Source organism: Podarcis muralis, chromosome 12 (assembly GCF_964188315.1).
Source record: "Podarcis muralis chromosome 12, rPodMur119.hap1.1, whole genome shotgun sequence".
In the NCBI taxonomy this organism is placed as follows: Eukaryota; Metazoa; Chordata; class Lepidosauria; order Squamata; family Lacertidae; genus Podarcis; species Podarcis muralis.
The window spans coordinates 7,100,099-7,236,373 of NC_135666.1; the positions used below are offsets into that span (position 1 = coordinate 7,100,099).

The 136,275-nt window shown below is 46.4% G+C and overlaps 3 protein-coding genes across 9 annotated transcripts; all 3 read left to right on the forward strand.

The window, feature by feature from the left end:
• Positions 1-10,310: 10,310 nt before the first annotated feature.
• Positions 10,311-98,237, forward strand: GJC2 (gap junction protein gamma 2). 6 transcript variants are annotated; one of them, XR_003709088.2, is made up of 4 exons: positions 10,311-10,997; positions 20,070-20,136; positions 35,249-35,345; positions 36,559-38,009. XR_003709088.2 is itself a non-coding variant. In XM_028749939.2 (4 exons), the coding sequence occupies exon 4, from the start codon at positions 91,705-91,707 to the stop codon at positions 92,968-92,970; it is 1,266 nt and encodes a 421-aa protein (XP_028605772.2). In that variant the 5' UTR covers positions 10,703-10,997; positions 20,070-20,136; positions 35,249-35,345; positions 91,685-91,704; the 3' UTR covers positions 92,971-98,237. The 6 variants fall into 6 exon arrangements, 5 of the variants coding, with proteins under 5 accessions (XP_028605772.2, XP_028605775.2, XP_028605773.2 ...); XM_028749939.2 differs by lacking the exon at positions 36,559-38,009 and adding an exon at positions 91,685-98,237 and having other exon boundaries at positions 10,703-10,997; XM_028749942.2 differs by lacking the exons at positions 10,311-10,997; positions 20,070-20,136; positions 35,249-35,345; positions 36,559-38,009 and adding exons at positions 41,100-41,306; positions 91,685-98,237.
• A 2,450-nt stretch (positions 98,238-100,687) lies between these two features.
• Positions 100,688-106,872, forward strand: IBA57 (iron-sulfur cluster assembly factor IBA57). The gene is made up of 3 exons (XM_028751125.2): positions 100,688-101,080; positions 103,229-103,575; positions 105,346-106,872. The coding sequence occupies exons 1-3, from the start codon at positions 100,779-100,781 to the stop codon at positions 105,738-105,740; spliced, it is 1,044 nt and encodes a 347-aa protein (XP_028606958.2). The 5' UTR covers positions 100,688-100,778; the 3' UTR covers positions 105,741-106,872.
• Positions 106,873-111,488: 4,616 nt separating this feature from the next.
• Positions 111,489-135,902, forward strand: LOC114607159 (meiosis-specific coiled-coil domain-containing protein MEIOC-like). Of its 2 annotated transcripts, XM_028750082.2 has the most exons (8): positions 111,489-111,605; positions 117,865-117,996; positions 120,255-120,421; positions 122,348-122,449; positions 124,451-126,215; positions 126,937-127,071; positions 127,620-127,800; positions 130,320-135,902. In XM_028750082.2, the coding sequence occupies exons 1-8, from the start codon at positions 111,543-111,545 to the stop codon at positions 130,574-130,576; spliced, it is 2,802 nt and encodes a 933-aa protein (XP_028605915.2). In that variant the 5' UTR covers positions 111,489-111,542; the 3' UTR covers positions 130,577-135,902. The 2 variants fall into 2 exon arrangements, with proteins under 2 accessions (XP_028605915.2, XP_077792813.1); XM_077936687.1 differs by lacking the exon at positions 117,865-117,996 and having other exon boundaries at positions 111,490-111,605.
• The last annotated feature ends 373 nt before the right edge of the window (positions 135,903-136,275 follow it).

Genomic DNA, 136,275 nt, shown 5'->3' on the forward strand with positions numbered 1-136,275 from the left:
GGGGAAGACCCAAGGGAGTGGGTGGCTGACGGCGCTGACCTCATCAGTGCTCAATTACTGGAAGCCGCTTCCTCCTAATTCCAGATGCAACCTTGTAGATGTTCAAAAGCAGCGGCTCTTCAGTTTCCCCACATCCATGGCTGAGCCTGTGGCTGCCCTGGTGTGATTCCAAACCCCCGTTTCCACGCTGCTGTTTTAAGTTGAAACCCAAGTGATCGCTGCCAGATCCAGACTTCAGTTTATACATTCAATCAACAGTTTATATACTCAAATCAACAGTGTGATGCAGCAGGAAAAGGAAAAGCTAACTCTAGGCTGCAGCAAGAGAAGCCTAGTGTCCAGATCAAGGGAAGGAATAAAAGTAAAGGGACCCCTGACTGTTAGGTCCAGTCGTGGCTGACTCTGGGGTTGCAGCGCTCATCTCGCTTTATTGGCCGAGGGAGCCAGTATACAGCTTCCGGGTCATGTGGCCAGCATGACTAAGCCGCTTCTGGCGAACCAGAGCAGCGCACGGAAAGGTCGTTTAACTTCCCGCTGGAGCCGTACCTATTTATCTACTTGCACTTTGACGTGCTTTTGAACTGCTAGGTGGGCAGGAACAGGGACTGAGCAATCTGTTCCTCACCCTATTCTCGGAGCTCACCCTTTCTCGGAGATTCAAACCACCAACCTTCTGATCGGCAAGCCCTAGGATCTGTGGTTTAACCCACAGCGCCACCTGCGTCCCTAAGGGAAGGAATAGTCCCACTCTATTCTGCCTTGGTCAAGCCACACCTGGAATATTGTGTCCAGTTCTGGGTACCACAATTTAAGGAGGATATTGAGAAGCTGGAACATGCACATGATCAGGGGTGCCAAATGTGTTGCTCTGATTTCCTTTGGGCCACATCAGCGAGAACAAGGGGGGTGTTGTTGCCTAGGCAACCCAGGACCTCCATACACAATGTCCAGGCTTTCGCCCCTGGGAGGTTACTTCAGTGCTGCAGTGGCGTAGCGTGGGTTGTCAGCACCCGGGGCAAGGCAAGTAATTTGCGCCCCCTAACCCGTGGATTTGCGCCCCCTAACCTGTGTATTTGCAGATATAGGTGGGATCACAATTTTAAATGCTTCTCCTGGGTGGAAGGCTGTGTACATGGGCAGGGGAGAGCACCTTGGGAAGGACAACAGACTAAACCCATCTCCCTGATCTGCTAGTTTTCTGCATGTAAGGTGGTGGGTGGGTGGAATTTATTATTTAATAATACTATATCCTCAAAAGAACTTCAATGCATCTTGTAAGTCACACTGGGGGAAAATACAATAGCCATTAAAGCAAAATGCATCACAATTGCCAAGCGAAAGCCTCAAAATGTTAGAAAGGATTAGAACAACAGTCTCCAGCCAGCATTAAAATGTGCAATACACAGTCCTGCAGTGTTACAGGCCATTCTTTTGCCAAGCTGCTTCTCAGCACCTGCCTCCCAGGCAATGTAGTGGACAGACAGCCTTGACCAGAGGGAGCACAGGCACGCTAGAGACCAGGAAGGACCTTGAGGAAGAGATCAAAGGAAAAACTCACAGGCTGTTGACAGCTGGGGAACAGGAAGAGAAGGCTGAACAGGGCAATCCCAGGGCAGGAGCATCAGCGCAGGCAAGGAGGAAGGGCCGAAGCTTAGCGGAATGTGCTTTACATTCAGGAAATACCTGGTTCCACCCCTTCTCTGGGCTGGGAGAGAGCCCTGCCATCAATCCTGGAGAGCTACTGCCAGTCTGTGTGGGCAGTACTGAGCTAGGTGGACCAGTGGTCTGACTTGGTGAAGCACAGCTCCCCTATGCTCCTAAGCAGCAGAGAGGACTGGGGCAAATGGCACACAGTGTGTCTGCAAAAGCACATCGTTTGGTACCAATGGAGAGTTGCGTCCTGATGGACCAGGCCAAAGGCCCATTTGGTCCAGCATCGTGTTCTCGCAGTGGCCAGCCAGATCCCCCTTCCCATGAGATGTAAACATTGCGGGACACCCGAGTCAAAGGTTTACAACAATGGCAAGTCTCCGAAGGCAAAGCCTGTTCAGAAAACTGGTTTTGCTCTTTACACTCGGATCTCGCTCTCCATCAATTTCCCAGTTGCTCAGCTGCTCAAATCGGGCACCCACAGCCAGGGCGATTCTCACACAATGCTTTCCCAGTCTTTTACACCACAATGACGACTCTCTTATTTTAGTACCAAGCTGCAGGAAAGCACCGCAGCTGGGCAAAGAACAGTGGGCGAGAGGGGCGTTTAAGCTATGGAAATATTCCCCCAGACAGAATGTAGGCAGCCACTTCCAGTCAACCAGAGCTCTTAACAGCTTGGGACCAATTCACTTGTGGGATCGCCTTACCTCATAAATGCCCCACTTGACCACGTTGATCTACAGAATTGGCACTGTGTTCCAGGCACAACATAATACTCATCCCGCAGTTGTAAGTAACTCCGGAACTCCCTGCCTATTGACATGAGGCAGGCACCTTCCAGCTTGCACTTGGGGTGTATTTGTTTGACAAGCCTATCCAGGCATGTAGAAACATGTTTCAATATTCTTTTATGGTTAATTTTAACTATTTTTATTTATTTATTTATTTATTTTACCAACAACCAAAACACAGTGAAAACAAACAGTGAAACCCCCCAGGCGGCTGATACATTGGGTATACATAATCAATAATAACATATTCAAATCAACCGTATGTACAATTCTATATACCTTAACACTCCTCCCTCCACAAGGTCTATTTAACTTTTAACGTTTTAATTGCCCCAAATTGTTCAAACCTGCCCAAATAATTCAATATCTTCTCAAACCTTTCCTCCTCCTTAATGACCTTAAACCCTTTCATTTTATGTATCTTCACAGTTAGGTATTCTAAAATTATAATATTCTTCAGTTTTTTCCTCCATTGGTTTACCCCTAGCTCTTCTGCATTTTTCCAATCACTCGCTATAACCTGTCTGGCTGCAATTACCATCAATTTTATCCATTTACATTCCTCTTTTGTTTTTAACTCAGTGCTGCTCAGGCTAATTTGCAGATATAGGTGGGATCACAATTTTAAATGCTTCTCCTGGGTGGAAGGCTGTGTACATGGGCAGGGGAGAGCACCTTGGGAAGGACAACAGACTAAACCCATCTCCCTGATCTGCTAGTTTTCTGCATGTAAGGTGGTGGGTGGGTGGAATTTATTATTTAATAATACTATATCCTCAAAAGAACTTCAATGCATCTTGTAAGTCACACTGGGGGAAAATACAATAGCCATTAAAGCAAAATGCATCACAATTGCCAAGCGAAAGCCTCAAAATGTTAGAAAGGATTAGAACAACAGTCTCCAGCCAGCATTAAAATGTGCAATACACAGTCCTGCAGTGTTACAGGCCATTCTTTTGCCAAGCTGCTTCTCAGCACCTGCCTCCCAGGCAATGTAGTGGACAGACAGCCTTGACCAGAGGGAGCACAGGCACGCTAGAGACCAGGAAGGACCAGGCAAGGAGGAAGGGCCGAAGCTTAGCGGAATGTGCTTTACATTCAGGAAATACCTGGTTCCACCCCTTCTCTGGGCTGGGAGAGAGCCCTGCCATCAATCCTGGAGAGCTACTGCCAGTCTGTGTGGGCAGTACTGAGCTAGGTGGACCAGTGGTCTGACTTGGTGAAGCACAGCTCCCCTATGCTCCTAAGCAGCAGAGAGGACTGGGGCAAATGGCTGACCTTTAAAGCCCTAAACGGCCTCGGTCCTGTATACCTGAAGGAGCGTCTCCACCCCCATCATTCAGCCCGGACACTGAGATCCAGCGCCGAGGGCCTTCTGGCGGTTCCCTCATTGCGAGAAGTGAGGCTACAGGGAACCAGACAGAGGGCCTTCTCGGTAGTGGCGCCCGCCCTGTGGAACGCCCTCCCATTAGATGTCAAAGAGATAAATAATTACCTGATATTCAGAAGACATCTTAAGGCAGCCCTGTTCAGGGAAGTTTTTAATATGTAATGCTGTACTGTTTTTAACACTGATTGGGAGCCGCCCAGAGTGGCTGGGGAAACTCAGCCAGATGGGCGGGGTATAAATAATAAATTATTATTATTATTATTATTATTACTAATAAGAACCATTAATTTAGTTATTTCCACCTTCCTACCCACAATTCCCGATATCTCTATACCAATCTGTTTCCAGAATTCATTAACTAACAGACAATCTCAGTAGTGATGCATGGAAGTGAGAGCTTCCATGGTGTTTCCTGCTTGGCAGGGGGTTGGACTCGATGGCCCTTGTGGTCTATTCCAACTCTATGATTCTATGATTCTATTCTAGCTGGACTGATCGCCAAAGAATTGATGCTTTTGAATTATGGTGCTGGAGGAGACTCTTGAGAGTCCCATGGACTGCAAGAAGATCAAACCTATCCATTCTTAAGGAAATCAGTCCTGAGTGCTCACTGGAAGAACAGATCCTGAAGCTGAGGCTGCAATACTTTGGCCACCTCATGAGAAGAGAAGACTCCCTGGAAAAGACCCTGATGTTGGGAAAGATGGAGGGCACAAGGAGAAGGGGATGACAGAGGACGAGATGGTTGGACAGTGTTCTCAAAACTACCAGCATGAGTTTGACCAAACTGTGGGAGGCAGTGGAAGACAGAAGTGCCTGGCATGCTCTGGTCCAGGGGGTCACAAAGAGTCAGACATGACTAAACAACTAAACAACAACAACCCACAAATCCCAATATTTCTATACCAATCTGTTTCCAGAATTCATTAACTAACGGACAACCCCACCACATATGACTGTACGTTCCCATCACTCCACATTTCCTCCAACAATTCTTACTTCCAGATTTTTGAATATGATATAACCTTATTTTTATTTATTTTTTGTAAACTGCTTATAAGTTCCATTACAAACAGGCGGGGCGCACATTTTCTAAAGCAAATGAAATAAATGGATCATCTTGCTCCATATCTGGCAGCTGCTCTCCAGGATTTCAGGTAGGCAGTCTGTCTCGGCCGTACCTGGAGATGCTGGGAATTGAACTTGGAACCTCCTGCATGCAAAGCAGATGATCTGTCACTAAGCTACGGACCTTCCCTGACATTGGCACCCCAGGCTTCTCTGGCAGAAGTGCTTCTGGGGCTGACGCCTCCTGCCTCTGAGTCCTTGCCTCATCCCCGGAAGAAGAGGAATCGGAGGTCACAACACTCCGGGGGTTTCCGCTGTGCCTGCACCATGTCTGTTCTTACTTCTGGCACATGGGTTCATTAGCGCTTGCACGATCAGGACTAGCGGCATGTTCTTGCTAATATCCGTCTTAAAATAAAAAATTGGGAAGCACTTACAGGCACATGCCTTGAGCAGCCAAGAAGCTTTTAGGCAGATGCAAGGAAGTCGGCTTATTTTAGAATTTGCTTTTAAAAAACAACAACTCCCCACCACCGAAATCTCGGGTGAGCACAAGAGACAAGCCTGCCCTGGTGTTCAAGCCCCCGAGGGAAGGTCAGAGGTCACCTTTCGCCTTGCTGGCATGACATAGCTGGTTTCCCCCAATGCTCTCATGTTGCCGAGCACAGCAAACAGCCTTTGGCAGCAAACGACTGCAGGGTGAACGACCAGCTCATCAGCTCCTAAATATCACATCTCCAGCAAGGAAGGCTTACCAGAAAGAGACAAAATGTTCTGTTTTGCTTTGGGATGACTGCATCCCAGCTGAGGAATGCAATGTTTTGAATATTGGAAAGACAATCCAGATGCGGAATGGCAATGTTGGTTGAGGCGGGGGGGGGGGGGGGGGGAGAGGAGAAGGGGTTGGCTAAGGTATCCTAATAGGGAGCCTATCTCTCTTATTACCAGATATTAGGGATAAGCAAGAGGATGACCACAAAGCTGTCTAATCCTCACACATGCCCCTCTGTCTCCTTTTTCCAGGCAAGCATGAGACTTATCAGAGTCAGTGAGGGGCCGAGGGAGAACTCCAAGGGCCAGGTGGAGAGGTTTGGCATTTGGGACCCCTGCCTGAGGGTCCCCCAGCCCTGGAGTAGACAAAAGAGGGATGAAGAACAAGGGTGTTTCCAATAATAATAATTAATAATAATAATAATAAATTTTATTTATACCCTGCCCTCCCCAGCCAAGGCCGGGCTCAGGGCAGCTAACAACCAATAATAAAAACGAGTTGAATGAATACAACTTAAAAACAAGATTAAAATACAACATTAAAACAATTAAAATGCAGCCTCCTCACAGGAGGAGAAAGGAAAAAGAAAGAGGGCGAGGGAATCAAATTGACTCCAAGCCAAAGGCCAGGCGGAACAAGTCTGTCTTGCAGGCCCTGCGGAAAGAAATCAGAACCTGCAGGGCCCTGGTCTCATGAGACAGAGCTTTCCACCAGACTGGAGCCATCACTGAAAAGGCCCTGGTTCTGGTTGATGCTAATCTGACTTCTTTAGGGCCCGGGACCTCTAGGGTGTTGCTATTTATGGACCTTAAGGTCCTCCGTGGGGCATACCGGGAGATGCGGTCCCGTAGGTACGAGGGTCCTAGGCCGTGAATTCTATAGAATCATTGAATTGGAAGGGACCACAGGGGTCATCTACTCCAACCCCTCTTGCAATGCAGAAGACTTTTTGCCCAACTTGAGGCTCTAACCCACAACTCTGAGATTAAAAGTCTCATGCTCTACTGACCAAGTGCCTCTCCCACTGTCCGTGAGCACTAGCCATGCTGACTGGGGGCCGGGGGGGTTTGAGTACAACCACAGCAGGAAGCCCATGTTACAGAAGATCTCTCCCTGAGTCCACGATCACTTCTGTCGTGGAGCTTGTGTGTAATGTTTTGAAACCTTGGACAACAATTGGCGGAAATGACTGGCAGAATCCGAGACCAGGGAGAAGAGTCGGTTGAAGAAGATTGGAAGAAATTTAAAGACTATCTACAGAGATATTGTAAAATTAATGAATGTTAGAATGATGTGGGATTGAAATTAAGTGGTTTCTAGCTGTAATGGTATAAAAGAATATGAAAAAATGGTTTTTTATAAGTAAAAATTCAAGGTTATAATAATTTAAGATTAAAGATCAGGGTAGAATAAAGAGGGAAAGAAACTGCTGAGCTAATAAATTGAATTGGAATACAAAAAAAAGGGAGTTATGAGGAGGTCCGGGAAACAAGTAAATGAAAAATAATGTGATGAAAAGATTGATTGGTTTTAACCATTTTTATTTTGTATTTTTTCTTTTTCTATTTTGTAATGTAAAAACCCTAATAAAAATTTTATAAAAAAAAAAAAGAAACCTTGGACAACAAATGACTAACATGTGGCTCACTCAGTAGAGCAGGCGACTCTTAATCTCAGGGTCGTGGGTTCGAGCCCCATGTTGGGCAAAAGAGTCCTGCTGCGATGGCCTGGGAATCGGATTCGGAGGCTGAACCTGAGGGATCCCAGCCTGCACAGGATCCCCCGCCTCCAGAACCAGCTGAGCCGGGGCTGGGGCCTGAGCCTGAAGGGTCCTCACCTGTGCTGGATCCTCAGGAGCAGGCACCAGCTGAGTCTGCTCTGGCTCCTGAGGTGATGGAGGACCAATTGCCTGCAGGTGCTCCACTCTCAGCCCCGTCAGGGGAGGAGGTTGCCTCTGGGTCCGGTAATCCTCCAGCCTCTCCTGGGCTGCAGAGGCTCAGGGCAGAGAGGCGGAGGGAACTAAGTTCCTGCAGGAGGAGTGCTCGCCTCCAGGCCAGGAGAGGTGAGTCACCTGTGGACCGGGGCTGCCCCATGCCTCGGGGGAGATAAAGGCCAGCCTGCCCAGTCCCAGGTTGCGGGAGCAACATTGTTGGTAGCCTGTTCCTGCCTGCACCCTGTCCTGCTCTTCTGCCAGAGTTCCTGACCTCACCCGAATCCCTGCCTTGGACCCAGCTTTGACTTCTACGGACTGCCTTCATATTGCACCATCGACCTCGGACTGGACTCGGACCTCGCCTCTCGCATAGCCCCCGGGACCAGCACACCTGCATTGCAGAGAGGCTGCACTTAATGATCCTTGTGGTCCCTTCCAACTCTACAGTTCTGCGATTCTAAGTGTAATTCACAATATTAATTATGATGATAACAACTGGGCCTGGAACAAGACTGGGAACTAGTGCAGCTGGTAAAGTTGAGGCTCTTCTCCACAAGCCTCCTCTTAGAGAGGTGAGATGGGTGGCAATGAGAGAACGGACTTCTGTGGTTCCTTCCTGTCGGTGGAATGCTCTCCCAAAGGAAACACACCTGATGATGATGATGATGATAATTAATAATAATAATTTATTTATACCCCGCCCATCTGGCTGGGTCCCCTCAGCCACTCTGGGCGGCTTCCAACAAAACACTAAAATACAATAACCTATTAAACATTAAAAGCTTCCCTAAACAGGGCTGCCTTCAGATGTCTTCTAAAAGTTTGGTAGTTATTTTTCTCTTTGACATCTGGTGGGAGGGCGTTCCACAGGGTGGGTGCCACCACTGAGAAGGCCCTCTGCCTGGTTCCCTGTAACTTGGCTTCTCGCAATGAGGGAACCGCCAGAAGGCCCTCAGCACTGGACCTCAGTGTCAGGGCAGAACGATGGGGGTGGAGACGCTCCTTCAGGTATACTGGACCGAGCCCGTTTAGGGCTTTAAAGGTCAACACCAACACTTTGAATTGTGCTCGGAAATGTACTGGGAACCAGTGTAGGTCTTTCAAGACTGGTGTTATGTGGTCTCGGCAGCCGCTCCCAGTCCCCAGTCTAGCTGCCACATTCTGGATTAATTGTAGTTTCCGGGTCACCTTCAAAGGTAGCCCCATGTAGAGCACATTGCAGTAGCGAGAGATAACCAGAGCATGCACCACTCTGGTGAGACAGTCCGTGGGCAGGTAGGGTCTCAGCCTGCGTACCAGATGGAGCTAATAAACAGCTCCCCTGGACACAGAATGATGCCATACTTGCCCGCTTTGGCTAAGACATTCCAGCTCAGCCAGGCTTTGACTTGCTCATTTTGATTCACACTTTGGTATGGTTTCAGCCTCTGGGGTAGCACCTTTCTTATCAGAAGCTGCTCTCCAGGCAGCCCAGAGGCTGGGCAGCGCAAACGAATTAGGGCTCTCTGCTAGTGCACTGCACTGACTTCTCTGCCACCTCAAGCTCTCCCTCTCCAGATGGGCAACAATCTCATTCAGCCTCGTGGCTAGCCTTGTGTGCCTCGCTCAGCAAGACATTTATGCACCTCATATTGTGATGGTCCTTTCTTACAGCATCTGTGCACTTTAGGGAATTTTGTTCCTTGTGTTGTGTTCTTTGCTTTTTAATCAATTCCGCCTGCTTTTGCATTTTAAAGGTAAAAGGTAAAGGTACCCCCTGACTGTTAGGTCCAGTCGCGGACAACTCTGGGGTTGCGGCGCTCATCTCGCTCTATAGGCCAAGGGAGCTGGCGTTTGTCCGCAGACAGTTTTTCTGGGTCATGTGGCCAGCATGACTAAGCCGCTTCTGGCGACCCAGAGCAGCGCACGGAAACATTGTTTACCTTCCCGCTGGAGCTATACCTATTTATCTACTTGCACTTTGACGTGCTTTCGAACTGCTAGCTTGGCAGGAGCACGGACTGAGCAACAGGAGCTCACCCCGACGTGGGGATTCAAACCGCCAACCTTCCGACTGGCAAGCCCTAGGCTCTGTGGTTTAGACCACAGTGCCACTTTGAGACTTTCTGTATACAGTGGTACCTCAGGTTACATACGCTTCAGGTTACACACTTCGCTAACCCAGTAATAGTGCTTCAGGTTAAGAACTTTGCTTCAGGATAAGAACAGAAATTGGGCTCTGGCAGCGCGGTGGCAGTAGGAGGCCCCATTAGCTAAAGTGGTGCTTCAGGTTAAGATCAGTTTCAGGTTAAGTACGGACCTCCGGAACGAATTAAGTACTTAACCCGAGGTACCACTGTACAGCGATGTGTGAAATCAATAAACAACAGGATCAAAATGCCCCCTTCTAGTTAAGAACACAGCTGAGATCCTAATGTTTCTAGGATGTTTCTAAAGGCAACCCCAATAGTTTGAAAGCCTAGCTCTCTTTCACGGAGTGCAATCTGTTACTGCGAGGAGTCCCTGGGGAATCACCTGTTGTTACCTGCCCAGGTTGTTGTTCTTCCGTTTTGTTACCCCTATCCTCTAACCCAGCTGCAGTCGCTTCTGTTTTAGTAGCCCCTCCCAGGAGAGGGAATGCTCATCTTGAGCGATTTCTTCGGTGCAAATAAATCCTGCCAGACCTTAGATGCGTCTCCTTTGCTTAGAGAGAAAGGGAGGGGAGGAAAACCCAGAAATGCCTAGAAACGTCTCCTTGCAGCTAAGTCTTTATAAGGGCAAAACTCTGAAAACTTTAACCCGGGTGGGGGGTACAGGCAGGGAAAACGGATAGCTGCTCGCACCTCCTCCCTCCGCTCTCAGACACGTGCTCTCCATAGATTCAAAAGGGATCAAGGTTAGAACGAAGGAAAATCCCCACTTTCCCAGTAATTAATCAGCTCAAATATTTTGCTCGGACAGAAAGCAGAACAACCCCCTTGTCGGATTGGGACGGGGGGGGGGGAGTGTCTCCAAGTCTAGCTCCTCCGCCCCCTCCTCAGATCTTCAGCTCAGAATCCGTGGATCTGTAGATCCACCCTCTCCGTAGTCCCACCCCGTAGGACGATTGGCTGGCGTTGTTAGGCTCCGGGTGAAAGACGCATCCGAAGCGCGCAAAGTTTGGATTGCTTGGCACTTTTGCGCAATTGCGCCTTGCTGTTGCGCGGAGGGAGGTTAGCGAGCCTGTCGCCTCGCCTGGCGAAATCTACAGCTGAGCTGCTGCTAGACTGAAAATCCTCTCTCTCTCTCTCGCACCAGTGGGTTTCCCTGCGCAGCAACGCTCCCCCCTGACACGCGCACACGCGCCCCTCTTCCTGCCTCTAACCCTGGGATGCTCTCTGGAGAAAGGACCGTCAGCACAGGACCAAAGAGGTGAGTGGACCGATCTTTCTCAGCAACAGAGGAAGCCGCCTCCTGCTGAGTCAGACCATCGACCCAACAGTTCAGTGGGGTCGACACTGACTGGCAGGAGGGGTGGCGGGCGTGCTTAGCCCTACATGGAGACGCCACAGAGGACTGAACCGGGAATTGTACTAGCGTGCAAATCACATGCTCTTTCACTGAGATGCGTCTGGAACGCGATGGAGACAGTGGAAGGACAGGGTGGTGGTCCACGCGAGAAAGGCTCCCCCTAACACGTCTGAGCGCGTGGGTTTTCCCTCCGTGAAATTCTGGCTAGGGAAACCGAGCTCAGCTTGGGAAGGGGGCGGGAGACGAGCTGGGAGTGAGAGGGCAGCGCAGAGCATCCTTTGTGTAGCCGCGCGTGCATCGCGCAATGGGTGTGTGTGTGTGTGTGTGTGTGAGAGAGAGAGAGAGAGAGAGAGAGAGAGAGAGAGAGATGTCGAAGAGAGTTAAGCGTTCGCTTAGCGATCTCCTTTGAAGCCAAGGGGCTTCTTTCAGGTGCCTAAGGCTGGCGCGCTCTCCTGGGACACAGGGAGATTCGGGTCTGAGTGAACAGGAGGGGCTGGTGCTGCAAATCTGGATGGTTCTTCCTGGGTACAATAAACGAAACGTGAGCTGGAGGGAGGAGGATGGCCACTATATTTGAGAGCATCCTTCTGTGTGTATGTGTGGGTCAAATGCACACTCGGATTAAGGCATGCACATGCATGATAGGAAAATGTAATATTTAATGATGCATGGACAGTGTATTCTGCCATAGATGAACCTCGAGTGTGATACATGAAACTGTTAACGTGTAATATGTGATTTCCACGTGTGCAAATGACTACAGCATATCCAACGTGTGGGTGATGTTTTAAGCAAAGTTATATATATGAACATTGATTGAGCTAAAACTACACACACACACCACACACACATACACACTGTTTTAGCTCTATCAACATTCATTTTAAAAACTGTTTTTAAACTGTTTTTAGTTGTTCTTATTTTTATCTGTAAGCTGCCTTGGATCCCGGTCAGAGGAAAAGGTGGAGTGCACATAAATACATAACAACAAGTGTGATCTGAGTGTATGATGCTGTGTGTAGGATTCAGATCTATGCTGTGTGTTGTGTGTTCACGTACACCCTCCAGAAACCCATTAGAGTTAGCAACTTCTCAGCCTGTTTCTGTAGTTATGCCTTCTTCTGTAACCGCATGTATTAATTAGTCCGTGCAACTGAAATAAATGCATGTTCTTTCCCTGTTTATCCCCTTTTCCATTGCTGAACCGTTTCCACTGTGTTTAATTTTAGCCACATCTGTGCCATGCACTGAAAGCCCTGTGATATCACTTTAAACAGTCACAGCTTCCTCAAAATAATCCTGGGAGCTGTAGTTTATTAAGGGTGCTGCTGAGCATTCTTAGGAGACCCCTGTTCCCCTCACAGCGCTACAATTCCCTGGGAAGAGGGATTGATTGTTCAACCCTTCTGGAAATTGTAGCTCTCTCTCTGAGACAGGATGGAGGTCTCCTAAGAACTCTCAGCACCCTTAAACTACAGTTCCCAGAATTATTATTATTTGGGGGGGGGGAGAGAAGCCATGTCAGTTTAAAGTGGTACAGCACCACTTTAAAAACATGGTGTGGGTGGGGCCTAAGAGTAAGCCCCCTACCAGCACATAGGTAAAGGTAAAGGGACCCCTGACCGTTAGGCCCAGTCGCAGACGACTCTGGGGTTGCGGCGCTCATCTTGCTTTATTGGCCGAGGGAGCCGGCATACAGCTTCCGGGTCATGTGGCCAGCATGACTAAGCCACTTCTGGCGAACCAGAGCAGTGCACGGAAACACCGTTTACCTTCCCGCAGGAGCAGTACCTATTTATCTACTTGCACTTTGACTTGCTTTCAAACTGCTAGTTTGGCAGGAGCAGGGACCAAGCAACAGGAGCTCACCCCATCGCAGGGATTCGAACCGCCAACCTTCTGATCAGCAAGTTCTAGGCTCTGTGGTTTAACCCACAGCGCCACCCGCGTCCCTACCAGCACATTGCTGACTCCATATAAATAGAAATGCTAATATTCTGCAAGGGAAAGAACGAGTAGTTATTTTGGAGGGGAAACTCTGACTTTTCCTTGCTCTGCTCTGCAGCACGACTTTTGATAAGAACATGATAGCTCAGTCAGTAAAGCATGAGGCTCTTAATCTTATGAGTCATGGGTTCGAGCCCCACGTGGGGCAAAAGATTCCTTCATTGCAGGGGGTTGACCTGGATGACCGTTGTGGTCCCTTCTGACTTGATGATTCTATGATTCTATGATAAGAAGAGCCTTCTGGATCAGGCCAGTGGTCCATGCAGTCCAGGCTCCTGTTCTCACAGGAGAATAGGTAAAGGTAAAGGTACCCCTGCCCGTACAGGCCAGTCGTGTCCGACTCTAGGGTTGTGCGCCCATCTCACTCAAGAGGCCGGGGGCCAGTGCTGTCCGGAGACACTTCCGGGTCACGTGGCCAGCGTGACAAGCTGCATCTGGCGAGCCAGCGCAGCACACAGAACGCCATTTACCTTCCCGCTAGTAAGCTGTCCCTATTTATCTACTTGCACCTGGGGGTGCTTTCAAACTGCTAGGTTGGCAGGCGCTGGGACCGAGCAACAGGAGCTCACCCCGTCGCGGGGATTCGAACTGCCGACCTGACGTTTGGCAAGTCCTAGGCACTGAGGCTTTAACCCACAGCACCACCCGCGTCCCACTCACAGGAGAATAGATACCCCAATAGGCCGTTCACAAGCAGGGCCTGAGTGAAGCACAGCTTTTCCCTCCATTGAGGGCCTGAGTGAAGCACAGCTTTTCCCTCCATTGAGGGCCTGAGTGAAGCACAGCTTTTCCTTCCATTAATCTGCCTTGCCCTCGTTTGAAGCTGCCACCACGTTGGCAGCCATCAGCCCTGCGTCTTGTGGGAGCAACTTCCATAGTTCAACACTGTGCTGTGCGATGGTACAGAGAGCATGGTTTATTTATCCTGCACTTCTTCAACGCCCTTAATTTTGGCAAGACGTTTGTTCTCCGTTATGGGGGATGCAGAACAAGAACGCTGATGTTTGCAGCAGAGAGGCCGCTTGCTTTCTCCAGTAAGCAAAAGGAAGGAAAAAACTATGTACGCATCACCTACTTTTTATGCAAAACATGAGTTTTCTTGGGCTGTGAAATCAGCAATGGCTAGAGAGGAATATTTGCAGAGAGAGAGTGTGAATGGGGATAAATGCCTCTGTCTGAGAGCTGCCACAAGAAACCAACAGGGGGCGACAGAGAGCCATGCTGCATGTTTTGTGCATAGATTTCATGGCAGGGAGAAAACTTCTCTGGCCTGTGGTTAGAGCTCACTGCTTCGTTTTCTGTGTAGAAAGGAGTTGCTGATGGACTCAGTAAGAACTTGGAGGAAGGCAGACATCCCACAAAGCAATGTTTGAGGGATTTGTGGTGGAAGAACTGGAAATTGCCCTGTTCTGGAAGCTCTTAAAACAATGATAAACCTTTGCTCTGTATAGAAAATCTCAATCTACAGAGAAAACAGCCATTGTCAAGGTCTGCCTGTGTGCTGTTGAGAAGCCAGGGGTGAATTTATGGGTTGGTGGCCTCTGGAGTGTAATCAGAAAACACACTCTGGGGGTGGCGGAATAAACTTTGTTATTATTATTTTTAATAAAGACAAAATACGAACAACACTGAACATACTGATGCAGAGGAGAGTGGAGGAAAAATTAGATTGCATAAGAGGGAGGGGAAGAAAAGTGAAAAGAATACCTTACATTAATTCAGGCGATGTTTTTAGCCAACGAGATGAGCACACGATATGAGGAAGGAGGCAGCTGTACCTGTCACTTTTCCTGAGATACAACCTCAGAAAAGTTGGCACCTTATCTCTGAGGTGTCCTCAACCAGGCCTGTGTTTTATTTTATTCCTGGGAAAGTGGGTGCCTCAGGCGAAAGATAAACTCTTTTCCTTTTGCACAGAGGAAACGGCCGGATTTGCGTCGGTGAGCACACATAGTTGTTGCCACATGGACACACAGAGCGGCGTCCCAGGGCTGTGCTGCTCACCGAATCTCCATTTGGTTGAGTTGCTGCAACATCAGGAGAGAGGGGAGGAGGGGAACAGTGGCAGCAAGGTTGGCATGGTGCAAAGGCAATGGCGGGCAAAATTCAGCACCCCTGCCGGAGTGTTTGCACCTTCCTGCTGCCATGCCCCTTTCTCTCCCTGTCCCAGTGCGCTGCAGTGATTCAGGTGAGGTCAGGTGAGTTGCACAGTTGCTGGCCACATGGAGGAGTTGTTTTGGTTGGGACATCGTTGTCGCTTCCAACCAGTCCTAAGCATCTTGGTCTGCCCCTGAACTCCTGCATCATGACATGGTCTGCCCAGGTGTCCTCATTTTGCTTGCCAGGCCATTTTTAGGAAGCTTCACCCACCTGTGCCATGCTTGATTTCAGGTGTGGGGCAGGAAAGGGCCGGATTTCTAAGGAAGCATTGGGAGCTTCAAGCCAGTGTGGTGTAGTGGTTAAGAGTGGTGGACTCGTAATCTGGTGAACCAGGTTCGATTCCCTGCTCCTCCACATGCAGCTGCTGGGTGACCTTGGGCCAGTCACACTTCTCTGAAGTCTCTCAGCCCCACTCACCTCACAGAGTGTTTGTTGTGGGGGAAGAAGGGAAAGGAGAATGTTAGCCGCTTTGAGACTCCTTCGGGTAGTGATAAAGCAAGATATCACATCCAAACTCTTCTTCTTCACTTCTTCTTCCTTCTTAGATCCAGCAAGGTGTGCTCTCACATGTCCATCAGCTGATGTGAGGACGGGAGTGTGCCTTAATTCCCCCACATGTAAGGTGGCCATATTTCAAAAAGTGAAAAAACACCCCCAAAATTGTTGAGCTCGTTTTAGAAACACCCCCCAAAATGTTGGGGGTTTTTGTTTTTTTTAAACAAACCGCAAAGTTATTAAGTTTTTTTTAAAACAAAGACACCAAAAAAACCTACGATTTTTCCCCCTATTGACTTGCCTAAGATCCAGGACAAAGCGCTGCATTTCGGAACTCCCCACTGGACATCAATTCCGCCTTTGAAATCCCAGTAAAATCCAGGCATATGGTGGCCCTACCCACATTTCTGCTTCAAACTTCAAAGTGGGGGAATCTGTTCTTCTAAAGCCCTTTGTGAACAACCCTACACAGGGATCATAGAATTGTAGAGTCGGAAGTGGGCCCCAGGGTCATCTAGTCCAACCCCCTGCAATACAGCTAAAGAATCCCTGACAGATGGTCTTCCGAATGAGAGTCCACCATCTTCTGCAGCGCAACCATGTGGTGAACCATTGAACTGCAGGTGACAGCCTTCTTAGTGAAGGACCTTCAGGCCCTGGACTGACTCCAGTGGCGTAGCGTGGGGGGTGCCAGGGGTGCCGGCCGCACCGGGCGCAACATCGGGGGGGGGGGGCGCGAATCCAGAGTGAAGGGACAAGTTCCTTCCTCCGCCGGGCTCCCCGCCGCCACCGCCAGCCTTGCGCCCTAGCGCGTGCGTCCCCCGCCGCCCCCGCTGCGGCTGCGCTCCACTCACTGCTCACAGGAGGAGCAGCCGCTGAAGCAGCGCCGACGCCGCCACCGACGCCTGGCCGGGCACGGATCTGGAGCGCCTCGGAGCGCGGACTCCACCTACAGCCCAAGGAGAGGAGGGGACGGCGAGGCGCCCGAGGGGAGGGGGCTTCGGCTGCCTCGGCCCGCGGGGGCTCCGCAAATAATAAATTTAATAAATTCCTGCTGAGCCTTTTGGGGGGGGGGGTCCTTGGCTCCTTCGCTCGCCCCCAGCCCCAGTGGCGTAGCGTGGGGGGTGCAGGGGGGCCGGCCGCAACATCTGGGGGGGCGCGCTCGCACTTGAGTGCTAAAATCCACGGGTTAGGGGGCGCAAATTACTTGCCTTGCCCCGGGTGCTGACAACCCACGCTACGCCACTGACTGACTCCGCCCACTTGGGGCTGGCCATTGGATCTGCCTCAGCAGGAAGGAGTATAAGGGAGCTTCCTGTGGCCTGCTGAACCTTGCCTGAGCAACATGGCCTTCTTCAGCGGTGGTGTGCTCTTGTCTGCTTTGTTGTTCTTCAGCCTTGACTATTGGCTTCTTTCCAGGACTTCTGGTTCACTGCAGACTGTTGCCCACCGCCCAGCCCTAAACAAGCATAAGGAAACAAATTTAAGCTTGGTATCACACATTACATTCAGTGAATGTACAAACTTTGTACACAACAGTTGGGCTGTATACTAAAATATTCTAGCTATTTGTTTGTGAAATTTATATACCGCCCTTCATACAGGATCACAGTGCAGTTTTCACTGTAAAAACACAACAGTACATAATAAACAAAGCAATACTTTCCACCGTCATACATTTTAAAACACCATAGGTTGTTCAATCTGCCAAAGGCCTGGGAGAAGAGGTATGTCTGTTCCCGACACCTAAAGATGTTTAATGAAGGCACCAGGCGAGCCTCTCTGGGGAGAGGATTACACATACAAGGAGCCACCACAAAAAAGGCCCTTTCTTGTATTGCTGCCCTCCAGACCTCTCGCAGAGGCACATGAAGCAGGGCCTGTGATGTTGATCTCAGGGTTCAGGTTGGTTCGTATGGGGAGAGGCAGTTATTCACACGTAACATTCAATGAGTATACAGTCTGTGTACACAATAGTTGAAATGTACAAATCAGCCTCTTCAACATATATAGTTGCACATGCGTAGAGAGAACTTGTACCTGTGTTCAGTATAATATGTGAACAAGGCTTTTGTTGTTGTTGTTTAGTCGTTTAGTCGTGTCCGACTCTTCGTGACCCCATGGACCAGAGCACGCCAGGCACTCCTGTCTTCCACTGCCTCCTGCAGCTTGGTCAAACTCATGCTGGTAGCTTCGAGAACACTGTCCCACCATCTCGTCCTCTGCCTTCCCCTTCTCCTTGTGCCCTCCATCTTTCCCAACATCAGGGTCTTTTCCAGGGAGTCTTCTCTTCTCATGAGGTGGCCAAAGTATTGGAGCCTCAGCTTCAGGATCTGTCCTTCCAGTGAGCTCTCAGGGCTGATTTCCTTAAGCATGGAGAGGTTTGATCTTCTTGCAGTCCATGGGACTCTCCAGAGTCTCCTCCAGCACCATAATTCAAAAGCATCCATTCTTCGGCAATCAGCCTTCTTTATGGTCCAGCTCTCACTTCCATAGAAGCCTTTTAGTATTTATTTATTATTTCATAAAATTGATTGTGTGTGTGGGAGGGGAAATCCTGAAAAAACAATACAGTGGTACCTCGGGTTACATACGCTTCAGGTTACAGACTCCGCTAACCCAGAAATATTACCTCAGGTTAAGAACTTTGCTTCAGGATGAGAACAGAAATCGTGCTCCGGCGGCCCGGCGGCAGCAGGAGACCCCATTAGCTAAAGTGGTGTTTCAGGTTAAGAACAGTTTCAGGTTAAGAACAGACCTCCGGAACAAATTAAGTACTTAACCCGAGGTACCACTGTATAGTTTGCCCGGGCGTCCAAATTAAGCACTCTCCCTCCCTGCAATTAATAAATTTATTCAGGCTTTCTTTATACAATGGAGAAATGTGCAGCCAGTCCTGCTCGTGGGGTGCTTCCTCAGTGTAAGAGGTTTGGGGAGGCATTGATTCTCTGCTTTCCCTGTGTTCATTCTGCTACAGTGGCAAACCCAACACCAATTTGGCTCCCTTCCTATGTTATTGACCCAGTGCCTGTGCTATTTATTGGGCCGATTCGCCCTCCCAAAACCACTGCCAGGAAAATGTTCAGCAAATTGTTTTAAAGTGGTTCAGCCGTCGCCTCCAGCAGTAGATATTAGACACTGCAAAAATTATGTAAGGGCAGGGTTAAAACGGAGGAGTGTTTCGAAAATTATTTTTAGCAAGGCCCGTGAGTGCAGGGATTGGGGTATGGCGTTAAGAGGAAACAAACCCCTCAGAACATGCTCTGTGTATGTAGGAGAAAGAATCTCTCAAGCAACCTTTCTGCCCTTGCAATCAGGACTTAGACCAGACTCTGTCTGCATCCGTACTACAGTGGTGCCTCGCAAGACGAAATTAATTCGTTCCGCAAGTTTTTTCTTCTTGCGAGTTTTTCGTCTTGCGAAGCACGGTTTCCCATAGGAATGCATTGAAAATCAATCAATGTGTTCCTATGGAAACCGCCTTCAGACCAGGTCCGGGGACAGTCTGTCCCCCAACCTCTTCTGAAGGCTGGGGGGGGGGGACAAGGGCTTTTCTTCCCACCCCCAGCATTTTAAAAAACCCCAGGACAGCGGAGACTTCTCCGCTGTCCGGGGCGATCTTAAAATGCTGGCGGGCGGCAGCGAAGCCTCCGCTGCCGCCCGCCAGCATTTTAAAAAACCCCGGGACAGCGGGGCGATCTTAAAATGCTGGCGGGCGCTTCCCTGCTGTCCCGGAGATTTCCCTATGGGCTTTCGTCTTGCAAAGGAAGCCCATAGGGAAATTCGTTTTGCGAAGCGCCTCCAAAACGGAAAACCCTTTCGTTTAGCGGGTTTTCCGTCTTGCGAGGCGTTTGTCTTGCGGAGCACCACTGTATTTAAAGCAGTATCGAACCACTTTAAAGAGTTACGGCTTCCTCAAAGAATCCTGGGACTTGTAGTTTTTTTAAGGTGCTGAGGTTTGTTAGGAGACCCCCCATTCCCCTCACAGAACTACAATTCCCAGAGTTTTCTTGGAAGAGTGATCGGTTGTTAAGTCATTCTGGGTTAGGGTCTCCTCACAACTTCTCATGGGGTAAAAGCCATGGTGCTTTGAATGTTGGATGGTTCAAGGCAGGCGAATGAAAGTCGCCCTTCACACAGCGAATAGTTAAACTCCCACAAAATGCGGTGATGACCATGATGGCTTTAAAAGGGTATTGAACTATGCCGGAGAACAATTAAGGCAAACCGGCGATGGTGCCTGCAAGGCAAAAGGAACAAAACTAACCCTAAGCTAAACATGATCTGACATTGTGTTTTTTCCTTTTTCAGAAGCTGAACGCCAGCATTCTCCTGCACCCAGACTGAGCAGTTGCTGAAACTTCCCAGCATGCTCCAGGTTAGTCGCCAGCCATGTTTGGACGATGGAATCTGCCTTGTGTAGAGTCAGGCATTTGGTTCATCTAGCTCAGTATGGTTTGTGCTGACTTACAATGGCTCTCCAGGGTTTCTCGCTTCCCCTACTCTCTGAGGGGATGAGGCCAATCCTACACCAGCTTAGCTGGGTGTAAGAAAGATAGTTTGAGGTTAAAAAATATTATGGAGAGATCAGTATCACAGGCCATTTGCGAGATCTTCCCTGTGCAGTGGGGAGCCAATTGTTCAGTTCTGAGCTTGCTTTTAACCAACTTCATGACTATCCCTGCTCCCGGTTATCTTCGTTAAAGGTAAAGGGACCCCTGACCATTAGGTCCAGTCGTGACCAACTCTGGGGTTGCGGTGCTCATCTCGCTTTATTGGCTGAGGGAGCCGGCATACAGCTTCCAGGTCATGTGGCCAGCATGACTAAGCCACTTCTGGCAAACCAGAGCAGCGCACGGAGACGCCGTTTACCTTCCCGCCAGAGTGATACCTATTTATCTACTTGCACTTTGATGTGCTTAATTTAGGAGGATAAAATAGTTTTGCTCTTGCTATTGTTTAACCACCGGAAATCAGAAGCCCTTGCCAATCTTCTGCAAACCATCCAGAGATCTAGCAGAAGATCTTGAACTTCCTTCTTCCCACCCCTGGGTTTAAGGACGTAAGAAGAGACCTTGTGGACCCGGCCAAATGCACCCTGTTCTCCCATTGGCCAACCAGATCCCTATGGGATGCCCAGAAGGAGAACAGCCTAAGAATCTGTCTGATCCATCCAAGTTGGGCTGGGACCACTGATTCTTGTGGGAGTGAATTACCTACAGTCGCATCTTGGAAGTCGATCAGAATCCGTTCCGGAAGTCGGTTCGACTTCCAAAACATTCGGAAACCAAAGCACGGCTTCTGATTGGCTGCAGAAAGCTCCTGCAGCCAATCAGAAGCTGCGGAAGCTCCATTGTTATGTACTGAGTTGAATAGGATCCAAAAATGCAGCAGTCTGATTGGTCCTAGAACAATAGGATTCAGAATGCAGCAGTCTGATTGGTCCTAGAATAATGCAGCAGTATGATTGGTCCGCAGGAGCCACCCAATCCAGCTCCAGGTGGAAGTGAATCCACAACCTGATTGGCCTACAGGAGAATCCTGGAATTAGCCAATCACGTGGGGCCCATTGTGTAAATAATGTATATAAAGCAGACATTCTGGGGGATATTCCTCCTCACCACTATGAGCTAAATAAAGAGCATGAAAACCACTCTCGACTACGAATATATTTCACCCATTGGACGTTCGGCTTCCAAAAATAGTTTGCAAACCGGAACAGTCACTTCCAGGTTTGCGGCGTTCAGGAGTCAAAACGTTTGAGAACCAAGCTGTTCGAAAACCAAGGTACGACTGTAGTTTAAAAACTATCCGCTTTCTTTCCTGTGCCTCAAATATTCCAGCATTAAGCGTCATCGAATGGCCGCAAGCTGTGGTATTATGAGAGCAGGAGCAAAGCTGACGTGCCCCTTCCATTTCTGGGTGCCTTTTCTAAACATCGTACTTCTCTCGCCCTCTTGAAGCACTTGAAGGTTCTCTAAGTGTGTGCAGAATTGATTGCAGACGGTCTCCGCTGTGTCAGTGCGCCGGGGATGGAGGGAGGCAGCTGCAGCTGTGGCTGCCTCAGTTCACACGCAGGTGAGGGCCCCATCTGCTTAATTTTGCATCTGGCTTCACTTGGCATTTAGCTCTTTGCTTGGGTCTGGCGTCTTTGTGAAAATCACAGATTTTGCCAGGTCAGGATTGGGGTGGTAGGACTTGGCAGCCCCCAGAGAAAGGGGGCCTGCAGGATCCGGCCACTGGCCCCATCTAGTCTAGCATCCTGTTCTCACAGGGGCCAGCAAGATGGCCTGCGGGAAGCCCACAAGCAAGATTCGAACACAAGAGCGTCTGCTCCTCCTGCGGTTTCCAGAAACTGGTATTCAGAAGCAAGCATTGCTGCCTCCAGCTGTGGAGGTAGAGCACACTGTGGCTAGAGTCATAGAATTGTAGAGTTGGAAGGGACCCTAAGGGTCATCTAGTCCAACCCCCCCGCCAAGCACAACGATTTGCCTCCACTGTTGAGGGGCCCAGGGCCACGCAATGTGCACATCCACACATAGCTCCTCCCAAGGTGAGCTAAGCCTGTCAGGGCAGCTGAATCTATGGTCTTATTTAATAATAATAATAATAATAATAATAATAATAATAATAATAATAATAATAATAATAATTTATTTATACCCCGCCCATCTGGCTGAGTTTCCCCAGCCACTCTGGGCGGCTCCCAATCGAGTGTTAAAAACAATACAGAATTAAATATTAAAAACTTCCCTAAACAGGGCTGCCTTCAGATCTCTTTTTAAAAAAAGATAGCTGCTTATTTCCTTGACATCTGATGGGACGGCGTTCCACAGCGTGGGCGCCACTACCGAGAAGGCCCTCTGTCTGGTTCCCTGTAACCTCACTTCTCGCAATGAGGTAACCACCAGAAGGCCCTCGGTGCTGGATCTCAGTGTCTGGGCTGAACGATGGGGGTGGAGATGCTCCTTCAGGTATACAGGACTGAGGCCATTTAGGGCTTTAAAGGTCAGTACCAACACTTTGAATTGTGCTTGGAAATGTCCTGGGAGCCAATGCAGATCTCTCAGGACCAGTGTTATGTGGTCCCGGCGGCCGCTCCCAGTCACCAGTCTAGTTGCCGCATTCTGGATTAATTGCAGTTTCCAGGTCACCTTCAAAGGTAGCCCCACGTAGAGCGCATTGCAGTAGTCCAAGCGGGAGATAACCAGAGCATGCACCACTGTGGCAAGACAGTCTGTGGGTAGGTAGGGTCTCATCCTGCGTACCAGATGGAGCTGGTAGACAGCTGCCCTGGACATAGAATTGACCTCCACCTCCATGGACCGCTGTGTGTCCAAAATGACTCCCAGGCTGCGCACCTGGTCCTTCAGGGGCACAGTTACCCCATTTAGGATCAGGGAGTCCTCCACACCCGCCTGCCCCCTGTCCCCCAGAAACAGTACTTCTGTCTTGTCAGGATTCAACCTCAATCTGTTAGCCACCATCCATCCTCCAACCGCCTCCAGGCACTCACACAGGACCTTCACCGCCTTCACTGGTTCTGATTTTAAAGAGAGGTAGAGCTGGGTGTCATCTGCATACTGATGAACACCCAGTCCAAACCTCCTGATGATCTCTCCCAGTGGCTGCATGTAAATGTTGAAAAGCATGGGGGAGAGGACAGAACCCTGAGGCACCCCACAAATGAGAGCCCAGGGGTCTGAACACTCACCCCCCAACACCACTTTCTGGACACGAAAGTCTTAACCCCTTCACGCATTAAATAGACATAGGTGTGTTGGTTATGGACGTGGGTGGCGCTGTAGGAGCCTAGGACTTGCAGATCAGAAGGTTGGCGGTTCGAATCCCCGCGACGGGGTGAGCTTCCGTTGCTCGGTCCCTGCTCCTGCCAACCTAGCAGTTCGAAAGCACGTCAAAGTGCAAGTAGATAAATAGGTACCGCTCCAGTGGGAAGGTAAACAGCATTTCCGTGTGCTGCTATGGTTTGCCAGAAGTGGCTTAGTCATGCTGGCCACATGACCCGGAAGCTGTACGCCGGCTCCCTCGGCCAATAAAGCGAGATGAGCGCCGCAACCCCAGAGTCGGTCACGACTGGACCTAATGGTCAGGGGTCCCTTTACCTTTTTATGTTGGTTATACTGTATGAGGCTGGGTATCCCACAGCATTTAAGCTGTCTAAAAGTCCCTGTTGTCCCCCGACCCTCTGCCTGCAACAATTTTTCCTGGACAAACTGGGAGACTCGGCTCCTGGGCAGGCTGTTTGCTTGCTGTGAGCAGAATCAGAGTGTACTTTGTGCCTCCCTCAATCAAGGGATCAATCAAAACCTGTCTCAATTTGTTTGCCTGCTGGACGGCTCTCTGGGTCGGCTGTCAGGTCACAGTGTGGGAATGATCCCTGGGGGGTGAGGGAACAGGGCACCCTGCTGTGCTTGCTGCCACCCTGCCCACGTGCAGAGAGCAATTCCTTTGTCAGCTGTGTTATGGGAGGATCTCGCTTTGTCTGTTTAGCGCAGGAAAGCTACGATTCTGGGCCGCTTCTGGGCAACCTTCTTACTGAACATTTATCCTGGCTCGTTCGCAGGGAGGTTAGATACTGCTGCACCAAGCAGGTATTCTTCCCAACTTTCTAGCACGTTTTCCTGTCACTTTCATCATTGCAAAAAGGAAAAAAAATGCAGAATTTTTAGGGGAGCAGGTTTGTTGTGCAAGAGATGCGGATCAACTTTACTTGTGCAAACGGAATTTGCTTTTATGTGATTGAATCCCAAACAGTCTCGGGGTGTCCCTGAGGTCCACTTTGCCCCCAAATTCTCCTTTCATCCTTCTCTTTCACTTCTCCTTGCAGGGCAACCCCTGGTAGCCAACTGCATCTCAAAGAAGTCTTGAGATTGAAAATTACCAGTATGTCCAGCCTCTAAAGCCCCTCAGCTTCTCTTAAAATTTCCTGAATGACTTGTCTGAGGAGGAGACACCAAATAAGCGCAAGTTTCTCATTTGTTTTAAAATTGGCTTTATGGGAAATTTGGGGGACAACCTGGGGTTATGCAGAAACCCCTCCCCCCTTTTTAAAAAGCTAGTCCAACTACAGTTACTTCCAGACGTAGAGGTTTATTGTGGAATCGGTGCTTATATTCATAAGTTCTTTGCACTGCCCACATGATGTCATCAAACTGGGAGCTGATTATTTTTTTTTAAAAACACAACACCACTTTAATTCAGAGTTCCCCTTTTCATGGAAAATCTGTTAAAAATAACCCATTCTATATCCACAGTCCCCACTGGTGTGGACGTTCGCGTGCATTATTTTGGGTAGGAGTTTTGTAACATGTGTGAACGTAAGAACACAAGAAGGGCCTGCTGGATAATAATAATAATAATAATAATAATAATAATAATAATAATAATAATAATAATAAAATGTTATTTATATCCTGCCCTCCCCAGCCAAAGCCGGGCTCAGAGCTGCTAACAACAGTAATAATAATAATAATAATTTATTATTTATATCCCACCCATCTGGCTGAGTCTCCAGCCACTCTGGGTGGCTTCCAACAAAGTATTAAAATACAGTAGTCTGTTAAACATTAAAAGCTTCCCTAAAGAGGGCTGCCTTCAGATGTCTTCTAAAAGTCTGGTAGTTGTTCTTCTCTTTGACATCTGGTGGGAGGGTGTTCCACAGGACGGGTGCCACTACCGAAAAGGCCCTCTGCCTGGTTCCCTGTAACTTGGCTTCTCACAGGGAGGGAACCTCCAGAAGGCCCTCGGAGCTGGACCTCTGTGTCCGGGCAGAACAATGGGGGTGGAGACGCTCCAATGGCCCATCTAGTGCAGGATCCTGTTCTCACAGTGGCCAGATGCCTGTGGGAAACCAGGAAGGAGGATTCCACCACAGCTCAGCTGGTTAGAGTGTGGTGCTTGCAACGCCAAGGTTGCAGGTTCGATCCCCGGTAAGAGACAGCTGTATATTCCTGAATTGCAGGGGGTTGGACTAGATTGTCCTCAGGGTCCCTTCCAACTCTACGATTCTATGAGATATGAGAAAAGAGCGCTCCCTGTCCTGTGGTTTCCAGCAACTGGAATTTGTATGCATTTATGTCCCCGACTGTGGAGGCATCATGGCTAGTAGCTTTCGATAGCCCTCTTCTCCATTAATTTGTCTAATCCTCTTTTAAAACCATCCAAGTTAGAATCATAGAATCATAGAATCATAGAGTTGGAATAGACCACAAGGGCCATTGAGTCCAACCCCCTGCCAAGCAGGAAACACCATCAGAGCACTCCTGACATATGGTTGTCAAGCCTCTGCTTAAAGACCTCCAAAGAAAGAGACTCCACCACACTCCTTGACAGCAAATTCCACTGTCAAACAGCTCTTACTGTCAGGAAGTTCTTCCTAATGTTTAGGTGGAATCTTCTTTCTTGTAGTTTGGATCCATTGCTCCGTGTCCGCTTCTCTGGAGCAGCAGAAAACAGTTGATGGCTATTGGTGCCTCTTGTGGAAGTGAGTTCCATAGTCCACACTACGCTCTGTGTGAAGAAGTACTTTCTTTTTCACCTGTCCTTTGTGGCAATGTTTTGGTGGATGAGCCCCTACTGCCACGGCCACACTCCTTCCGTTTGCACCTCAAATGAGCCACAACCTCATCCTTTTGCTTCCAGTGGCCCGAACGATTTGAGCATTCCTATTTCCACCCCTTGCCACATGCTGAAGGCACACCAGAATTTCAACAACCCAACAGGAGGTCAACATCTCCACGCATGAGGGCAGGGGTTGGGTGGGGGGCAGCTGGCCTGATCTAAGACTGCTTAGGATTTGGAACCGCTTGGTGGACGCCGTGCCGTGAGCAGTATTCCGAATTTTGGGATGCGATGGTACAGAATTATGGTATTTCCACCTTCTAGTTTAACGCTGCCAGGTGGACTTTTTTGTGAGTTTAGTTTAGATTTTGGAACTTTCCGTCTCTGTCTCTTTCTTCACCACCGGTGGAAAAAGCGAGAACATCAACTGAAGTCTGTTTGCGCCCTGACAATAGACGTTTTGTTATAACAGTATACAAACACTTGGAATCCAGGAACGGAAAAAAAATAAATGCAGAGCATCAAACTGGAGGTTCTGTGACTCCCGTTTGTCTGGTACGTGTCTACACTTCCATAAATATTGTGGCAGAACACGAACTGTTTGAGATCCAGATTTTATGTAGTCATAACCAGCACTGCCGAGAAATTTTACGGGGCAGTCCATCTCTTCATTTCCCCCCTTCATCACCAACACCCATTCCATGGAGATTTTATTTTTGCTTCCTAGGGAACCAAGTCATTTCAAAAGAATGTAAGAACAGTGTGGCTGATGGTATCAGACCAAAAGCCCACCTAGTCCAGAATCTTTTTCTCACAGGGCCCAACCAGATGCGTCTGCGAATCCTGCAAGCAGGCCCTGGACACCACAGCGCCCTCCCAGTTTGTGATTCCCAGCAACTGGTGTTCAGAGGCATGCCACCTTTGACACTGGAGGTATAATAGCCATAGTGGCTAACAGCTATTGATTGATAGCCTTGCCTATCACCTTGCCAACAAAGGCCCGTATAGTTAAAGCTACGGTTTTCCCAGTAGTGATGTATGGAAGTGAGAGCTAGACCATAAAGAAGGCTGATCGCCAAAGAATTGATGCTTTTGAATTACGGTGCTGGAGGAGACTCTTGAGAGTCCCATGGACTGCAAGAAGATCAAACCTATCCATTCTGAAGGAAATAAGCCCTGAGTGCTCACTGGAAGGACAGATCCTGAAGCTGAGGCTCCAATCCTTTGGCCACCTCATGAGAAGAGAAGACTCCCTGGAAAAGACCCTGGTGTTGGGAAAGATGGAGGGCACAAGGAGAAGGGGACGACAGAGGACGAGATGGTTGGACAGTGTTCTCGAAGCTACCAGCATGAGTTTGACAAACCGTGGGAGGCATTGGAAGACAGGAGTGCCTGGCGTGCTCTGGTCCATGGGGTCACGAAGAGTCGGACACGACTAAACAACAATAACCCCTGACCATCAGGTGCAGTCACAGATGACTCTGGGGTTGTGGCACTTATCTTACTCTATAAGCCGAGGGAGCCAGCGTTTGTCCGCAGACAGTTTCCAGGTCATGTGGCCAGCATGACTGAGCCGCTTCTGGAGAACCAGAGCAGTGCACGGAAACGCCGTTTACCTTCCTGCCGGAGCTGTATCTATTTATCTACTTGCACTGGTGTGCTTTCGAACTGCTAGGTTGGCAGAAGCTGGGACCGAGCAACGGGAGCTCACCCCATCGGGTGATTCGAACCACAAGGATTCGAACCGCCGACCTTCTGATTATCGAGTCCTAGGCTCTGTGGTTTAACCCACAGCTCCACCTGTGTCCCAGTTGCCCACCATAGTTTTGTCTAATCCATTTTCCAAGCCTTCCAAGCTGGTGCCTGAATCTTCCAACATTCAGCTTTCTTGGATGGCCCTAGCGGGTTCTGGTATTATGAGGTTCCCCCATCCCTGCTATTCATAGCCTGCTCCCATGTGCTTGCAGCAGCACATGTTCAGAATTTGGTGTCTCCTCCAGAATTCAGCATCTGGAGAACGTCTACTTTATAGAAAACAAGAATGTTTTCAGCTCGCTGAAGTGAGTTTGGAAATGCATGGACAGCGCTTGGCTCAGAAGCTTGAGCTGAGCTGAGGAAGGTCGTGGGCAGCTGCCTGCGGCCAGCCAAGAGCCAGAGGTTGTGGGGCAAGCTAGGGGTCGGGACCAAAGACAAGTTGGAACCGCAGGACAAATCAGGAGGCGGGGTGAAGGAGCAGGCCAGAAACCACCACCAAAGAGTGACCAGCGAGCCAGAGCTCAGGAAGACCATGTTGCTCAAGCCGGACCCCAGTGGAACAGGAAGTCCTCTTATACTGGGTGGACAGAGTCAGGTCCTTCATGGAGAATGTGCCCACCTGCAGTTCAGTGGCTCACCATGTGGGGGTGTTGTGCTGAGACTCAGAAGCTTCTGCAATGAAGGGCTTCCATTTGCCAGGTTCTTGTCGTTGCTTAGCCAGCTTTTCTCCAACTTGTTCAGATTCTTGGTGTTTAGGGGCTGCTTGCTGGTCCAGACACAGCGGGAAAGCTGTGGGAGTGAAGACTAGCCTTGCAAAGCAGTCCATACAAGGTTTCAACTAGGGCAGGGCCTTTTCAACACTGGCCCCGACGTGGTGGAACGCTCTGTCATAAGAAACTAGGGCCCTGTGGGACTTGACATCTTTCTGCAGGGCCTGCAAGACAGAGCTGTTCTGCCAGGCCTTTGGTTTGGACTTGGTCTGACCCTTATGTTTCCCTCATGGTCTTGATTTATCAGCTATTTTAAAATGAGGCTGCATTTTAAATTGCATTTTAACCTGTATTTTAAATTGGTTTTTTTCCTCCCTCTCTTTCCCCCCTATTATGTTTTTACTGTGATTTTATTTTATTGGCGTTAGCTGCCCTGAGCCTCTGGGCCAGGGCAGGCGGGTTATAAATAAAATTTATTATTATTATTATTACTTATTTATTTTGCATTGCTATCCCTCCATTCCTCCAAGGAGCTGAAGGCAGGGTGTGTGGGAATGAGCCTCACTGAGCACTGTGGGACTTACTTCAAAGTAGACCTTCCTTGGAATATGCATGACGCAACGTGAGAAGGGCATCTGAGCAATTTGAGTATGAGCTGCTATGACTTTGTTGAATTGTATAAATCATTTTGATTTCTGGTTTTATTTTATTTTTTTGATATTTTGAATTCCTATGACTTTGCTTGACTTGCATTGATCACTTTGATGAATTTGCTGTTATTTGCTTTATTTATTTTCTGTTGTGTTTGATAGTATAGTGATTGTGACATTGTTGGTTGTTGTTTTTAATGCTATTGTGATTGTTGTGAGCCGCTTTGAGCTGGGCACCTGTCACTGGAAAAACAGAATACAAATGTTAAATCAAATTTAGAGCACCTTTGTGGGTTAAAGACGAGCTTGCAATTGGATAGGTAAAGCAGTTTTTTACAGTGGTGCCTCACAAGACGAAATTAATTCGTTCCGCGAGTTTTGTCGTCTTGCGATTTTTTCGTCTTGCGAAGCACGGTTTCGGAAAAGTTTTGGAAAAGCTTCAAAAATCACCAAAGTCTTCAAAAACCTCAAAAAAAGGCTACCACACCGCCTGCTACGAGTTGCTCCTCGAAGTCAAGTCGCAACTGTATTAACAGTGTTAAGAAAAAGGAAACAAACTTGAAAGATGTTTCCGTCTTGCAAAGCAAGCCCATAGGGAAAATCGTCTTGCGAAGCAACTCAAAAAACCAAAAACCCTTTCGTCTTGCGAGTTTTCCGTCTTGCGAGGCATTCGTCTTGCGAGGTACCACTGTACATAGATGAAAGGCTTGCCCAATTACTTAACAAATCACGGCACTCCTGAATGGATTGCAAATGAAGGGATTGTTTGCCAGCTATCCACAGTGCAATCTGAGGTTGCCTCCCTTTTAGCTTGGAAAGCAAGCCTAGAAACTTTATGGATCGAAATCCAACTGCTAATTAGATTTACTATTATTGTTATTTATTGCTAGAGCAAGCTGCTGTGCCAAGGCCAGACAGAGATCACAACTTTCTGAATTTCAAGCGAACACAGAAAACTACCTTGTATTGAGTAATATCATTGGTCCATCTGGCTCACCATTGTTTACACTGAGTGGCAGCAGCACGTGTTTCATAGAATTATAGAGTTGGGATCCCGAGGGTCATCTAGTCCAACCCACTTCAATGCAGGAATCTCAGGTAAAGCCTCCATGACAGATGGCCAGCCAACCTCTGCTTAAAGGTAAAAAGGTAAAGGTACCCCTGCCCGTACAGGCCAGTCTTGACAGACTCTGGGGTTCTGCGCCCATCTCACTCAAGAGGCCGGGGGCCAGCGCTGTCCGGAGACACTTTCCGGGTCACGTGGCCAGCGTGACAAAGCTGCATCTGGCGAGCCAGCGCAGCACACGGAAACGCCGTTTACCTTCCCGCTAGTAAGCGGTCCCTATTTATCTACTTGCACCCGAAGGTGCTTTCGAACTGCTAGGTTGGCAGGCGCTGGGACCGAGCGACGGGAGCGCACCCCACCGCGGGGATTCGAACCGCCGACCTTTAACCTCTGCTTAAAAACGTTCAATGAAGGGAGTCTGTTCCACTGCTGAATAATAATAATAATAATAATAATAATAATAATAATAATTTATTGTTTATACCCTGCCAATTTGGCTGGGTTTCCCCAGCCACTCTAGGCGGCTTCCAACAAAAGATTAAAAATACCGGTACATCTAAACATCAGTCGTTAAAAACTTCCCTAAATAGGGCTGCCTTCAGATATCTTCTAAACATCAGACAGTTATTAATTTCTTTGGCATCTAATGGGAGGGCATTCCACAAGGCAGGCGCCACTACCGAGAAGGCCCTCTGCCTGGTTCCCTGTAACAGCTCTTCCTGTCAGAAAGTTCTTCCTGATGTTTAGTCGGAATCTCCTTTTCTGTAACTTGAAGCCATTGGTTCGAGTCCTACCCTCCAGAGCAGGAGAAAACAAGCTGGCTCCATCTTCCTTGTGACAGCCGTTGAGATATTTGAAGATGTCTCCTCTCAGTCCCTTATTTTCCAGGCTGAACATGCCCAACTCTTCCTCATAAGGCTTGGTTTCCCAGACCCCTGATCATCCTGGTCACCTTCCTCTGCACACATTCCAGCTTGCCAATCTCCTTCCTAAATTGTGGCGCCCAGAACTGGACACAGGACTCCATGTGTGGTCTAACCAAGGCAGTATAAAGGTAAAGGGACCCCTGACCATTAGGTCCAGTCATGACCGACTCGGGGGTTGTACGCTCATCTTGCTCTATAGGCCGAGGGAGCTGGCGTTTGTCCGCAGACAGCTTCCGGGTCATGCCACCAGCATGACTAAGCCGCTTCTAGCAAACCAGAACAGCACACAGAAACGCCGTTTACCTTCCCGCCGGAGCGGTACCTATTTATCTACTTGCACTTTGACGTGCTTTTGAACTGCTAGGTTGGCAGGAGCAGGGACTGAGCAATGAGAGCTCACGGGGATTCAAACCGCTGACCTTCTGATTGGCAAGTCCTAAGCTCTGTTTAACCCACAGCGCCACCCGTGTGGTCTAACCAAGGCAGTATAGAGCGGGACTATTCCTTCTCTTGATCTGGACACTAGACTTCTGTTGACGCAGCCTAGAAGAGCTTTTGCTGCTGCATCATGCTGTTGACTCATATTGAGCTTATGGTCCACCAAGACCTCTAGGTACTTTTCACATGTACTCCTGGCAATCCAGGTGTCTCCCACCTTATATTTTGCCAATCCTACAGCTCTGCTTTCAGGTCCTTCAGCATGGATACGTGCCGAAAAAGAGCCCTGGTGGATCAGGTCCAAATGGTGCCCATCTAGTCCAGCAATCGGTTCTCACGGTGGCCAACCTATTATGGGAAACCCTCAAGGAAGACCGGAGCGTTTCCCCTATTAGTGGGATTCCCAAGCAACTAGATTTCAGAGGCATTCCGATGGCGCAAGCAGAGCCCAGCCCTTGCGGCCATTGCTAGCCTCATGCTCCACACATGCTCTTGAAGACCATCTTCAGGACCTTTTAAAAAAGCACCCTGCCTCCGTTTGTGGTCTTGTAACAAGTTGCTTCAACTTAAACCCGTGCCCGAACTCCCAATTTACGTGACAGCGGAAGTCTATAAAGAGGCAGGCCTTTGCTCAATGGAGCTGATGCAGATGGGGTTACGGCTGAAGTAGGTCACGGAAGAACTGAAACATGACTCCGGGGCATCACGTAGCCAATAGAGTACGTGGCGAGGTTGATGAGGTTAAAGGGGAACCGTAGGACAAAGGACATGAAGTGTGTGTGTGTGTTTATATACAGAATAACGGTTTCGCAGAGGAAACCGACTGCAGCTGAGCGGTGTTGCAATGAAGGTAGTTTGGTGTTTTTGCAAAAACCCTGACCCTACCTCTTCTCCAGAGGCTGGGGACAGACTCCATGTGTCCTGGGAGTAGTCCAAGAACAACAGCTGGTATGGATGTACCCTTAGAGAGCTTGTCTCCTTTGTTTTCGCAAATCTAGTGCAGATTTCGGGTGAGACAGGGTTATTTCTGGTTCTCTACTAAACCCCATAGCTTAGCGGCTTGGATGGGGGTGACATTGGATTCGGTTCTCATCTCAGGCAAACGTCCCTAATTCGCACTTTCAGAGACGCCATGTGGACCGAAACACAGGCCTCCTTTGAGATCTGCACTTCTTCGACTTTAGAAAGCCTCGTAATGTGCGCAGACACGACTGCGCTAGGTTGAGGTGCACGTGCAAATGCACAGAGAAGAGGAAACAGTATACAGTGGACGCTCGGGTTGCGAACGTGATCCGTGCGGGATGCATGTTCGCGACCTGCAGCGTTCGCAACCCGCATTTGCGCATGCGCAAAGCGCAATTCAGTGCTTCTGTGCATGCGCAACTGCTGAAACCTGGAAGTAACCCGTTCCGATACTTCTGGGTTTCGGCAGTCCGTAACCTGAAAAAATGCAAGCTGAAGCGGCTGTAACCTAAGGTATGGCTGTACAAGTATGCATTATATCCGGGGGAATTGCTTCGCAGAAAATGTGCCACAGGTGGAAGAGAGGCTCTGAAGTGGTTCTCTGAAGGGGGGTGGGGCAGCAGGGATGCAAAACCTGTAGCTATCCAGACGACAACAACAACAACAACAACAACAACAACAACAACAACAACAACGGTTTTGTACTGAGTTGAATAGGATCCCAACTGCAGCAGTCTGATTGGTCCTAGAACAATAGGATTCAGAATGCAGCAGTCTGATTGGTCCTAGAACAATGCAGCAGTATGATTGGTCGGCAGGAGCCACCCAATCCAGCTCCAGATAGAAGTGAATCCATAACCTGATTGGCCTACAGGACAATGGCGTAATTAGCCAATCATGTACAGCCCATTGTGTAAATAATGTATATAAAGCAGATACTTTGAGGGGACTATCATTCCCTCCTCACCACTATGAGCTGAATAAAACAACAACAATAATAATATATTATTTATACCCCACCCATCTGGCGAGGCCTTCCTAGCCACTCTGGGCGGCTCCCAACAAAATTAAAAGCAGAATAAAACATCAGGCATTAAACACTTCCCTAAACAGGACTGCCTTCAGATATCTTCTAAAAGTTGGAGAGTTGTTTATTTCCTTGACATCTGATGGGAGGGCGTTCCACAGGGCGGGCGCCACCACCAAGAAGGCCCTCTGCCTGGTTCCCTGTAACCTCACTTCTCACAGGGAGGGAACTGCCAGAAGGGCCCCGGAGCTGGACCTCAGTGTCCGGGCAGAACGATGGGGATGGAGACTCTCCTTCAGGTATACTGGACGGAGGCCATTTAGGGCTTTCAAGGTCAGCACCAACACTTTGAATTGTGCTCGGAAACATACTGGGAGCCAATGTAGGTCTTTTAGGACTGGTGTTATATGGTCTTGGCGGCCACTCCCAGTCACCAGTCTAGCTGCTGCATTCTGCATTACTGTATTTTTCCGACTATAAGATTCCCCCATGTATAAGACACCCCTTATTTTTGCGGCAACAACCAATCGCCAGTCTACCCTTGGCACTATCCATGTATAAGACATCCCCTAATTTTTGACATTATCTTTTAGGAAAGAAACCTAGTCTTATACAGGGAAAAATACGGTAGTTGTAGTTTCTGAGTCACCTTCAAAGGTAGCCCCACGCAGAGCGCATTGCAGTAGTCCAAGCAGGAGATAACTAAAGCATGCACCACTCTGGCGAGACAGTCTACCGGCAGGTAGGGTCTCTAATTCCCATCACCCCCAATCAGGAATGATGGCTGTTGCAGTCCAATGAAATATGGAGAGTGCTGGATTCTATACGTTATGCCAGTGTTTCTCAACCTGTGGGTCCCCAGATGTTGTTGGACTACAACTCCCATCATGCCTAGCCAGCATGACTAGTGGTCAGGGATGATGGGAGTTGTAGTCCAGCCACACCTGGGGACCCACAGGTTGAGAACCGCTGCGGCTTACGTTCTCGCCTGCTTTTACGGCACTGTGCTGCTTTCTTTTCCCCTTACGCGCTACACATGGCTAGGGCTTCGTCATCTCATACTCTGGCCTAGACTTGCGTCATACTTTTCTGAAAAGTTGGCTGTTCCCCTTCCCGAAAGCTTTGTTGAAGCACCGCCATGCCCCCACGAAGGCGACCCGTTTCCAAAGCGAGGCACGAATCAGCGTAACGGCGGGATCCCAGAACTGCTGAGTGCGGTTCCATGCGCACGAGCCTTGGCTGCCCTGCAACAATGGGGCCCTTTTAAAGAGAGCTGTGGAACGATGCCTCCTTGTGCTTGGTGGCGCGAGCCTGCTGATACCCTTCCCAGATAATGAGGGATTGTTTTTCCTTTTCTCTTCTCTTTTGTGTCAGAGGTGAAGGCGGTGAAGCTGTGCTGCACGAACCCTCTGTGGGGAAAAAGAAGGAAGATTCGCAGCTAAGAACCACCCATTTTTCCTGTCTGTGAAAGGTATGGAATGTTTCTTAATAATGGAAGATTCCTTGTGTCTGCTGGGTTGCAAAGAAGCCTTATTTTGCAGCTAGGAGATCCACTGTGCTATTGTTTCGTACTTGTCACGTTACTTTTTCATATATATATATATGTATTTTTAAAACCCTTATCATTTTCCAGTTAACAATAATGACATATGAACCACCAAACCACCTTGGGAGAAATTAGGATTTGTGTAACAAATATGCCACCCACTTCATTAACACGGCGAAGTCCCGTTTATTCTGGGCAACTTGGCATCATCCTGCGCATACTTTCCCCCTCCTGATCTTTCAGCCAGGCCTTCTCATGTGCACCTTACAAAGGCAGAAGAGCTGGCAACTTTTGACGCTGTGTTTATTCAAAGCGGCGCTTAGCTCCGAATCTTTGCCTGCATCCTTCGTGGATGTTTTGATGTGCTGTCAAGCTGTCCTGAGCCTGGACTTTCTCTTGTGTTGTCTTTAATGGGCGCTGCACCAACAACTGCTGGTCCTCGCAGGCGTTGCTTCTTATCAGGAAAGGAAAACCAGGAGCCGGTCAGATTCTGTGCCTTTTCAGTTTCCAGATTCTGTGCCTTTTCAGCTGCAATTGGAGGTTCTTTCTTTTTAACTCCTGTTGATTTTAATCATCCTTCAAATGTCTTTAAATACTCGTTTTTAACCGATTTATCAATAATCTTAATGTTTTGGTTTATATTTTTGCAACCCACTTAGAGCTTTCCTTGCAATCAAGAGGTATTGAAATTTTGTTAACTGTATAGAACAAATACACCTGTTCTCAGATCTTCCATCTTTATGTTGCTGTGTCAACAGCCGCTTTGCTTCTTATCCAAAAAGGAAAGTTAGGAACCAGTCAAGAGGTCGTGTGGTGTAGTGATGAGAGCAGGCATAGGCAAACTTGGCCCTCCAGATGTTTTGGGACTACAACTCCCATGATCCCTAGCTAACAGGACCAGTAGTCAGGGATGATGGGAATTGTAGTCCCAAAACATCTGGAGGGCCAAGTTTGGTCATGCCTGGATTAGAGTATAGGACTAGGGACTCAGCTATACAGCTGTAAAATAAAACGTTTTAAGTGTGTTGTAAAGTGCAATAAACAAATATGACACTAGATGGTGACAGTGAGCTATGGCCATTTCAATGTATTATTTTTTTAAAAAAGCATTTCCACAGCATTTTTTATATGTGTGTAGATTCTGCCTAGGATCTAGGAGACAGACGAGCGTTCAAATCCCCACTCAATCATGAAGCTGGTTTGGTGATCCTGGGCCTATATCACAAGGTTGGTGTGAAGATAATTTGAAGAGGGGCAGTTCTGTGGAGGTTTCCGTAGACACCCTGGAGGAACATGGAATGTAAATTAAACAAACAAACAAACAAACAAACAAACAAACAAACACACCCCTTTAATTTACACTCAGGCTGAATTTGGAGGTTTAGTTCAGTGAGGTAACAGTTGGGATTTGGTTAATATCGGTGGTTTTCCCTCCCTAGTACAAAAACTGCATTTTTACTGTGGCAGAAAAGGCTTCCAGAACAGGCGTGTGGTTTGAGAAATGTTGTTGTATCTGCCAATAATCACATAAATAAAAATCAGTGGCTGGGTTTGCCAGATGTTGTAAGGTCTGCAGATGTGGATAATCTTTACTGGGTGACGGGCGACAGTGGTTTACACCCCTGTTGCAGGAACATAAATTCTACTCTTGCAGATAAGTGTCTCAAACGTATGATGCCAGTGTGTGGGAACATAGAGGTACCTATGGAAAGAAAAGAACCAGTTTTGCACCCCCCAAGTGAACTGGGAATCAGGCCTGAATAAGGATATCAGGAATTGCATTTTTCTTTTCTTTTTACCTCTGGCCTTCTTAACCAGAAGCAATGGAATCTTTGCATCATTTATTTATACAACCTCGTTTTCCTTCTCATTCCCTGGCTTTTCCTCCCCAAAGCTGTGAAGAACTTAGCAATTGCAACATCGGCTGAGTCTCAACAGGGCAGATAGCGTGGGAGAAATCAGAAGAATCACTCTGTCTGCTTCTCAGAAACTGCAGTCAGGATGACAAACTGTTTCGCTGCACCATGATTGGCGGTGGTAATGATCCCAGAGAAGAGAGGGTTGGGTATCATCTCTCTAAGGTCCTCCCTCTTCAAAAGTGCATGTCAGGGGTCCCTAATGTGGCATCTGTGGGTGCAATGACTCATATAAAGTCTTCCCTTGTTGTTGCTGTTCAGTCATTTAGTCGTGTCTGACTCTTCGTGACTCCCTGGACCAGAGCACACCAGCCACTCCTGTCTTCCACTGCCTCCTGCAGTTTGGTCAAACTCATGCTGGTAGCTTCAAGAACACTACCCAACCATCTTGTCCTGTCGTCCCCTTCTCCTTGTGCCCTCCATCTTTCCCAACACCAGGGTCTTTTCCAGGGAGTCTTCTCTTCTCATGAGGTGGCCAAAGTATTGGAGCCTCAGCTTCAGGATCTGTCCTTCCAGTGAGCACTCAGGGCTGATTTCCCTCAGAATGGATAGGTTTGATCTTCTTGCAGTCCATGGGACTCTCAAGAGTCTCCTCCAGCACCAGAATTCAAAAGCATCAATTCTTCGGCGGTCAGCCTTCTTTGTGGTCGAGCTCTCACTTCCATACATCACTACTGGGAAAACCATAGCTTTAACTATATGGACCTTTGTTGGCAAGGTGATGTCTCTGCTTTTTAAGATGCTGTCTAGGGTAAAAAGGTAAAGGTAAAGGGCCCCCTGACCATTAGGTCCAGTTGTGGCCGACTCTGGGGTTGCGGCGCTCATCTCGCTTTATTGGCCGAGGGAGCCGGCATACAGCTTCCGAGTCATGTGGCCAGCATGACTAAGCCACTTCTGGCGAACCAGAGCAGTGCATGGAAACGCCGTTTAGCTTTCTGATTGGCAAGTCCTAGGCTCTGTGGTTTAACCCACAGTGCCACCCGCGACTCTAGCTGTCTAGGGTAGCTTTCTCCAAATATACATGGTCACAGGTAGTTTTGCCTGATATACAAATTTTTGCATAGCAATTCCCCACAATTTCCGTATGTTATTTTCACAAGCGTATGCATTTTATGTACACTTTCAGCAAGCATAATGCATTTTTGTAAACATTGGTTGCTTGGAGAACTGCGTCGCAAAATTCGGAGAGGTGTGAATTTTGTAGGATGGCTGTTGCACTTTTCACATTCTTCCAGAAAACACGAACAAGGTAGGCTTACCTTTAAACATAAGCTGAATAATATGACTCACCCATCCCTCTGTGGAGCAGGTCACGCCTCACAGTGACTGCAGTGGCACTGCCATTTTGTTGTAGGCGACAGAGCCTGCCGCATGGAGCAATTTAAGACTGCGCCAGTAGTTTCTCAACCGAGGAGAGTTGAACGTGGAGGCCTTTTGACAGCAGCCGCGTGACAGACTCTAGCTGCTTCCTCACCCCTGTCCCAGAGCATAAACCCAAACTTTTACATAGTAACGAAACAACATCCTGGCAGGTTCGTTGTTGCTGTGGTTTTAAATCCTCTCAGAGTTTGGAATCCATTGCACAGGGAGATATCACAGCTGGGAAGAACTAAACAGGTCCAGAGAACTTAGAAGCTGAATTGCTAAAAGCAGAAGGAAGCGCATAGAGAATAGGCAGGGCCACTTCAGCTGAGTTTTGCATGTCTCGCATCTTTGTATGGTGGAACCTCGGTTCTCGAACGTCTCCGTGGACGAATGTTTCAGAACCCAAATGCCAAAAACCCGGAAGTAAATGCTTCCATTTTCGAATGTGCCTCAGGAGTCAAACGGTTTCTGAAGTGCGTTTCTCAATTTTCTCAATTGAATTCGCCGACAGCCCTTTGCGCCTCAGTTTTCGAACGTTTTGGAAGTCGAATGGTCTTCCGGAATGGATTACGTTCGAAAACTGAGGTTCCACTGTAATGGCTAGCCTGAATGATGGCTGCTGATGGTTTGTGTTGGGAAAGGCATCCTTATTAGGGGAAATTGCTTTCAAAAATGTCTGCATTGCTCAAGCAGGCATGCAAAAAATGTTGTTAGGAGAAATTCGCACCGACAAATATTCATGAGAATTTTTTCTTTTTTTATATAAAAAAGCAAATTGCTGCAGAAATGTGGAGAACAGAATTTAAGTTTGGAAAAGTGAGAAACCAAGAGAACTAGAATTGACAGATCCGTCCATGGCTACCTCCACAAGGTGGTTGTGATGTGAAGAGAGCAATATGTGTGTTTTTTCTTTACTTGCAAAAATCTTCGTTATCAAGAAAGACGAATGCTAAAAATGCAAAAGGTACCACAGAAAACTAGAATTCAATATAAATTATTAGTGAGCTTCTCATGGATAAGTCTCCGACCAATTTCCAAGGAACTTGAATGTTTGGAAATGGCTGAATCAGTGGCTAAAGCTTTGCACTTAAAGCAGAGAGAACCATCTAATCTCCCCTCTGATGTGAAGCTCCTTGAGTTACCAATAGCTCAATTGCTGCCTCTTGGGGATCATCCATACTGTTGTCCAATGTGGCTATTAGTCCTTTTTTAAAATAAATTTTTTATTATTTTCTTTAATAAAAACAAAACACATATAATATAACAATATTACAATAACAAATCAATCGCATTTGCTCCGCTGAGCTCATGACTTCCCTCCCTAGAACAATAGGATCCAGAATGCAGCGGTCTGATTGGTCCTAGAACAATAGGATCCAGAATGCAGCAGTCTGATTGGTCCACAGGAGCCATCCAATCCAGCTCCAGGTGGAAGTGAATCCGCAACCTGATTGGCTACAGGAGAATTAGCCAATCACGTGGGGCCCATTGTGTAAATAATGTATATAAAGCAGACATTCTGGGGGAACTTCCATTCCTCCTCACCACTATGAGCTGAATAAAGAGCATGAAATCCACTCTCGACTCTGAGTATATTTGAGGTTCTTACAACGCTATGGGACTTTGGCATAGTGTGTGTGTGTGTGTGTGTGTGTGTGTGTGTGTGTGTGTGTGTGTATACACATAAGATCCTGCTGGACCAAACCAGCGACTCATCTAGCACAGCATCCTGGTCTCACAGGGGCCAACCAGACGTCTGTGGGAAAACCACAAGCAGGATTCGAACACAAGGGCCTGTTCTCTATTCTCCAGTGGTTTTCAGCAACTAGTACTCAGAAGCATTGCTGCCTCTGACTGCATAGCTATCGTAGCTAGTAGATACCCTTCTCCTCCATGAACATGACCAGTCCTCTTTCAACGCCTTCCAAGTCATTGGCCATGACTGCTTCCAGTGGGAGGGAGTTCCACAGTCTAACTATGCGCCGTGTGAAAAAGTACTTTCTTTCCCCTGTCCCGATTCTTCCAACATCCAGCTTCGTTTGACATTCTAGCGTTTTGAGAAGAGGAAAGCTTTCTCTATGCCGTGCATGATTCTATAAACTTCCATCAACTTGTCTTGTCTCTGAAAAGTTCCAAACGTTGCAGCCTTTGAGGCATACAAATGCACACTCACGCCTGTGCATTTGTGTGAAGGAAGCAGAGCAGGCGAAAACGTGCAGCCCATTTGCGTCTTGAGTCGGTCTCTCAGTCTCAACTTCCTATTGGAGGGAGCCAAACATCCCCTCTCCCTCTCCTATCCCATCCCAGCTCACTCACTCAGGAAGCCAAACTTTGCTGCCAGACTCTCCAAGACGTCTGTAGCGGGAAGGGAGATTGGCTTGAAGGGGGGGTGGGAGGGGAGGACGGGGAGCAAGTCGGGAGCTCAGAGGTCTGCTCTGACTGCGTGCTCTTGTCAAAAGCCTTCTGGAGAGCAGAGACCCTCTGTGCCAAAAGGAAACAGAGTTTGAAACCAGAAGAGGCTGCTGTTTGGAGACTGGAACTTATTTCACAAGCCCCGGAAAGACGATGGGACGCTTTTCCAAAGGGATAAGGCCAGCAATTCCTAGTATGTCTGTTTTCTTGCATTTCTAAGCTGCTTAAATGTTGCTACTGCTTCCTTCTCAGAATGCTTTGCAAATAAGCAGCGTACCTCGGAATGTTGTTTGCAAATTTGATAATTCCTCTTCCTTTTTAAACTTCGTTCTTGAGATGGGGTGGTGGTGGTGGTTGAGATTCAGAGGCAAGCTGCGTCAGCCCCCATCCCCAATCCTAAAATGTGTGCTTGCGTGCAAGAGGATGAATTATGCTTTGTAAGGGTCAATTATGCCACTTAGCCGACTTTGACTTTACGCCATGCAGCCAGGGTGCGGTAGAGTCAAGGTCCCTTAGTGCAGATTCACTCCGTCACTTTAATGTCCCTGAAGTCCTCAGTCGTACGTGCAATCTAAAGGCAGAGCAACTTGGAGGCAGCTCTTGTATCACAGTGCAAATCTATGGGTGAAGCAAGGTTTCTCTTAACTGTGTGAGCAGGAAATGCCATCACTTTGGTTTAAATGACAAAAAACGGGTGTGGGTGTATTTGGGCCATTTAAGAGTGAGAAAGAGAACTGAAGATCCCCCTCTTTATCCTGGGCACTTGAGGTGTCTATTTTTTTTAGCACCCACCTTATTTCTGTGATGTTGTAGTTTAGTTGTTTAGTCGTGTCCGACTCTTCATGACCCCCTGGACCAGAGCACGCCAGGCACTCCTGTCTTCCACTGCCTCCCGCAGCTTGGTCAAACTCATGCTGGCAGCTTCGAGAACACTGTCCAACCATCTCGTCCTCTGTCGTCCCCTTCTCCTTGTGCCCTCCATCTTTCCCAACATCAGGGTCTTTTCCAGGGAGTCTTCTCTTCTCATGAGGTGGCCAAAGTCTTGGAACCTCAGCTTCACGATCTGTCCTTCCAGTGAGCACTCAGGGTTGATTTCCTTCAGAATGGATACGTTTGATCTTCTTGCAGTCCATGGGACTCTCAAGAGTCTCCTCCAGCACCCGAATTCAAAAGCATCCATTCTTCGGCAATCAGCCTTCTTTATGGTCCAGCTCTCACTTCCATGCATCACTACTGGGAAAAGCATAGCTTGAACTATACAGACCTTTGTTGGCAAGCTGATGTCTCTGCTTTTTAAGATGCTGTCTAGCTTTGTCATTGCATTTCTGTGATAGTAAGTTGCTTTAAACTGTTTTTAGCATCCTGTTTTAATGTTTTAGCCCACCACAGGACCTTAGATTGAAGGGCAGGTGAATAATGATGATGATAATAATAATAATAATAATAATAATAATAATAATAATAATACACAGCTGGACCTGGGATAGCTCAGTTGGAAGAGCATAGATCTCATCTCAAGGTCGTGGGTTCGAACCCCACATTGGGGAAAAGATTCCTGCATTGAAGAGGGTTGGACTAGATGACACTTGTGGCCCCTTCCAATTCTATTATTTTTCACCCCACACACATGGGTAGTTCTTTTCTGCCCTAGGCACTGCGATGAAGTTGATTGGGATTTAACAAATGTGATTTTCTAACAGATTTCCTTATTTCTTTTTGTACCAGCCCTGTGGGCAAAATAGCAAGCTTTAGATTGTACATTGGGGCATCAGAAATGGCTTCATTCAGAGCCGGGTCGCTAGTGCATCTAGCTCAGTATTGTTTACACTGACTGGCAGCTGCTCTCCAGGGCAGGGGGCATTCCCAGCCTTCCTTGGAGGAGCCTGGGATTGTGCCTGGGACCTCCTGGATGCAAGGCAGGTGCTCACCCACTGAGCTGCATCCCTTCCCCTTAACCAGGTAGGAAGAAAGCAGGGATGATGCTCGTTTTACAGGTGTCCGGTACCCGGCCCACCTCTGGGGTTTCACAGGTACTCAGCAGTGCAGTGTTCTCAAGGCTGTGCAAATGCAAGTATTTCTGTGCCTCCAGTAATAATAATAATAATAATAATTTATAATTTATACCCCACCCATCTGGCTGAGTTTCCCCAGCCACTCTGGGCGGCTCCCAATCGAGTGTTAAAAACAGTACAGCCTTAAATATTAAAAACTTCCCTGAACAGGGCTGCCTTCAGATGTCTTTTAAAGATAGGATAGCTGCTTATTTCCTTCACATCTGAAGGGAGGGTGTTCCACAGGGTGGGCGCCGCTACTGAGAAGGCCCTCTGCCTAGTTCCCTCACTTCTCGCAATGAGGGAACCGCCAGAAGGCCCTTGGTGCTGGACCTCAGTGTCAGGGCTGAACGATGGGGTTGGAGACGCTCCTTCAGGTATACAGGACCAAGGCCGTTTAGGGCTTTAAAGGTCAGCACCAACACTTTAAATTGTGCTCAGAAACGTACTGGGAGCCAATGCAGTTCTCTCAGAACCGGTGTTATGTGGTCCTGATGGCCACTCCCAGTCACCAGTCTAGCTGCTGCATTCTAGATTAATTGCAGTTTCCAGGTCACCTTCAAAGATAGCCCCACGTAGAGCACGTTGCAGTAGTCCAAGTGACATCTCAAGAGCTTGATCACTGTGCAGATGTGATATACGGGGAGAGGCCGTAGCTTAGATGCAGAGCACAACTTGCATGCATAAGGTCCCAGGTGTTCGGTGTTTGCCAAAGAAAGAATCTCCTTGATTTACAGCTGGAAAGGAACATTTGGCTCCTCACGACCCTGTTAAAATGACAAGAGAGGAGGGAAACGGATAGCTCAGGGGGGTCTGTCAAACAGACTGCCCGCGAGATGGGTGAAGAGGAGGAATTGAAGTGGTTCTGAGAGGCCTCGACATAGCAGAGTTGCATCTGGAAGCTGTTAAGCTCCTCAAAGGACTCCACCCCACCTCTGAACTGGCGATGGGTCTGGAAAAGGGTAGGACTTGCAACAGATCTGCCAGCGTGCAGGTGTGTGCAGACCAGTTTTTAAGTGGAGTTAAAAGGTGCAACGATGAAGGGATTCGTTTATTTTGTCCCTGCCCAGGAAAACCAATTTGCTGGACTACAGTTCCCATCATCCATGACCATACTGCCTGGGGCTGATGATGGGAGTTGTAGTCCAATAACTTTCTGGAGGACTACGGGCCAACCAGCCCTGGAGTGCAAATTCCCACCCAGCATGGACAATGGTCGGGGAAAACAAATTGATTTATTACAGCATAACCTTTCATGGATTACGGCATCAGCTTTCACTGCAATAAAATTTGCCCACGGGGTCCCATTCCCCTGCTGAAATTAGGCACATTTGTACAAAATGTGTATTTGGCGAAAGTGTGCATGAAATTGCATATATTAGTGAAAAATTGCATACAGAAATGCATTACATTGGGGGGGGGTTGCTTTCAAAAGTGTGTATGTTAGGCAAAACTGCATACCAGTTTGTGTATATTAGGGGGGAAATATGCTGATGGGTTTTCATGAGCCCTTGTTTTTAAAAAAACACCACAAAGTGCTAAAGAAATGTAACAAACTGAATTGAAGGTTGTACAAAGGAGAGACTGGGAAAACGAGCAAATTTGTACACCCCTCCGTACTGTGGCCGTATTGGAAACCATTGCTCAGTGGGAGAGCAATCGCCTGCAGAAGGTTCCGGGTTCAATCCCTGGTGTCTCCAGTTATGGAAAAGGGGTCTCAGGTACCAGGTGATGTGAAAGAGGTCTTTCTCCTTCAGCCTTTGGAGATCTTCAGTATTATCAGAGTAGACAACACCGTATTAGTTGGACAGCCTGACCAATGTAAAATAAAAATAGCCAGTGCAGTGCCCTTGATGTTGTTGGGCTGCAACTCATACAGTGGTACCTCGCAAGACGAATGCCTCGCAAGACAAAAAACTCGCTAGACGAAAGGTTTTTCCGTTTTCGATTTGCCTCGCAAGACGAATTTCCCCTATGGGCTTGCTTCGCAAGACGAAAACGTCTCGCGACTTTGTTTTCTTTGTCTAAAAACAAAGACATGTTTTGTTTATAAAGTTAATTTATTTTCCCTTCAGTTTTTGAACTGCTCTTTACAGTATGTGTGACTTTAAAGAGCAGTTAATAAACTGTTGTTGTACCAAATTTGGCTTTGTTTGGACTTTTTTTGACCATAGGAACGCATTAATTGATTTTCAATGCATTCCTATGGGATTTCGTGCTTCGCAAGACGAAAAATTCGCTAGATGACAAAAATTGCGGAACGAATTAATTTCGTCTTGCGGGGCACCACTGTATTGTCTATAAGATGTCACAGGACTCTTTGCTGTGGATTTTTGCCAATGTCATATTGTTCTTATGTATATCAATGGTGCGGCCACACTTGAGATATTACTGCGCACGTCCTGTTCTGAGCCAGTACTGTCCCCCCCCCCAAAAAACCTTATTTTTAAGCACCACTAGGGGGAGCACTCCTCTTTTCTTAATGGCATAGCTGCCAGAGCATTCCTTGGTCAAAGGAAAATCTGATTCTGCAAGTGACTCAAATGGAAACTATGGCAGTGAATCAAAATCGCGCAGAATTGGAGTGAGTCATACAAATTGAATGGGGGAGGGGACTTAAGGAGGGTCTTGGATCTCTGCAAGGCAGACTGATCTTAAGAGAGCCCCCTCTTTATTCTCAGAGGTCCTCTCAACACATTCTTATTGTGCTTTTATGATTATTTGTGCTCAGGTTGGTGTCAGGGCGGTTCTAAAAGATCTCAATACTGTTTGCAAATCGTTTTGAATTGGTGCATGTGACGTCATGGTTAGAACGGACAACTAGACCCTGGGAGATCACAGTTCAAGTCAGCAGCTAAATCGGGCGTTTTCGTTTCCACTAACTGAAGCCAGAGTTCGACTCACTTGAACGGCAGCTTTAAAGTGCTGGATCATGTCCTAAACTTGCAAAGGAGGGAGGGTCAGAGAATGTGGTGTCGTGAGGAGCTGTTAGGTTGCTGTGCTAAATGAAGGGCTTGCTCTACAAAGAACTCATCCATCCTTAAGCTTTCTCATCTCCCATCTTTAACCCCAGTCTGCATTTCGTTAATGTGCCGTGCTCTCTCTCTCTCTCTCTCAACTGATGGCTTTTAAAATTGTAATTCGTTCTAACGCCCTTACAAAATAAATGAATAAAACTGTAGCCCACATTGCGTGGGCATTGTGCCCTGAAAGGCGGATTAGAAATCTGTTTAAATAAAATAATAAGAATACGGAGAAAAACCTTGCATAGAACCTTGAGGACTTGAAAACTGCCCCATTAAAATTAAAACGAAAAATGAAAACAGGGTCTCTCATGTTTCTGCTTAGAGAACAGCTCCTGCATCTGAAGCTAAGCCCCTGACACAAGGCGTTGTTGAAATTGACTTCAATGCTTTTAGGTCACCCAAAAGCAGTTTATCAAATATATGCTTTTGTTCACGAGGATGAGTTGCACTATCCATTTAAAGCACTGTTATACCACTTTAAACAGTCCCAGCTCCCCTACAAAAATTGTTGTTGTTGTTTAGTCGTGTCCGACTCTTCGTGACCCCATGGACCAGAGCATGCCAGGCACCTCTGTCCTCCACTACCTCCCGCAGTTTGGTCAGACTCATGCTGGTAACCTCGAAAACACTATCCAACCATCTCATCCTCTGTCGCCCCCTTCTCCTTGTGCCCTCCATCTTTCCCAGCATCAGTGTCTTCTCCAGGGAGTCTTCTCTTCTCATGAGGTGGCCAAAGTACTGGAGCCTCAGCTTCAGGATCTGTCCTTCCAGGGAGCACTCAGGGCTGATTTCCTTAAGAATGGATCGGTTTGATCTTCTTGCAGTCCATGGGACTCTCAAGAGTCTCCTCCAGCACCAGAATTCAAAGGCATCCATTCTTCGGCGATCAGCCTTCTTGATGGTCCAGCTCTCACTTCCATACATCACTACTGGGAAAACCATGGCTTTAACTATACGGACCATTGTTGGCAAGGTGACATCTCTACTTCTCAAGATGCTGTCTAGGCCTGTCATTGCCCTTCTCCCAAGAAGCAGGCGTCTTTTAATTTCGTGGCTGCTGTCACCATCTGCGGTGATCATGAAGCCCAAGAAAGTAAAATCTCTCACTGCCTCCATTTCTTCCCCTTCTATTTGCCAGGAAAAAATAATAAATCCCGGGAACTGTAGTTTGTTAAGGGTGCTGAGAGTTGTTAGGAGACTGCCTCTCAGAGCTACAGTTCCCAGCACCCTTAACAAACCAAAGTTCCCAGGGTTCTTGTTTGGTGGGGAAGCCACGACTGCTAAAGCGGTGCAGTACTTAAAATGTATAGTGCAGATGTCAAGCATGTTTCAGTGGCTTTCGAAAGATCACACCCAGGTGTGCAATGATGCTGTTGTGCTCTGTGCCACGCTAGGCTATGCTACCATACAGTGTCTTCTTGCATCTGTGCATGGAGTCTGGCCGGTGGAGGTGGCTCCTCTTTCTGAGCGCCTGCCAATCTGACTCCTGCCCAGAGAGGAATTTCAGCGGACCCCTTTTCTGATTTACTTTTATGGCTGCCGTCGTCCTTCCCGTGTAGGACAATGGAGCCGTTTGTTGTTCTGCCTAGTTATTTCCTCTGCACTCTGCAGGGAGAAACTATTAAGTCGTGCCCTCTTCAAGGGGGCGGCAAATTTCAGCTTCCTTTGCAAGTAGGTGGACAGCCATGTATTCGCCTGTTTTATTGTCACATCTGTATTGGCCCAAGTGGCGCTCTTACATTCCTATAGCAAAGTGGCTTCATTCTGGCAAGCATCTGGGCATGATGCTACCTGGAGGCAGCACAAAATCTCCTCCGAGCTTCCTGGAGGAGAATTGGGATGTCAGTGAAATGATAATCGCCAGCATGGAGGCCAGGGAGGCGTGTTGCATGTAGAAACCAGCCTGGTGTAAAGGTAAGGGACCCCTGACCATTAGGTCCAGTTGTGGCAGACTCTGGGGTTGTGGCACTCATCTCGCTTTATTGGCCGAGGGAGCCGGCGTACAGCTTCCGGGTCATGTGGCTAGCATGACTAAGCCGCTTCTGGCAAACCAGAGCAGCACATGGAAACACTGCTTACCTTCCCGCCAGAGCGGTACCTATTTATCTACTTGCACTTTGACGTGCTTTTGAACTGCTAGGTTGGCAGGAGCTGGGACTGAGCAACGGGTGCTCACCCCGTCGCGGGGATTCGAACCGCTGACCTTATGATCTGCAAGTCCTAGGCTCTGTGGTTTAACCCACAGCGCCACCCGCGTCCCTTGTGTATGAAGGCCAAATTTACATTGCTGCCCCACCCACTCTAGCCTCTGGCCCCGCCCACACTCGCAGAAACAGACGGTTTGCCACCACTCTTCTATAGTAGGGTTACCCGATGTCCCCGGATTTGCAAATCTGTCCCCGGACAAATTCCGGCCCCGGAATGTCCCCGGATTTGCAAATCTGTTCCCGGGAAACGTGGCAGCGGCAGCCTCAGCAGCCTGGAGCCAGCCTAGTAGCGCAGTTGGCTCTGGCTGGCTTCAGGAGCTGCTCGCTGCCACTGCCAAAGGGGAACCAGGGACGTCCGCCGGTACAGATCTCCGGCCCCCTTCCCCCTTTGGGAGTATCGAGTGGGTGGCCATTGCCCAGGAGGGGCGCAAGGCACGCAGTTTCTCTGCCAGGCAAGGTGCAAAGCCCTTCTTTTGCACCCTGTGAAACATAAATGCAGAGTTTTTAAAAAAAAACGGGCAATGGCTGCCCGCCCGTGACTCCCAAGCCTCCCCCAATCAATCAAAACAAAGGGGCAAGGAGAGGGGATATCAGGGGAGGCTCAGGAGTCACAGGTGGGTGGCCGTTTAAAAAAACCCTCTGTGCATTTATGTTTCACAGGGTGCGAAAGAAGGACTTTGTTTTTTAAAAAAAGATTTTTATTAAAGTTTTCAAAAAGTTACAAAAAGAAAAAAGAAAAAGAAAAAATACAAAGTAAAAACAGTTAAAAACAATTCAATCTTTCCATATCTTATCTTTCATTTGCTTGTTCCCCAGACCTCCTCACACCTCCCTTTTTTGTATCCAGTTCAATTAGTTGGTTCAGCAAATCCTTTCCCTCTTTGTTTTTATCCTAATCTTTGATCTTAATATATTATAACTTTAGATTATCACCTGTTAACAAACCATTTTTGCACATCTTTATAACATTACTGCTGAAAACCACTTAACTTAAATCCAACATCATTCTAACATTCATTAATTTTGCAATATTTCTGTAAATAGTCTTTAAATTTCTTCCAATCTTCTTCCACCGACTCTTCTCCCTGGTCTCGGATTCTGCCGGTCATTTCCGCCAGTTCCATGTAGTCCATCACCTTCATCTGCCATTCTTCCAGGGTGGGTAGATCTTGTGTCTTCCAATACTTTGCGATAAGTATTCTTGCTGCTGTCGTGGCATACATAAAGAAAGTTCTATCCTTCTTTGGCACCAATTGGCCGACCATGCCCAGGAGAAAGGCCTCTGGTATCTTCAGGAAGGTATATTTAAATACCTTTTTCATTTCATTATATATCATCTCCCAGAAAGCCTTAATCCTTGGGCACGTCCACCAAAGGTGAAAGGCGAAAGAAGGACTTTGCACCTTTATACACTGTGCATGTGTGCTTGGGCCCAGGATCTTTTGCTTCACCATCCCCAATACTGACTACCTGTTGCTACTCAGCTTCAAAAAGAAAAAAAAAAGTGTCCCTGGATTCATTGAAAAAAATCTGGTAACCATATTAGGGATTCCCAGATCTGATCCTTATGCAACACGGGGGCTCACGGCCTCGAGCCAAGGTGGGTCATTGCAGTCCATTGACCTCATTCCGTGCACGATGCTCTGCGCATAATGAACCAAGCCAGAGACTGTGACTTTATAAGGCTGGGAGGGGCGGGGGCTGACTTCTACTGAGCTGGTAGCTGCAGTGAATCCTGGGAGCTTCTCAGCCAAGGAAAGATCAGAGAGTTACCGTATGTTCCGCTCCATAAGACGCACTTTTTTCTTCCTAAAAAGTAAGGTGAAATGTCTGTGCCTCTTATGGAGCGAATGCGTGATCCCTGGAGCCGAATTGCCCAGGGGCAAAAAGCAGATCATGCTTTTTCTTTTTTTTTTTTGAAAGAGGGTGTTGAAAGGAAGCAGCTGATTGGCAAGTGATTGGGGAGGGAGATAAGGGATGCTACAGATAAAGGAGGCTGCCTGGGAGGGGGGAGGTAAAAGCCCATGAATCCTCAGGATTTTTACATTGGGTCACACCAAATTCACCATCTGATCACATAGCATGTCCATGGCTACAGCCTGCACCACAAAAATCATATATCCACTGTTTTGTTCAGAATATTTTTTTTTCTTGTTTTCCTCCTCTAAAAACTAGGTGCATCTTATGGTCAGGTGTGTCTTTTGGAGTGAAAAATACTTATTGCCAAAGATACTCACATCTGTCTAGCATCTAGGCAGCTGTGGTGTAGTGGTTAAGAGCGGTAGTCTTATAATCTGGTGAACTGGGTTCGTGTCTCCGCTCCTCCACATGCGGCTGCTGGATGACCTTGGGCTGGACACACTTCTCTGAAGTCTCTCAGCCCCACTCACCTCACAGAGTGCTTGTTGTGGGGGAGGAAGGGAAAGGAAAATGTTAGCCGCTTTGAGACTCCTTCGGGTAGTGATAAAGCAGGATATCAAATCCAAACTCTTCTTCTTCTCTATGGAGCAATTGCAGCAACTGAGGACCACTCCCCCTCCACCAGTTTATGTACCTTCGCCTGACATAGCCAGAGACTATGCCTGAATGGAAGCTTCCTCTGCTCCTCCCACTTCACTTCCTTCCTGGTTCTGGGAGACAGTGGTGCAGGGAAGCGGAGGACAGCACCTTGCCCATCGCAAGCCTATCCTGCCTCTTCCTCCAGCTCTGGAGCTTCCCCCCGCCTCCTGATTCTTGCCTCCTGGCCGGTACAGGTCCCCAGAAACCACTACCCCCCTCTCCCAAGTCAGACTCCAGCCTCCTTTCCCGCGGTCCACACTCCTCAGAGACCTGCCTGTCCCTGAACACAGTGCCACCCTCTGGCTGTTTGCAGTAGTGTCGCTGAAGTACAACAGTGAGCTGGTGAGACTTTCTACATTGACAAGTTTACCACGGTGGCTCAGAATAGGGCAAATGGGACCCGCTTAAAGTTTCCCTGAAGATCCTCGGAACCTTATCAAGAAAAACTTGCCGGCACATTTTCAGTCTTTTCCCTCGTCGTGTGGTTTAGAAAGTTAGTGTCTTACCTTCTCATATTCTGCGCGCCAGAGTTGTAAGAAAGAACAGTTTTGCAGGATCGTGCGCAGTTGTATCACACACAGGGGAAGAACACAAAGGCTGTTCTTTATTCCACACCCTGCTGTTGTTTATTCTGCACCATCGCCTGGTGTTCGGAGGTTTGCTGCTTCTGAACATGGTTCGACATACCTATTGCAATCAATAGCTATTGATACACCTCCTTCAAATTTGTCTCAACCTTTTATTTTAATTTTATTTTTCTTTTAAACATGGAATCTAGTTAGCTGGTGAGTGTTGGGCCGTCTTGCAGCAAGACATTCCTTACGTTAACTGAGCATTGTGTGTGGCGTATCCCATAAGTTAATAAGTTTGTGTGGGGAATGTCCTGCCCTGATTCCCGGATTCTGCGCATACGTGAGCATCAAACGGCGACTCTGGGGTTAAAGCTCAGGGTTTGTGGTCAAAAAGACAATGGGCGCATTCTGTAGTTGTGGCTCGTTCTTCTGCGCATCCCCGCACCAGAAAGAGGAAGATGACTGTCTTTATGCACACACATACACCACCTCCAGTGATGTATCAGTTTTGCACCGGCTGCAGACTCTCCAAAGCACACGGCCTCCAGAGATTACGCTTTCAATGGGCCAATTGTGGAGTTCAGATAAAGACTCCCTTGACACGGATGGGCTGTGGCCAAAGGTCCCTGAACAATCTGACCATGGAGCAGAGGGCATAAACTATTTTCTTAGCAAAGGGATGGAGGAGGAAGAAGAATAGGAGCGTGTTTGGCAGCTGAAATTTGCTAGCCACCCCAGAACAAAGCAGAGCGTTCTGCAAACTTTCCTCCGGTTGCTCAGCTACGATGCCTGCCTTGCTCTCTCCAGAGCTGCAGAGATGATCTCTGGCCTCAGATCCTGGTGGGAAGGTTTTCTCAGGAGGAGAACTCGTTTTCTGCCATGTTTCCAGATGCTGTTAACATGGATTGGGGATTGCCTAATATAAACATCTGTGAAATTGCCACCATCCGCCCCTGGTCAGAGGATCTGGCTTTGGAGCTTAAGGATTCCAGATGTGCCTGCCTGATGCCAAGCCGAAAACAGAAAGAGGAGCCGAGCCGATGAGATGGATGTTCCGGCCGTGGTTAGGTCCCGATAATTGGGGACACGTGGGGGACTGCACTCTGTTTTCCTTTGAGGGGTCGTTCTTGCCTTAGCGGTGGAGCGTTGCTAGGTTCTCAAATATATATTTGCCATCCGCTGTCCTGCGTGTGCCACTGACTGAGCTGCAGCCCAGATGCTGCTGAAAGACCGTTTGTCAAATGGAAACCGCAAGAGACAGAAGTTTTGGCAACTCCAAGTAAGTGACTATTCAGATTTGTTAAATACGGGAGGAGTGCCTAGCACTGAGCAGCGGAGACATCTGTTTTCCTTGTTCCTTTTATTATTATTATTATTATTATTATTTGGAGGGTCATTTCAGATAGAAAGTCTTACATCAATCTTTAAAAGAAGTCCAAGCGCACAGTTCAAAACGTTTGCAGCTTAACTTGTAATTTTCCTTCATAGAAGCGTGTCTGAGCATTTGTTCCAACATTTTGACAGTAGCCCTGGTTAGTTTGCAATAAGCACTCAGGATGGCATTTTTTACTTTTAATAGGCTCTATAACCTACAGTGGCGCTGTGGGTTAAACCACAGAGCCTAGGACTTGCCGATCAGAAGGTCGGCGGTTCGAATCCCCGTGACGGGGTGAGCTCCTGTTGCTTGGTCCCTGCTCCTGCCAACCTAGCAGTTCAAAAGTACGTCAAAGTGCAAGTAGATAAATAGGTACCACTCCGGTGGGAAGGTAAACGGCATTTCCGTGCGCTGCTCTGCTTTGCCAGAAGCTCCTTAGTCATGCTGGCCATATGACCCGGAAGCTGTACGCCAGCTCCCTCAGCCAATAAAGCGAGATGAGCGCCACAACCCCAGAGTCGGTCACAACTGGACCTAATGGTCAGGGGTCCCTTTACCTTTACCTATGTTCCTATTAGGGAAAGGGCCAGATCTCAGTGAATTACTGTATTTTCTGGTGTATAAGACTACTTTTTAACCCAGGAAAATCTTCTCAAAAATCGGGGGTCGTCTTATATGCCGGCTACAGCAGCAGCTCCTGCAGCAACCCCCCCACCAAAGCATAAAACGACAGCAAATTAAATCAGAGGACACCAAGCTCTCTAGATGAAGCAGAAATAAGCTTGAAAATTGGCCCCAGAAGCCCCCGGCCACTGGGAAGAGGAGCGGATTTCCGAGCCAGACCGGAGACTGGTTTTTTAAATTTTTATTTGGTGTGCGTTGGAAGAGGGGTAGTCTTATACGGCGAGTATATCCCAAACTCTATATTTTAACTGGAAAAGTTGGGGGGTTGTCTTATACGCCCAGTTGTCTTATATGCCAGAAAATACGGTAGCACTTCCCTTGAATGCAGACAGTGCCAAGTTCAACCCGCAGCAGCATCTCAGTCAGCCTAATAGCAGGACTATGTTCCTGCACATAATCATGCGCGAAACATGAAGCAATAGAAGAAGAACCCCTTTATTCTTCCAGTTATTTTTTTATTCCTCTTTCTAGGATTTTTGGCTTCCCAACTTGGCAATCCAAGGGGAAGCAGGTCCTGTTTTTGGAGGGATATCTGTTCCAGATGGTTGGATGGGCCGCCCTGGAACGAAACCACTTCCGTGTTCACGCGTGTATAAAACCAGGCAAAGCTTTGGCCCGGGAGGAGACTCCGACCTGAGGAATGTGGAGAGAGGCATTTCCCCATTATAATAATGATAATGATTATTATTATTTTTAAATACCCAGCGATCCGCATTGTTGTAGCTCCTGATGAGGAGGGAGCTCCGCCAAGGGGAGCCAAAGCAAATATTTGCAGCACGGGCTGAGATTGCCCGAAGGAGGGGTTGCAGGATGCAGGCGTGTGCTCAGATGGCCGTGGAAAGGGATGCTGGCTTCATTCAGCGACTGGTGCCGAGGGTGTGCTAAGGGGAGGACAAGGGTCATTGGCAAGAACTGGCTCTCTGCTTCAAGCCCTAACAAGGGGCACACTGGAAAGTGCCATTTTCAGAGTCAGACCATTGGTCCATGTAGTTCAGTATTGTTGACACTGACCGGCAGCAGCCCTTGAAGCTGTCAGGCAGGCGTCGCTCCCAGTCCTTCCAGGAGGTACTGAAGATTGGACCTGGGGAGAAGTGGTGTAGCGGTTAAGAACGGTGGACTCGTAATCTGGGGAACTGGGTTCGTGTCTCCACTCCTCCACATGCAGCTGCTGGGTGACCTTGGGCTAGTCACACTTCTCTGAAGTCTCTCAGCCCCACTCACCTCACAGAGTGTTTGTTGTGGGGGAGGAAGGGAAAGGAGAATGTTAGCCACTTTGAGACTCCTTAGGGTAGTGATAAAGCGGGATATCAAATCCAAAGTCGTCTTCTTCTTCTTCTTCTTCCTTCACCTCCATTCACACTCCTGTTGCTTAGCCTGTTCCAGTTCCCCAGATCCCAGTACAGTGGTACCTCGGGTTACATACGCTTCAGGTTACATACGCTTCAGGTTACATACGCTTCAGGTTACACACTCTGCTAACCCAGAAATAGTACCTCAGGTTAAGAACTTTGCTTCAGGATGAGAACAGATATCGTATAGCAGCGGTGGCAGCAGGAGGCCCCATTAGCTAAAGTGGTGCTTCAGGTTAAGAACAGTTTCAAGTTAAGAATGGACCTCCGGAACGAATTAAGTACTTAACCCAAGGTACCACTGTATAACTCCCCTGGAGCTAGACTTTCCTAGTTTCAAGAGACAGAGGGTTGTTCCAGACGACCTGTTTCCTGAGTGTTTGTCCTAATTTTCTTGCAAGAAGCTTACAAGGAGGGTAGACTGTGGCACAGTCTTAACCGAACTCTTCTTCTGATTCATTTAGGGGGGTAGTTTATATATGACAATTTGTCCTGCATTTGTCCTGACTTGCTTGCGGCATGTTTTCATGTCTTCTCATTACTAATTCATTCATTTCCAGACTTTTCAGAGCATTTTCTCATCACTTTCAAGAGCCCTTTAATGCATGTGTATTTAAATGCTGCCAACCTAGCAGTTCGAAAGCACGTCAAAGTGCAAGTAGATAAATAGGTACCGCTCTGGTGGGAAGGTAAACGGCGTTTCCGTGCGCTGCTCTGGTTTGCCAGAAGCGGCTTAGTCATGCTGGCCACATGACCCGGAAGCTGTACGCCAGCTCCCTTGGTCAATAAAGCGAGATGAACGCCGCAACCCCAGAGTCGGTCACGACTGGACCTAAAGGTCAGGGGTCCCTTTACCTTTATTTAAATGCATACAGGGGCTGGCTGGAGGCACCCACAAAACCCAGATTGTGGGATAACCAGCCTCATATAACCAACCTGCTTAAGTCTAATTAAGGCACAGAGGAGTTAAGATCATAGAGTAAGCTGTCCTGCCAGGCTTAGCTCACCTTGGGAGGAACTAGGTAATCAGGCCTAGTGTCCTTTCCTGGTATACCTGATGAACTCAGCATGTGCAGAGGCTACGCTGATGGCTCCAGCTTAGCCACATGGCTCTAACAAGCCTTTCTTGATAGAAATACATCAATGAGACTCTTAATTTCAGGGTTACGGGTTTGAGCCCCACGTTGGGCAAAATATTCCTGCATTTCAGGGGATTGGATTAGATGACCCTTGTGGTCCCTTCCAGGTCTACAATTCTAATTATCTCTGGCAGGAGTCCTTCTCAGTCCTGCTACCTGGGACCCATTCATTCATTCATTCATTCATTCATTCATTCATTCATAAATATGAATATTTATCTTGCCTCCAAGGAGCTCAAAATTGCACACACTGTTCTTCCTCCACAACATCCTCACAGCAGCCATATGAGGTAGGCTCGGTTGAGTGTTGGTGACTGGGCCAAGGTCACCCAGTGAGCTTCATGGCTAAGTGGGAATTTGCACCCTGATCCCCCAGACCCTGCTCCAACATATTAAACCGCTTGGACCATGAAGCCTCACCCCACCTGTCCTACACCTGATGCCATACTGAACATCAGGTGTGGGGCAGGTGAAAGCCTGGTTCAGCCAAAAGGGGGTTTGCAGGCTCAGCTGATCGGCCGGGCCTGCAAAGCCTCATGGAGAGTTCTAGGCAATCTAGCACCTTGAAGGGGACACCTGAGGACCTCAGTGGGCAAGAAGGATCACCTGATTTCATTGTGACACCACATGATTGACAAATGGCCAGCCCCACAGTGGATGGGGAGATGTAGTAATCTGGCCCACCAGTCCCCTACCCCATCCTGATCTAACCACTACTGTGCTGGTCCCAGGGGTGGGGGTTGCCGTGTGGCGTGGTCTGAGTCTGGTCCTAGGTTGAGGGTCTGGAGGCTGTCCGTCAAGGGCGAAGCGGGGTCCAAGGCAAGGAGCCAGGCATGGTCAGGAACTCTGGAAGAGCAGGACAGGGTGCTGGCAGGAACAGGTTTCCAACGATGTTGCTCCCGCAACCTGGGACTGGGCTGACTGGCCTTTATCTCCTCTGAGGCATAGGGCGGTCCTGGCCCACAGGTGACTCGCCTCTCCTGGCCTTAAGGCGAGCACTCCTGAGAGAACTTAGTTCCCTCCGCCTCTCTGCCCTGAGCCTCTGCAACCTCAGAGGCAACCTCACCTTCCCCTGACAGGGCTGGGAGAGGAGCACCTGCAGGCAATGGGTCCTCCATCACCTCTGGAGCCAGAGCGGATTCAGCTGGTGTCTGCTCCTGAGGAGCCGGCACAGGTGAGGGCCCTTCAGATTCAAGCCCCTGCCCCAGCTCAGCTGGCCCTGGAGGCGGGGACTCCTGTGCAGGCTGGGATTCCTCAGGTTCAGCCTCTGAATCAGATTCCCAGGCCATCACAACTACACTAGTGTAGGACAGCAGGGGTTGAACCTGTGGACTTTGCGCCCAGAGTTGCTCTGCATCTGTAGCGCCATGCTTGCACTCTGCCACTGGCTTCCTGTGAAAAATCCAGGTGAAACTGGATTCAGCATGAGGCTGACCTCACCCCTTGGCAAAAGCTCTGCCATCCTGCTCTTAATTACCCCTTGGCGGTGGCCAAGAGAGGAGTTTCACAACCGGCGGTGGAAAATTAAAGGAGGATTGAAACAGCAATATTGTGGCCTTTAGGAATGGCTTGTTCATTTCCTGCTCCCTTGCCAGAGCATTAAGATACGGACCGGTAGAGAGCTTCGGACCCTGAATGGCTTGTATATTTGACTCATGGAGCTGGGAGCTGAGCTACACCTAGTTCCAGCTATTGAAACGCTGGCAGCCGTCCCTGGCTCACAGGAACTGACCCTTCCATTGTTGGAGGAAGCTGCGATGACATACAGGGTTTATTACCTATTCTTTCTTTCCGTGTGTGTGCGCGTTGAGGCTGGAATTCCAGTGGGCTGGGGCAGCTGTCTGGGGATACGCCGGGAAGACTCGCCTTAGCCGAGGAATGCAAAGGTTAGTTGGGGATGGAGAATGATGAGCCGCCATTTCACCTCCAGGATCTGCTCACTCCAAGTGAAGTCCTGGGGCTGCCAGACCCCCCAACGCCATCTTGCAAAATCGCCCACTGTCTTTTGTGCATGTGCAGGGATGACTTTCATGGGCTGCAAAAAAGCAATAGGTCCTGCTGGGTTTTCATGTGTGGTTCCTCAGCAGCCTCCAGTTCAGAGTTTCCCAAACTTGGGTCTCCAGCTGTTTTGGGACTACAGTTCCCATCCTCCCTGACCACTGGTCCTGCTAGCTAGGGATGATGGGAGTTGTAGTCCTAAAACAGCTGGAGAACCACGTTCTGCATCTGCTTGCCTGCTGGAGGTTCTGGTTCTGCAAGGGAGCTTGTGGTGGGCCTTGGAGCCTTGCTTGAATTTCCCTTTGGGGTGACTTGGGTATGTGTTTTTAAATCTCACGGTCCTACCCAGAGGCAGAGCTAGTTGCCAGCGGCGAGTGGTGAGCATTCCAGGAGGGCACCGCCCCCAGCAAGTGTCTCAGGGGGGCGGGGCGGTGATGTCACCCCCACTCAGGGGTGACACCCGGGACATACCGCCCCCACCGCCCCCACCTTCCTCCACCAGTGGTCATACCATCTTATTAGGTAAAGGTAAAGGGACCCCTGACCATTAGGTCCAGTAGTGACCGACTCTGGGGTTGCGGAACTCATCTCGCTTTATTGGCCGAGGGAGCTGGCGTACAGCTTCCGGGTCATGTGGCCAGTATGACTAAGCCACTTCTGGCGAACCAGAGCAGCACACGGAAACGCCATTTACCTTCCCGCCAGAGTGGTACCTATTTATCTACTTGCACTTGAAGTGCTTTCGAACTGCTAGGTTGGCAGGAGCAGGGACCGAGCAACGGGAGCTCATCCCGTCGCGGGGATTCGAACTGCCAACCTTCTGATCGGCAAGTCCTAGGCCCTGTGGTTTAACCCACAGTGCCACCCGAGTATCTTAAGGTAAAGGTACCCCTGCCCGTACGGGCCAGTCTTGCCAGACTCTAGGGTTGTGCGCTCATCTCACTCTATAGGCCGGGAGCCAGTGCTGTCCGCAGACACTTCCGGGTCACGTGGCCAGCGTGACATCGCTGCTCTGGCAAGCCAGCGCAGCACACGGAACACCGTTTACCTTCCCGCTAGTAAGCGGTCCCTATTTATCTACTTGCACCCAAAGGTGCTTTCGAACTGCTAGGTTGGCAGGCGCTGGGACCGAACGACAGGAGCGCACCCCGCTGCAGGGATTCGAACCGCCGACCTTTCGATCGGCAAGCCCTAGGTGCTGAGGCTTTAACCCACAGCGCCACCTGCGTCCCATGAGTATCTTATTAGGACCTGGTATAAAGCAGGTTTATACCAGGCCCCGTGGTGGATGGTGCCTATGGCTTGCAAAATGACTTAGATTGGGCAAAGTTCCATATTAGGACAAATTCGCTGATGAATGTTCACGGGCACTTTTAAAATTGCAAACTGATGTGAAAATGTGGAGAACTTAACTTCAGTGCTGAAAAATGAGAAAACTGAAATTGGCAAATTTGCTCACGCCTAACCCTAGGCCTGGGACGTGGGTGGCGCTGTGGGTTAAACCATAGACCCTAGGACTTGCCAATCATAAGGTCGGCGGTTCGAATCCCCTTGTGATGGGGTGAGCTCCCGTTGCTCGGTCCCTGTTCCTGCCCACCTAGCAGTTCGAAAGCATGTCAAAGTACGTAGGTACTGCTCCGGTGGGAAGGTAAACGGCGTTTACGTGCGCTGCTCTGGTTCTCCAGAAGTGGCTTAGTCATGCTGGCAACATGACCTGGAAGCTGTACGCCAGCTCCCTTGGCCAATAAAGCGAGATGAGCGCCGCAACCCCAGAGTCTGTCACGACTGGACCTAATGGTCAGGGGTCCCTTTACCTTTAACTCTAGGCCTGGTCAATTGAGTTTTTGAACTGCCTGCTAACTGCTGCGACTGATACTGCCTTCCTAGGCTGGCAGCCTCACTCCCGTCAGGTTCCCGATTCAAGCTCTGGAGTTCCCGACAGCCAGAGAATTCTGGGGCTGCATTTCCATTTCACATGGGGGGTCCATGCTAGAAACAGTGCTAAAATAAATCGGACTTGCCTGCCGCTCTTGGCATCGTTGTTCCATCCTCACGGACTGTCACCTCGTTGTGCCTGCTTTATGCAGCCAGCTCTGGGCCCTACCTCCGTTTTTTTCAATAGGAGTTGGGGGGGGTAAACCCAGATTGAGCACACAACTTCCACCATTCATAGATGCTCGTTCATTCATGAAAATCATGCCACCCCACGAAGGATCGAAAAACCCAGCGTTGAACCGGGTGGAGGTTTCATTGCCATGCGGAGGCCGCCGACTCGAACGTTGTTGCAGTTTAGCTCATTTTAATCTTTGTTTTTACAGCTGCTCCTCTCCCCCTCCTCTCTTTCAGGGGCTCTTTATTACTCCTCGTTCTCTGGAGTGGCTTGTTAACAGCGTGGTTATATGCGCTCATATTTCTATATTGGGATGAAATATGCACACCCCAATGCCAGATTCCAGTTGTGGGAGGAAAGAGGACTTGCTTGTGGCCTGGTTTTGTGCAGACGAGGACTACACCACTTCAGACTGTGGCCAAAGGATACTTTATTATCATTGCCCCCCCCCATTAAATATGCACACAGATTAAAAACTGTAGTAGACAGGCGTGGTGAACTTTCTTCATCCTGAGAGCCACATTGTCAGGTGTGTGAGCAGGAGCCAGGCCCTGTGACTAATAGGACTTTGCAGGACTGGGGCCTTCCTAAGTTTGTTCTGAAGAGGCAAGGCGCGGTCACACAGGTGAGGCCGATTGGTAACACACAGAACCTGGTGGCAAGAGCCAGGAAGGGATATAAGGTCAGCAGTTCCCTTCAGCTCTTTGTCACAGCAACTTCCTTCCTGCCTTTGGTTTCTTGCTTCCTGATCCTTGAACCTCGGCTTCTTGACTCCCTGCTTCTTGATTCTTGGACCCTTGACTTCGTGACCCCTTGCTTCCTGACGCTCGGACCCTTGGCTTCTTGACTCCCGGCTCTCTGACCCTCAGACTCTTGGCTTCGACTCCTGGCTTTTGGACCCCCGTTCCTGCTCCCACCCCGCCATCTTGCTCCTGGTTCTGACGTCCCCTGCCAGGACTTCGATCACCCGTGAACCGGACAGTGACGCACATTCCCTTCTGCTCAGACTTCCAGGGGCCACATGGCCAGTGGTGGTTCAGACCAGAGGCAAAAGTGGAGAGCGCAGCAAATGTGAATTTTGCCTTCATACAGTAGGCTTGTTTCTGTGTACATCTGTCAGGAGCCAGCTGGCAATAAATCACACTGTGTGAGTTGGAGTTAACTCTCTATTAGCAAGAACAGGATCTGCACAGGAGTGTTAGGAATAATGAACACAGCAGCTCATCTCCTGTATGTCTTGCAGTTGCTGAGGCTGAAGGTCCCCGTCTCCCCACAGCTGCCTAAGTCCCCCCCTCTCCAGGGTTTCCCCCAAGCAATCTGAGACTGCGCCTGCATGAAGCAAACATATCTGCCCTTTTCATGCCTCTCTTGGTTCTGGGAGACCAGTGGGAAGGGGAGGTTTTCGCAGCAGGAGGGGGAGACACCTGTGACTCTTCACCAGTCTGACTCATCTCTGCTCTTGTCTTCCTCACCGGCCTTAGCTTCTGTCTCTGATTTTGGGCTTCTCTCTGCCCCAGACTCTTCCTGCTCACTACGCCCTGTTACCTCTTCAGCTTCCAATGCCTTCTCTTCCTGGTCTTCTCTCTATGACTGCTTGTGGTCAATCCACCACTGCTTCCCAGGCTCTGAGCTTTCTTGCCTTGGGGATTCCCCAGCTGGTTCCTCCCACTATTCCTCTTTGTTCGACCTGTCCGTGATATCACTTTTCTTTAACCTCTGTCCAAGCAAATAATAATAATAATAATAATTTATTATTTATACCCTGCCCATCTGACTGGGTTTCCCCAGGCACTCTGGCCGGCTTCCAACAGAACACTAAAATACAATAACCTATTAAACATTAAAAGCTTCCCTAAACAGGGCTGCCTTCAGATGTCTTCTAAAAGTTTGATAGTTATTTTTCTCTTTGACATCTGGTGGGAGGGGGTTCCACAGGGCGGGTGCCACTACCAAGAAGGTCCTCTGCCTTGTTCCCTGTAACTTGGCTTCTTGCAGCGAGGGAACCACCAGAAGGCCCTCGGCGTGGACCTCAGTGTCCGGGCAGAACGATGGAGGTGGAGATGCTCCTTCAGGTATACTGGACCGAGGCCGAAGCACGTCCAGAATTTAAGGACCCCCTCTAGCCAGGCCAAAACACTCAAGGAGGGTGTGAGGGAGGGCTGCTGAAGGGTGTGGCCTGGGGAGAAGGCGTGTGGCCAGAGAGCGAGGCCCAAGGGCCAGAGAGAGAGAGACTCTGAGGGCCACCCACGACCCCTGCACCTGAAATCCCCCACTCCTGGTGTAGCCATTTCTGAGCTAGCTAGAACAATGGTGCAAGGCAGCTTCCTTTATTAGGGACTGTATTGCAATGGGACAGGACTAACCATCCAGGCCTCAGCTATTTCCACACTCAGAAAATACAAAATGTGGATTGAGTCACAGCCTAGGATCTGGGAGACCAGAGGCAAAACTCCACTCAGCCATGAAGCTGACTGGGTTACCTTGGTCCAGTCTCTAGGTCACAGGGCTGTTGTGAGGGTTGGGAGTGGGAAGAAGAACCACACACCCACCCTTTGAACTCCTCAGAGGAAAGATGGGCTGTAACCAGAACAGGCACGTGAAATGCTAATGTGCTTTGTTTGGACGGCAGCTTTATTATTATTTTTTAAACTTTTTTATTCAAAGTTAAAACAAAACATCCAGAAACATATAATCCTTATCCCCCCCCCCATTTTTCCTCCCCCCACCCTCTCATACAAAACCCACCCACCCCCTGACTTCCCTCAGTTCCAGTCTTTGGTTTCTCTAAGCCTGCTGTTTTCTGCATGTTACACAGTTGTATAGATCCTCAATCTTTTTAGCTGATTGTCATCAATAGAAAAGTTTGTGAATGTTTATTCAAAGCCAGCCAAGGAGTCCAGTTCGCTTTGTTGCGTCTTCGAATACTTTGTAAAAGGTTCCCATCCATCTTTAAAGTCACAGTTATCCTTGTCCCGTAGCTTGTATGTCAGTTTTGCCAGTTCTGCATAGTCCTTCAATTTTTCTTGCCATGATTCTTTAGTTGGGGTTTCTTCAGTCTTCCATCCTTGTGGTATTAAAACTCTCGCGGCCGTTGTCACATACATGAAGATGTTTTTCAGCTTTTTTGGCAGATCTTTCCCTACAATCCCTAACAAAAATGCTTCAGGTTTTTTAACAAATGTTAAATGGAACATTTTCTTCAATTCGTTGTATACCATTTCCCAATTTTTTTAAATGACATTACAATCCCACCACATATGATAAAATGTCCCTTCCTTTTCCTTACACTTCCAACATATATTTAAACTAGTTTTGTACATTTTCCCTAACTGAACTGGTGTCCTATACCATCTTTACATCACCTTCATGTAATTCTCCTTCGGTAAGGAACAATCTGTAAATTTTAAATCAGTTTTCCATAATTTCCCCCAATCTTCCATCATAATGTTGTGACCTACAAATGGCAGCTTTATCTATTTTTTAATGGAGACTTGAGCAGGTTTCTTGGGATCTCAGCAGCGCCTGGGAGCAAAGGCCAGAGAGGCCACATGCTGGACCTCACCATCATTGCATGGGTCCAGGGCTGCAGTGCAGACTGGAAAAGTTCCCGCACCCCTGACTTTGCAGCAGTTCTCTAGGGTTTCTTTCTTTCTTTTTGAAATAATTTTAATTTGATTTTTAAAATATAAAATTATAACAATATGACCATACACACCCACATTTACAGATTCCTCCAAATCTCTGGACTTCCCACCTTCCCCTCTGTGGATCCTATTATTAAACCTTTTCTACTGCATCTTTTTCAATAATCCATATTTTATACAAATCCATTATCTCCATAGTACTTGCTAAATCACAAGTGTTATTGCAACCCTGCTAATGTTTTCATCTGCTAATGATAAAAGGTGCCTTCTTTTTCTTTACATTTCCAGCAGATTTTTGTACCTGCTTTATACATTTTCGCTAACTTACTAGGAGTCAAATATCACTGGTACATCGTTTTCATATAATTTTCTTTCAATGTACAATGCTGTCCAGGGTTGTAAAGACTGCGGAGAGAATAATTGGGTGCACTCTTCCCACTTTGGATCAAATCTATGCTTCCAAGTGCCATAAGAAAGCTGCAGATATAGCGCGGGATAGTGCCCACCCCGGAAATTATCTCTTTCAGCTTCTGCCTTCTGGAAGAAGGTACAGGGTTATAAAGACTAGGACTAGCCATCTGAGAAACAGTTTTTATCCCAATGCAATTTTGGTTTTAAACACAGTGTAAAGTGGTCTCTGTGGGAGTATATTGTATTTAATTATGGGGTATCAGAGTTTTTAGCAGGCTTGTTGGTTTTTTAGCAGGCTTGTTGGGATAGCAGGCTTGTTGGTTTTTGAATGTCTTATGTAGATTTTTTCAGTTTCGTTGTTCTGTATGGGACAATGACAATAAAGATTATTGTATTGTATCGTATTGCATGGCGAGAATTTCAGGTCAGTTTTCCATAGCCTTTCCCAGTCTGAAAATTCCAGCTCTTTGGGGTTTCAGGCAGCGACACCCCCAGCCCTACCTGGAGGCATCAGGGAACGAACCTGGGACCTATTTGCCTGCACGGAAACCGTCAATCGTCCACACCTGGGAGCGGTGATGGACAAGGCCCCCCCTCCTGCTTGCCTGCATGAACAGAGCCAGCTCTCCTGGGTGTCATTTGGGGTGTGGGGAGGTGGAGATTGGAGACACCTATGTAAACACTTCCAGGAAGCCACTCCAGCTCACTTTCTCCAGCATCCTGCTGCCGCTGGCACATCAGCCTTGTTGCCATCCAGCTGTGAGCGAGCGGGACCTGAGCTTCGGAAGAAGAGGCGTCTCTCCTGCTCTGCTCGGAGCTGCCTGCCCCACCAGCTCTCTGGAAAAGGTACTGGGGCTTCAGCAAGGAGCAAATGCATTTCCAAAAGCTATTTTCTTCTCAATGCAAGCTTAGGGAATGCTTGTTTTCGGGAATAATCATGCCAATGCTAATGATCCTTAAGCTTGAGTGGGAAAGAAAATACCTTATTTTTTGCTCTATTAGACGCACTTTTTCCCTCCTAAAAAGTAAAGGAAATGTGTGTGCTTCTTATGGAGTGAATGCAGGCTGTGCAGCTATCCCAGAAGCCAGAACAGCAAGAGGGATTGCTGCTTTCACTGCTCAGCGATCCCTCTTGCTGATCTGGCTTCTGATATTCAGAATATTTTTTTCCCTGTTTTCCTCCTCCAAAAACTAGGTGCGTCTTGTGGTCTGGTGCGTCTTATAGAGCGAAAAATATGGTAATTCTGAAGAAGTTCTCTTCGCATGTCTGCAGCCCGCTGAAACCTTCCTGCTCCTGGTTATATGATTTATTTATTTTCCCTTGAATTTTGAGATTTGAGGGAGTTTTTATGAACTTTGTTTCCCATAAGTTGCAAATTTGAAGGGGAAATTCTGGGTGTGCGTGCACCTGATTATGCATATATAATGCATGTGCGCATATAAGCACACATGTATTTAATGAGGTTTGATGCACAGTCTTACAGATAGTGAGAGCTGCTCAACAGCGAAACAGACTGTCATTATTAGGGATTAGTTCCTGAATTTTTCTACCACCCTTCTGAGGATCACGGGGCAGAGGTTGGATGGCTGTCAGTCAAGGATCTTCAGCAGTGATTCCTGCACTGCAAGGAGTCAGACCAGATGACTTGCGGGATTCCTTCCAATTCTACAAATCTATGATTCTATTGTTGTTGTTGTTAGCTTGCTTATGCTGGGACTGAAGATTAACAAAAGGCTTGCAGTATTTTTAAAACAGTCTTATCATTAATTTTGGGGCTTTTAAACTGTGGAGAGTGGATTTATTTTTGAACTTACTGCAGACACAACAGTTTTCTGCATTAGAAACAGGTGCTGATTGCAATCATGGAGGGAGGTGATTATATATAATTATATATAATTCAGGTGATATGGTATAACTTGAAGCTAACATGGTGCTACAGATTATTGTATTGCTAATTATTCACACATTTTGCAAGACAAATGCAGTTATTTGGGCTATACAGGCAGATATAGCCATCTAGGTGTGTTTTGGGTGGGGCTGCCCTTGAATTGAGTTGATCCAGAAGGTGATTGTGAGGTTTTGTCTGTGGCCAGCAAGCTGGCTCAAATTACACCAAGCCACACTTTTCCAATTCCGCTGGGTTCTGGTCTGCTTCTGACGGTCAGCTTTTAAAGCCTTAAATCAGGGGGCCGCTAAAGCCCAGTTTGTGGGCCCAATCCCACTCTCCACCAAGCAAATTATTCTGAACCGTGAAGACGATGCCGATTTTGGAGGTGGCAAAAATATTTCCAAAACGATAGAAGATACAGCGCTGTGGAGGTGGGCGGAGCTCAGTGCCAAAATGGGGATGCAAGCTGCCTCCTCTCCGGTAATCAGATCGATCCATTCGGCAGTAATCCTCCCTCCTTAAGTGCTTTGAAGAGATCAGGCGAGCAGAGGGTTGCGTGCCTCTGTGTGCGCACCTTTTGTCTGTGCTTATATGTTTTGTTGTTGTTTAGTCGTTTAGTCGTGTCCGACTCTTCGTGACCCCATGGACCAGAGCACGCCAGGCATTTCTGTCTTCCACTGCCTCCCGCAGCTTGGTCAAACTCTTGCTGGTAGCTTCGAGAAGACTGTCCAACCATCTCGTCCTCTGTCGCCCCCTTCTCCTTGTGCCCTCCATCTTTCCCAGCATCAGGGTCTTTTCCAGGGAGTCTTCTCTTCTCATGAGGTGGCCAAAGTATTGGAGCCTCTGCTTCAGGATCTGTCCTTCCAGTGAGCACTCAGGACTGATTTGCTTCAGAATGGAGAGGTTTGATCTTTTTGCAGTCCATGGGACTCTCAAGAGTCTCCTCCAGCACCAGAATTCAAAAGCATCCATTCTTCGGCAATCAGCCTTCTTTATGGTCCAGCTTTCACTTCCATACATCACTACTGGGAAAACCATAGCTTTTACTATACAGACCTTATATGTTTATTTTATTTTATTACCACATTCACACCCCACCCTTTTCTCCTAAGGAGTCTTTCTCCTCCCAGCTCCATTTCATCTTCACAACAACCCTGTGAGGTAGGTTAAGCTGAGAATTACTTACTGCTCCCCAAGGTCACTTGGTGAGTGGGGATTTGAACCCTGATCTCCCAGGTCCTAGTCCAGCACTCTAACCACTGTGCCACAATGACTCTCCTTCATTTAAAAGTGCGTTGACATCCCGCTTCCCTGCCATGTGGCCTCTGGAGGCTTGACCAAGGGTAAATAAATACAGCTCACGAGCCAGAAAAGATAAGCTCTGCTGACTCCAGGCGACCCTAATTTTGCCCAGCTGATCATCAGACCTTACAAAGTGATGGGCATGGAGCTATGCAAGCCCGGACAATCAGCTGGTAGTCTGGGCATGCGCAATTTGCAGGTGTTGAACCATGAGGGGTGGGCTTCTTCCATGCAGAATATATACGGTGGTACCTCTGGTTACATACTTAATTCGTTCCGGCGGACCGTTCTTAACCTGAAACTGTTCTTAACCTGAAACTGTTCTTAACTTTAGCTAATGGGGCCTCCCACTGCTGCCGCACAATTTCTGTTCTCATCATGAAGCACAGTTCTTAACCCGAGGTACTATCTCTGGGTTAGTGGAGTCTGTAACCTGAAGCGTCTGTAACCCGAGGTACCACTGTACTGTTCCACACTGGACTTCCACTGGGTGGAGCCACTACACCAATTTCCCAGCAGGTGAACCAGGACAGGGAGGGGCAAGGTAGCAGAACCCATCCAGCGCTCACACTGACCTCCCGACTGACTTGCCTTCCCCAGTGTTCTCCCAGTAAGCCACGATACTAGCGTGGTGTGTCTGCCTCGCCCGGGGACCTGATTCTGCACACAGGAAACAAACGAACCTCACACACGTGCAACGTGTGCTCGTGTTGTACACATACATATCAGCATATGCCTCTCTCACACATGTTGTTGTTTAGTCGTTTAGTCGTGACCGACTCTTCGTGACCCCCTGGACCAGAGCACACCAGGCACTCCTGTCTTCCACTGCCTCCCGCAGTTTGGTCAAACTCATCCTGGTAACCTCGAAAACACTGTCCAGCCTTCTCGTCCTCTGTCGTCCTCTTCTCCTTTTGCCCTCCGTCTTTCCCAACATCAGGGTCTTTTCCAGGGAGTCTTCTCTTCTCATGAGGTGGCCAAAGTACGGAAGCCTCAGCTTCAGGATCTGTCCTTCCAGTGAGCACTCAGGGCTGATTTCCTTCAGAATGGAGAGGTTTGATCTTCCTGCAGTCCATGGGACTCTCAAGAGTCTCCTCCAGCACCATCATTCAAAAGCATCAATTCTTCAGCTTTTGAATTATGGTGCTGGAACTTGATCTTGACTCAGAATCAGCACATCAAGCTCATGAGCTTTCTGGCTGGACCACTGTTTGAAGCAGACTTCTGCAATTGCCCCCATTTTTTTTAAAAAACGTTGTTTGCTAAATGGGGTTTGCTGCAATTGCCTCACTGCTTCACAAGGTGCATAGACCCTGCAGTAGAAGTGCCTTGAAGCTCTAGATCATCTAAATTCACCTGGAACTACACCGGATGGATGATGCCTGCGCTGGTGATGTAACCGGCAGGTTTGCTCCGGATTCTCTTGGCCGGTTCCCTTTCCCTCCACGAAACATTTGGGAACAAATGCGCTCTCGGGGATGCACGGCGGACACCTGGCCAAGCTCCTTTCCCACCACGCAAAGTGGGCAGGCTTGCAAAGGGCAGGGACCAGAGAGGTCCCTTCCTTTTCGTTGTTGTTGCAAAAGCTACCTTCCGAAAGGGGCTGGCTTCCCTTTCCCGCCGGTTGCTCTTTGCTGCACAGATCTTTCCATGGCTTTGTTCTCTTTACGCCTCTGCTTCCTTTTCTCACTGGCTGCCCAGAGCCCTGGTCCAGCAGCCGTGACCCTTGGCCACCCACCTCCCTTTGCACAGGTGCCGAAAAAGACACCCCCTCTCTCATTGAACAGTGCCAGCCCCCTCCCTTTCCCCCAGGCCCATTGTCTTTCCTTTCCCCTCCTTTTCTCGCTATTATAAAGCCTTTCTCGCCTTTGAACTCCAAGCAGAGCCCTTGTTTGCATGTGAATATGGAAGGTGGAGCGGACGGCAGCTCTGGGTGGACTTTGGCAAGGACTACAATGGTGGGGTTCCCGTTTCCTTCCATTCAGAAAGGGATTCCAGTTATATGGTCTCTGGCTCCACTTCATTTGAAAAAGAGGGGGATATGGTCAAATGAAAATATGGGAAACATGATTGCTTCCTGTTATGAAGGTTTCAGGAGATGTGATGGATGCTTCAGAGAGAGAGACCCAGAGCCAGCCCATGTTCCAACAGCTCCCCAATGGCTCCACATCTCCTCAATGATCCCTATAATCTCAGGAAAGGGAAGCAAATAGCAAAGCAGCTAATTAATTGACATCGCCTCTTACCAGAAGGCCACAGTCATTTTTATCCCAGCTCTGCTGTTTTTGGAGAGAGAAGAGACAAAAAGGAGAGGGGAACTTTTAAAGAGCGTGCCAAGGCCGTCACCATCAATGCGCCCAGAATCTTCCTTCATGTCCTGTTTTCCTCTCTCACTGTGCTTTGAGGTGTGCTGATGTGCTGGAAAGGAATGTGCTTTATAATACACTTACACTTTGTACATGCTCCAGACCCTCCAAGTGTCCCTGTTTTTCCAGGGATAGTCCTGGAATGCTGATCCTGGAATGGACAACTTTTCCTTAGGACATCCCGATTTTCACCAGAGAAACGTTGGAGGGTATAGTGGGATGTCCCTGCAGAAATGTAGGAGGCGACGCCTCTATTTTCATCGGAGAAATGTTGGAGGCTTTTTGCATGCTCCCATTTACTATGCTTCCACTGCTGGTTTGAGAAGCATGCTCATCCTGTAGTTATCCCATCATTTCTACTGCATTTTGATGCATTGTGTTAAGTTGTGGGTGAACATATCAGACAACACAGCGATTCTTCAAACAGCTCTTGTTTATTCACAGGCCCAGAACAGAACTGAGCTGAAGGGTTCAGCCAACCTGCTTATATAGAGCTCAACCACAAAGCAACAGTAGCAACTTTCTGTAACTATCCAATCACTGAACGTCACTTTCAATTCCTTATTTGCATATGTGGACCTGAGTGAAAACTATCTACAGTCTCCCCCTGCTGGCCCAGGGTGAGAACTTCAGTACATAACACATTGTCCCCCAAACCAGATTCAATCCACATTGGGGAAAAAGAACAACTAGCTGCATCGTAAGCCAGCAATGTATATGCAGCCTAAGTCAGACCACTGGTCTAGTTCAATGCTGTCTACACTGACTGGCAGTAGCTCTCTCCCCAGGGTTTGTGGCTGTGAACCTTTCCCAACCCTGCCTGGAGACGCCAGCAAGGATTGAGGTTTTCCTCCCTCTTATATTTTCATTTTTAAAAAAATCTCTGCAAGGATTTCAATTGGTTACACTTATTACTTTTACTGTATTTTGTATGTGTTTATATCAGTAATTTTTTATTTAAAGAAAAGAGAGGAAAATGAAAAAAGCTGAGATTCTCAGCATGTGAGAATCTGTGCCCCTACACCAGGCTCCCTCAACCTCGGCCCTCCAGATGTTTTTGGCCTACAACTCCCATGATCCCTAGCTAGCAGGACCAGTGGTCAGGGATGATGGGAGTTGCAGTCCCAAAACATCTGGAGGGCCGAGGTTGAGGAAACCTGCCCTACACCCAGTCCCAGAGTTGTGCTGCTGATTATTTCTTCCATCGCTGTAATGAAGTATTTCCTTCCAGGGCTGCAACTGAAAATGCTGTTAAGCATTACTGCAGATAGACCCAAATCTCTTATCTGCCCTAGAGAACTGAAAGTCCTCCGTCTGATGTAGTCGATGTTCGTTCCACCAAATGCCTTAAGAAGCCTCTGCCTACAGAGGAGAGGATCGTTCCCTTTCCAGCTCCGCTGGCCAGCTTTGAGAGACGCAGCCCTCATTCTTCTCCCCCTGAGTTGCCGCTCAAAAGCAGCTCAAAAATAGAAGCCGGTTGTGGAAGGGCAGTGTCTTTCCCATCACAACTTGTGTGTGAGCTCCACCAGCGAGCGGCTTTGCTGTGCAACAACTCGAAGTGTGGCAGGGGCTTTCTTTCCTTGGGGGCAAATGTTTGGGTGGAAAACAAGTTGGAGCATTTTGTCCTTGTCTTGGGAATGAGCCCAGATCGCTCAGAGAAGGGAAAAACCTAGCCGCAAGTAAATCACGGAGAGCCAAGGTCAGCGTCACAAAAGATTTCTTTGTACTTGGGTTTGATAGCAGAGTGCAAAACATGGAGTCATATGATCCGGCAGGAGGGGGACCCTGAAACTCAAGGGGTGGAGTTGGGGGGAACTGGAGCCATGTGAGAGAGGAAGATCACAGAGTTGGCAGGGACCTCAAGTCCAGTTTCCCTGCTACAGCACCGACGATGGATGGATATTCAGCCTCTGCTTAAAAGCCTCAAAGGAAGAAGAGTCAGTCTATTCAACCGTCAAATGGCTAATACTGGCCTAATAATATTTACTCAAAGTCCACCCCCTTTCTTATAAATTGAAATTGAAATACTTCATTGTCACTTTTACAACTTGTCTCCAGTGAGATTACATGAGCACCCCCCACTCAGCTCTCTTAGTCTTAATTCCCCTCGTTTACTGATGCACACACACCAAACCCGAAAGTCAGTTGCCCTGTTGTTATCTTTTCATTCAGCAGCCAAACAGCCCACGGATAGAAGCTGTTCTTTACCTTGTTGGTGCAACTAATCCTGCTTCTATATCTTTTGCCCGAGGGCAGGAGATCAAGAAAGTGCCGGCCAGGGTGTGAATCATCCCTGAGAATTTTCCTCTCTCTCCTAAGGCAACGTTCTTTCGCGATGTCATTCAGCAGATTCATGGGACAGCCCATAATATCTTGTGCTGTATTCACCACCCTCTGTAGGCACTTCCTATCCGTTGATGTCAAACCACACCGTGATGCAGTGTGAAAGGGCACTTTCTATTGTGGACCGGTAGAAGGAGGTCATCAAATGTTGATTGACATCGTTCTTCCGCAATACTCTGAGGAGATGGAGTCTCTGTTGGGCTTTCTTAACCACCTGGGTTGTATTATAATTTGAACCCATCAGTTTGGGTCTTGGAGCAGAGAGAGAACAGATTTGCTCCACCATCTTTTTTATTTTTAAAGATATTTATTGAAATTTTGAACAATTAAACAACAATTAAACAAACTTCACAAACATAAAAAATACAAGAAAAAAGACATAAAAATACATATTCAGCAATATCTTACCCTCTTTCAAATCTTATTGTATGTTATATATTTCAACTATTATGTCACCAATTTTTCCCTTCATATCATTTCATTTAAATCTGACATAATGTTATTCTAACCTTTTCACCCTTATTTCTTATAAAGTATTTTTTGCATCTTCCTTTCAGCTTTGTCACTAATGCCATATTATCTTTATGTCCTGCATCATTTTAACATTCAATCATTTTACAGTGTTTTTGCAAGTAGTCTTTAAATTTCTTCCAGTCCTCTTCCACTAACTCTTCTCCCAGGTCTCGGATTCTGCCAGTCATTTCTGCCAATTCCATGTAGTCTATCACTTGCATCTGCCATTCTTCCAGAGTGGGCAAATCTTGTGTCTTCCAGTGTTTTGCGATGAGAATTCTTGCTGCTGTTGTTGCGTACATAAAAAACGTTCTGTCCTTCTTTGGCACCATTTGGCCGACAATGCCCAAGAGGAAGGCCTCTGGTTTCTTAGGGAAGGTATATTTAAGTACCAGGCGAGCTCTGGTCCAGGGGGTCACAAAGAGTCAGACATGACTAAACAACTAAACAACAACAAATATGCATCTGCACATATAAATTAGCATAGGCAAAAATGGGCAGATTTGTGGATATGAACCTGTGTCCCAAATCTTGTACCTAGCCATGGTCCTGACCTTCAGCTGGACTACCAATGGCATAGGTCTTAAGAAGATGTAACCACTTCTGTATTATATTTGCATTCATTCCTTGCATTATGTTAAATTGACCTTTGTTCATAGCCAGGCTTGCTTTTCCTCTGACCTCTCTTTACTGTCCTTCCCCTTGTGAACTTCATTTGCATTTGTAGTTCTTTTTTAATCCCCAAAATATAATAATAATAATAATAATAATAATAATAATAATGTTAGCCGCTCAGGGCGGCTAACAACAGTCAAATAGTCAAACAGTCAAATTCTAAAAACATTCTAAAAACATTTCATTATAAAATTAATTAAAATCAAATTGTTGGCAACCGATTAGGCAAAATTCTGTGCAGGTTGCCAGAGGAGGGAGTCAGGCTGCGCCCTGACCAAAGGCCTGGTGGAACAACTCTGTCTTGCAGGCCCTGCGGAAAGATGTCAGGTCCCGCAGGGCCCTAGTCTCTTGTGACAGAGCATTCCACCAGATTGGAGCCGCAGCCGAGAAGGCCCTGGCTCTAGTTGAGGCCAGCCTAACCTCTCTGAGGCCTGGGACCTTGAGGATGTTGTTATTTGCAGACCGTAGGTTTCTCTGTGGGGCATACCAGGAGAGGCGGTCCCGTAGGTACGAGGGTCCTAGGCCGTATAGGGCTTTAAAGGTTAAAACCAGCACCTTAAACCTGATCCTGTACTCCACTGGGAGCCAGTGCAGCTGGTATAGTACCGGATGAATGTGATCTCGCAGCGAAGACCCCATAAGGAGTCTCGCCGCGGCATTCTGCACCCGCTGGAGTTTCTGGGTCAGTTTCAAGGGCAGCCCCACGTAGAGCGAGTTACAATAATCCAGTCTGGAGGTGACCGTCGCATGGATCACAGTGGCTAGATCAGGGCGAGAGAGATAAGGGGCCAACTGCTTAGCTTGGCGGAGATGAAAAAATGCCGCCTTTGTTATAGCTGTAATCTGCGCCTCCATAGAGAGGGAGGTATCGAAGATTACACCCAAACTCTTAACAGACGGTGCTGGCACTAATTGCACCCCCGCAAGAGATGGGAGTTGCCCCCTCGATCCCATATCGTCCCGCCCCAGCCAGAGGACCTCTGTCTTCGAAGGATTTAACTTCAACCGGCTCCCACGTAACCATCCAGCCACAGCTTCCAGACATCTGGTCAGTGTGTCTGGGGCCGAGTCAGGATGGCCATCCATCAACAGATAGAGTTGGGTGTCATCAGCATACTGATGGCAACCCAGCCCAAAACTCCGGACAAGCTGGGCGAGGGGGCGCATAAAGATGTTAAAAAGCATTGGGGAGAGAATCGCACCCTGAGACACTCCACACACCAAGGAGTGATGCGATGACAATTCCCCCCCAAGCGCCACCCTCTGTCCCCGACCAGAGAGAAACGAGCGCAGCCATTGAAGGACTGTGCCCTGGATCCCCACGTCGGCAAGGCGGTGGTCTAGGAGTTCGTGATCGACCATGTCAAAGGCTGCTGACAGATCAAGAAGAATCAGCAGCCCCGACCCGCCTCGATCCAGCTGCCTGCGGAGATCATCTGTTAGGGCGACCAGAGCCGTCTCGGTCCCATGCCCAGCGCGGAAGCCGGACTGGAATGGATCCAGAGCAGATGTTTCATCCAGAAACCTACTGAGCTGTTCAGCAACCGCTCTCTCAATCACCTTACCCAGGAATGGAAGATTTGAGACCGGGCGGTAATTGGATAGATCTAAGGGATCTAATGATGTTTTCTTTAAGAGCGGACGCACCACCGCCTCCTTCAGTTCCCCTGGGAATATCCCGGTGCCAAGGGACAAATTGATGATATCCCCCAGGGGGATATATGATTTCCTTTTGCCTTGCATTGTTTCCAAGGGAAGATTCTGCTACATTGCTGCTCAGAAAAAGCTTAGTCTGTTCTGTGTTGTGCTCGTGGTAGTGAAGCCCTGGACACTGATTGGCTGAGCTGACATTGTGGAATGGAATGCTCAGTTTCTCCAGGAACCCAGCAGTTTGAAGTCCAAATTCTGTGAGGGAAGGGAAAGTTGTTGGTTTGGCTGGGATAAAAATATTACATGGGCAGCTAACTGGGAGACTGTTTGGAACGTGGGGCAGAGATGGGCAAACTGTCTAAAGGAAGGGTGTGTAGTAGACTTGTTAGCTGAGAAAAATGAACTGGAAATAAGATTAAAGGGCAGAGGAGACAAGGAATTGAAGCAAGAAGGAGGGATTAATCAGCAAAGGAGCTTCAAAGAAACCTCACAACATTTTAAGCCTTAAAATAGGCTACTATGCTGGCAGGAAACTGCTCAGTCTGTCATTTTTTTCTACTTGTCGGAACTTTTGCCTAGCTTTTTATGTGCAGTGAATTTGCATTGATTTGTAGCCAGATGTCAGTCATGCAAAATGAGGAATCCAGCTGGTGTTGGAGAAAGGGAAACTTGCACAGTGTTGATACTTAAGGAGAGGTGGATCTGATATCCAAGAGAGAATCTGACCCGGTTTTCTATTCTCAGAGCTGTTGTCCTGCTGGGTGAAGGTTTCCCTTGTTAAACTCTTGCTGACAGCTTAACCTTCCGTATCTAATTAGTGTTTATCTGAGCTTCTGAGCTTCTCCCTGAAATACGTGGTTAGCTGCCTGCCAGACCAAATATTTGGCCAGTGTTTATGACTTCCCTGCTATTTTTTGTTGCTCCATACACAAACACTGTACCAGAAATGCTATGTTTTTGTGGTCCATATCTAGTTAGTGTAATAAACCTTTGTTCAGGGCTGGAGGGGGGCTGTTTATGCGTTTCCATTGTTTGTGCTTTGGCAAAAGCTTTCCAAAGAATACCTAGACATTTGGATAAGTGCTTCCGAAATTTTTCACCGCAGAGGAACCCTTTTTATTCTGAATTAAAACTGGACATAAGCTTACGCCAGAGCAGGTTTACTCTAATGGAACTTATTTGCTGCTTCTCTGTATGAATCACTGCTCAGTATGCCTTCTGATTAGAAGGATGCAAGCCCAGAGTGGGGTCTCAGGCAGAAATCCAAAAGGCAGGCTCTTTTGACAGCTGGTAATTGTTCAGTATAATTGTTTGATTGACACCGGAATGCAACATGCCTGTGTGGATCGCTGAAAGGTTTGACACTGGAAATTCCACTGGAGCATACTAAGCGGTCTCTGAACTCCTAGATGGGTTGATAATTAACTGCTGCTGTATTCTGCTAGCTAACACGTGAGTGTTTAACCTTAGATCAGGTGACAAAGGTATTTGGTTGCAAATCTCCATTTTGAAAGGATGCCTTTAGTCATTGTTCCCAAGCTCTGTGGAAGTAAGGATGTCTAATAGAGGTCATTCAAGGAGCACATAGCCTCAGGCTGTAAAGAGGGAAAGACCTTTGCTTACAGGCTTGTTCAGAGTATTTCACATTTTCTAAGATGCTGAGCCGGACAGCACAAGATGTCTTATGGAATTATTTGGATGTATCTTTGATGTTTTTGCTCTGTTGTGAAGAAAGTTCTGCGAGTAAAGTTTTGAATAATGTCTAATGGGTCTGGACCAGGGGTCACCAAACTTTTTCAGCACTGTCCCTCAGTGCTGTCCCTCAGACCTTGTGGGGGGCTGGACTGTATTTTGAAGAAGAAGAAAAAAGAATGAATTCCTATGCCCCACAAATAACCCAGAGATGCATTTTAAATAAAAGGACACATTCTACTCATGTAAAAACCCACTAATTCCCGGACCGTCTGCAGGTCAGATTTAGAAGGCGATTGGGCCGGATCTGAACCCCAGGCCTTAGTTTGCCTACCCATGGTCTGGACAATGCTTCATCCCCAAAGGAGTCTATTTTTAAGCACCCAGTTGCTTCAAGCTGTGCAGTATTAATTTCTGCAATAGTAATTCCGTTCATTGAATTGCTCCAACCGGACTGAAGGCAGAGCAGAATTACCTGTCCCTCACAGGTAACTGGACCACTGAGACCAGCAGGCTCCATTGCAACCCCATATATGTGCACAACATTCACATTCACCTACCAGATACATCCTTAAATCCTGTAACAGGCTGTCCAAAATGTATGGCGTGTAGATCACAATAGCATGGAGCTGCTGCACACAAGGCTAGATGTTTCCATGGACCTCCCTTTCTTTTTTTTATATATAAAATAATTTTTATTGCATTTTCAATTTTATCATAATCACAGTTTCCATACATAATTCAGTAAACTCAAACACTCTATCCGAGCATCAACCTCCTCCCGCCCCTCTTTCTGACTTCTGTTCATATTTACTTTATTCTTAGCATTTCCATAACCACTTTTTTACCTTCTCTCTTATTTTTATATTTTGCCCCATTAAATGTAAATCGGTTCCTTATATCCCCATTACAAAACATTTCTTTTTTTTTTGGATATTAAATTTTTATTCAAGGTTTAAAGAGAAAAGAAAAAAAAAACGGTCAAATACATACTAATACATACTTACACATATTTACACATATTATTCTCCCTTCCCCATAGTATACAAACACAAACTATAACCTAGAACTCATAATAAAGAAAATAATAAAATTTTAGGTTCTATCGAACCTTTGACTTCCCTTCACCCATTTTGGTAAGTATCCAGTCAATACCATGATTGCGTATTTAAATGTTACTCTTATAATTAATCACTGATAGAGTTACTCTAGTACCGCCAGTTCCTCTACATATCCATTCCAATATATTTCCAAAATTTATTCCAATTTTTCTTGACTTTCTGGTCATCTTGGTCTCGTATTCTACCTGTTAGCCTATCGAGCTCAGCATAATTTATCATTTTGACCTGCCAATCTCTTATTGTAGGTATAAGTTCTATTTTCCAGGTTTGCGCCAACATAATTCTTGCAGCTGTGGTGGCATAAAGAAATATTTTTTTGTCTTCGTTTTTTATCTTCCCATTACAAAACATTTCAATTCAAAGCTACAAATGTTTACAATGTTCTTTCATATATAATATAAATTTGCTCCAGTCCTTTTGAAACAGTTCGTCACGCTGATTCCGGATCTTCCCCGTCAACTTTGCTAATTCTACTTATTCCACCATCTTGGTCCGCCATTCTTCCAATGTTGGAAGCTCCTGCGATTTCCACTTCTGAGCCAAAAGTACCCTTGCAGCCATTGTGGCATACATAAACAGATTCACATCTTTTTTTGGAATTTCATTACCAGTTAAACCTAACAAAAACATCTCTGTTTTTTTACTGAAATTATATTTAAAGATCTTTCTTAATTCATACCATGGACCTCCCTTTCAGAGGAGCTCGTGCACCAGAGAGTTCCCTTGGATTGTGTTCAAGGAAAGTTGGGATTGTAACCTTTCCAACACAGCATGCCCTATCTGCGGTGTGTCCATTTCTTTTTCATCTTCCTGTGTCTGCCTCAAGTCCACAGCAGCTTTGTGCTCCCCCTCTCCAAGACAGCGGCCGCCAGGAAGAGGTGAGTTCAGGAAACGCAGGAAGTTATTTAAGGAGGAGGGTGCCCATCTCCTAAGCACATGTTTATGCCTGAACAATATCTTGTTTAAAAACCATTTTAGGACTCCGCGGTGACAATGATGGCCTTGATAAAGGGCTGCAGCCACAAACTACAGTCCAGCAGCTGCAGGAGCGAGTCTCCAGCTGGCAGATACAGAGCTACTTTTCCAGGCTTAGAAAATTAAGTGGCATTGCAGTGTGAATTTCACCTGCATTGCACATTTTTAATGCAAATTTTGTCTCATTTCTGCAAAGCATTTGCCCCTAAAAGCATGCATTTTTGCATGTTGTTTTCACAAATACATGCATTTTTAATGCAAACTTTACCCCGGTATATGCATTTGTGCACTTGGCTGGAGAATACCCTTGCAAAAATCATAAAAGGTAAAGGGACCCCTGACCATTAGGTCCAGTCGTGGCCAACTCTGAGGTTGCGGCACTCATCTTGTTTTATTGGCCAAGGGAGCCGGCGTACAGCTTCCGGGTCATGTGGCCAACATGACTAAGCCGCTTCTGGCGAACCAGAGCAGCGGACTGAAACACTGTTTACCTTCCCACTGGAGTGGTACCTATTTATCTACTTGCACTGGTGTGCTTTCGAACTGTTAGGTTGCCAGTGGCAGGGACCGAGCAAAAGGAGCTTACCCCGTCACAGGGATTTGAACCACCGACCTTCTGATCAGCAAGTCCTAGGCTCTGTGGTTTAACCCAAAACTCATAGGATGGCTGTATTCTGGTTCTCTATTCTGGTTCTCTATTGCAAATTAGGCCAGTTTGCAAATTAAATTATCATCCACCCCAAATTGTACATCTCTTTATCAGTACTGCAAGGCAGATGATCTCTCCCAGAGGCTTCTTATCTTCCTAACACCATCACAACCCTTGGTTGAAACAATAAAATCTGCCCTTACTCTCTTCCTAGCTTGTCTAGCATGACATCCTCCCCTTGTCTTTCCCCACATAAACATTATTGTCTCTATTCTTTTCTTTTTTTAAAAAAAAAAGTTATTCTCAGCCCTTGAGGCTTCCTCCCTTCTTTGTATTTATTTATTTTCTTGTTTCTAAACTTGCACCAATCCTGTTTCTCGCTTGAATCCCATTGTTCCCTGGGATGAAACTTCCGTCCCTCTTGAAATTGCAACATGGCAAAACTTCCTGGAGGTTCTGGTAGACTCTGGAGTCAGTCTCTCATTTTAGGTTTCAGAGAAAAGGAGAAGAAATCAGACCAGCACCAGAGCCTAGTTCTTTCTTACGATACATAATACATATGCATGCAATTTTACAGTGGCCACTTGAGCGTCCCCACAAAAAAGAAAGGACAAGAGATTTGTATAACATTTCCATATAGAGAGAGATGGGCTTTAGAAACAATTGCCATAATTTAGGAAGAAACACAATTCATCTCATCATCATCATAATTTATTTGTACCCCACCTACTTTGACTGTGTTGCCTAAGCCACTCTTCCAACAGAATATTAAAAATACAATAAAACATCAAACATTAAAAACTTCCCTCAACAGGGCTGCCTTCAGATGTCTTCTAAAAGTCAGATAGTTGTTTGTTTCCTTGACATCTGATGGGAGGGTGTTCCATGGGGCGGGCGCCACCACCGAGAAGGCCCTTTGCCTGGTTCCCTGTAACTTTACTTCTCGCAGGGAGGGAACCGCCAGAAGGCCCATGGTGCTGGATCTCAGTGTCCGGGCAGAATGATGGGTGTGGAGATGCTCCTTCAGGTATACTGGACCGAGGCCATTTAGGGCTTTAAAGGTCAGCACCAACACTTTGAATTGTGCTTGGAAACATACTGGGTGTCAATGCAGATCTCTTAGGACCAGTGTTATATGGTCCCAGTGGTTGCTCCCAGTCATTAGTCTAGCTGCTGCATTCTAGATTAGTTGTAGTTTCCGGGTCACCTTCAAAGGTAGCCCCACAGAGAGCGCATTGCAGTAGTCCAAGTGGGAGATAACCAGAGCATGTACCACTCTGGTGAGACTGGGCGCAGGCAGATAGAATCTCAACTGGCATATCAGATGGAGCTGTTAGTATAGTAGGGATACTGTGACCAGGTGGTTGGTTTGCCTGCTCAGTCTGCTATTCAGATGCTAACAGCTAATGGGCAACTTCGAGGTCCTCCCTGCCTTTCTAAACCATAGTACGCCAATTTTATTCTTAACATTTTCGGTCTGGCTTGCAATTCATCTCTGGGTCCAGTTCAAGGACTGATAAAAGCCCTTGGTACATATCTCCTTCTTCCATATGCCCCTACCCTTATCTTAGCATTGTCCACAAAGGCTGTTCTCAGTGTGCCCTTTTGGTCTGAAGAAAATGGCAGCGTAAGGGCCTTTTCAGTGGTGGCCCCCCTGGATGTAGAATTTCCCCAAGAAAGCTCACTTGGTGCCCACATAGTGGTCATTTCAGCACAAGCCTAAGATTCTTAGGGAAGGGCTGTAGCTGAGTGGTAGAGCACCTGCTTTGCATGCAGAAGGTCCCAATCCCCAAAATTGCCCGGTTGGACTAGGAAATCTGCCTCCTGAAATTTTGGAGAGCGGCTGTCAATCAGTGCAGACAATACTGAGCTAACTGGACCAATGGTTCTGACTCGGTATAAAGCAGCTTCCTGATTTCAATTCTTCTGTTTTACCAGAGCTTTTAAGATATTTGGTGAGTGGGGGAGCTAGCTTCTGTTTGCTGGGTTTTAGCCCTTGTATTTGACAGTTGGTTTTCACTACTGTGCTTTTTAAAAAATGTTTTTTATTATGTGTTTGGGTTTTTTATGGTGGTTGGAGTTTTAAAAGTTCATTGCGGGTTTTTTTATTTATTGCATCTTGGTTTTATGGCTGCATTTTATTGTGCGGCGCCTAGATAACTTTTTTAATGAGGTGTCTTAGAAAGACAAATAATAAATGCATGCACATCGTTTTTTGGCTGCTGTCTTTTGCACTTATCAGCGAGTAAATCCCATTGAACTCTGCTGGGTTTACTTCTGAGTAGATGTGCGGCGGACTGGGCTGTTAGCATCTAAAGAGGGAGGGACTGTAATTCACTGGTAGAGAGTTTGCAATTGTGTACAGAGGGTGGTGCTGTGGGTTAAACCACAGAGCCTAGGACTTGCTGATCAGAAGGTCAGCAGTTCGAATCCCTGTGACGGGGTGAGCTCCTGTTGCTCGGTCCCTGCTCCTGCCAACCTAGCAGTTCGAAAGCACATCAAAGTTCAAGTACATAAATAGGTACCGCTCCAGCAGGAAGGTTAACGGCGTTCTTGTGCGCTGCTCTGGTTCACCAGATGCGGCTTAGTCATGCTGGCCACATGACCCGGAAGCTGTACGCCGGCTCCCTTGGCCAATAAAGCGAGATGAGCGCCGCAACCCCAGAATCGGTCATGACTGGGTCTAATGGTCAGGGGTCCCTTTACCTTTATCTTCATTGGGGCAAGTGTTGGAAAGGATACTTCACCACCCTTATGTAAACCTACAGGGAGTTCATGGCCACTAGCCAGAATTTTCCTGTAACTTCTGATTTGCTCTCTTCTCCTCACTTTGGGAACAGGCGATTAGCCAGCGGCCACAGACTTGGAGGAAACGGATGGGAAAGGTCCTTTTACAGAGGTCTCAGGTCTCATCCCTAGCAAATGGGTCAGGAATCAAATCATGGCAAAGACCTCTGTCTGAGACCCTGGAGAGCTCCTGCAAGCCAGAGTATGCAGTACTGGGGACAAATGGGCAGATAGTTGAGCTGGTATAAATCAATTTCCTATAATATGGTGACTTCCAGATGTTGTACTCCAACCCCTATCAGTTCTGGCCAGAGGATGATGGGAGTTAATAGTCTAACATCTGGGCTTGAAGAAGGCTCCAACCAAGAGTTTGACCGACACACTCACACCCCTTTTCTCTAGCTTTAAGGTCTTGGAAATCTCAAACATTATCCCTGAACACAGGGCAAAGTATTGAATTATTTTCCCGCTAATTGCACAGACTGGTGTGAATGCAGCGCATTGCCAATTGATACATTTAATTTATTTGCAGACTAAGCAAAGTGGGTAAGCCCTTCACCCCAAAAAATGTTATTTACTGAGCTTGTATCCTTGAACAATAGACAGGTAGTGAAATATACTCGGAGTCGAGTGTGAATTTCATGCTCTTTATTCAGCTCATAGTAGCAATGAATGAAACTTTCCCCATTATTTACACAATGGGCCCCGCAAGATTGGCTAATTCCGGGCTGCTCCTGTAAGCCAATCAGGTTGCTGATTCACTTCATCCAGGAGCCTGATTGGCTGCTCCTGAAGGCCAATCAGGTCGCTGATTCACTTCCACCTGGAGCTGGATTGGGTGGCTCCGGCGGACCAATCAGACTGCTGCATCCTGGATCTTATTGTTCTATGATTCAGCTCAGTACATAACAGGTAGGATCCTAGAATGCAACAACCTGACTGGCCTGCAGGAGCAGACCAATCAGGCTCCAGGAGGGAAGCAGAGTCAGCCAATCACACGGGACCCATTGTGCAAATAATGTATATAAAGCCTGAGGTTTTGGGGGGAAATCAATCACTTTTCCTATGAGCTTGAAATCACTACTCGACTCTTAGTATATTTCAAAAAGCCTTCCTCCAGTTGCAGAAATGTGGGTATTTGGGGGGAAACCCACGCAGAATTTCAGCCATCACAAATTCTTACTTTATGAACTGGCTTTCTGGGCTTCAGGCTGAAGCTACCTTCCTGCCCCGGAAGTTGCCAATAGCTTCTCAGTGTTTAAGCGGAGAAATTGCTTTCCTGCTCCTTCCTTGAGGAGTCTTTCTTTCCTGCCAGTGACTCCCCTCCAGATCCCAGCCCATGTGCTTCCCAGATGTTTCTCATTAGTCACGCTTTCCGTCCTCCAAATCCGTTACTGATGCCCTAGACTGGCGCTCTTAACTTTCGCCCAATAAGGGGAAAGCAAAACACAGCAATGTTAAACCAGAAGGATTTTAAAGAGAGTTTCAGAGTGGGGTCTTTTCCCCCCTTTTCTTCCCCCCCTTTTATAAAATCCCTGCTTAGTCAGCTTTTTCCAACACAGGACGCATGGATGGACCTAGTGAGAGCAAAGACTGGAATACCTCCCCGTCCACTCCCATGAAACTTTTGTTCGAATGCTTCTCCTTTTCCTCCTGCGAAGGAAAACGTGGCTTTTGCTCTTAGCCGATGCTCCCAGGGTTACTTTTTTTTTGGGGGGGGGGGAATAGAGGTGGAGAAGGGGGGTGGCAGCTTCGTTGTCAGAAAGGCGGAGTCCGGCAGGATGTGTTTAAAAGTTCGCTGAAAAGTCTCCTTCTCAAGCTGGCGAGGCGTTAGTTTCACGAGACATTTTCCTGATGGGGATTCATATTCCCCGCTGCCTTCCTGAAGAAACGGTGGTTGTGGAAAAAATTTCTTGGGAAGATCTGGATGGCAAGGGAGCCTTCAGCCATGCCTTTGTGAGTAGCTTATTCCTAACAATTTTTCCCTGTTTTCGTCTCATGGGGTGAGCAGGAAGAGAATAGGGGAAAGTGTGGAGGAGATGCCCAAACAGGGTGGGTGGGAATGTGATATAAAAATGAAATGCTACCAAACGACCGCATTTTAGTTCTTCTGCTTTCTTTTCCACCACCTCAAAACCCGCTCTTCCTTAATCCTCATCATATATGTTTTCCAGACCCACCAAGTGTCCCTGTTTTCCAGATTTACAGATGCCGTCCCGGTCTCTGATTGTCCCGCGTTTCCTTAGGACGTCCCTATTTTCACCGGAGAAATGTTGGAGGGTGTGGACTTCTCCTGAGCTGCCTAGCCCACCTCTCTCTTCCCCTGTTATCTGTAGTACACATTCCTTGCATTATGTGCCGGCCTTTGGAGCTCATGTGAGGAAGACGAGAGATCTCAGCTATGGCGTTCAGTCAAAGAAAAGGTCTGTTGCCTTCCAGCGCTCAGGCCACGATGCACAGTTCTTAAGGCAGTTTCCCAAACGTATCGAGCTTCCGTCCACCCACACCCCACTCCTAAAGTTGCAGGGCAATCCTATTTACTCTTCAGTAAGCCTCCCAGAGTGGTTTGTTGAGCATTCGTCCTGATTTATCCGCAGGGAACTTGGATAGCATTGCATCAAAGCAAAGCATTATCCTACACCTCCCAGTGCATTTCTTATTATAAAAGGTCTTATTTTTTTGGGGGGGAGCAGGTTTCTTGCACAATACACCTCTCCCACCCATGCTTCAACTGCACAACCTGAATCTGCCGGCATGTGATTGAATAGCAACACTCTGGTAGCATCCTGTGTTTAACGGGGCTGCCTAGCGAATAGGGTTTGCGGTCTTGTTACAACCCAAGCTCCAACCCCAACAAGGAGTCCTGTATCTCTCTTAAAGTCTGTATTTTGAAGTCTAAAAGATAGATAGCAGTGTGTTTGTGTTCTTGGGCCTACGGAAGTGCATCCCATAATCTGTTAGTCTTGAATGGGATACGGCAGGATCCTTAGTTGTTTTAATGCATCAGACTAAAAGCCCAAGGCTTTGTACGTATTATTGTTTACAGTGGTACCTCAGGTTAAGTACTTAATTCGTTCTGGAGGTCTGTTCTTAACCTGAAGCACCACTTTAGCTAATGGGGCCTGCTGCTGCGCCGCCACCGCGCAATTTCTGTTCTCATCCTGAAGCAAAGTTCTTAACCCGAGGTAATATTTCTGGGTTAGCGGAGTCTGTAACCTGAAGCGTATGTATCCTGAAGTGTATGTAACCTGAGGTACCACTGTACACTGGTTCCTCTGTGCTCTCGGGTGATGACATTCCTGCTCCTTCTCTACTGTTTGTACAGCACCATGCAAAAGGGACTTAAAACGGGAGGACTTACTGTGTTGTAAGTTGCTAATACAGTGGTACCTCAGGTTAAGAACTTAATTCATTCTGGAGGTCCGTTCTTAACCTGAAACTGTTCTTAACCTGAGGTACCACTTTAGCTAATGGGGCTTCCCACTGCCACTGTGCCGCTGGAGCACGATTTCTGTTCTCATCCTGAAGCAAAGTTCTTAACACAAGGTACTATTTCTGGGTTAGCAGAGTCTGTAACCTGAGGCGTCTGTAACCTGAGGTACCACTGTATGTATATAGCCTTACTTCCACCTGAACGTATGACAACCCTATTATGTTCTTATCACAATTGTTCCTGCACAAACTTTCCCATCCCCAGAGCATAAAATATCTGGATCCACGTTTTAGTAATAAATAAATGCGTAAATAGAATAATCCTGTGTCCCCAGGCCTCACATAAGTACCCTGTGAATCAGCACAGCTTACGAAAACAACAGTCTTTGAAAACAACATGGCAGCACTCGGAGGCCACCCAGGCAGCGGCGGAGGAAGCTGCTGGGGCGCCTGGGGCGGTGTGCCCAGGGGCGGGGCAAGCCGCCCATAGAGATGGGGTGAGCCACCACGGAGCCTCTGGAGTCTGCCTGCCTCCTCCCACTCAGCCACGCTACAGCTGGGGGGGGCGGAGGCAGCGGGCGGACCGTTTGGGCAGCGCAGAGCTTGCGCGGGTCCAAGCCACCGCGTCACTCCCAGGAGAGACGTGTGGCTTGGGCGCGCTGCAGGCCCCGCGGTAAGTGCCGCCCGGCATTTTGTCACCCACCCCCCTCAGTGATGACACCCGGGGCAGCCCGCACCCACCGCACCCCCCTTTGTCCATCCCTGAACCCAGGCCAATGAAGTCATGCTTTAATAAAAAAATTGAGGGGCGAGATAGAAGGAAGTCAGTCAATGATCGTGACTCATGGTTTTTACAATGCATAATTATTCGTTATACAAGGAAGTCTTTATGGCAGTCCTACTTAGAAGCTGAGCTATTATCAGTCCCATTTTCCACCCAGTGTTTGTACCAAGCCAGTCCCTCTGACCAAACATGGTTTGGTGGAATCTAAGGTAAAGGTAAAGGGACCCCTGACCATTAGGTCCAGTTGTGACCGACTCTGGGGTTGCTGCGTTCATCTCGCTTTACTGGCCGAGGGAGCCGGCGTACAGCTTCCGGGTCATGTGGCCAGCATGACTAAGCCGCTTCTGGCGAACCAGAGCAGCGCACGGAAACGCCATTTACCTTCCCGCCGGAGCGGTACCTATTTATCTACTTGCACTTTGACATGCTTTCGAACAGCTAGGTAGAATCTACACACATATAAAAAAAATGCTGTGAAAATGCTTTTTTGAAAAATGCATTGAATTTTGCATCGCTCACTGTCTCCATTCGAGTGTCACATTTGTATATTGTACTTTACAACACATTTAAAACGTTTTATTCGCAGCTGTGTAGTTGAGTCCTTTGTTAACAGTCAGAGGCAGAGCTGTAGCGCAGGCTATCCATTCACATTGGCTGTCTTGCAGGAAGTTTCTCCTACTGGCTGAATAAAGACTGAAGAGGATATAGAAAGAGCCAGGGAGAGTCTCCTTCTAGCAATGAACCATACTGTCTTCCTCAGAAAACTGCTATTTGTAATAATAATAATAATAATAATAATAATAATAACAACAACAACAACAATAACAATAATAATAATAATAATTAATAATAATAATAATGATAATATATTATTTATACCCCACCCATCTGGCTGGGTTTCCCCAGCCACTCTGGGCGGCTTCCAACAAAACAGTAAAATACAATATTAGTATCATTATTAGCATTTTAAGATCACTCTTTCACTGAAAAAGTTTTACAAGTACAGTGGTACCTCGGATTAAGAACTTAATTCATTCTGGAAATCTGTTCTTAACCTGAAACTGTTCTTAACCTGAGGTACCACTTTAGCTAATGGGGCCTTGCACCACCGCCGCACAATTTCTGTTCTCATCCTGAAGCAAAGTTCTTAACCTGAGATACTATTTCTGGGTTAGCGGAGTCTGTAACCTGAAGTGTTTGTAACCTGAAGCGTCTGTAACCTGAGGTACCACTGTATCAGCGTTAAGACAGTACCTGCCATCAGGTTTACCACGTCAAAGACACAGCATGAAAGGAAAAGGGAATTGAGAGGGAGGAGGAAAAAAGGAAGCTCTTGGGCTTAAGCTTCAAAATTCCCATAATGGCCTGCTGGAATGGAACCATTTGGAGAGGAGTTGACAAATATTGCAGCAACAGATGCCAACAAGAGACAGCATTTGTGCTGGGCTCTGTACCAGGTCAGGGGAATCCATCCCTGAACCTGCCCCAAATCGTGGAGCTCCACCTGAGGCCTGCTCTGGGCTCTGCCCCCAGCCCACCCACCCCATACTAGAAGCCTGGACTTCAATACTAAGGAACGCCCACTCCGGCAAGACAGTCCATGGGCAGGTAAGGTGTCAGCCTGCGTACCAGATGGAGCTGGTAGGCAGCTGCCCTCAACACAGAATTGACCTGCATCTCCATGGACACCTGTGAGTCCAAAATGACTGGCTGCGCACCTGGCCCTTCAGAGGCACAAGAAACACAGCTGTTGTTAGCTGATTTTATATACTGCCCCATACCTGGAGGTCTCAGTTGTCCGAAAAACACAGCTAGCAGCTTTCACTGTGAGGAAATTGTGGTGCTCTCACAGCAGGAGCAGCGTCTTGCAGGTCAACAGCAATCTGGCCTGTTGAGTTACTACAGCTCTGAAGTCCCTCTGAAGAAGTCACTGCGACTGAGAAAGCCCACAACACAGAAGCCCAAATAGCTTCTGCAGAGGGTAGATAGCTGAAAGACCTCTCGATTGCACATGTTAGACTGTCATTTGGAAAAATGTGTTTGTTCTAAATAAACTTTAAGTAAGGGGGGGGGGGATACTAAGGAACGCTAGGTATCATGGCACACAAACCAGGAATTGCATGATGGGCTTGAGACGTACCTCTGGTTTGGCCTCACTAGGGGACATTAGGCAACCTCCTCCCCCTGTTCTCTTGGCCACAACCGTACAATATGGTTTTAGAACAGAGGTTCTCTAACTTTTTTTCTCTGGGCCACGCTTTTAGAATTAAATTTGTGCTCATGCCACAGTGAATTCTTTATTGATAATAAAAAAAAGAGTTGACTCCCAACAGTGCTTGATTTATGACATAGAACACAACTACTATAAAACGATCATGGGACATCCCGAAAGTATAAAACAATGCAGCTACTGTACATAAGAAAGCGAATCTTTCCCAAAATGCAATTATAAACGAGCCTCTTCCATATGTACCTTAAGTATGTGTGCAAAGTCAGTGAGAGGTGTGATTAGCTTGCTTTTGCCAGACAATCTCATTTATATTGGGTCTAATTAGAGACAGACTAACTCTCGTCTCCTGATCAGTGCAAAGAAACCGCCTTTCTCTTTCCTGCTCTTTCTTATTGGTCAGAGTGGAAAATCTCTGTTCACAAAAATATGCCGTGGAGAACTGTAGGAGAAAAGCCAGTGCTCTGGAAGAAAATTGTGGATACTGTTCTTGGTTGTGTGTGTGTGTGTGTGTGTGTGTGTGTGTGTACTATACTGTACTGTACTGTACTGTACTATACTGTACTACATTGAAATGTTTAAATGCTTCTTTGATGGTCCTTGAATCTTCCCACAACATTTCCCATCCTCTCCTGCCACACCTTTTGAGAACCACCAGTTTAGAATAATGCTGCCCTACCTTACAGGGCTGATGTTGTAAGAATTACTGAGATGTGGTAAGCGCTGCGGAAATGCTAAGTGCAGTGGTAGCTCGGGTTAAGAACTTAATTCGTTCCGGAGGTCTGTTCTTAACCTGAAGCACCACTTTAGCTAATGGGGCCTCCCACTGCCGGAGCACAATTTCTGTTCTCATTCTGAAGCAAATTTCTTAACCCAAGGTACTATTTATGGGTTAGCAGAGTCTGTAACCTGAAGCGTATGTAACCTGAAGCATATGTAACCCGAAGTACCACTGTAAATGTTATTAGAGATATGAAAACACAGCCCAAAACTGCCAGCAGGTCTTAGAATAGGGTTTGCCAATGGCACTTGGCTCCATAGCCTGCGAAGCAATTTTACCCAGCCGCTGATGACTCTGCCCAGTCTTTATCAAGAGGGAAGTCCAGGCTTTGCCCTGGGGGGTTTCCTCTTGTAAGGAAAAAGTGTGTACAAAGTTCTTGTGTGTCACAGAGAGATTTCATACCTCAGTTCGACATCCCTCTCTGACTCAGTGCCTCTATTTTTAGAATCGTAGAAAACTGCCTTATACAGTGGTACCTCGGGTTAAGAACTTAATTCGTTCTGGAGGTCCGTTCTTAACCTGAAACAGTTCTGAACCTGAGGTACCACTTTAGCTAATGGGGCCTCCCGCTGCGTGATTTCTGTTCTCATCCTGAAGCAAAGTTCTTAACCCAAGGTACTACCTCCGGGTTAGCGGAGTCTGTAACCCAGCCTTTCTCAACCTGTGGGTCCCCAGATGTTGTTGAATTACAACTCCCATCACTCCTAGCTAGCAAGGCCAGAGCTCAGGGATGATGGGAGTTGCAGTCCAACAACATCTGGGGACCCACAGGTTGAGAACCACTGTGTGTAACCTGAAGTGTTTGTAACCCGAGGTACCACTGTACCAAGTCAGACTGATGGTCCATCTAGCTCAGCGAGGTTTGCACTGACTGCCAGCAGCTCTCTCAGGTTTCAGGCAAGACAGCAAATCCAGATGCTGAGGACTGAACCCGGGACCCCTTCTGCATCCAGCGTGGATACTCTTACCACTAAGCTATGGCCCTTCTCCTTACTAAGACTGCAGGAAACTCCCTTGTACCCCTAGTCCCTCTAGCTCAGTAATGTCTAAACTGCCTGGCAGCAACTCTCCAGGATTTCAGAGTGGGTCAGATCCCAACCCTGCTTGGAAATGTCTGGGATTGAAACCGGGTACTTCTGCATGCAAAGCCGATGCACTACCGCAGCTGCAGCTCTTTTTCTGCCCATCCACCATAGCAGAAGGGTGAGGGGAGGGAGCATACCTATGCAAACGTCTGTGGCGCAGGGACGCGGGTGGCGCTGTGGGTTAAACCACAGAGCCTAGGACTTGCCGATCGGAAGGTCGGCGGTTTGAATCCACGCGACGGGGTGAGCTCCCGTTGCTCAGTCCCTGCTCCTGCCAACCTAGCAGTTTGAAAGGACAAAAAGTGCAAATAGATAAATAGGTACCACTCTGGCGGGAAGGGAAACGGCGTTTCTGTGTGCTGCTCTGGTTCACCAGGAGCAGCTTAGTCATGCTGGCCATATGACCCGGAAGCTGTACGCCGGCTCCCTCGGCCAATAATGCGAGATGAGCGCTGCAATCCCAGAGTCGGCCACGACTGGACTTAATGGTCAGGGGTCCCTTTACCTTTACGCAGTACCTGCTGCACATGATTTATTGTCATTTTTTATCCATAATTTAGGTTGCTCTTATGCAAAAACAGGGGTGGCAGAGCATATATAAGCCTTGGAAAACTCCCCATAGGAAGCAGGTGGGATAGCTCAGTCGGCAGAGCATGAGACTCTTAATCTCAGGGTTGTGAGTTCGAGACCTATGTTGGCCAAAAGGATTCCTGCATTGCAGGGGGCTGGACTAGATGACTCTATGGTGTAGCAGATAAGGGATGCAGGTGGCGCTGTGGGTTAAACCAGAGCCTAGGACTTGCCGATCAGAAGGTCGGCGGTTCGAATCCCCATGACGGGGTGCTCAGTCCCAGCTCCTGCCAACCTAGCAGTTTGAAAGCACATCAAAGTGCAAGTAAATAAATAGGTACCACTCTGGCGGGAAGGTAAACGGCATTCCTGTGCGCTGCTCTGGTTCGCCAGAGGCAGCTTAGTCATGCTGGCCACATGACCCGGAAGCTGTACACCGACTTCCTCAGCCAATAAAACGAGATGAGCGCCGCAACCCCAGAGTCGGCCACGACCGGACCTAATGCTCAGGGGTCCCTTTACCTTTTTATGGTGTAACAGCAGCATCTTCTGTGGGACAGACCGGCATTAACTGTTCTTCGACCTCCCTTGTCCTTTTCTTGCAGGTTATAAATGATTAGCCCCTATGACAAACATGAGCTGGAGTTTCCTCACCCGCCTGCTGGAAGAAATCCACAATCACTCCACTTTCGTGGGGAAGATCTGGCTGACGGTCCTGATCGTCTTCCGCATCGTCCTGACGGCCGTCGGGGGCGAGTCCATCTACTCGGATGAGCAGAGCAAGTTCACCTGCAACACCAAGCAGCCCGGCTGTGACAACGTCTGCTACGATGCCTTCGCCCCGCTGTCGCACGTCCGCTTCTGGGTCTTCCAGATCATCATGATCTCCACCCCTTCCGTCATCTACTTGGGCTACGCCATCCACAGGATCGCCAGGTCCTCCGAGGAGGAGAAGAAGAGGTTCCGGGGCTTCAAGAAGAAGAAGCAATTCGCGCTCAACTGGCAAGCCGTCCGTAACCTGGAGGACCCCCTGGGAGCCGAGGAGGAAGAACCTATGATAGTGGATGATGTGGCGGAGAGCGAAGAGAAGGTCAAGACGAAGGAGGAGAAGAAGAAGGAGCAGCAGCAGAAGAAGCACGACGGCAGGAGACACATTCAAGAGGAGGGCTTGATGAAGATCTACGTCTTCCAGCTCCTCACCAGAGCCTCTTTCGAAATCTGCTTCTTGATAGGGCAGTACATGCTCTACGGCTTCGAGGTCACGCCGTACTACCTTTGCACCCGGCAGCCGTGCCCCCACGACGTCGACTGCTTTGTCTCGAGGCCGACGGAGAAGACCATCTTCCTCCTGGTGATGTACGTCGTCAGCTGCCTCTGCCTGCTCCTCAACGTGGCCGAGATGTGTCATCTGGGCATCGGCACCATCCGCGACGCCATCCGCGACCGGAAGGTGCACAGCTTCCGCCAGCCGCCCTACAATTACGCCGCCTACCCGAAGAACATCTCCTGCCCCCCGGAATACAACCTGGTGGTCAAGTCGGACAAGCAGGCCAAGGTCCCCAACAGCCTGATGGCTCATGAGCAGAACTTGGCCAACGTGGCCCAGGAGCAGCAGTGCACCAGCCCCGACGAGAACCTCCCGCCGGACCTGTCCACGCTCCACAAACACTTGCGGGTGGCTCAGGAGCAGCTGGACATTGCTTTCCAGAGCTACAACCACACGCAGGCGAACGGGCAGCCGTCCAGAACCAGCAGCTCTGCTTCCGGCGGGATGGTGGCAGAGCAGAACCGGGCCAATACTGCGCAGGAGAAGCAAGGCGCTAAGCCCAAAGCCAGCTCAGAGAAAGGTAGCTCAAACGGCAAGGATGGGAAGAACTCCGTGTGGATCTAACAAGGTATATAGCCTGACGAGGAGGAGGTGGGGGTGGCTTCTTTGTCGGGAACGGAACCGGCCCCAAGACGGCGCTAGCAATGGGGTTCTTTTTGGGGGTCTTGCCAAATGAGCAATGCATTTCAGGACCATCTAGTGGGTTGGCAAGAAGCCTCTCTCCGCCATCCTTCACCAAGCCTGCCCCCTCGATGCAAGAGTCAGCTACTTGGAAGTGGCGGAACCCTTTGCACATGTCTTGTTACTCCTAAAGAGAAGTCACCAGGTTGTGCCATGATGCTTCCAGAGTATATTCCTGGGCAGTATCCCCTGTCAGATGGAACAGGGAGAGGGTGTGCTGGCTGCAAGGCCTGCCCTCCAGTTAAATGGCTTATCCCCGTGATGTAGAGGGCCTGGGACTCCAGATTTGCTCAGTATGGCTCTCAGGTATCACCTCCCTTGCTGTGCTGGTTGCATTTGAGATGTCTTCCCTTCCTCTGCTTTCCCCGTTCCTGCACTTTCCTCCTTGCCATTCCATCCTTTTCTACGTTCCACATTCTTGCCAATCTATCCATTGCTGCCTATTACGCCCCCGTTTTATCCTTCTAAGTTTGGTACCTGATTGGTTATGCATGAACTGGAAGTCGTGTCACTTCTGGCTGCATCGATTCCAACGGCAGCCCACACCAGCTTGCAAGTTTGTGGTCAGGGCCTGGGTTTACGGAAGAAAAAGTGTGAGAATTCTGCGTCCAAGGCTTTATTGCATCAAGACCACTGTTCCTCCATAGGGGGTTGTCTGTGCTAAGTAACTGTCAGTCCAAACCATGCCTCCCCTTTCCTCCTTCCATTCTGCTTTAAATGACTGAAATAACCCTTTTAATTTCTAACCTCGTTGGTGGAACGCAACCTGCCCGCCTGCAGAAGCTGCCGCAACATCTTACAACGCTGCTCTGAGTGGTTGATCAGGTTTGCAGGAAGACCACTGCTGCACTCCCTAAAGGTTTACTAATCCATATACATAGCCACGCTCTCCTCTGAACTGTTTAATGGCTTCCGCAAAGCAGGAGTCAGCTTTCCAAGACGAGGCTGAAACCCCAAATCTAGCATGTCTGTGGGATTTTCACAGTTGACTTCAGTGGAGTCACGTGCTTCAGAGATGTGCAGCGTTTACTCCCTTGATCCTCGGCAGTGAGCTGAGAAGCAAACAAAGACTAGAGCATTTTCTTCCTTTGCAGTGAAAATTGGAGCATTTCCTTTGGCCGCTGTCACTGAGAAGGGTTTTTAACCACTGCTTGTACCACACCCTAACCAAAAGTGCCTTAAGTAACGCTGCAAAGACGGAACACCTGAACCCTTGTGATATCTTTGTTGTGTCTCTGTGTAGAGTGGGGATGTGGGGGGAAAACATGTGGATCTGCAGATGTTTTGGGATGCCCACCTCCCAGATGTGGCCGCCCTCACCTTCCTCCACCTGAGCATGGATGTTGCAGATAATCAGCATACCAGTTGCTCACGAGGATGCTCAGGCATCTGGACAAAGCCAGCATCTGAGGAGTACCCACAATTTGCAGAGAAATTGATCATGGTGTTGCATTTGCAAGCACGTACACATCTGCGTGCGGAAAAGCACTCAGGCAATATGTATTATATTTTCAAAATGAAATATTGAGCTGGGTCTCCCCTTGCCAAATTGCAATAGATCTCTGTGTGGTTGAAATCAAACCTCTGTTTCAGGCATGGGGGACCTATAGCTCTCATTGCCGGACTATAATTTCCATCATGCTTGACCACTGACCATGATGGCTGGACAGGCCATCTGGGAGACCTACAATAAATGGATGTCCACGGTCGCTTGCCCCTGCTCCATTTGGTCCTCTGAGTCTAGAGACTGCAAATGTCAGATACAGGGAGAGACCAGTTTGCCTCAGGAACTGAGGTCAAGGGTAGAGTCCTTGCAATACTATGGGTAAGCCAAAATCGTGGTCAATATTAAGATGAAATGGAATTCATTTTGGAGGAAGAGAGTCTCTTCACCAACATAAGAAGAGGGCTTGTAAATGTAGGTGTTGCCAACTCCCTTTTCCAATCGGAGGCTGTGGTTTTAGCAGTTGTGCGGCAGGCAGAAACCTGACAGGTGCAGTCCTCCCCAAAATGATGGGGAGCGCGAACACTGTTGAAATTCTGCCTGATGTGCGGTTGCTGAAGGCATGTCTTGGAAAAGGAGGCAACCCTAGCTAACTTGTCGACAAGCAGTTAGTCGGAGGAGGGAAAATTACATATGTAATCAAGGAAACAGTAAAATAAAAGTCAATTGCTTTCCCATCAGGCAAGGGCTCTTTCATCTCAGGGAGCAGAACACAGAACAGGGACAACATCTGGGCTCCATTTCCAATTTGGGGTAGAAGGAAATCAGTATCCCAGGGATGAAGCAGGGCTCAATTTGTGCCGGGATTCACCCGGTCTGAGCCCCAGCACCTACCTTCAGTGAAAGCTGATGGCTCAGCCTATATTTTGAAGGGACGCCGGAGCAGGCATTAATGTCATGCCAAATCTGTGGGTCATGAAGTGAGGGCTTCACGGAAGAGAAGGCTTTTGGTGGCTGCTAACCATGATGGCTGTCCTCTGCTTCCACAGTTGATGGCTTCTAAATACCAGCTCCTGGAAAACGCAGGAGGGGAGAGGGCTCTTGGCCTCGAATCCCGCTTACAGGTTTCCCACAGGTCAAGCCATTGTGAGAACAGGATTGTGGATTAGATGGGCCATTGGCCTGACGCAACAGACTCTCCTTACGTTATGTTCTTATCCATTGCTGGCATGGAAGTCTTCCAGTTTCTTTCTTTCTTCTCTTAATATCACTCCTGGGTTACTGGGGAGAAAAACATTGGGGGCTGCCCAGAGGAGCTGCAGCTACATGTCTCTCCACAACCAACAAAAAAATCCCCATACCTCTGCAATTTGCTGATTTTAGCACTCTTTCAAATTCAAAACTCAAGCAGACGGTTCTAGTTTCGGAGCCTTTTGGCTGAGCACCAGCGGAAATTGTGGTGCTGAGAAGCAGGAGGGCAGCGTTTCATGGTGGCTTCCCCATACTGAAATAGTTGTGCGAATCAGCTGCCATCGGGTTGTTTTCTTGCTTAAACTTTGATATAAGGAGCTCTAGAAATTTGAACAGATTACCCCTGAGCACACACAGAGTGCGCTCCCTGCTCCTCTTTGTTGCCACTGAGAAGCCCCTGTAGTTTCTCATTCAGGTGTTAGGAAGAAAGGCTTACAATTCTGGATGCGGTGGGTGCAGGTATATCTGAATCTCTGCTCTTTTTCCAAAAGTGTTGGGAGGATGGGTGGGAATAAAGCACTGGGAGGTTTAACTAAAAAATAAATAAATCAAAATTTCAGAAGGTGAGAGAAAAATAAACATATCTGCCATTTTTCGTGGCAAAGAGACTCCTTGCTCCGCAATGCAACCTTCCCTTCCCTAGGTTGTTCTAGATCAGAGGGCAGGGGGCCTGTGGCCCTCCATTTGTAATGGGACTACAACTCCCATCATCCCCTGTCCATCGGCTGTGCTGTTTGGAACTGTTGGGAGTTCAAGTCTAACAACCTCTCAAGGTCCCTGTTCCTGTCGGAGATGTAAATCACACTAGGCACAAATACTGGGTGTCATTATAAAATACCCTTTCAAAGTTTCAATTCACGTGACCATTTTGATACTGCAATCAAGGCTCAATCTACACTGATCTGGAAGACGCCGTAAAAATATATAGCTCCCAATGCAATTTCTCTTTGGCGACAGATCACTGCTCTACAGTGCCCTCTGGTGTCACATTTTTATAACACATTTTTAAAGTTATAACTCCCCAGTGTAGATTAGTCCCTGAAGCCGCAACCGTTTGTCCTGGTGAATAGCATTGTGGTCAGGAGCAGCACAATATCGCTATAGACAACAGTCCACCAAGCTTCTGCTTTTGAAAGAATGAAGCAAAAACAGTGGAACGGGGGGGGGGGGGAACACTTTGCAGCGATGACTTCAGTGTCAAAATGGCTGTGTGAATATCCCACATCCCTTTTCAGACTTCGTCCTAGCAAACAGAGAGGCTTCTTGAGTTTCTTCAAAACTTTCCCATCCGTTTCCTCCAGGTCTGTGGCCGCTGGCTAATCGCCTGTTCCCAAAGTGAGGAGGAGAGCAAATCAGAAATTACAGGAAAATTCTGGCTAGTGGCCATGAACTCCCTGTAGGTTTACATAAGGGTAGTGAAGTATCCTTTCCGACTCTTGCCCCAGTGAAGATAAAGATAAAGGTAAAGGGACCCCTGACCATTAGGTCCAGTCGTGGCCGACTCTGGGGTTGCGGCGCTCATCTTGCTTTATTGGCCGAGGGAGCCGGCGTACAGCTTCCGGGTCATGTGGCCAGCAGGACTAAGCCGCTTCTGGCGAACCAGAGCAGCGCACAGAAACGTCGTTTACCTTCCCGCCAGAGCGGTACCTATTTATCTACTTACACTTTGACGTGCTTTCGAACTGCTAGATAAATAGATGTAAATTTAGTCAACTCCTTCTACACTCCAGTGTTACTGCAATGACCCAGGTGGAAGAAGGAAAATAGCAAGTGTTCATAGAAAGTGGCAGGTGTTGCCAGATTTGTGTACATGCTACTTCACTTTACAGCTGCATTGGAATGCAGAAGTTATAATGAGTTTTCATTCAGAAGCCTTTTAAGGGACCCTATCTTGTGGTATCCATTGCATTTTAAAAAATGTGATTCCCTGCAAAGAATAAGCAACGTACAATAATGATCTGCAGTAGAGAAAGTTTTTAAGAACCCATCATTTTAACTATAAACGTCAACACTTCCTCACAAGGCACTCTGGGAATTGTATAATGAAGGAGACTGATATCTGCCGCAAAGAAATTGCAACACTTTCCCTGCAGTTCCCAGGCGGTCATGTGGGAAGCGCTAACAGTTAATATGGTTTTTAAAAGGTTTCAAGTTTAAAAACCAGAACAGAAGCCAGATTATGCTGTCACTCACATTCCATTCCACTGGAAAATACTTGAAATTAACTAAAAGGCCATAACAAATCTATGCTGTTATATTACTATTTTTTTGTACTAACTTGCAAGTTGTATGAGAAACGTTTTGAGTGCAAAACTGACTCTTTTCTCTGTAAATATTTTTCATGTAAATTGTTACCACTGGATTGTATTTAGAATGATAGGACATTTTAAAAAGCAGCATCACAAAACTGTTGGATGTTCCTTGTTCAATACTAATAAAATGGAATCAAACTTTTGATCTGGTTGTTGTATGAGAAGTGCTTCAAAAGTTTTATTTTTAATGTAGTCATGGGGACTTGTTTCCATGTTTCCTATATTATAACTCCTCACAATAAAACACAGGGTAAAGACATACTTGATGTAAAGATTGCTGCCACCCATCAGCCAAGCTTCCTCCTGATGTCAATCACAACAGCTAAAATACCAGCATATGGAACACTGGCTCACCTGTCAATCTTCCCTGTTGCTGTTACCCTTCAGAAAGTCTGCCCTCTCCCCATCCCTTCTCAGAAGCTCTGCATGTTCATTAACTTATTAAAAACAAAAGGGAATATCTGAACATCACAAAACTGCTCAGAAAATTTTAGAGGCTTCTTAGAGACGACACAGGCGCTAGTCAATCAGTGCTGAGCTCACTAATTCTTGTTGCAAAGCTGAAGAATGATTCCTTCTCAAGTTCCGTCCTGGGGGCAAAAGTTGCAGCAGATGTAGCAAGGGCAGTTCTAAATTTGTCCCACTGCTCTAGGGAAGTGTCCTCATCAATAGAACACATGAGGAAATACCTTTTATTTGGTCCAAATAGTGCTGAAGGATGTTGGATGCAAGCTTTGGAGTTACACAGGACACCTCGTGCATTTCTGCACCAGCGCTCCTTTGGGGTAGCACATTTTAGTTTGACTCTCATTCATTGTTCTTGCAGTGAGACGTGAAAAGGCTAAGGCGTAAGCCCCATTAGAACAAAATGAGAGGAAGTCCCATTAAAACATCTGCCAAATATGACTATACTACACAGCTATGTACTTGTGTGTCAATATGCCCCACTGAAACCAGCAGATATTATCTCATTCTACATTTAGCTGGGATTCCTGCTTCACAGGGGGTTGGACTAGATGACCCTTGGGCCCCTTCAAACTCTAAAATTCTATGCCAGAGATTTCATACTGCATGCTAGATACTTGTACGCTGCACATTATCCAAGCAACAAGAAACAAATATTCTGAAATAATTAGACTTAGGAAGCATATTATAAGAGAATCAAGCATGGCTCAGGGCAGCTTTCAGTAGGACTGTCCAAGTACAGTGGTGCCTCGCAAGACGAAATTAATTCGTTCCGCGAGTTTTGTCGTCTTGCGATTTTTTTCATCTTGCAAAGCACGGTGTCGGAAAAGTTTTGGAAAAGCTTCAAAAATCACCAAAGTCTTCAAAAACCTCAAAAAGGGCTACCACACCGCGTGCTATGAGTTGCTCCTCGAAGTCAAGTCGCAACTGTATTAACGGTGTTAAGAAAAAGGAAACAAACTTGCAAAACGTTTCCGTCTTGCAAAGCAAGCCCATAGGGAAAATCGTCTTGCGAAGCAGCTCAAAAAACAAAAAACCCTTTTGTCTTGCGAGTTTTCCGTCTTGCGAGGCATTCGTCTTGCGAGGTACCACTGTAATAATGACTCAGATATCAATATGCTGCGTAATTTAGACCCATCACTGTTCCCAGCTCCTGCCCACCTAGCAGTTCGAAAGCACCCCTAAATGCAAGTAGATAAATAGGGACCGCTTTATAGCGGGAAGGTAAACGGCGTTTCTGTGTGCGGCGCTGGTGCTGACTCGCCAGATGCAGCTTCGTCACGCTGGCCACGTGACCCGGAAGTGTCTTCGGACAGCGCCGGCTCCCGGCCTCTTGAGCGAGATGGGCGCACAACCCTAGAGTCGGTCACGACTGGCCCTGTCGGGCAGGGATACCTTTACCTTTACTTTTTACTGTGGGAATAGAGAAGAAAGTGTCTGAGTACAGCGCTTCATTGATTCCCTGTGGAGACAGACCAGCAGATTGAATAGGGTTTGGAATTAGTGCAATGAATCAGTCAGCATACAGGTACAGGAACACATTCCCCAAATGGTTTCAGTCCAATCCGCTTGCAGTCCTATGCACGCTTACTTGGGAGTAACGCCATCTCATTCAGCGGGGAAGGTTTGCTTCCCTGGAGCTGCAGAGAGGGGTCAGCAAACTTTTTCAGTCCACTGTCCCTCAGACCTTGTGCGGAACCGGACTATATTTTCTTTTGGGGGTGGGGGTGGGAATGAACAAATTCCTATGCCCCACAAATAACCCAGAGGTGCATTTTAAATAAAAGCACACATTCTACTCATGTCAAAACACCAGGCAGGCCCCACATATAACCCAGAGATGCATTTTAGATAAAAAGGCACATTCCACTCATGTAAAAACACGCTGATTCCCGCACCGTCCGCGGGCCGGATTTAGAAGGATCTGGCCCCCGGGGCTCTAGTTTGCCTACAAATGGAGCACGTGCAGCACAATGTAGCAGCAGCAGCAGCGCCTGGGCCAATGGGAGGCGGGGTTTGAAGCGACAGCCCCGCCCCTCTCGGTGCTAGCTCCACGCTGCAGTAACAAGGAACGGCCAGGAGGGTGCGCCCAAGGCAGCAAAGGAGGCCTGTGCGCCTGCGCACTCGGCCTCGCTTCCCGCCCTCAAACTCTCCGCCACACACAATATGGCGGTAGGGAGGCCGGCGCCCCTACCTTCGGCACTTTTCCTCAGGCCGCCATGCTGGTGAGGGCGAGCGCAGCGCTGCGGAGGGGCCTCCCTCGCAGGCTGCGCTTCGGCAGCGAAGGAAGGAGGCTGAGCGGCGGACGAGGCGAGGAAGCGACCGCCGGCTGCTTTCCGCTGAGCCGCGCCCTGCTCCGTTTCCAAGGCCCGGAGGCGGTGACCTTCCTCCAGGGCTTGCTGACCAATGACGTGACGCGTTTGGCGGCGGCGGAGGGCGGGGCTGCGGACGCGCCTCGCGCCATCTACGCGCATGCCCTCAACGTCCAGGGGAGGTGCCTCTATGACGTCATTCTGTACAGGTCAGTCGGCGGGTTCCCTGCTTTGAAGCTGACTGGGCGCATTAGTGAATGCAAAGTAGGGGGACGCGATTTTCTAGTCCCCCGTAGGCATAATAATTGCTGCTGCATGTTATTGTTTTAATTATTATAAAGATCAGTATTGTTGTTTTAAATTTTTATTTTTTTATTATAATAGTTTTAAATTTATATACGACCCTTAATCCGAAGATCACAGGTTCGGTTTGCAGTATATATAAAAGATGCATAAAATAACAACAACAGTATAGTGTTATTTTATACAGGATGAAAAAAATGCCTTCAGCAGTGCAGATATTTGTCATTTTTTTAGTCAGGAACAGTTCTTGCAAAGGCTGATGAATGCTGCTTCTTCTTTGGCGATCACTCATAGCTGAGTAAGATTGTCTTCCATAAACACGGTTTTAACAATGAGTCCATAAGTGACTGTGGAGGCGAATTCTGGATCCACACGTCCTTCCACAGAGGGGACATTGGTTCCCCGGCAGGAGTTGATCCCGGTGTGGATTTGCCAAGTGTGCCTTCCTCTTAGCACATTTCTCCCTTGCGTCCTGAGTTCAAGTGTCTTCAAAGCCCATGACACCTTTGGTAAAGGCTGTTCTCCAACTGGAGCGCTTGCAGGCCAGTGTTTCCCAGTTGTCGGTGTTTATACTACATTTTTTTAGATTTGCCTTGAGAATGATCCAAGAAGTCCTCAATGGCAAGAACAGGCAGATGATAACAAGTGGTTTGTTACAACTGCTATGAAGGCGGAGGAAGGCTGCAGCAGATAGGATCTACCGGTTTGTTGTGACTACTCATGATGAATGCAGTACAGTGGTACCTCGGGTTAAGTACTTAATTCGTTCCGGAGGTCCGTACTTAACCTGAAACTGTTCTTAACCTGAAGCACCACTTTAGCTAATGGGGTCTCCCACTGCTGCTGCGCCGCCGGAGCACGATTTCTGTTCTCAACCTGAAGCAAAGTTCTTAACCTGAAGCACTATTTCTGGGTTATCAGAGTATGTAACTTGAAGCATATGTAACCTGAAGCGTATGTAACCTGAGGTACCACTGTACATGAAGTAACAATAGAACAAATAACTATTTAAGTATAGGGTTATTGCAGCATATACTCAGGGTGGCCAAAAGCAAAGGAAGGCACTTTTAACAGTCAGTGTATACATGCGCTTTCTTGGAAGTTCCACTGAGTGCTCTGGGTCTTGTTCCAAAGTCAGTATGCATGACATGCAGCTGGAGGCTGCAGTCCTGTGCCAGTTTTCTTAAAGGCAGAGCTGGCTCCAGGATTTGGGGACCCCCTCAGGCATCGTATCCTCAGTCATACGCACCTCCTCCAATTAAAAAGGTAAAGGTACCCCTGCCCGTACGGGCCAGTCTTGACAGACTCTAGGGTTGTGCACCCATCTCACTCAAGAGGCCGGGGTCCAGCGCTGTCCGGAGACACTTCCGGGTCACGTGGCCAGCGTGACATCACTGCTCTGGCAAGCCAGAGCCGCACACGGAAACGCCTTTTACCTTCCCGCTAGTAAGCGGTCCCTATTTATCTACTTGCACCCGGGGGTGCTTTCGAACTGCTAGGTTGGCAGGCGCTGGGACCGAACAATGGGAGCGCACCCCGCCGCGGGGATTCGAACCGCCGACCTTTCGCTCGGCAAGCCCTAGGCGCTGAGGCTTTTACCCACAGCGCCACCCGCGTCCCCCTCCTCCAATTAGAGTGGTGCAAAATAAGGGATTGCAAAACAAAAAAGGACTCTTTACATGGGTGTCAGGATTTTGCCTGTTGTGACCAGCCTATGTAGAACATGAATTTTGGCAGAGACCTCTCAGGAACCAAAGAGACTCATGGCTAGTAGCTATTAAGAGCTCTCTCCTCCATGAGTTTGTCTAATCTTCTTTTAAAACCATCCAAGTTGGTGAATTCCACCCAAATACACTCAGAGGTACTTAGTAAGCATCTATAGGGTGCAGGCTTAATTTGCTTTGTTTTCTGCCTCAGGAAACAATCCAGCACAATATAAGGAAGAGGAGCTTTAAAAAGTTTGAGGTTCTTTGCAGCAAAGGAAAGGGACAGAACTGGGATCAAGGCTTCCTATTAACGACTCTTTTTTTCTCCTGATCTTGAATCTTTTTCAGAATTCACGAAAGCCAGCAAGAAGAGCCTCACATCCTGTTGGAGTGTGATGCCGGCATCTTGGAGTCCCTTCAAAAGCATTTGAAACTGTATAAAATCCGGAGGAAAGTAAACATCACCCCCTGCCTTGACCTCTCCTTGTGGGCTGTCATTCCAAAGGAACTGTCTCAGGAGGGGGCCTTTAAACTCCAACAGTGTGCCGGCAAAGCTGTGGTTGCAACGCCTGACCCCAGAGTGGGTGTTATGGGTTGGAGGCTGATAACCAGCAAAGGCACAGAACCACTGGAGGTTGTTCCTGGATGCCAGATTGGGAACGTTAAGGATTATCATAGGCACAGGTATAAACAAGGTAAAACTACCCCCATCTTTGAACAGCTGTTCTGGAAGCAGAAGTTTTGCTTTATGTAGGCAGTGCACAATGATAACTAAACACATGAACAAAAAAAATTCCTTCCAGTAGCACCTTAAAGACCAACTAAGTTAGTTCTTGGTATGAGCTTTCGTGTGCATGCACACTTCTTCAGATACACAGAAAATGCCAGGAGAAGAACAAATCAGATCCAAATTTAGCAAGCTGTCACCACTACCCCACACTCAAGCATCAGTCTCAATGTCAGCTTAATGTCACCTGGCCAGAAAATATTCCTTCCAGTAGCACCTTAAAGACCAACTAAGTTAGTTCTTGGTATGAGCTTTCGTGTGCATGCACACTTCTTCAGATAAACACATGAACGTTTGCGGAATTAACACTTAGCGCATCAATTGAATGATTATGGTATTTATTATTGTATTCATTAAGTTTATATCTTGCCCCTTCTCCCGAAGGAGTCCAGGGCAGCACGCATATAAAAAAGCAATAATAACACCTTCTAAACATCAGTTCGGATGCCACTTCCCATTCAAGTGAATCTCAAAGCAACTTACAATTAGTTACATGATGAGAGCTGTAGTCGAAAACATTAGGAGGGCACCATGTTGGGGAAGGCTGATATATATTATGAAAGGCTTTCCTCACATTGGCAACCCTGTAATGTGCATAGTGAGAACCATACCAGATCTGATTTTAAGTTTTGTTTTATAAATTGCAACATAATATGACTACCGGGCTGTGGGTTTTCCCCACTAAGTTGTAAAAATAGTTTGTTGGTGGGAATGGCAACATGCCTATAGGGTGAAACAAAACCTAAAGACTCAGCTTTCCTGAACATTATTTAAAGTGACATTTATCAGGTATCCACTTTGTGAATGGAATGCTTGTAGTGGTGACAGCTTGCTAAATTTGGATCTGATTTGTTCTTCTCATGGCCAATACAGAATTTAATGTAAATTGTGTGAACCTCCTTGGTGGTGATCTGCTGGTATTTGTGCACAGTGTGCAAAATTTCCATAATCACCAGTTCTCCACAACATAATTTTTAAAAAGAATTGTGAGTCTCCGGGTTATAAGGAAACACAGCTTCATTCATGACAGCAGGTACTTTCCAAACAAACACTTTATTTTGGAAATAATCACTATCACGGCATTAGTGTGAATAAAAGACAACAATTTAGCCATTTCTAACATTCTCATGAACAAGCAGTTCTGAAGTTAGGAAGGTATATGTTCTTCTTTTAATAAAAACCTGTATTCGTTTTCTCTCACTATTGTGTAGTTCATTCTAATTCCCTGTCCCAGTCTTCCCTAAGTTGCTGATTTTCTACTTTACAAGCTTCCAATAAACATTCCACATTTGGAAAGGCTGAAGCACTCAAAGCAGATGGGCCATCAAGAGACGACAACAGGTTGTAATTGAAAATACTGCCGTTCAGTACTCATTGGTAAACACTATCCAGCCCACAATATGATCATACTTGCAGTGACTGGCAGAGGAAGTGATAGTAACCTAAGGACAAACATTGTTATAAATCTGTTGTGTGTAGAACCAGTTGAGAATCAGTGCAGGTGCCAGAATGAAGGTGCTCTTCCCACTGACTTAGCATCTTTGGGAATTGGATCATAATGTTTTACCCCATAAGCCACTTAGCTACTCACCAGTAGCAGCACCAAGTGCCAGTCAAACTCCTAATCAAGGTATGAGTGTTGTTCAGCACTTACCTCTTTATTTTCTCCCTTTTCCAGGTGTGCCAGAAGGAATTAAAGACCTCCCTTCTGGAATAGCCCTCCCTTTGGAATCCAACTTGACTTACATGAATGGCATCAGTTTTACCAAAGGCTGTTACATCGGCCAGGAGTTAACAGCTAGGACCCATCATATGGGTGTCATCCGTAAACGCCTCTTGCCCATACAGCTTTCAACTCCCATGTCTTCCGAGAGCATCCCTGAGGGAGCTGAAATTGTATTGGAATCAGGAAAGCCGGCTGGAAAGTACCGTGCCGGAGTAGATGAACTTGGAATGGCATTACTGCGGTTGGCTAACATAAACGAACCGCTGCATCTAAAAATATCAGGAGATTCGCACGTGAGAGTCACTGCCTCCATCCCAAAATGGTGGCCCAAGCCTGCCAATAAGTAGAGGAGCTTTGCGCTGTGGATCCTCTGCTTTGTGTCTTGAAGATGCCCAAAGAGCTTACATACAGTTCATCCAGAATTACGGTGTTTCCTTTTCATGATGGATCAATTCATCTTACACAACATAATTCATTTCAGTGTGGCTTGTCAAGGAGGAGTTCCTGGCTAGTTACACTCATTTTTTACATTGGTCAGCAGGGAAGACTAAAGTATGTTTGCATTGGCTCTATTAGGTTTCCTATTAGGACTATATATTTTTTTCTAAATTAGCCAAACAGCCTTCACTTTTATCCATGCCTTCCTTCCAGAAAGGTTCAGTACAACACGTGAAAATGGAACTGAGTTCTTAAAACCCCAGGCCACTTTTACCAAAAAGAATAAAGTTTCTGTAAAGGTTTTTCATGTTACAAAGCAAACGGATAAACAAGGAATGTTGCTAAAACCTCGATTCACATGTTAGCCTCTAAAGTAGTACCACATTTATGGAAGCTTCTGTCTACTACTACTTGCTTCCCGTTGCAACAGCCAGCGTACAGAGCGTATTTCAAAGCCGTGCCTTGCTCCAGCTCTAAGCAAGCTGAGAATTCCTGCCCTTGGTGGTGATTCACCCTCAGAACAGTCACAACTTCCTAGTCAAAACAAAAAGAAATGATTGAAAAGCTCTTTGAGTTTCTCTCTCTTGCAGCAGTTGTTCTTGCTGCAGTTGGAAGAGGTCTGAGATGGGAAGTTGCTGATGGAGAAAAAAACGTGTGCAGTATGATTAATAGTGATTTATTATTTAATTAGAGTGATGAGAAGTGTGCTGTAGCTACGGAGAGATTTCTGCATGGTGCCACTACTATTTTGGGCAACACTGGATTGTTTCCAATCATCAAACTTGGAGTAGACCTATTGAAGTGAATGGACATGATTCACTTGGGTCCATTAATCTCAGTGGGTATGCTATAAGCATAACTAATGTTGGATACAAACCAGTGTTTCTACAGAACTGCACAGCTTTTGGGGTATGATAAAAGTATTTATTATAATTTATCAATATAAGAAATGTAACAATGTATGACATAAGGAATTATATTAATCTATGACATACAGAATAATATTAAAGAGAATAACTGTTGCCACCATGAAAATCCCAACAGTGAAGCACTGTGTAATTTTCTTCTACAAACATGTTTCTGTTTATCACTAGGGTTGCAAATACTTTTAAATTAGAATTTCTGTTTATCACTAGGGTTGCAAATACTTTTAAATTAGAATTTATTGACTGCTGGTTTATTCTCCGCAGCCCATTGCTGCTGTTAATCAGAGGAAACAAAGGTTGCTTGAGGTTTAAATTTCCAGAACTCTAGTTGCAGCTCATAAAACCCTACCAAAATTGTGGATTTGCTTTTCAAAATAAGAAGTTCAAAGATGTTGAATCAGAGTCCTGTTGCATAATTTGCCTTTGTGGTTAGTTAGGAGGCGGAAAGGATTTAAACCACTTTAGAAAAAATATCAATTTAAGATATAAAATCGCATAGAGAGACTTCCACAACTTTTAATGCTTGTGCAATACCCTTCATGCACAAGTTATGTGGTGGTGTGTTGTTCCATAAAGGTGCATGCAACCATTGAAACTTCTGGGGCGGTGGGAAAGTGTGTGTTCACCAGTTCTCAAAAGAGCCAATGAATGTGACGTCAAGTGCCAAGAAGCCTCCAGGTGACTGTAGCAGCTAGCATTTGACCGTTGCTGCAGCTACCTAAAAACCCTTGCCCACGCTTATCTGGTAGCTTTTGGCTCCTGCTTAAAACAAGCATGTGTAAAACAAGGTATGTGAGTAGATGGGTTCAATATGGCATAAATACCCAAATACCTAGATTCTATTTTTAGGCCTCAGGCTGGCCTACAAGTTGTAGGTCACTTTTTAAAAGAATCTATTCATAATTCTCATTCAATAGTTGGTGCTTGTTCTGCAATAGATAGGGCTGGTGCAACTTGCCTGCCAAGCCCCTGTCTTGGTCTCTGCCAATGAAACTTTCTTAGCTACATCCGTGACTCCTTTCACTATGGCATCTTAACAATGGTCATTGCATGTTCAGTCCACATGATGTTATCATATTTGTTAACCTGAGAAAATAATGACAGCTTGAATTGGAGCATTGCTGGCATAGAATTTCCCCTTCGCCACCAGCTGATGGATGAGGCTGATCAAAGCATGGGAACTGGGTTACACTGTTCAAGGAGCGTGCATCTGAGCCAGCGCTTTTGGAAATACGACTTGGGTTTTTAAGCAGAATTATGCAATGTATGTCTGTAGGAATAAAGTTGCTCTTTAAAAGGGCCCGGTCTTAACAAACTGACAGGAACATCTGTGCAAAAAGCACTTCCATTCTGCTGTGAACTATTGCTATAAAATGTAATTGGCAGTGAAAATAGTTGAGTCACATACTTGACTGTCAAGAGTCCCAAAATTCCTGTAGTAGGGGGTCAGACTAAATATCATTTCTAACTCTACAATTCTTTGATTAAATGCTCTACATGTCAATTAATGCTGTCTGGTATTTTGTAATTCAGCTTTTATGTTTAGCCTGCACTTGAGCTATGTAGACCGGTGGCTTTCAATCACTACCCTGCCAGCTTTGTGTTTATTTACTGTATCTCTGCCAATCTACTCAGAGCAGTTAAAATAACAGCTCTCGATCCATATTGTACTTGAAACAGCTTTATCAAATAGTAGGTGTAGAAGTGGCAGTTTGCTTCACTTGCAACAGTCCTGGAAGTCAGAAAATCTGCCCCCTCAGGAAAACTATAAGGGCAGCTCATATGGTGTAGCAAAAAAAAAACTTCTTGCACCTTTAAGAAACATGTTTATTGTGGTATGAGCTTTTTGTGAGCAAGAGGCCATGAAAGTTTGTGCCACTGTTGTAAGCCAAAAATGACTTATCTCCTGAGTTTATGCCAACCCAGAAGCTTGAGGAGTTGAGTCCAACGTTTATTGCAAAGCAATAGGTTACCGTCGAATCATTCCGCAGAACTGCAACCATGCCCAATGGTTCAGGCAATGGTTTTTATAAAGTTTCAAACAAAGGAGTCCAATTTTCACCAACCCTGTACATCATTACCTCATTCTAAGTTTAATACACATGCGCAATAAGCACTGGCAATTTTGCTGGATCGGAGTGGCTTCTCACCGTGTTTTGTTACATTGTGTTAGTATTCATGTTGGGAACCTGTGTTACGTGTAGCTATTTGCACCATGTAGCAATTTATGTTCCTGCTTTGAGCTGGATCTTTGTGATTCACATATTAGCTGTAAAGTGGTACCTCGGGTTACAAACTCCTCGGCACTTCAGGTTACAGACTCCCCTGTAACCTGACACGCGTGTGGTGGGTCGATGGAGCAAGCCTTTCTATTTGACTGGTGTGGAGAGCAGAATGACAAATGGTCCTCTCCACCTTGGGCGAAGAGAATTAATGCAACTGGGGGAAAGAGCTTCTGGAACGGCAGCCGCAAGTCAACACTCTGCAGGAGATTTCCACTCACTCGCAGGTCAAATCAGGTGGAGGAGATTATGTTGAAGCTCATGAGAAGGTCCACATTATTGGGAAGAAACTGAAGCAGCTTCTGGAAAGAGTCTCAAGTGATTTAAATGTCTGACATGGAATAATAATAATAATAATAATAATAATAATAATAATAATAATATATTTATACCCCGCCCATCTGGCTGAGTTTCCCCAGCCACTCTGGGCGGCTCCCAATCAGGTGTTAAAAACAATACAGTATTAAATATTAAAAACTTCCCTAAACGGGGCTGCCTTCAGATGTCTTTTAAAGAGAAGATAGCTGCTTATTTCCTTCACATCTGAAGGGAGGGTGTTTCACAGGGCGGGTGACACTACCAAGAAGGCCCTCTGTCTGGTTCTCTGTAACCTCACTTCTCGCAATGAGGGAACCACCAGAAGGCCCTCGGCGCTGGATCTCAGTGTCTGGAAAGCCAGACACAAGTGCGTTTCTGCAGGATGTGGACAAACCGGACTCAGGAGGCTGTCCTCAGCGACCGGAGAAACCTTGCACATCCAAAAACAAGGCTGGTGGAAGGAACACCTTGGAGCCAAAGTGGCATTGATATTACACGGCAAGACAGGGGTGGTGCCAGCCCCACTGCTCCCAAGACCCGCGGCTTCCTGTCCCATGTACTGCAAATGGCGTTCCCTCTTCAGTTGCTCTTCCTTCTCCTCCTGTTTTTGGCCACCCTGCCCGCTTTCTTGGAGGAAGATTACAGCTGTGCACACCACAACAACTTTGCCTGGTCTTTCCACCCGGTGCTGCGATTTGTCAATGGGCCTCCTCTATACAAGAATGTTTTTAGCAGGTGCTGAAAAAAGCGCAGTGAAGGCAACCTGCTTGATCTCAATAGGCAGGGAGTTCCAAAGTGTAGGCGCTGCCACACTAAACAACTTGAGTTATTACAAATGCTAGAAAGTTTACCTTTTTTTAAAAAAAAGAAAAGGAATCTGGGGATTATGGTTCATGAGGGAGTCTGCAAGCTCTGTGAACACCAATGATTATATAATTGATATATAATTTTTCCTGCGATGAGGCTACATTTTAATATTTTAATGTTTCAATATTTTAATGTTGTATTTTTAATTTTGTTTTTAAGTTGTAATCATTTAACTTGTTTTTATTATTGCATGTAAGCCGCTCTGAGCCCGGCCTTGGCTGGGGAGGGCGGGGTATAAATAAAAATTATTATTATTATTATTATTATTTGTGCACAAATGTCTTACAATTTCATTTTTTTAAATTTTCATTAATATCTCTGCTCTGCCCCCCCCCCAAACACTTCAATGAGTGTTTTGACTTAAAAGTATCACATGCAAACAAGCCTCCTGATACTTCAGTTTCCACCATTTGCTACTTTTAGAAGAGTTTCCTTCCTCACCATCCCTTTCTCCATCTTAACATCCCACAAAATAACAACAACCCAGGTAGTTTCCCTATTTCTTCTATTTATTTGTTTTTCATTTTGATTTCTTTTTCATTTGAAATAGAAAGGGCCGGTGGAATAAGATAAGAGAATTATTATTATTTATTGATACCTCGCTCCTTCCTCCCCTGACAGGACTCAAGAGGGCATACATATAAAAATAAGAAGCGCTAAAACTTTTTTTTAAATTAAAAAACGCATAATTCAAAACAATTGAACATTGATAGAAATAAGACTATATAAATATATAAAATCTATTTAAACCATTTGAATAGCTACAATAAAAAGACAGTAGGGCACCAGCCCCCTCATTAAAAGCAGTTCCCAAAAAGCTTGTGGGAACGAAAAAAAAACGGTAAGGAAGGACTTTTATTAATGCGTATAAACTTATAAAATGATCCTCTCTTCCCCCTCTACATTCCCGTTTTCCCTTCTCCTCCTCCCCCGCGACCAAAATGGTTTCTTCCAACCCTATCCAGTTTGGCAGTTTTAGCCTAACGGCCGTTAACGACTTTTCAGTCACGAGGCGCGAGCGGGGACAGGGGCGCGCGCGCGCCAGCCGTTCGAAAAAGGCGCTTCGAACGTTCGCATTTCGCGGGGCGGAGCGCGCGCACAGCAGCCGCCGGGGCTGTTCCCGGCTGGGCGTCAAAGTGGGCGGAACTGCTAGAGACGCACGCACGCACGCGGCCCCGCCCCCTCGCCATCTATTTGCGGGAGCCAGCGGCTGCGGCGAAAGAGAAGAATTTGGCGGCAGGCCCCGCCCACTTCCCCCGTCCAACCAACCAGCGCCCGCCCCTGTTGCTGAGGCGGGAAGGAAAAGGAGGAGGAGGAGATGGTGGCGGACGGCGCCCGTGCTCTGGCTGTTCCCCTCTCAGGAGGGAACCGGCGGCCAGAGGTGAGGCCCTGCGGGAGGCGCGGCAGGGAAGGGGAAGAGGGGCGACCCTCTTTGCGCCCGTGGCAGGGTCTAGGGGGGGGGGGACGTGGGGCGGGAGAGTGGAAGTCAGGGCCGGCCCACCCGTGAGGCGAAGGGGAGGCGAGCGCCTCAGGCGGCAGAATCCACAGGGGCAGCGGGTCCTGGTCTCGCTCTTCACTCCCGCCTCCTTCCCTGGCGGGTGGATGGGGGTGTCGTTTCGGTGCGGGCCTAGGCAAACTTCGGCCCTCCAGACAGTGATTCTCAACCTGTGGGTCCCCAGATGTTGTTGGACTACAACTCCCATCATTCCTAGCCAGCATGACCAGCGGTCAGGGATGATGGGAGTTGTAGTCCAACAACATCTGGGGCCCCGCAGGTTGAGAGCTGCGCCCTCCAGATGTTTTGGCCTACAGCTCACATGATCCCTAGCTAACAGGACCAGCGGTCAGGGATGATGGGAATTGTAGTCCAAAACATCTGGAGGGCCGAAGGTTGCCCATGCCTGTTTTGGTGGCTCGACTCAGGGGCCAGAATGTCTTGGGCCAGCCCTGGTAATCACATATCCTTTGACACCTCCCTTTCCATGGAGGCGCAGGTTACAACAACAGCCAAGGTGGCATTTTTCCATCAAGCAGTTGGTCCCTTACCTTTCCCGCCCCGACCTGGCCACAGTGATCCATGCGATGGTCACCTCCAGGCTTGACTACTGTAATTCGCTCTATGCAGGGCTGCCCTTGAAGCTGTCCCACAAACTCCAGCGGGTGCAGAATGCTGCAGCGAGGCTCCTCACGTGGTCTCTGCCATGGGAGCATATTCACCCATTGCTTTTCCAGCTGCACTGGCTCCCGGTGGAGTACAGGGTCAGATTCAAGGTGCTGGTTTTGACCTTTAAAGCCCTTCACGGCCTAGGACCCTCGTACCTACAGGACTGCCTCTCCCAGTATGCCCCATGGAGAGCCTCAAGGTCCATAAATAGCAACACCCTAGTGGTCCCATACCCTAAGGAAGTTAGATTAGCTTCAACCAGAGCCAGGGCCTTTTCAATACTGGCTCCAGCCTGGTGGAACGCTCTGCCTCATGAGACCAGGGCCCTGCAGGATCTGCTTTCTTTCCACAGGGCCTGTAAGACAGAGTTGTTATACCTGGCCTTTGGCTTAGAATCGGTTTGATTCCCTCCCTCTCTTTCTTTTTCCTTTCTCCTCCTGTGAAGAGGCTGCATCCTAATGTTTTAATGTTGTATCTTAATCTTTTTAATTGTATTTTAATCAACTTGTTTTTATTATTGGTTGTTAGCCGCCCTGAGCCTGATCTTGGCTGGGGAGGGCGGGGTATAAATAAAAAATTATTATTATTATTATTATTATTATTATTATTATTATTATTATTATTACTGCCCTCATATATTCATTCATTCATTCATTCATTTGCTTCTTGCATTTTTATACCACCTCTCCAAGGAGCTCTGGAGTGGTGTACGTGGCCCACCCGCAATCACTTCTAACATTGTCTACTAGTGATGCACAGCAAAGCATCTTGCCGCCAGGCTGATAAAAATATAAATCTGGCACAGTGAATAAATTGGCCTGTGTTTCAAACTGCAGTCTTTGAGCAGGTGGATTTGCGTTTAAATGAGCCATGGCCTTCCAGTGACTTGTGGATTGCTAACCTCTCACACGGCGTACCTGTCATTCCAAAGGGTGGCTTTGTATTATTGCCTTCTCTCATCCAAGAAAAGAAAGGAAAAGTAGGGGAGTGCCTTCATTAGGGCTGTATGAAGAAAGCAAAAGTAAGCGAGCTTTGTGTTCGATAAAACACTTCGTTTGGATTATGAATGAGACGTTAAAAAGGAATAAAAGCTGTTGTCTGGTAGGGGGGGGGGGGTAAATCCCAGAATGTAGTTTAATAATAAGATGGAATGAGGGAACTGCTAATGCAGATTTAGCTGGGCTGGAGAACTCTTGGTGTATAAGGTTATAGGACAGAAGCATAGCTGCTCTCCCTTTGAAAATGTGACAGTGAACAGTTAACTGGATTGTGTCTCTAGTTCTAGCTGGGACACGCAGGTAACCCATGAGGCAGAAAACACAAAGTGAAATAAAGAGCTGGTTTAGTACCCTCTAGCCACTAGATGACACTACCCAAATTCAGCTTCTGTTAATTTTATACCTAATTCTACCACCTAAAATTAATCTGCTTCGGTAATACAGTGTATGAGCAACCACATTTGTTGTTCACTTTCACCTCTGCATTACATGGGAAAACCTACTCGTTTTATTATCTCAATAAAGGTATTATGCAACTGTTACTTTTGATTTTGTTTTTTTATGGGACTAGCATGGGTACAGCAATTTGAGTCTACTTCTAATAGGACAGACATGGTACTTCAGTTCCAAAGTAATTTTGACTTTTGTGCCAGCTACCACAAGTCACTTTCAAGTCTTTCAGTTTCCTAAGAATGTAGGAAACTACCTTACACCATCATACCATTGGTTCATCTAGGTATTAGCTCAGTACTGTACTGTATTGTTTCTTATGAATGTTGAAAGGATAGAAAGCAGAAGAGAGCTCTTTTCACATAGAAACTGCATTCCAGCCAGACATAGAGAACAGAATAGTTAATTTATGCCCCTTCCCAATTCATTCTGTTCGTACAATAGGACAGCTCTTGCAGGTTTCTGAGGAGTTACTGCAGTAATAGAGCCTTGTACTTTATAGCTGTTTCACAATAGTCTGAAAACTACAATTCCCATAATACTTTCACATACTAGTATTCCAGTGACATCAGGCACAGCTGAGGCTGGCTGTAAAGGAAGAAGGCCAAAAACGTAAGCTCGGTGTTTCTCTTGTTTTTGCAAAAGCAGACAGAGCCTTTGGCATTCTGAAATCTTTGTGGGGAGGCATATCACTTCAGATCTGTCCAAATAGGAATTTATGTTTGGAAAATGCATTGTGGCTTTATAGTACCATCAGGCTTCCTGTGGGTTGGTTGTGTGCAGATTAAATGTGGTTCTTAGAGCATATGAGTACAGTACTTGATAATGCTGTTAGTTTTTCTTCTGAATCCGTGTCTGTGTTTAGACCCAACCCTGCATTCTCCTCGCTTTGTTTATCCTGCTTCTCCAGTGGGTGGAGAAGAAACACAATAGCCTGGCAACAGTTTCTGTATCTGAATAGTAACGGAGTTGTTGTCATGTCTAAGCGTCACATAGCAGCACTGAGGGCAGTTGGACAAGGTGCGATGTAACACAGTATAGATGTTAGATTGAATTTTGCACCAGAGCTAAATGTATGTAAAGCCTGTGCCTGACTTTCTGTCTCTGGTTTGTGTTCATGATAAGGTGTATATGCAAGAAGCAACTACTGTAATATAAACCCTGTGCAGGTTTGTTTGGACATTTAAGTGGGGTGGGGAATTTAATTTCTACCCCTTTGAATTTGGGGAGGGAAGGTGTAAAATGTAAAGAGTAACTTCTGCAAAGTTGCATTTAAAGAAGCTGAATTTGCTGTACGGTTAGGAAGGTGGTGGTGTTCTCATTTCTCTAAACTGGGAGTTTCTGTGTTTCTTTACTAAAAATGCTGAAGACATGAGAGATTAAATGTCAAGGGGTATGTTAACCAGATACTTGAAATCACTTTTGAGTGGGGAAGTGATGTGGATTTTCTGGAAAACTTTTAATGTGAAAAGTTTGCAATGCCCTAAATAGATTTGGCTCTAATTTAGCATGTTTGACTATTTTTTTTAATAAAACTAAAAACATACACTATGTCAATTTTATATGCCTTATAATTTCTATTTTTCCCCCAAGTAGCTGCAAGTATTTGAACGGAAATTTTGATTTTGCTCCCTGCTCAAATAAACTGCACTTATGGCACAATCCTAGACATGTCTACTCAGAAGTAAGAACTGTTGAGTTCAATGGACCTTACTCTCAGGTATGTGTGTATAGGATTGCAGCATGAATGTTGCTTCATCTTCCCAAAACACTCAAATAAATTCAAAGCTTTATTTAAAATTATTTTTAAAGGAATGCTTGTAGATATTTTAAGGCCATGATAACTTAACAACATATGTTCTAAGAAATTCCAAGAGAGAAAGTTAAAACACTGAAAACTGTTAACCTACTAATTTTAACATGCCCAAATAATTTTGCATTTATATTTATATAGGTACCCATGGTTCCTGTATGATTTCAAAACTGCCCAATTTGACTACCATTATATCCATCCATAAAACTCGTATTTGGAAGCAGAAAATTTTCTGTCTGCCTCAGTGGAGTGTGAAGAGAAAGGTTGCAGTTTGCTAATACAGGAAAGTAATATAAGTTTTAAAACCTGGCCTGTGCATCCCCAATTTGTCTCTCACTCAGCAGCAGATACAGGCCCTTTTAGGCCATGTCAAGAGGCTTCCTGGTCAAAGAGATGATGTTCCTATATAGATAATAGCAACATCTAGTTACCACCTAAGTATGGGTCTTAGAATAACAAAGTACAGTCATACCTCGGGTTGAAGTAGCTTCGGGATAAGTATTTTCGGGTTGTGCGCTGCGGTGACCCGGAAGTAACTGAGAGTATTACTTCTGGGTTTCACTGCTTGCGCATGCGCAGACGTTCAAAATGATGTCACGCACATGTGCAGAAGTGGCGAATCACAACCCGTAGACGCGCAGACACGGGTTGCGTTCACTTCTGGGTGCGAACGGGGCTCCGGAACGGATCCCGTTCACATCCAGAGGTACCACTGTAATAATAATAATTTATCATTTCTACCCCGCCCATCTGACTGGGTTTCTCCAGCCACTCTGGGCGGCTTCCAACAAAAGATTAAAAATACATTAACAAAGGATGTAGTTTTGTGTCAGAGGGTCCCCCTCTCTCTCCTGGAGGGTAGAAGGACAAGAGCCAGAGTTGTGTGTGAGAGAGCTGGGCTAGAAGCAGGCTACTGGCAGAAGCCAGAGAATGAGAGCTGTGTTTGATGTCTGCTTGATTCCAAGACTGCGACTATGGGAGAAGCAAGGTCTTCTGGGATGTTAATGCTGTGAGCCCCTGCATCGTAGACTCAGGTTGTAAGCCATACAGCCTAAAGACACCACAGTCTGCTGTTCCTCATTCCAAGTAAACCAAACCTTGGGTAGGAGCCTGGAACCCCTGGAATCACTTGGAGATTGGGATGGTGCAGAACAATATATTCCGAGATTTGCATAAGGATATTGTCACACTGCAGTTCGCTTAGCCATAGACAGCTGACATTGCGAACTGCAGCTCAATGATAGCCCACTCCCTCAAAAAAAGAAAGAATAAAGGAAACCTTCAGCGCAGCAGAGGGTGAAGAGGAAAGAAGTGGCAAGTCAGGCAAGCTACTTCAGTGTAAATAGAGGGAGTGGGGGTTTGGTGAGCTGTGATAGGAGGGGGCAGGGGGTGAGCTGTAAGGGGAACAGGGCTTGGTGAAGTTTAAGAGGTGGGTGGGTGGGTGGGTGGGTGGGTGGGTGGGTAGGTAGGTGTCAGTGAACAATGCAAGTAGAGGCATTGCCACTAGGAAAATATAGAAATACGAAGCTAACAATATAATAAAAGAAGAGAGTTTAATTGAAGTAGATAAGTGATATAAATTTGAAGAAAGGAAGAAGAAATAGATGGCTTACCATTGGCAAGGTACAAAGTTATGATGCAGAACTTTTCAGCACCACTTCAGCTGCTTTGTGTTGCTGTATTGGGAAAATGAAGGTAGTCCACCACAGCATATTGTTTCTCTTTCAAGGCAAAAGGGAAATGGAGGGATTTGGTTTTAGTCCCCAAAAGACCACAAAGGGAAGGGGTATAAGACATGTTGGCTCTGCACTTTGATTTGTAGCCTATGCAACCACATTGTGTGTGTGTAAAAAGTACAAAGGCTGGGACAAGCTCCACACAGCCAGGCATCAGACATAATTTAGTTTTTAATCTGCTAGTCTGCAGACTTTAGTACAGCATTTCACAGATTGTTTTGGAATTCAAGGTGCACATTTAGCAGCAAGTATTTGTACCTGTCAAGGAATGTTTCTTACTGGGTTGGAAAGCAACTGAGCCTTAGAAAAGAGGACAATAGTACTGGTATATTGAATGTTTTCTCATTTTTTTGTTCAACTTTTGCAGATTTTTTCATCAAAATATTGGGGAGAATGCCACTTCACTTTTAATAATGTTTAGCTTTATTAAATGTTTTGCAAGCTACTATTAAGTGTAATGCTGGATTATTTTTGAACAGGTGAGACCTGTGGTTAAGACTTCAAACCTCTGTCTGTTTGGAAATGCTACTCATTTTAGAAACAAGAATCTGCACACTGAAAATGAAGATATGGTTAAGCAAAGCACCACATTCAGTCATTATGAGCCACAGGTGAGTCCACAGCAAATAGAATTTTATTAGGAATCATTCACCCTCCTGGCAAATGCAGGGTGTGTTGTGTGTAGCAGTTCAGAAATGAAGCAGGACTATCCCGGAAGAGTGTGGTAGTATAGACATGCTCTGATGACTTGCTAAGTATAGATGTACCGTATTTTTTGCCCTATAGGACGCACTTTCCCCCCTCCAAAAATGAAGGGGAAATGTGTGTGCGTCCTATGGGGCGAATGCAGGCTTTCGCTGAAGCCTGGAGAGCCCCAGCGCCAGCCCCACAAGGTCGGGGGACATCCCGCTGTCTCCTCATGGGGTTTGGAGGCTGAAGGCGGGGAGACGCGTGCTTCTCCCCGCCGCCAGCCCCGCAAGCTCTGGGGACAGCGGGGAGGCGCAGCGCGTCTTCCCGCTGTCCCCGGACCTGGTCTGAAGGCTGGCGGCGGGGAGAAGAGCACTTCTCCCGGCTGCCAGCCCCACAAGCGCCTGGGGGGGAAATATATTTCCCCCCTTTATTTCCCCCCCAAAAAACTTGGTGCGTCCTATGGGCCGGTGCGTCCTATGGGGCGAAAAATACGGTATATAGGCTTGCAAATCAGCCTTGTGCTTAATTAGTTGCCTGGTCATTGTCGGCCACAAGGAATTCATGCAGGTAAGTAAACAGGTTGGTGGAAGAGGCACAGGCCATCATGTCCCTCTTCCTCCACCAGTCTGCTTTGTTTCCATGTCGGATCCCTAAGGAGCCAGCAGTGAAATGCAGTAGACTGACTAAAGAGGAACTGATAATTCTCTCTGTCCTGTGCCACTCACTGGGTGTGCTGGCCACTGAGGAAGTCAAATCATTCATGCCTAACATGGAAGCCAAGCAAGGGAACTCCTCAAGTACAGTGCTGGCAGCTAAACCTGAGCCCCCTAAAATTATGTAGTGTAGCAGAGGAAATGCCTTGCCCCTTCAGCACCCTCAGACCTAAACTGTTCTTGAACATCTGGAATTCTGAAGAGGAACATCCTTCTTTAGGAAAATGGGGTAGGCTGCAACTTTTAGTTGCAGGCCCTATTTGTTAATTCTTAGGGTATATTTTTATTTTCACTCTAATTCAGAGGTGTGTGGTTGGATCCAGCTGGTGGGCCAGGTTTGGAACTGGCTCACTCTGCATTCCAGCTTGACAAGTGAGCAGGACCACTCACCTGTTATTCACTTGGTGTCATAGGATGGGTGTCTGATGACTCGGCTTGACTCGCAGCAACTGAAAATGACGAATCGGGAATGCACCGAGTGCTTTCCTGATTATTTCTTTCAGCTTGAATCCATTGGTTTTTTGAGTTTGCCACCTTTTTCTGTCTTGGAGGTGGGGGCAGCAGAAAAATGAAGACTTGGGAGTGAACTTAAAGTGTGCTCCTAATTCTATTGCAGTTTAGTACCACAGATTCACCAGTCTAGTGCCTGATGTCAGGTAATCAATAGGTGAGAGTGGTTTTTTTTAAAAAAAAAAACCACATTGGGGGAACCTAATTAGGCCTGCAGACTGGAGGTTCTCTTCTGGTGCCCAAATGCATTTTGCAGGCTCTCCCTGAACAGTAAGAAGTCTTTCTAGGCAAAAATTAAGTAAATGTTACTTTGCTTCATTCCATGCAATTCAACATCTTAACTCTGCTGAACATTTTACATGAAGCATAAATGCAGTCCTGTTTACCAGCTGGTTATTTGTTGTAGTTCGCACAGAGTACTCTGTATTCTCTGACAATAGGGTAAGGCAGGGTGGGGACAGCATTACATGTCCCCGTTTTTAAGCATGTAAGTCACACTCTCTTGAACAATGGTAGCTGTGTAGAGAATGCAGTACTATTCTTAAATTTTGGGAGGGAGGGCTGTGTTGACCTGACACTCTCCCTGTGCCCACTGGTGAATATAGTCTTGCTCTAGGTCTCATTTGTGCTCTATTATTTTCTTTCTCCTGTTGCTCAGAAGGCTCCCATATGTGCAGTTAATAGCTCTGTAGGAACATACGTGCTTTACCAAAATGTGGTGTGAGCGTGTTGATCTGTGAGTACACTTCTTAAACAAGGCATTGCATGTCATAACTGCCTGTACTTGTACCTTTTCCCCATGCTTCGTTATTGTAAAACAGTAATGACAAGAATAACTTTCTTTTGTTTCATTTTCTAATATCAAAAGGGAAGGCAACAAAGTGAGCTTGTCTGGTCATTTGGCATGTAAAAAGCTCTTTCCCCTTAAAATGTCTCCCTCTTGAATTTCAACTCAGGTAAACCGCACTAAGCCAGAAATGGACACACAGCTCTTCTCTCCTTTGTTTGGAGGAATAACTAACACACCGTCCACTGTGGAGTCTCCCCAGTTTTACAGTAGCTGGTCAACATGTGGAGATGATGCCAATGTTATTGCCCCATTACATGGCTGCACCAAAAAAAGGTATGAAGTGATTGCCACCTTGTGGTTCTTTCTAAAGGTAAAAGGTAAAGGTACCCCTGCCCGTACGGGCCAGTCTTGACAGACTCTGGGGTTGTGCGCCCATCTCACTCAAGAGGCCGGGGGCCAGCGCTGTCCGGAGACACTTCCGGGTCACGTGGCCAGCATGACAAAGCTGCATCTGGCGAGCCAGCGCAGCACACGGAAACGCCGTTTACCTTCCCGCTGGTAAGCGGTCCCTATTTATCTACTTGCACCCGGGGGTGCTTTCGAACTGCTAGGTTGGCAGGCGCTGGGACCGAGCAGCGGGAGCGCACCCCGCCGCGGGGATTCGAACCGCCGACCTTTCGATCGGCAAGCCCTAGGCGCTGAGGCTTTTACCCACAGCGCCACCCGCGTCCGTGGTTCTTTCTAGAAATCTACAAATGGATTGATAGAGGCCTGGTTCACACTTGTGCTTGTCCTGTGCCTAGAAAGCACTGATCTGAGCAGTTTCCCCCTTGCCCTGCTCCTTTCCCAGGAAAATCTCAAATTGCTGTTTGCTCCAATTGAGCTTCTAAAGAGTGGTTTTCTCCAAGGGAAAGGAGTGGGACAAGAAGTATGGATGAACCCTGGGTACACCCTTACACTTCCCCTGCCTTCCTACACTACTGGGTACACCTGTCAGCAAAATTTTATATAGTACTCTTCCCTAACATTACTTAATTGTTTGCGGTGAAGATATTGCTACAGAATAAAACATCTTTTTCCTGTAATGTATGGCCAACTTTGTTTCAGTTGTAATTCGGACAGTGCATGATGATACAGCTTAATGCAGTAAATAGAGTGACTTGGGAAACATATCCTTTCCATTTTCAGAACTAATCCCTTATATTTAGACTTATTGCATGTCTCACAAGTTTTCTGTGAGCAATATTTTGATATAAGTAATACAGTGAAGTTACCTATTTCCATGTGCTGTTCTGATGAATCAAGTCTCCTTGCTTGATGTTTGTATCCCAGTTTTAATATTGCTTGGTGACATTGTTAAAATGCCATATTAAAGCAATTAGCAGGAGTTATATTGGCTTTTTGCCTAATGAAGTAATAAGTTGGAGAGAAGCCAGGTTAAGAAGAGAGTTAATTTTAATTTTACCAGGTTGTGAGACTTCATAGTACACTGTGCACAATGCTCACTGTTGCTTCCTTTTCTGTCTTTTTTATTTACTGATCTGCTATCAAACTGGTGCTGAATTTACATCACAATGTCTGACTTCGGCTTGTTTGCTTATGAAAATGATTGCAAGCTCTAATTTGCTGATTTTGGTCTGGTTTTCTTTTGCTTCTTTCCATTTCTATGCATTTTCTAAAATCAAGATTACTCTATGGCTTGTTTGGCTTAGAATCTCTGCACATACCCTTTCTTCGTTCATGTCATTTGGGAGTGTGATTATGCTGGGATTAGTATGCATAAGATTAAAAACAGAACAAGATTCTTTATTTGGTCATGTTGTTCTCTCCTGCTTTAAAAGTGGTGGGAAGGTACAATGGAAGACAGTTAACTTGTCCTGTTTTAGTTACATTCTCACATCTCATCCTATTACCTCACCGCTACACACAGTGTTTCTAATTTCCCGTGCATTAGTGGCTCTCTGATCTTGATAAGGCCAAGCGGGGTAATACTTGAGCTTTTTCATATTTGAGGTGCTTATTAATTTCAGTAAATATTGCTTCTCAGTTTCCCAAATGCTTTTATTAATTACGGTATTTATTCTGCTTACCTTATTTATTTTATGTTGCCTCCACCAAGGTTGAGGTGGCTTACGGAACTGTTCAGTAACATGAAAATATTGCTCTGAAAAAACCCCCTAAACTAAAGGTACTTCATTTAGAAGGCTCATTCTTCTTAGATTCTTGGTACAGGTGATACTCAAATATCTCTCTTTTCAGAACACAGGAAAATTTATCTTATTCTGGCAATGGCCCTGATATGGTTGGCTTAGTGACAAGCATCCTAGAGGAGCCAAACAAGCAAGAACCTGTTACAGGCTGGTAAGCTGATGACTATTTATATAAATATCTATTTTAAGGTCGCCTATAAGCTTCACGAAAACTGTTCTCTCCTTACCTTTGCTAACTCTTGATCCTAAGCACATTTAAGTCTTTAGCGGAAGGAATTCAAGGGCATATCAAAACTTTAAGGGCTTGTCCACCCTTCTGCTTGTTCCATGGATCCAAGAGGTTTTCCATTTGTCCCGTGCTTTCAGAGCATTTTTTCATTTGCCCTGACACTTTCCCTGGGAAAACCTGCGGTTTACCACTGAATCAGAACAAACATCAAGCTAAAGGAAAAACGATGGACGTACATTTTGGTTCAACGATCAGCAACGGGTTTTCCTAGGGGAAAGAGGCTGGACAAGCAGAAGTGTGAACAAGCCCTAAGTTTGCACAATCAAAATGAATTAAAGGCTCTGTTGACGTAGCACAACCAATCCACTTTAAAAAGGCCAGACTTTTGCTGTTTATAAGGTGATGGGAAACTGGTTTGAAAAGTAGGAGATTAACAGATGGTTAATGGCAAGACATGTAAACACTTTGCAAGCAAATCAGGATGAACGCTCATTGTCATATCACAGACAAATCAGAACAAATGCTCAATGAAGCCCAGATGTAGTCTAAATTCTCTGTAAGTTGGGTGTGAGCAGATCAGGAGGTTGGCACCCATCTGTCTGAAGAGACCTCCCCTGGACACAAGCTTGGGCAGTGTATATGGAGGTCCTGGGCTGCCCATCTGATAAGACCCCCCCCCCCCTTGGCCTTGCTAAACAGGTTGTCTAGAGTCCTTCAGAATATCAGATTGAATTCAATAGCACTCAAGGATGGCAGCCAGAGCCTTATTCGGTCTAGACAATTGTAGGAAAAGAAGCAGGTTAGACTTGTTTAAATGGTTCTTTTGCTGTAGCAGTCTAAATTGGTAAATAAATACCTATCTCTACCAGCAGATGGCACTTAAAATGCCAACCACTTCAGAACTAGGAGTGAGATTCCTTCAGAGCTCAAAAAAGAAAAAAAGAATACTTTCACTGATCACATAGGGCAGCACTCTATGGCCTGCTATTCCTAATAAAACAATTAATACCCTGTAGAATAACTAATAACATTCCTCTAAAAGCCTATTTGGTCTGCTTCTAAGGGTCAGAGTTAGTTCTTAGCAACTACACACAACAGGGTTTTAAAAATGTAATATAAGACACAGAGGGTAATTTTAATCAATCTAGCTTTCAGGGAGTGGAGATTTAACCCTTCCCTGTCCAGCCATGATTACAAAAATAATGATAATCTCCCCCTAGTTCTGCAGTTGGCCTTAACTGGCAGGAAAGGTCTCCTAGGTAATCTAAGCATATATGCTCTGGAGGGTGGGACTCAAACCAAAGGCTTCAAGTTACAAGAAAGCAGATTCCGACTAAACATCAGCAAGAACTTTCTGACAGTAAGAGCTGTTTGACAGTGGAATGGTCTCCCTATGGAGGTTGTGGATTCTCCTTCCTTGGAGGTTTTAAGCAGAGGTTGGGTGGCTATCTGTCATGGATGCTTTAGTTGGGATTCCTGCATTGCAGGGGGTTGGACTAGATGACCCTTTGGGTCTCTTCCAACTCTACAATTCTATATCAGGCTAAGATTGCTTCACCTCATCCCCCAGATCTTTTATATAGGTCAAGCTGTTCTGCTCTTTCATCATAATAAAACTCATAAGATGACATTCAGCTCAGCAAAAGAGTAGATTAAGCCTCACATTTTAATGTTGTCAGCATAAATGACATGTTTTTCTGAATTTATGAAAACAAAGGTTGTTAGAGGAGGCAAATGGGGTTCAGTCTCTGACATTTCCAGTTGAAAAGGGATCTCAACCAGTGGGCTGGAAAATACCGCTTGCCTGTTAAATGTAGATAATACAGTGGCAGGTGGTTCATTGATTTGAATGTATATAGCAGCTTCATCTGTTATGTTGTAGAAACAAAATGTCTTTATCACTAAATTGTTGGTTTGTTACAGGAATTCTCTATCAAGATTATTTCCACCCGTGTGGTCATCAGACTTCGAAAAAACTGAAAACCTCTCAGGGCTTTTCCCTACAAAATGCTTGGAAAATGAAGATCCTACAAACTTAGTTGGTACTCAACATATTTATGAAGAAAACTTGCAAAAGTCATCATCCATAGAACTACTAAAGAAAGAACTTGAAGATCTCCATGCTATAGGATCCTGGCTTGTGACTTCTGATCCTTGCAGTCGGTCACCTGATGAGATTTTGAAGAATGCTGATTCGGAAAACAAGGCTTTTAAGAGTAATGGAATCAATCACCAAGGTGGACTTGCATATCAGAATGTAGCCAGTTATAACAAAAATCAGTTAAACAGTGGAAATGGGAAGAGCCATACTGATTTTAGCACTTTCTCATCTCATACTAGAATAAAAGATAGCACGAATACTGCTAAAGAACTCCAGAAAGCTGACCATGCAAGAGGCGTGCTTGTGAAAAATGACACAGAAGGATCAAGCAAATATTTCACTCAATTGTTTAATTCTCCCGCTGATGGAATATGGGATCCAGTGATCCAGCAGAATATGAAATATACAGGTTTTCCAGCTGCTTATGACTCTCAACAGTTTAGTTGCTCATCTCCATACCTTCTCAGTCCACTTAATAAAGAGAATAGCTTTCCGGAAGGAAGGAATGCAAAACTGCAGGAAAACCACCCACAAAATAACCACAGTTGCATCACTACAGAGGGGAACTTTGGCAATACTGAATGTAAGATGTCCTTACATCATCAGAAAGCATCTTGTAGTCACTTGCCTCTTAAGCCAGCACTGCAGAATATGAATTCATCTTACAATGGATATACATGGCTGGATAGTAAGATACTAAATCCGGTGGCTACATCGTTTGCAACTTATGGGAAGCAAAAGCAAATGAGTTCTCAGTTGTCTTCAAGGTGTTCAACTCAGTCTGGTGGATCTTCCACCAGTCCATCTATAGCCCAGCCTTCTTATGCACAGGCGGCACCAATGTTGAACTCAAGAAAAGATGGGAAACACATCTCTGCTAACATTCCTAACAGCTCAGGGTTTTCAAACTGCAATGAAAATAGGAAGCAACCTAACCCTATTGGACACACCCAGAAGGATTCCTTAGCTACTAGAGAGGGATACTTTGGTGAAGTATCCACGAATGCTTCCTCCAGGTGGCTGTCACAAAAGCATTCCATAAATGAGTCTGCGAAACACTATAGTTTTCATAAAAAGCAAAGCCAGTTCAGTACTGATGAGAGAACTAGGCAGAATGAGAGAAGACATAAAAATAATTGGATTCCACACCCAGGCTATGCAAGCCCGAATCAAACGCAGCCTGATATATTGAGAAGAGCAGAAGAACAGAACGGCAGCAATTTGTCTGACTTCATCAATCCTTCTTTCCTACCTCTCTTCCCATTAATGCCTGGTTATAAACATATGCCTAATTTTCCTCCATTTAATCCTCCCACATTTTCATCACCAGCTAATGTTGCATTTTCTCCATTGCCATTTCCGTTGTCTGAACTTGCTGACCTCCTTCACTATGATGACCTACCCTATTTGGGTCCTTTCTTTAACAAGCTCTTCTGTGGAGATTTGCCTGCACAATACTTGGCCTTTCCACCACCTCTTAACCACTATAGACCTCCAAAGCATCGCAGTGGAGCTGCAAATGAGCTCCATAGTCATCTAGAAGATTGTTATGAACAGTGGAGAGCACTAGAGAGGGAACGCAAAAAGGTAACATAGTCTCTAGCAAGGTGAAACCTAGGGGAAGTTAATAGTGACATTAGCTTTTATGTTAATAGCATTATAGTGGTGCCTTGCAAGACGAAATTAATCCGTTCCACGAGTCTCTTCGTCTTGCGGTTTTTTCGTCTTGCGAAGCACGGCTATTAGCGGCTTAGCGGCTATTAGCGGCTTAGCGGCTATTAACGGCTTAGCGGCTTTAAGAAAAAGGAAACAAACTCGTAAGAACTCGCAACACGTTTCATCTTGCGAAGCAAGCCCATAGGGAAATTTGTCTTGCGAAGCACCTCAAAAAACGGAAAACTCTTTCGTCTAGCGAGTTTTTCGTCTTGCGAGGCATTCATCTTGCGGGGCACCACTGTACTGGTAACATTGTGGAGAGGTGGGAAAACTTACGACTGGGGACCATATCCAGCCTGACAAATCTTTTTCCAAGTTTGGATAACATAATCTGCATGGCTTCTTCGTTGTCTCCAGCTTCCAGGAGGACTGGGGCAAGACTGAAATTGCCTTCTTATATGGCCAAGAATGATTGCATAGTGTCTGTTGTTCACTGCCCGAGTGTTTTTTTGTCTGTAGGCTTTTTGGGGTTGATGGTAGGAAACGGGGGAGCATTTTTACTTTCTTTCTCGCCAGCTACAAACGGGTGGAGAGGATGGGGAAAAGCAATAGAGAGGAACATATTCCATTAATTCTGTTGCTTTCTCTTCAGGCAGAGGCAGATCTGGCCAGAAACTTCCCAGGGAAGCAGGTATCCAGCTCAAATAACGCTCCCTTCTCCCGCCTTCCTGACAAGCCTTCCCGAGTGGATCGTCTGATTGTGGACCAGTTCCGGGAGCAGGCAAGAGTAAGCACATTCACCCAAGATCTGGTTGATGCTTTGCTTCGTCACATTTTTGAGAAATTATGTTAGCCCAGTCTGAGGTGGGCAGCAGCCTTCCAGAGGAAGAAAAAGCGTGATGGCCTTTAGAAGGGGTTGGAAGACTCATCTTAAAAAGTTTGGGAACTGTTGGGCTTCTGGTTTAAAGTGGCTATTTTGTGTGTTCCTTCAAGCTTAGGCAAGGTAGGATAGAAATATAAATGAATGTACAATACAAATGAGGATGGCTGGATGCTTGAACCCTGAAGGGCCACTTCACTGTTTTCCTTGCTTCCTCTGCTTTCCCTGCCTGCCAGTAATTTCATAGCATAGTTTTATGTTTCTCATGCTGCAATGAGGAGTGTCGCTTCTATTCATGGCTGAATTGCTTTTAACTGCTTCTCCTCCAAACTATTTTCTACTAAATTTAGATTAGCTGCGTTCTCACATTCAGCGTGAAGTGCCTAGCTGCTGATTTTGGCTATCTGATTGTTTTTAAGTATTAAAAACCCTAATGAAGTATTCTTCTTTTTTAGGTACACACTTTAGTTGGGAAAATGGAGCGGCTTTGTGGTCATCCTGTCCATGGGAACATATCTGCCACTTTGAGATGTCATTTGGAAGCCATCTGTGCTACCCGAGCAAGGCGCAAGGATGAGATTGTTAATGCTGCTAATCATCAGAGGCAAGGAATATCTCGTTACAACAATGAAAAAGGCAAGTACAGTGGTACCTCAGGTTACATACGCTTCAGGTTACAGACGCCGCTAACCCGGAAATAGTGCTTCAGGTTAAGAACTTTGCTTCAGAATGAGAACAGAAATCATGCTCCGGCAGCATGCTCCGGCAGGAGGCCCCATTAGCTAAAGTGGTGCTTCAGGTTAAGAACAGTTTCAGGTTAAGTACGGACCTCCGGAACAAATTAAGTACTTAACCCGAGGTACCACTGTAATTTCTTTGTGGCACCCGCAAAACGGACTTTTGGAGTAATGTTCCCATTCAGAGAGCAAAATCTTAATATGGGTTTTGGTTAAATCTGCATTCTGAAGTGAAAAGCCTACTCTGTTTTATGAATGATCACATTGTTACAGCAGGCATTAGGGGGCAGAGTCATAGTTCACGGGTGGAGCAGCTGTTTTGCATGCGGAAGATCCCAAGATCAGTCCTCAGCATCTCCAGGTCTGACTGGAAATGTCATCTGTCTGAAACCCTTGAGGTCTGCTGCCCATCAGAGTAGACAGTACTAAGCTGCAACAGTGGCCTGGCTCTGTATAAGACGTTCTATGTTCCTGTTATGTTAGAGTAGACATTTCCCCACCCATCCCACTGCCTCTTACAAGTGGCCTCAAAGCCCTGTGCCAGGTGGCTGGATCTAGGACAGGGGTCAGCAAACTTTTTCAGCAGGGGGCCGGTCCACTGTCTGAGGGACCTTGTGGGGGGCCAGACTATATTTTGAAAAATAAACAAACAAATTCCTTTGCCCCACAAATAACCCAGAGATGCATTTTAAATAAAAGGACACATTCTACTCATGTAAAAACACGCTGATTCACGGACAGTCCGCGGGCCAGATTTAGAAGGCAATTGGGCCGGATCCAGCCCCCGGACCTTAGGTTGCCTACCCATGATCTAGGATAATTCCTTTTTAGGGTTAGTAGTAGGATCATAGAATTGGAAAGTTGGAAGGGACCCCAAGGGTCATCTAAGTCCAACTCCCTGGAAGCAGGAATACATTTTGTTGCAGTTCCTTCTTTTCTAATATAACTTGTTTCATCTCATAATGTTGCAACATTATGCATCTTCTTGCTTGTGGCGGTTGGTCAAAGAGAAAACATGTAACATCATGATACAGTACAAGGAAAGTTGCTGAAGTGGCAACTTTCCGCTTTGAGAGGCTGCTGCATGTTTACTGTCAGGTTTAGTTGGTTGGGTGCAAAGTGTCTGGATTTATATTTTGTATTTGTAATGTATTTAGTACAGCATTCATATCTGGAGTTTCATCAGAGTCGTCTTCTCAGTCAACAAAAATCCTGAAGAAGGTGCTTCTAGAACTGAGACACAGATTACCACATAGCTCTTTGCTTTATGACATGTAAATGCCAATATTGTGATTAGACACGACATATTTATTATCCCATAGTTCTTTGCTCTTCTTAAAATTATCAGGATGCATGAGAAAAGTAGGTTGCTCCAGAGAGGCATTTTGCTTTTGTCTACAAGAGATCCTGAGTCAAAACTTGTGACAGGTGTGTTAAAATAGCAAATAGAAAACGGGTGGTTCATTCTGTTATAGAATTGTAAAACGTCAGTGTTATTTTATGTCCAAGCATTAAATATTCAAGTAAGACTCAGTAACTGAGGTCTCAAGCCTGCTGATGTAAGTGTTGATGCTGAATACAAAAGTAAAGCAGAGGGGAACTTCTGGCCCAAAGGCCTAATTAAACCTGAAAGGGGGTCTAATTTGACCTGCAACTGTTTTTCCCAAAGCCCCACTCAAGTGTGAGGCAGGTAAGGCAAGTCTGCAACCCCTGATTGTTCATTGGCAAGTGGGGCTTGTAATTCACTGCTTTAAAATTTGATGCCAAATGCAAACCTCACTGAGGTTGGTTCCACTCAGGGGCTTCCAATTGAAACCAATCCCTGCTTGGATTGGCCAGGATCATTTTTTTGCAGCATAGTTTGGGTTCAGCTGCCAGGATGAAAAGTTTTCTCAGCCCTGCAGCAGAATCTTCAAATGTTCATTTGTAGTGTTGCTTACAACACAGTCTCCTGCAGAAACATGCGCCTTAAGTCCTATGCCCTAAATGCATGAAAATATCACTAACTGACTGTTTGTGCATCTATTTAATGATGTGATATGGATTTGGAAAGTCCTTAATGCATACTTTTGGCAGTGAAATATTTCACCGCACTCTTGTCAGCTAAATACATTCTTATTTAGACAAACCTACCCAGATGCTTAGGAAATTGAAGTAATTTTAATCTGTTTTAGCAGTACTGTTGCAATTCTTCCTTGATTTTCTTGTTTTATCTTTTTGTAAACCACTTTGAGGTTTGTTTGTTTGTTTGTTTGTTTGTTTACCATCAAGCAATATAAATTTTATGAAATCAAAATAAATTAAATATTCACATCCAAAGGCTGGTTCTTTGAAAACGTTAGCAGACTCTATAGTACAGTATTGGGGAGAAACATCCCTCTTGAAATTGTAAATGATGCTATGCTGCTTTTGTTACAGATGTCCTTGCTCTGGCGGTTGCCCTTAAAGATTTGGCTTTCTTCACACGAAAAACACGTACAGCTTTATGGTGTGCTCTTCAGATGACCCTGTCGAAAACTTCAATGAACACGCCAGCAAAAAAAGAAGAAGTGGAAAGGGCCTTGCAAGAGCTCTGTCCTGTCATTGGTTGTTTGCAAGTGAAGGACATCGTGGAGCATGATGACAAAGAAAACAAGAGAGAGAACCACGAACTGCCTCCACAGGTCATACAGTGAATGCATCCAAGTAATTGCAGCAGTGTAGAAAATACGCCAGGCTTCCAGCAAGTCTAGTGGATCTGTGCTGCGTTTCCACTGCTGAGATTCAAGCCTAGATAACATGCATTTCTGTAGTAGTATTGCAGCAGTCTTAATATTGGTGGTATATATCTAGGGTGTAAAATAGAAAGGGTCAACTTAAGTGGAGACAAGCAATAGTAGTTCATACTCTTGGCCACCAATCCAAAGCCATTGACTAGGAAACTAGCAAGTGGCGAAGCTAATTGTGATACCAATCGAACACACAGTGCCACTTCATTCCTCGGTTTTGTAATGCTAATATTTTAAGTGCCAAAGTCATTACTGAATACTGTTTGTTTCACACTGATAATTAATAATGCACATTTATTGTGGCATTGTCAGGGGCTGAGGAAGAAATTGCCAGTGGTCTGGCTCACAGTAGTTACATTAAATCAGCAGCTCATGTTAGTTGCGTTAAATCTGGAAGGAGTGTTGGAAGGTGTATTAGCAACAAAGGTGTCAAGCTGCACTAATCGAAACTTCAGCTTCCATAAGTGTGGTAGAACAACAGAATCTGTTGATTCTGAAAGAAAATCAAAAGGAGTTATAAATGTGTAGCATTAAGTATTGCATTATAGTGAGCATTAGCCAGTGAGATTAAATTGTTTAGATTTAGAAATGGAATATATCGATGCCTTAGTGGCTTAAAACTACTATTTAACTTGTTATGCACTTAATGAACATATGGCTATTAATGATTTGAGTATTTATTTTAATGGTTAATATATTATTTTTATTTTATTTTAATATATGTTTTGATCTATTGCAAGACCTAATAATCAGGCTTATGTTTGCTCAGGGTCTGTATGTGTGTGTGTATATATATAACCTATAAATATACACAGTATATAATGTTTGTGGAGATGGGATGTTTGTAGGAATAGCTATATAAAACTAATCTGTACTAGGTTACCAAAGCTGGCTGATTTATTTTTAGCATGAGGAAATTTTGTATGTTTAATCACCATCATTATTAGGCTTCATACTGTGTCTTGGACAATCAGATATATTATATGGCCATTGTGAATGTATAAGGCAAGAACTGGAACAGATGAGGCACCAGTCCAAAAGTTTCACTGTAATGTTGGGGACAGCTTCGTACAAATAATGGGGTAAGGGGTGCACACACATAAATTGGTCCCTGACAAATTGGGCGAGAGGAGACCCTAGTCCTTATAGGAAGTGGTGTGTATGGTACTGAGCTTCAGTGTGTGACAGGAATCTCTGGATTGGAGCGTTAATGTTTGGGTTCTTATCACTTAGGAGTATTAATGTTTTAACAATCTTGTAAAACGTGAGAATACCTCTTATGTACTGATAAACAAGTAATGTGTGTGTGTGTGTGTGTGTGTGTGTGTGTGTGTGTGTGTGTGTTTTATATGTCCGTGGCAAATTCTGGAGAACAGTTGTCTCAGTTCAAAGAATCATTTTGGAAATGTGAGGGATCCTGGTAGAAGAAACCTAGTTTGAGTGCTTGGAACGGATTTTACTTGCTTACTAAGTTGTTAAATTGGCTACTGCTCCCGGAAGCATAATCAATGGATTCGTCATAAATGTACTTAATCTCTCTCCCCAGACCCCAGGCCCAGCTTTGAGCCCTATTGTGTACAGGTAATGAAGAAGTTCTACCTCTGGCCTGTCTAGGTCAAACTCTGCCCCCTTCCAGCCACTTCCTGATTAGCTGAGAAGGGAGCAGAGACAGGCAGTGCTAGGCAGCCACCTATAACTGTGGTGACAATATGTAGTGCAATCTTCACCCAGTCTCCCTCCCACCAAATGCTGGCACAAAAGGAGCAGTAAAGCAAAAAGGAGCCTGAATTTGTGAATGTTTAGAGTAAATGTAATAATGAGTAAAAGGAATGTAAGGTGTGTGTAGCAGGAACTTGCAGATACCTCATGCTCTCCCTCTTCATTTTAAAAAACAAAGGAATCATTGAAAGGCATAATAATCCAAGTGCCATTTTCTTCGTTTGGTATTTTCAGCCTTTGTATTGGTTATTGCTGAGAAATTATGCTTTGTGCATTTTGCACTAAATGTCATGAGGTCATATATGCTTTGTGGATTAGAATTAGTTTACAGTGTGAGGAGTTTGATCATATTTTACTCTTAACAATCTTACTGTGTTTAGAAACAGTGGTTTGGTAGTCTTTCCTTTTTTTTTCTGTTGACCAAATCATGGTACTTCTCCAGGACTGCTTTGTAGCAATGGGTGTATTAGACACTTCGAGTTATTAATTTGTGAAAACTGTTTAAAACTGTGGTTATAATTGGTGGTTATAAGTAATGTGCCTTTCGAAGTCTTAAAAGATAAAATATAACTGTGTACTCACTTTTTGTTGCAACCAAGCAATATATTTAAAGGGATTATAATAAGCTGCATTTGATAGCTGTAGTTTACAGTATGAATGTTTCATAATCAGTTTCCAGCATTGGTTTCCGTAGCTTTAGAATATATAAAACGTGCCTGTTTTAGTTATCTTGCCTCTGGAGGCATCCATTCTCATTTAATTTTCTTTTGTGCTGGCTTTTTTTTTAGTAGAAAACGGCTATAACATATGCCCACCAAAAGATAAAATTAAATTTAATGCATGTGAACTGAAATTCAGTTTTCTGCTGGTGGAAAAAAAGTTCTGTTGCACTTGCATTGATTTGTGCAGGATGTTTTTCTAGCAGTATAAAGTTCAGCTGGCTGATGGTCACATGGTACTAATGCCACATAGGGCATGCACTTACATGTGTTGTAGAATCAATACATGGGCTCTTCACATGGAGATACAGAACAGTTGCATTGCTTTTAATCCTGAACTTCGCCTATACACGTTAAGCTGGAAGATAAGGCATGCTCAGAACCAATGCAGTTCTGGCCCCCTCTGACTCATGTCAATATGTACCAATGCTCCAAATAAAGCACACTGTGATGTCCCAGCTAACAGCTCCTGCTGAACTTGCCCTGTGAGCACTCTGATATCAGGTGTGTTAAATTATTATGCAGCTTAGATATGCAAAATTTAGAGGTTCCTAATCTAAAATGCGTCTAAGAGATTTGCCTGAAAGTGTGTGCATGTGTGTGTGTTGCAAACTTTTTGTGAAGATGCGTTCTGTTGTTTTCTTATGCTGGGATGTTGGAAACTGAGAAGAGTAGCAGATGACCATAAAGCTAAATGTGAGTCTAGTTTGCTTTATTATTTGGCATTTTGTTTATGTAGGGCTTGTTTATTTGTAGACAAAATGCTCCTAGAATGTTGCAACATTTAGCCTTAGGATGAGATACAAAGTGAGTAGTGCATTAATGGCTTGGCTCCAGAGGAGCCCTTCTGCAAATTGAAATTCGACAGCGGGAAGGTGATTTCCTTCCATCCCCTCTGCTCCCACCCTAGCTGCTCCAAAGGATCACCCAACTCTGCAGATCCTTTATAGCAGGAAAGTGTTTAATTCTGTAAACAGAAGACCACCGACCAATATCTGGATCCATTTCCCCTTTTTTTAAAAAAAGCACCCTGATCTTCTGTTACCTAAAGCTACAGAATTCACCAGGCAAAGGTTGCTTTGCATGTGCCCAGAAGCACTTGTGCTTTTCGTTCCTCCTCTTTGGAGAAACACTCTCAACGCCTAGTTTTAAAATTCACAGTCTCCCATGGGGCTGTCACGGGGTTGCTGCTTTGAACAAAGCTCTACTGAGCATATGGAATACTTTGCATTTTTTTCTGAACTTTGGCTATAATAATATCTACAGTGAATGGACAAAACTAATTAGATAACATTATTTTGATTTTAATGGTTCTTATTGACCAATGTTTTGCACCAAAAATGCTAGAAACAGGATTATCTGTAAAAAAACAACAATGCACCTTTAGAATGAGGAAAACAGACTGCTTTCATTTAAGCCTAAATATTCTACTGTAGACACCTAGTCAGCCTGCAAATTTACAAGTTTTTGAGAATTGTGTGTGTGTGTGTGTTTTTACTCGCCTGTCTGGAAACCCAGCTTGAAATTGTACCCTGCATGGTTTTATGGGTCTTAATCACCAGCACACTTAAACTTTTGGTAAACATTTATATAAAATTACGAAAATGAATAGTTGTACTTGTAAGTGCTTTTACAACAGAATTTCGTAGCATCTTGTAAGTAATTTTAAAAGTCAATTTTTTTTGTTTTAGGTTTCATTTTTTTAAAGAAAAATGTGGGTGGTTGTTTTTTTGTTGTTGTTAAACTTAATAGCAATACTACAGTTTTGAGTGGAAAAAAGTGTTAAGTTACTTATTCAGCTTATGGACAGGTTTAGCTGGTTGGTGAAAAACGTTTAACAAAACCGCAACAATTAGTAATATATCTTGCCTGCTTTGCCAAATAAACTATAAATTATTGTAATTGTTGGCAAAATTGATAAGAAAAAGAGATGGCTGTATACTGGGCAAGAGGTCAGCTCAAAACAAGTGAGTACAGAATGTCTGTGGTGTGCAGAAACATAAGCCTTTTCTTTCAGATGAGACCATTTCCAGTGCATTTTGGAAGAGAAGCTTAAATTTGTTTTTATTATAGATAATGTGAAGACATACTATTTTACTATGCTGTTTAATACCTTGTGCATCTTCAGCCGATCTTGTCGAATGGTAAAAATGTGTACACTTTGCTTACATAATTGAAAAAACTATTGTGATTTGATCGATTGGCTAGTTTGAGCTGAAACACGTTGACAGAGAGGTCAGTTGCTGTAAGATACTTTACCGCTGGTCAGTTCAGGTGCTGATTCGTTGTATCTGGAAACAATTGTGGGTCTGAAACCTGCAAAAATCTCACTTCTACCTCTCTTGTAACTTTCTGGATGATGGTGACGATGGTGATGATGATGATGATTGTTCTACACTGACCTGTGGTATTACTTTAAGTGAAATGGGGTGCCATGTAGCTATGGCTAAATCATCACTTGTGTGAAGTCACTTAACATGTGTTCACTTGTCCATTATATTAAGAAAATGGTATGCTTGTAGAAAGGCACAAAAAGTTGTGATGTCTTGAAAAAGGTTTGTTAAGAGTTTTGGTGAATCCTATCAAAATCATGGTGAGTGACCTGTTATAGCATTGTTTTTATATATAATGTTAACTTGATTGCTACAAGTATTTTCAGTTCTATCTATGTTTCATTATCTGCTGCTGGTTCCCATATAAGATATACTATTTTCTTTTCTTTTTTGTAATTTTCACTCAGTGCTTATTATGTGTGCTGGCTAACACTTAAACAATTAAAGTATTTAATATTTAAATGACTCTGGTTGTGTGATTTCAAGAAATCAGTGAAGAGAAACGACCCATTAGGAAGAAATAAGGGAAATCAAAGTGGGAAGAAACCCTTAATATCCTACATATGTGTGCTTGGAAGCAAGCCCTACTCTTCAGTGAGAAGTGTCTTTTGGACTGCAGATGTACGGTTGCATCTAACTGCTTTGCTCTGATGGTAAGCCTTTTGCCAGCAGAAGAGGGAGAGAAGAGATTTTTGAGCATTCCCATTCTTCCATGCATCACCTCTAAATCTGCCACAGTCTTCTGGAAAAGATTTAGGGAGCTTTGAGGACTGCAAAGAAGAGAAATTACCAAAAGTTGCTTCCTTCCCCATTTGGTCAATTGAAGCCGAGTAAC

What these genes read in the sequence shown, in the direction of transcription:
- LOC114607159 (XM_028750082.2), top strand. Translation starts at nt 111,543, where the DNA reads ATGGTGGCGGACGGCGCCCGTGCTCTGGCTGTTCCCCTCTCAGGAGGG. An exon ending in GAGGGAACCGGCGGCCAGAG is followed by an intron (nt 111,606 to 117,864) that starts GTGAGGCCCTGC and finishes ATTTTTGAACAG; the next exon opens with GTGAGACCTGTGGTTAAGAC. An exon ending in TCGTTACAACAATGAAAAAG is followed by an intron (nt 127,801 to 130,319) that starts GCAAGTACAGTG and finishes CTTTTGTTACAG; the next exon opens with ATGTCCTTGCTCTGGCGGTT.
- GJC2 (XM_028749939.2), top strand. Translation starts at nt 91,705, where the DNA reads ATGACAAACATGAGCTGGAGTTTCCTCACCCGCCTGCTGGAAGAAATC.
- IBA57 (XM_028751125.2), top strand. Translation starts at nt 100,779, where the DNA reads ATGCTGGTGAGGGCGAGCGCAGCGCTGCGGAGGGGCCTCCCTCGCAGG. An exon ending in TATGACGTCATTCTGTACAG is followed by an intron (nt 101,081 to 103,228) that starts GTCAGTCGGCGG and finishes AATCTTTTTCAG; the next exon opens with AATTCACGAAAGCCAGCAAG. An exon ending in TAGGCACAGGTATAAACAAG is followed by an intron (nt 103,576 to 105,345) that starts GTAAAACTACCC and finishes TCCCTTTTCCAG; the next exon opens with GTGTGCCAGAAGGAATTAAA.